General features: G+C 37.2%; 1 protein-coding gene and 1 long non-coding RNA gene across 5 annotated transcripts; one reads left to right on the top strand and one right to left on the bottom strand.

Annotated features, from left to right (window-relative positions):
• Window positions 1-6,546: 6,546 nt before the first annotated feature.
• Window positions 6,547-66,868, top strand: Tdrd15 (tudor domain containing 15). 4 transcript variants are annotated; one of them, XM_090337384.1, is made up of 4 exons: window positions 38,587-38,664; window positions 44,919-51,132; window positions 53,838-53,948; window positions 66,744-66,868. In XM_090337384.1, the coding sequence occupies exons 2-3, from the start codon at window positions 44,922-44,924 to the stop codon at window positions 53,870-53,872; spliced, it is 6,246 nt and encodes a 2,081-aa protein (XP_090193510.1). In that variant the 5' UTR covers window positions 38,587-38,664; window positions 44,919-44,921; the 3' UTR covers window positions 53,873-53,948; window positions 66,744-66,868. The 4 variants fall into 4 exon arrangements, 2 of the variants coding, with proteins under 2 accessions (XP_090193510.1, XP_090193509.1); XM_090337383.1 differs by having other exon boundaries at window positions 53,835-53,948; XR_016536291.1 differs by lacking the exons at window positions 38,587-38,664; window positions 44,919-51,132 and adding an exon at window positions 6,547-6,738.
• Window positions 66,869-88,187: 21,319 nt separating this feature from the next.
• On the bottom strand, window positions 88,188-99,322 carry LOC150061042 (uncharacterized). The gene is made up of 3 exons (XR_016536183.1): window positions 99,052-99,322; window positions 88,604-88,686; window positions 88,188-88,469 (listed from the first exon to the last, which is right to left on the bottom strand). It is a non-coding gene; the product is annotated as an uncharacterized LOC150061042 (long non-coding RNA).
• Between the last annotated feature and the right edge of the window lie 27,684 nt (window positions 99,323-127,006).

The raw sequence follows: 127,006 nt of genomic DNA, 5'->3' as shown, positions 1-127,006 counted from the left end.
TTACTGTGTGAGTAATGACCTAGTTATGAAAGAGATGCTATTCACTTAGAATAGTAGAAAGAATGAATAAAAGAAAATGTAAAAGTTAAATGTTTTCATTTGTCAGATATCCCCTTTCAGTTAATGACTTACTTGTTAATATTAATTATTTATTACTTTAATCTGGGTCAAAACCATTCCTTGAGATGGCTGCTTTTCAAGTGTAGAGAAAGAAGCAATTTAAATTCATGTATGGAATTTGCCTTGTTTGAACTTTGAAAAGCTATAAGCTAGAGTTTATCTTATTTTCATTACGTAATTTATGTTATTTGTAATTCAGGGACAACTACTTCAGATAAACTTCCCCTTACTTCCGTAACATGAAGGTTATTCTGAGGTTAAAAAAATCTTTTCTCCTCATCATTAAAGAAAAGATACGGCCTAATAATTTTGAAGAATAGGTCTTAGGTTTGTTTAGTTTCAAAAGTTTAAGAAAAAAATCAAGCAGGGCATTGGTGGCTCACATCTGCTATCCTAGCTACTCAGGAGGCTGAAATCTGAGGTTCATGGTGCAAAGCCAGCCTGGGCAAAAAAGTCTGTGGGACTCATCTCCAGGTAACCCCCAGAAAACCAGAAGTGAAGCTATGTTTCAAAGTGGTAGGGTGTTAGTCTTGTGCAAAGGAGCTCAGGGACAGTACCTAGGCCCTGAGTTCAAGAACCACAACCAACACCAAAAAATAAAGATTAAAAAATCAGATTATGGGCTAGGAGTTTGGCCTAGTGGTAGAGTGCTTGCCTAGCATGCACAAAGCCCTGAGTTCAATTCCTTGAAACCACATACACGGAAGAAGTCAGAAGTGGTGCTGTGGCTCAAGTGGCCTTGAGAAAGCCCAAGGACAGTGCTCAGGCCCTGAGTTCAAGCCCCAGAACTAGCACAAAAAAAATCAGATTACATATTAACTGTATCACCAAGTGAACAATTAGGTATCTAAACTGTAGTAAGCCAATTGAAAAGGAAACTTGTCATAGTCTGGCCAGACATGAAGTCCAATGTAGTCTTTTCTTTTATGTTCTTAATAGCAGCAATCTTGAAGACTCTGCCATTGGGACACCTGTATTATTTGCATTGATGATAGAAAATGTGGGCTTGCCTGATTTGTGCTACCAGTTGGGGTGTTTATTTTACTGTTTTTCAAACAGTTGCTACAGTGGTATATGAATTGGAATGCCGGTACAAATGTTATAGGAACAGTGACATACAACATTGAGTTTCACAAAAAAACAGGTTTCGATCAAAACACTCTTTCAAGCTTCCACAGTGTTCATGCTTCTACTGAAGTGGAGCTACTGACCAGTAGAAGCTGCGCTGTGACCATTTATTTAGAGAGATGCTGAGTTACTTATCCAGAGTGAAGAGAACTTTTTGTCACTATAGAGATGGTTTTCCCTCCTTTATAACAGCACGAGAAGAATACGTACTCTCATAACCATGCAAATGTATGGTAACTACAACTGAGTAAACTAATCAGGTTTTCTTTTTCTTTTGGATCACATAAGACTGGCAATTTGGCATGAGCTAGCACAATCTTACTATAAAAATCTTAGCTGGTAGTAGTGGTTCAAGTGTCCAAGGACACCTGAGCAAAAGCATGAGACACTAAAATAACTAAAATCAAAAACAGAATCACTTGCCTATCAAGGTTCTGAGTTCAACACTAGGGTATTGCCAGATAGAAAAAAATAGATCTACAAATGCCCAGAAAATTCTATGTGAAACATCGAGAAGTCATTAAATCCATGAAATCTATCCTTTGCCCTAAATGCTCATTGGCTGATGTGTTTAGTGCAGTGAGTAGAAGATTTGGTGCCATCTCTTCCTCAACTGTGAACCTCTAACCTTCTTAGACTGGCCTGCAGTAGGCTTTAGGCTACTTTCAGGTATCTTGTCAGAGATGCACCAGTGCTCTCATCCATAGAAAATTTTATAGAAGTGATAAGACATGGCCAGGGAGTTTGGCCTAGTTGTAGAGTGCTTGCCTAGCATGCACGAAGACCTAAGTTCAATTCCTTGGCACTACATACATAGAAAAAAGCTGGAAGTGGTGCTGTGGTTCAAGGGTAGAGTTCTAGCCTTTAGAAAAGTCCAAGGACTGTGCTTGGGCCTTGAGTTCAAGCTCCACAACTGGTAAAAAAAAAAAGAAAGAAAGCAAGAAAGAAAGAAAGGAAAAAAGAAAGAAAGAAAGAAAGAAAGATGGCCTCACTCCAGTTAGAATTGAAAACAAAATAGTAAGACACTCTCAGACCTCTGCTGCCCTAAATTCTGCCATCCTGATGCATTAATGCCCTTTCACCACTGCTTCTTGTCAGCACTCAGCACAGATGTCTCAGGGGGTGATGGGGAAGGCTAGAAGCACTGCACCTGTGAGGAACAAGTAAGATTGGGCAAGTTTCTCTCCCTCATCCAGTATAAGCGATAACCTCTGCCTGACCATGTCAAGAAAATCCCAAGGGAACTCACTGCTGTCAGGCTGGCCTTGTTTGTGGCTCGAATATACATGAGATTAGAATATTAGATGTTAGCATATCACTTTTTTTCGATAAATACCCCAGTTAACTGCTCCAGTGTCACCAATAAATCTCTGGAGTAAGGCTAAGAATTAGTGTGTCGAGTCACAGGTGCAGAACAAATTGTCTTGACAGGAAATTTGTACTATGGAATAAATACAAGAAATAACTTCACATTTATCTATGCTCAGGCCTTAGAATTGAGCTGTCTTCAGGGTGAAAGGGTGAGGAGGGGAGCGTGTGTGTGTGTGTGTGTGTGTGTGTGTGTGTGTGTGTGTGTGTAAGAAAGAGGAAGGGAGAGTGAGTCTTAAAAATGCAGGACTTTGTGTTTGGGGGACTATTTCTAGACTAGTCTTCTCATATCTAGAACTTTTGCTCTAGATTAAGAGACTTCAAGCATTGTTGGTAGATGCCTCAGGTGTTATACCAATCCTATGGGGCAGAATTCCCCCGGGATCCACATCAGTCATACAGGGTAAAATGTGTCATTGATAACTCATCATTGCCGATATTAAGTTTTCATCAGAAGGTTTTAGTGTCAAAGGTCTATTCCATGCATAGGACAACACAAACATCAATATGACAAATGTGGATGATTGTTCTTCTGTCATCTTGCCCTTTGCTGATTTGTGGTATATAAGGTGACTAGCTATGAACAGGGCTAAGAGAAGATGATCCCAGCGAGATTATCTTTGCTTGGGAAGCTTTCAGTTCAGTAATTCTGCAAGAGCTCATGGCCTGGTGATGGGCTAGAGGTCTACTCTAGATGTATGCTGATGTCTTTACCAGTTCCCATCCAGTAGCCCTTCTGTGGCTTAGGGAGATTGCTCAGATAAATCATGTGGCTCAGGCTCTTTCCCTTGCTTGATTCTCTTCTGCTTGGCTACGGCTATTTCCTGTACCCTGGTTCTTCCTGTTGTATTTCTCCATGAACCAACTCCCAGGCCTTCTTCAGAAAATTGTTCAGCATGTACTCCTTGAAGTGTTCTCACATCTCAGCTCTACTTTCTCTTCTATGTCCTCTTTGGCACTAAGTATTCCCAATGTTCTCCAGTTATTCTTCTGCCTTGGCTAGGTCCTGGAGAGCACATTGTGTACAGGCATTTTTCCCAGGAGGCAGAGCGAATGTGGTGATCAAGAAATACTGGACCAAGTTCATAATCCAACTGGTAACTCATAAAAAAGAGTGAGGCCTTAGTTTTAAACAGGATATCAATTTAAAGCCAGTTTTGTAAATTTCCTGAGTAGTTTTCAAGTTTTGGGAAATTAATTCATGCACATGCCTATATAATAGAAATAAAATCATCCCAAATAACTTCTGAATGAATAAATAAACTATCATACACAGATACCATGGAATATTGCTCAGCTATAAGTAAAAATGAAATTGTTGCAAGAAAGTGGATGGGACTGGAGAGTTCCATGTTGATGGGGTAAAACAAGCTCAAAAAGTCAAATTCTGTGTGTTTCACCTATTAGGGTTTAGACTTCAAACATACACATACAACTTGATTTTATTCATGAGACTATTAGGAGGAACAAGGCGAGTGGAGTGAGGGAAAGAGAATGATAGAGGGTAGAGAATATGAACATACATTGCATATATGTATGAAGATGGAATAAGAAATTTCCCTGAAAGCTGTTAAGCAATAGAGGAATGGGGATGGAGGAAGAAAAGGCTGTACAGAGGGTATTATTCTGAATAAACTATAAAACATCTCCCTAGACCCAGAGATGCAATTAATGTGCTCTTAGAAAAATGAATGACAGGAAAGTAAAGTAGGCTGTGTTTGAGGATGGGTATCAGAGGAAGGGGGAGGGGAGAATAGAGAAGGTGAATATGTTTGTGTGACTATAAAGCAATCAAACCTGATGCAATTGTTTTAAGAAAGGGCCATGAGCAGATAAGGAAGGGTGATGGGGTTGATAACGTATTTATGTGAAAATGTCACAGTGAAACTCTTCCTTGTATGACTAATACATGTTAATGAAAAAATCTTAAAAAATATTATCTTAATACATATAGTGCACTCCATTTTCAGCTCTGTTCTATGCCATTAATAACATCAATGCCAATTAACTCAATAACATAATCAAATAAATAGGTGGCCTCTTGTTTAGAAACACTGGGTTTCCTCATGGCATTCCATTCTACATCCATTCTAAAACCTGTAAGACTGTTGCCCATTAATATCAAAAGGAAGTCCTTAAAACAGTTCTGAATGGAGTATTACCAGCCTTAAAGCTAACTTTTTTGAGTCACCTACAGCCATAATTGCTTTCCAGGTTCAAAACCTAAAGCTATTTCTGCTTTATGATGCTCCTTCTGTCATCTGAGTGCACCTGTCTAGCACTGAGCCTTTCTGAACAGAGTAGAAGTGCCAAGCAGGTGAGGAATGGCCCTAATGACCCATTGGTGCCCAGCAGATGTTCAATGAATATGTTAAGCAGAATGGAACAACAGCCCCGGTCAAAAGCCATGTCTTGGTTTTGACACAGTATTTGAAGCATCTGTGCCTAAACTTTACATAATACTTTATGGTTTTATTTTCTGCCTACGCAATGAGCCATTGGTGGATGTCACTGGAAATATCCCTCGAGCCTATAATGAATTCTTTAGTGAACATATTGGGGGTGCTAAGAACTGGGCATGATTTGATTCCTACTTGTGATTGAGCTTTTCCCAGAGAGCAAAGACAAGAGTTTCAGAAAAGCCAATATAAACATCGAACACGAAGGTTTTTGTTTTGGCTATTTTTCCCTAACAACCGATTTTCCTAAGGATGTAATTTATAGACTTAGTTCCTCCAAGATTCTAAATGTAAATCAAACACGTATTCTTTTGTTATTTTTTTGGTTTCTGTGGGGCTTGAATTCTGGGCCTGGGCACTGTCCCTGATCTCTTCAGCTCAAGGCTAGTGCCACAGCGCCACTTGGGTTTTCTGGTGGTTAATTGGAGATGAGTCTCATGGACTTCAGTGCCTGGGCTGGCTCTGAACCTCAGTTCTTAGATCTTGGCTTCCTGAGTAGCTAGGATTACAGGGATAAGCCACCAATGCCTGGCTATCAAGTACATATTATATTTTCAGTTATCTTGAGCCTTTCCAGCAAACACAAAAATTCCTTCTGTCTTAAAGTATTATGTCATTGATAGGGTATGAATAGCTAAGGCTCAGCAACAGAAAAGGCATTAAGTGATTGATCATATGACCAGTGAATGAAAATGTGGATAAAAATCAAAGTGTGACTATATGCTATTCATATATGGGTGTTCATAATTTTTACATGCGTTTTTGTGAGGCTGCTTTTCTAGAAGATGAAGAGGGAGAAAAAGATTTAAAAAAACATAGTCTCCTGGGGCAAGAAAGAACAGGCAAGGAGAAGAGCTGGAGTAGAAAAGTGAATGAATGTAAGGAGAGAAAAAAGAATGGGGGTGAACATTTGACTGGACTATCAGGAAGAAAGCCAGCAACTCTGAGGGTTGATCATAATGGTTACTGCTTTGTTAGCTCTAGAATAATCTTGATCTTACCTATTACTCTGAATATCTTGTTGAACTCAAGGACTACATGTTTCATATGTTGGAAATTCCCTTGTTTGCCTGTTCTTTCTGACCGGTTTCAAAGGCCTATCAGTAAACTTCTTGTAGTAGTACTTCTTGAACTGAAGTCAGCAATGAGGATAAGCAGTAGATGGCTTCTTAAACCCAGATTTGTGAAGAATTGAAAGATCATAGAAGCCTTTCCGATCACTGAGTCAAACTGAAATCCCCTGGGTAGGAGGAAAACAGGTGATGTTGCAATTTCAGTGGTCACCTTTCCATCTCATGACTGATAAGGTCTGGGGAACATAACTTCATTCTTTCCAAAAACTCAGGTCAGAAGTCCCTCTGGCTTTGTTTTCTCAATCCAGTTTCTGTAATATCAAATAAAACTAAAGTCCTTGCCCCAAATGAAGTCATCAGCAAATATCTCTTTGTTCTCCTGGGGTACTGTGTTCTCTTCTAACAGCTTTCTGAATGACCACTTCTGGTTAGAACAACCATTTAATTTTTCAGTGAAGTACATGGCAATGGAATGATAGCCAGTGCTTCTGGGGGCAGAAGAGAAACCTGGTGCTACCCATATGCCCTGGAGAAGCGGGAGTCTGGCTGCTTGAATCTGAGCTGGCTGCCTGAATCTGAGCTGGCTTTAGGTATGTAAGTTATATGATCTTTTGGAGCTTCCCAGGAGAAGACAAAATGGTCTTATAGAAATAAATAAATAGCTAACACAAGAGATTCCCTTGAAGGGGGGAAAACCAAGACGGGTGGGGGTGTGGGGGGGGGAGGGAAATGGGTACCAAGACATGTGAAAGGGTATCAATGTATGTGAATTAATGCACCTTCTATCTGGCAAATATCATGTAACCCTTTTACTAATTACAATAAAAAAAGAGATTCCCTTGAAATGGTGTATGTGTGTGTATGTAATCATACATATATATATATATGCATACATAGATGTTGCAGACTAACAATTATTAGGATGTTAAAAAAAGATATTTATTTGCTAAATTCAGAATTTTTTGTAGTTTATTTCTTCATGGGAACCAGTATCTATGGTTTCAGGAATTCTTAGAACTGAAAATAACTTTTATTATTGACAGATATGCAGTTGAGACATAGAGAACTGAACGCTTCCAGCTGCAAGGCTGTCTAGTTGTAGATTTCACTCTCACTGTCCTGCATGCCTTCTCTAAAGATCTAAGTACAAGAGCAAGAAAATGCTATTAGAGTAATAACCAGACAACAGGGGCCCTTCCAAGGACCACCATGTGACACAAAAAAAATGTCAAGATGGCTCATCTATTTATTCATTCACTCACTTATTTGCCACTGATTTACTTGTCAAAAGTAAAACAGCCTGTTCATTAATGACTCCAACAATAGTAGGAGTGATGCTCTAATGAAAACCACTAAAGACTACTACCAAGGCTAGAGAGGGGGGCCTAAAGATGAGTAAGATATATATATATATATATATATATAAATATATGTAAACACCACCATGAAGTCCTTTTGCACAGGTAAGTTTTATTAATACGAGTGTTAACCCAGTGCCAGTAGCTCATGCCGGTAATCCTAGCTACTCAGGGGGCTGAGATCTGAGGTTCACGGTTTGAAGCAAACCTGGGTAGGAAAGTCTCCAATAAAACTACTCAGCAAAAGCTGGATGTGGTGCTGTGGCCCAAATGGTAGAGCACTAACTTTGAGAACAAAGAGGCTCAGGGAGAGCACCCAGGCTTTGAGTTCAAGCCCCAGGATCAGCTAATAATAATAATAATAATAATTAATAAAACCTAAACAATGTCAATGTAAATGCTTTACAAGTAACTAGAAAATATTTTCCATTCTTTGATTTTGCTTTCAGGATGGTATTCTTTGAAGCACAACTATTTTTAATTGCTATGAAATGTATAGATTTTCTTTTCTCATTATTTTATTTTATTTGTTTATTTTTGTCAGTTGTGGGACTTGAACTCTGGACCTGGGTGCTGTCCCTGAGCTCTTCAGTTCAAGGCTTCTGCCCTACCCCTTGAGCCACAATACCGCTTCCTGCTTTCTAGTGGTTAACTGAAGATAAGAGTCTTGAGTTCTTTAGTGCCTAGGTTGGCTTTGAGCTGAGATCCTCAGATCTCAGCCTCCTGAGTAGCTAGGATTATAGGCATGAGCCACTGGGTCTGATTTTCATTTTATTTTTTTAAAAACAATGTCATGAAGATTTACTCGAAGAGCTTTATAGTTTTAGTACATATATGATGGTCCCTGATTAGCATGTGTGCGAGTGTGTGTGTGTGTGTGTGTGTGTGTGTGTGTGGTTAATTGGAGATAAGAATCTCCAGGAGTTTACTGCCTGTGCTGGTTCTAAATCTTGATCACCAAGTCTTAATATCTTGAGTAGCCAGGGTTATGTACATGAGCCATCAGAGGCAGACTTACGACAAATATGAGTTAATTTTCTAAAATGTTTTTTACCATTCTCTTTTAGAATCATAGCTATCACACACTCCTGCGTTCTGAATGTGCCCTGGCTGTAACAAGTCTCAGATTTTTCTTGACAGTTTTGAAGAACCATGGTTAGGTATATTGTAAATTTAACTGTAACATGTTTTTCCATTGGGATTTAACCAATATGTTCCTCATATTTAGACTGGAGTTGTTACATTTTTTACAGAGAGACCACTGTTGGGAAGTGAGCTTTTTCATGGAATTTTATCAAAAGTACATACTGTCCATCTGACTTTTTCTTGTTGACATTAATATTAACTACCTGGCCGTGATAATGTTTATTGAGTTTCTCCATTGTAAAGTTATTCTTAATTTCTCTACCTTTCCATGTGGTGATTTTTATTTTATTTTTATTTTTTTATTGTATTTTATTTTCAGGGTAATGTATAGAGGGGTTAGAGTTACATTTGTCAGGTAATGAGTACATTACTTCTTGACATTTATACATCTTCTCATATTTTTGTCCCCCTTTCCCTCCCCTGCCACAGTCATCTTGTTTCCATGTGGTGAGTTTTAGAGGGGAGTCTCTGCATGACTTCCATGCTTGAGGATAGGAACAGGCTGTACCTCTCGGAGGATAGGGCGTATGTAAATGGATTTGGAGATTCTGACGTGGGAGACATGTCTCTTTTCCTGTATTAATATGCTTACTCATTCAATCAGTTGCTGAATTCATATCAGTATGAATGAATGGATATAAAAATTATAATCTACTACCACTTTTGTTGCTTAATGTGATCCTTAGAGGCCACTGGGAAATCATTTTCAAGCATTTGTAGCGTGTCTTTGACAAACTTCAGTGTGTGTGTGTGTGTGTGTGTGTGTGTGTGTGTGTGTGTGTTGCCTCAGTTATAGCATCAGCCATTCAGTCATTTCTCCCAGGAACCCTGAGCTCCTGTTATTAAGGAAGATATTAAGCCAATATCTGAGTACAAGACGTTCTCATTGTTGCTTATATATCATGACTTTTAGTCCATTTTTGGAAACATGTGCACATATATACACTGAGGGATATGCATACATCTACAAATATTTTTGTATGCGATGTTTGCATCTATGTTAGGTACTCCTCTGTCTTCCCTCCATTTACTTATTGTTCATTTGCGGTAGACCGCAATATCAGAACCATTACCATGTACCCCTACTGGGAAAACTTTATCAGTCCGAAGACTGGATTTGTGTATAGTTTCTTTATCTTTTTGTTTTTATCGATGGTGCTAATTTCCATAGTTACTTAGATTGGCACCATTCCCACCCAACTCCCTTTGTATATTTTAATAATTATATTGATTTGTTTCCATTCTATCTTAGGGTTTCCCTTACCTCCGGACTGAGTTTTAGATACTTGCAGGCATAAAGGCTTGCTTTGTACTGTTAAATTCAAGAGCCTTGGACAAACACATGGTATTCTACGTAGTTAGTGTTGGTGTCATACAGTGTTCTTTCAATGTACTTATCTCATTTTTGCAAAATCTTCTGCTTCAAACTCCTGGTAATTACTGATCTTTTAACTGTCTCCGTAGTTGTATCTTCTCCAAAATGTTGTGAAATTAAAATGATGTAATTCCACATGCATGGCACATTTTCAGATCAGCTTCCTGCATAATAATATGCATTTAAGATTCATCTCTCCATTTTGGTGGCTGATAACTCATATTCCATTGTGTAGATTTATCATAGTATATTTATATATTCATTGATTGCCAGAAATCTTAGTTGCTTTTCATTACTGGCAGTTATAAATATACCTGCTCTAAATATTTATATGTAAGCTTTTGTGCAGACGTAAATTTTCAAAACAATTGATTAACTATCTGGGAGCACAATTGCTGGCTTTGTAAGTTTTCTGAAGTGGCTGTATCATCTGATCTTTCCACTGGTATCAATTGAGAATTTCTTCACATCCTTGGAAGTAATTTGTGTTACTAGTGATTTTCCTATTTCTTTGGTGGTAGTAGAGTTTGAATGCAGGTCTGACACTGAGTAAGCAGTCATTGAACTCTTGAGCCCCCTCTCCAGCCTCTTTTTTGGTTTAGTTATTTTTCACACTGGGCCTGGAATTGTTTTTTATTTCTCCCCCTAAAAGTGACCTCAGACTGTGATGCTCCTACTTTTGTAGCTGAGACTGCAGTGTTTTTGGACATTCTGATTAATGCTACTTTACAGTTTTAAAATTTGCAATTTCTCAATTATGTGTGATTTTAAACATCTTTAATATGATAAGTTCACTTGTTATATATATCTACTTTGTGATGGTGTCTGTTCAGATATTTGTTCATTTTTAAAAATTGGATTATTTTCTTGCTGTTCAATGTTAAGACTTTTTATGTACTTTGCATATATAGCTTTTCTCAAAGAAGAAAACTAAATCTCAACAGAGCACAAGTTATCATTTGTTTTCTTCTAGAAATTTTATAGCTTTGTATTTTATATTTAGGCATGTGAGTCATTCTGAGCTAGTTATTTTAAGCAATCAAAGATTTCTGTCCAGTTTTAATTTTTACACAGACGTTCGGTTGTCTGCGTTTACTTGTTGCAGTTAACAATCCTTTCTGTATTAATTTATTTTCCTTTGGTGCTGTTCCTAGGGCTTGAAGTTAGGGCTTTTTTATTTTAGGCTAGTGCTTGACCATTTGAGCCACAGCTCCATTTCTGCTTATTTTGCAGGTTAATTGGAGATAAGTCTTACGGGTTTTCCTTCCTAAGATCAGTTGACTATGTAGGTTTATTTCTAGTTGCTTTATTACAGGTTTCTAGTGATCTGTCTATTTTTCTTCAATACCATATTGTCTTCTTACTGTACTGTTGAAATAAAACCTGGTTTCAGTCTTTTTCATTGCTGTGCTTAGTAATTGAGGTCTTTTGCATTTTAATTTATGATTTTAAGTGGGAGTTTTAATCTACTGATCAAACTAAGAAGGTGGAATTTCTTAGTAACATAGAATAGTAATCCATTAACATGAAATATGTATTCATTGAGGCCTTTGGTTTCTTTTATTTGCCTTTTGAATCTAATCACATTGATTGGCTAGGCCTTTCAGTATAATACTGAATTTGAACGGTGATAAAAGATATCTTTCCTTTGTTCCTCAAGTCATAGTATCTACTTTCAGCATGGTACTAACTAGAGGGTTTATTTTACTTTACATTTTCTTTATCAAGTTGAGAAAATTAACCTCTTAATTTTGGAGTATTTTTTAAATCAAGAATCAATGTTGAACAATGTACTCATTACCTTATTTATGATACTGTAGCCCCCATTACCTTTTCAATGAAAAAAGAATTGATGTTGGATTTTTTCATGTTTTTTGCACTGATTGATATTGTATTTTTCTTCTTCAGCTAGTTGATATGGTTGTTATGGTTGTGGTGTATTATATTGATTTGAATGTTGACTTAGGCTGTATACCTTTGTCATATTTTATAATAGTTTTTATTCGTTATTATATCTTATTTGTTGATATTAGTAAATAATAAGACTTTGCATCTATGTTGGTGAGAGATATGGATCTCTTGTTGCTTCCTAAATATCTTGATATTAGTCTTTACTGGTATCGTGGTAAAATATTGAAGGGGTACATTCTCTAATCTTATGCTCCCTGAGGTTGGTTCATCACAAACAATTCTTAACACCAAATGCCCCTAGTCCTGACTGGAGGGTCAGAGGGTACTGGAGGAAGGACAATGTACTTTTCTAGTTAAGAATTTACCCTGAAAAATAGAAATTGTTTATATGATCGAGTGTGCTCTTTTCCTTCCTGCCTACTGTCATAATGCTTTTTTCCCCTGACTCTTCACTATGAAAGTGTGATTGACAGGATTCCTGGAGGCAAAGGTCATGAACGTTCAGGCCTTACCCATGACCAAAGGCCTCAGAGGTGTTTTTCACTCCTAATACAATATATACACTCCTTCGCAGTTTATCAACATAGTTAAAATGTTCCTGCTGGGCCGGGAGTTTGTTCTAATGGTAGAGTGCTTGCCTAGCATGCACAAAGATCCGGGTTTGATTCCTCAGGACCACATACATAGAAAAGCCAGAAGTTGTACTGTGGTTCAAGTGGTAGAGTTCTAGCCTTGAGAAAACCCAAGGGCAGTGCTCAGGCCCTGAGCCCAAGCCCAGGACTGGCAAAACAAATGTTCCTGTTAATTTATAGTTCAAATTATTTCTAATGTAGTAACTTAGATCTCAATGATTCTTTGAAATAAACTATTTGTTTAGATGTTAGTGTGGTTGTTTACAACCACTGGAAATGTCCATGAACAGAAACTGATTTTTTTAGTTTGTCCATGTTGCTTTGTCACTGAAAGTTTGGGAGTGATGACTTTCAGACTTTCCACATAAAACTGATATCAAGGGGCCAGGAGTTTGGCCTAGTGCCTAGCACGCACGAAGTCCCAGGTTCGATTCCTTGGTACCACATACATAGAAAAAAGCCAGAAGTGGTGCTGAAGCTCAAGTGGTAGTGTTCTAGCCTTGAGAAAAATCCAAGGACAGGGCTCAGGCCCTGGCTTATGCCCAGGACTGGCAAAAACAAAACAAAACAACAAAAAAAAAACCTGATATCAAGCGAGGACTCAATATTTGCATACCCAATGCTATGGACATGGTATTGAAAATACAAACACAACTACATAGACATAAAAATGTATGACTCTATAGACACAATGTTTTAATACATAGATTAATATGTATTTATGACATACAAACCCTCAGCCTAATTTTAATTATGTTCTAAAATCTAAGTGCCAGTGATTGTATGTAGAGTTTCCCTTCTTGAATACTTGCTAAACATGTCATTTGAAATATGATGTGAAAATCAATGTTAATAAATTCTTTAATAAAAATATATAGAAAAAACTGATATTTAAAGTATGAATTTCATTTGGAAATGCAGTTGTATCAGCATTCTTTTCCCACTGAAACTTTTGGCATTAGTTCTGAACTCTCAATTCTATTTCATTGATCTGTATATCTACTTGTGAAGATAATATATTGTCTTAATTATAGTGACACTGTAGTAAGTTTTGAAAAAGTATGCATTTTCAAAAATTCTATCATTATAGCTTTTTAAGATTTGTTTTTCTGGTTCCTCTGTATTTCCATATAAGTTTTATGATGACTTGTCAATTTCTGTGCATAAATTTTGGGAGTTTAGTTGTCTTAGTGGCTTAAGCCTCTGAAACCATTTGTTTAGGTTGTCTTTAAATTTCTTTCTGTGATGGTTTTAGATATCAATATACAAATATTATGCTTTATCTTTAATTTATTGCTAAATACTTTAATTTATTACAAATTAAATTGTTTTCTTATTTTCATTTTTGATTATTGTTTGATTATTATTTCATTTGGGTTATTGTTTGGTAGCTTGTATGAATAACCTTGAGTGATCTTGTATCCTATAATTTTGCAGAATGGTTTATGCTATTTTCAGTATTTGCAGTTGAATCTAGGACCTTACACTTGCTGAGTAAGCATACTACCTCTTGAGCTAGGCCTCTAGTCTTTGCAGAATGTTTTTCCACTAGTCCTATTTATTTATTTAGCTTTAAAAAATTATTAAAGGTTTTAGGTACTTCTGGCTTCTCTGATTCAGGGAAACTGGACTGAAAAATATCCTCAAGTATATAGGTACTAGATTGATTATTATACTAAGAAAGCACACTCTTTAAAAGGTGATAAATCAGTCTCTAGAGTGAGTCTCAAGAGGGTATGTTTTTGTTATGAGTCTTGTGTGAGGATGGTTAGAGAGAAAGAGTCACTTGGAGAAAAGAGGGGAATGGCTGATGAAGCAAGTGTCAGAGGACTCACAAGGCAGTAGGTATGGGCAGGTACTGAATTTTAGATACCTTGAGGTTTAGCTTAGCTTGATTTTGGGAAAGGAGCCAGAAAGGTATAGATATGAATGAGCACAGGGATTAGACAATAAATTAAAATTGTTGTTAGCCAGTCAACAGCTTATGGCGAGTAACCTTGGTGACTTCTGTTTCTCCATGTGTCTGAGAATTAGTGATCAGAGAGATAAAGTCTTGAGGAGAGTTAATGATAATGATTAACAAAACATTTAGGAATTTGTAGATTAAAGTAACTCTTGAGTGGAAACTTTTAAAATAAAAATTCTCTGAAGTCTTTTTTAATTCTAAGAATTCTATTTTTAAAAAGAATTAATTCTCAATAGTCTTTTTATAGAAAATTTCCATTATTGCTGAGGTGACTGCGATCAAATCGGAATGAAGACAGATGTGTAAAGGATCCCTGGTGTGTTTTACCTTCAGGGGAGTTTGGGAAGAGTGCATTAGAAAAAATTTAGTTAAGCATGGTACAACTGTCTTTTGTCCAATCCCACTTGACTGTGAGCCCCATAGGCCCTTCTGGAACTTGTTCTGAAATAGATCAGTGACAAAATAGTTTCTTTCTAACTCTGCTGGGGAAAGCAAACCTGTTCTGTGCTTCATAGGGGCTTAAAGAGAAAACCATGGAATATATTATCTGAATTAAAATGAAATCCCAAATTACATAGGAAATCCGGAAATATATTCCTTAACATCTGTTCAGTAGATACTAAGATCTGGGCAGGTATTTATTCTTCCCTTTTCGAAGAGTTTTGCTTCACGCCAGAATGGACGTGAGCAGAGTTTAGATGTTGTGGTGGGAGGGAGGGAGAAGAGACAGAGACTGAGGAGAGAGAAAGAGAGAGAGAGATGGGGGGAGGAGAAAGAAAGGGGGGGGAGAGATTGCTTTCTCTGACACAGCTCACAGTAGGAAGCAATCTAAAGCCAAGAGACCTCAGAATGAAATATGCCTTGCTGGCACCTTGACTTGGGATTTGAAGTCTCCAGAACTGTGAGAAACCAGTTTTTCAACATGTCTGGGCTTGCATGCTATCCCTCAGTTCCTTTTTGCTCTTATGGTGAGCCCTCTACCACTTGAATCACAGTGCTACTCTGTGCTTAATTGGAGATAGTCTCAAGGACTTTGCTGCGGAAACTATAGCTTCTAACCACCATCCTCAGATCTCAGCCTCCTGAGTAGCTAGGATTACAGGTGTGCACCACTGTCACCTGACCTCTAGTTTCTGTTTTCTGAAGCCATCCAGCCTATGGTGCTTTGTTATGGCATCTTAACCCAGGTCTTTGTGCATGCGAGGCGAGCACTCTACCAGTAGGCCAAACTCCTGGCCCGGCACTACCTTTTAAATATCAGTTAGGTGTTAGATACTCTTTCTCGTCTAATCATTTAAAATAAGACAAGTGTGATTTATTTCAAATTTGCTAATGATGAGAATAAAGCTCAGTATCACCTGGCTTGAAATTTTTAGAAGATATTATCAAATATTGATTTCCACTCCAAAGCCTTTCTGAATTTGGAGAATAAGCTATGCATTGACATACATAAACAAAAAATAAGGAAGGAGGTAACATCCTATTTTTACTTAGTTTCCCATCCTACAAGTCAAATGTTCCATGTTTAATATAGGTAGTCTGTTCATTTCTCATTGATACCTGAGATACTAGCTACTACTTATATAGAGGTTTATAACATGAGTCTTTTAATTTCATGTATCATAAGAGATACATTTTTTTTAATACATGAGGCCAAAATCTGGTACATGCCACTGTGCCCATCTTATTGGTTGAAAGGGTCTCACTGAGGTCTTCCCAGAGCTGGTCTAGGACCATGATCTCTCAATCTCCATCTCTGCTCCTCCGGGATTCCAGGTATGAGTCACTCCTTCTGGCCCTTGTTTTTATTTTCCACTCTATTGTTTCTGAATTCTACTTCATGCTCAAGAAGCCTCCCTATTCTATAAGTAAAAGCGGTTTCCTGCGATACCTCATGGTTCAATCTTTTTTTTTTACCAGTCCTGGGCTTGAACTCAGGGCCTGAGCACTGTCCTTGGACTTTCTCCAGGCTAGAGCTCTACCACCTGAGCCTCAGCACCACTTCTGGCTTTTTTCTATGTATGTGTTACTGATGAATTGAACCCGGGTCTTTGTGCATGCTAGGCAAGCACTCTACCACTAGGCCAAACTCCTGGCCGTGGTTCGATCTTTAGAGTGAAGTTATTTCAGGTTTGGATATAGATCTGTCAGGACCTTGAGTTTTTGATTTGGTGGGGATATTTCAGTGTTTTTTAAGTGGAGTTTTATTATAGTTCTTCCCAGTACACTTGCAATTTTGGGTAGAGAATGGGGAAGGGCAATGAGCTCTTCATTCATTGGTCATCCACTTATTAGGAGCTTTGTCCACATTTGCTATTTTGACTGTGTAGCACTCAAGACTCTTAAACTCTGAGACCAAACCAACAGCTACATGGGATTAAGTCATTTTCCTTGAGGCTGGCTGGAGTGCAGGAAGTATCCACACATGGAAGCTAGGGCAGCTGGCAGAGGCAGGAAGCCATCACCACTCTCCAGCTCTTCCTTTGCATAGCGGCACAGCCAGTGCCAGCTTCCTGTGTCTCTCAGGAAAGTTCAGTCCCATGATCCATTCTTTTCAGTATACTGCAGTGAGAACAGATATTTTGGAAGTAAACAAAGGCCTCAGTTGCACCCTTCCATTTTATTTGGGGGCTGGATATAGCTGAATTGGTCCTAGGAGATAGGAAGTAAAATTCTAGGATACCAGGTACATGAAAGACACATTGTACTCACAAACTGACATGTTGAATTGAAACACCTTTGCACAACTGCTTAAAGGTAATAAAAATAACTAACTAAATAAAAATAGACTGTACAGAAGAGGGCTTTCTGCTGACCAAAAACTTAAATAAGCTTCGATGATGTTTGTTCAGAGTGACAGAGCAAAGTTTAAGTTTGCTTAAGGTTTTTTGGAGAATACTGAGCTAAGGAGATTTACCTTCCATTCCTATTATCAAAAGACTTTGTTCCTATTGTTTGAATAAGCAATGGAAAATTTGAAATCTTTCAAGTACATCAACTAGATCTACCCCTTAAGTTGTTCAGAGTAATAAATTACATTGATCATAGTAATCAAGTCCTCAAGAATACAAGTATATTTAAGTCAGATCACGATACAGTGTTGTTTGAATGCAAATCTGGACTTGAATTTGAGTATAATGTTTGCATATATTCAATTTTTTTGCTTATGTTCTCTGGTTTCTTATCTCTCTGAAAACTATATTCTAGATACAAACAGAAATTTCATAGGGTTTTCTTTTGTCTTTAATATTTTTGTGGTTAAATGTTTTTTATTTCATTTATGGCATACTGGTCATATATTGAATAAATGATAGTGAATCTCTAGAATATGTCAGTCAAGGAAAAACATAATTTTCTTAATTGGAAATACTTCGCTAAAATCTTGAACTATATCCTAAAATTTTACTAACAGCAACAATAAAAGGACTGTATTACTCCAGTTGAAGTTGAAAACTTTGAACTTATTACCATGCTGCTAAAATGTAGTGTTTTTAATAGAATTCCTACTTTATATTTAAAAATCTCTATTTTCTTTTAACAAAAGTAATAGTAATATTCATTCAAAGAACACATTTTTAATAGATTGAAAAAGTATCATCTTTAGGAACAAAATGACAAAAATCTTTGATTTTTGAATTTTTGTAAATGTCTCATGAGTTACATATTTTGAGTTGGGCACCTTCTAATTTTCATAGTGCCTTAATTTTTAAAGAGTAACTTATAGAACTTTAAAATTTGTATTACCAGCCACCACTCCTGTGTGTGTGAGTGTGTGTGTGTGTGTGTGTGTGTGTGTGTGTGTGTGTGTGTGTGTGTGTGTTGGTTCTGAAGCTTGAACTCAGGGTCTGGGAGCTGTCCCTAAACTTTGGGCTCAAGGTCAGCACTCTAGGACTTGAGCCATAGCTCCCGCACAGGCTTTTTAGTGGTTAACTGAAGATAAGAGCTTCATGGATTTTCGAGCCTGGGAACTTCAAAAGGCAATTCTCAGATCTTAGCCTCTAATTAGGTAGGGTTACAGGCATGAGCCACCAGCACCCAGAGAGTGGATTGTTTCTGTCAGAGGCTGAGAGATCTCTAGCTGTACATTTTTATTTATGTAAACCATAGCTCATTCTGTATTTATGCTATACAGTTAGACACATTGGAAGCACAGCCTTTACATGTATGTGTATCTGTACATGTACAAATTCATACAACTTTAGTACATATGGCTGTGCTACCCGCTACCCCTTGAGCCACAGCCACACTTCCCCTTTATTAGTGATTAATTGGAGATAAAAGTCTCTTGTTCTTTAGTGTCGGGGCTGACTTTGAACCTGGATCCTCAGATCTTAGCCTCCTGAGTAGCTAGGATTACAGGTATGCGCAACAACACCCAGCTTTTCTTTTTTTTTTTTAAAGTGTGTTTTATTGTCTGGATAATGTATAGAGGGGTTACATTTGTCAGGTAGTGGGCACATTATTTCTCGAACCTTGATACCCCTTCTCATGTTTTTGTTCCCCTTTCCATCCCCCACTCCCAGTCATCTTGTTTTTCCCCTTTCCTTTCCTACTTTGAATAAACAAGTACAATATACCAGTATACAAATTCAGATACAGTATTGTCATGAGATTAACATAAATGGAAAAAGGGAGAAAAAAAATAACTTCACATTGTACATTTAGAACAGCAATCACAAAGATAAACCTCTTGTTTCATTAACCTAGAGTTCATTTAAATAGTTTAGTCTCATCCTGTATAACCATATGTACATAGGTTTTAAGGTATTGTGATCCTCTGCTAGGAGAATCCTAGATTTGTCCTAATTATTACAAATGAGGGATGCCATGTAGCTTATGTTCCTTTGGATCTGCCTTAACTCACTTAATATGATTTTTTTCAAGTCTTTCCATTTCCTTACTAATAGGGTGAGATCGTTCTTCCTGATGGCAGAATTCCATTATGTATAAGTACCACATCTTCTTGATCCATTTATATACTGAGGGGCATCTAGGTTGGTTCCTATTTTTATATACTATAACTATTGGGATTTACTATTTCTCAAAGATACAGTTATTACTATGGTAGTAATTTCTTCTATTGTTATCTTCTTTAATTAATTTTGGTAATTTCTATTGTGCTTAAAATTCATCCTTATTTTTTTAGGATTGTAATATATGTACTATAGGCCTTCTTCTAATTAAGAATTTTCTTATACTAACAGATCCCTTACAATTTCTTCTCTTATCTGGAAGCCAGTGGTTTATGCCTATAATTCTAGCTACTCAAGAGACTGAGAATTGTGGTTTGAAGCCGGCCTTCATAGAAAACTTTGTAAAAATCTTCTCTCCAACTCACCAGCAAAAAGTTGGAAGTGGAGATGTAGCTCAAGTGGTAAAGAGCCCACTCTTGAGCAGAAAAAAAGTCAAGTGAGTGCAAGGCCCTGAGTTAAAGGCCTAAAATAAATAGGTAAACAAATAAGATAAATGTATACATTACTAAAATAACATGATTTCTATGTATTATACTGTTTGATTATAATTTTAAGGCTTTATTACTGTCAAAAAATGTTCTTTGATTTTATAGTACTACTGCTTTACAAATTACTTTTGCTTTTAATTTTATTTCCTTTTAATTTCCTCTCATTTTTTCTATTGCTTGAATGCTACTCAATATTCTTTTATTTGTTTAATCAGAAGAGATTTATGAATCTTCTTATATTCCACCAATATTGATCCATACTAATTTTGTCCTAATATTTAAAGATTATCACTGAGAAATAAAATAAATGATGAAAAGTCTTCTATAGTGAGATTTGCTTTGGGATAATCATTTCCATTTAGAATCTCTATTTCTCCATGGAATTTGGAGGTGCATCTGGCCATGTTTACTTCTCATAGTGCATATCAGATGAACAAGTAAAGGAACCAACATAAAACTCTTCTAGGATATCCTTAGTACACATTGGGTAACATCTTGGTATCCATTAGGAGAACTTTAATTATATAAGGGTTTTGATTATATAAGGGCAGAGAGAGAGAGAGAGAGAGAGAGAGAGAGAGAGAGAGAGAGAGAGAGAGAGAGAGAGAGAGAGAGAGTTCGTTGTCAAGGCTAGTGCTCTACTACTTGAGCCATAGCTTTACTTTAGGCTTTTTGGTGGGTAATTGGAGATAAGAGTCTCAATAGACTTTCCTCCCTGAGCTGGATTGGAATTTTGATCCTCAGATTTCACCCTCCTGAATAGCTACAAGTATAGGTGTGAGCCATTGGTGCTTGTCACAGCTGATTTTACAAGTCTAGTCATACTGGAAACATTTAGTGGTCTGAATTTTGTAAGCTCTCCATTTTTTTCTGCATCGATAATTTGGAAAATGTATCTACTGAATTGTACCATATTCAAACTTTTTTTTTTTGCCAGTCCTGGGCTTGAGCTCAGGGCTTGAGCACTGTCCTTGGACTTTCTCAAGGCCAGAGCTCTACCACTTGAGCCTCAGCACCACTTCCAGCTTTTTTCTATGTATGTGGTACCGAGGAATTGAACTCGGATCTTTGTGCATGCTAGGCAAGCACTCCACCACTAGGCCAAACTCCCGGTCCCCATATTCAAACTTTTTATTTCAAAAATATGAGTGCTCAAAGTAAAAAAAAATGTAATACTTTATTTTCATGTCAGTGTTCATTCAGTATCTAAAATGAAGTATCTTATTCATCTGATGTGGCAATTTATGTTTCATTATCTTCATTTATGGAATTAGTGTGAGACAGAAATTTAGTATGACCATTAAAAAACCTTTGTATGATTTGCTATATGGCATTTATCTTATTTGGTACTGAAGATTGAATTTGGGGCTTTATGCATGGTAAGCACATACTCTGTCACTAAGCTATACCCGCAGCCCTCCCACAGGGATTTAAAACAGTTTCTTTTGTCTTCTCTAGTCATTTCATTTATTAAAACTACAATCCATGACTTTATACATAGCAAATCCATTCCTTAGGAGTCTATTAAATTTCATCTCTGCTCTACATTTCCAGAGTTTAGAATATGGACTCCAGCAGCAATAATTATCTTTGTGATACTCAGCAAGTATCTTAACCTCTCTTTAAACTTCAATTTCTTCAAGTGTAAAGTGGAGACAATCAGTGTGCTTATCTCTGGATTTTTCCAAGAGTTCATAAAGTACTTAGAACAGTCCTGGGGATAATGTTAGTGCTGCATTAGCTAGCTGTTTTTATTATAATCCTGGAACCATTGCAGCAACCCCCATTGAAAACTTTCTTGCTGACTTTCCTCTCATTATCAGATTGCCTTTTATGTGGAAGGGACCAACGTGGATTGTCATCATTTTAGTCCCCATTGCCTGACGTAGGAATTAGAAATCCCAGCATGAGAAGCTAAGAAGATGAAATAGTTGTACAGACTCCAAAGTAGTGGTAGGACTGAGATTTAAACCCACGTTTCTGTTAATGATGTCTACACATTTTCCTCTTTATAACTAAAGTTATCGTCACCATTCTCCACAAAATCTATCCAGTAGATTAGGAGTAAGTCATGTCCTGCCTTAAGGCCACAAAAGGCCTGCAGAATTATGTGATCTGGGTCTGCTAGGACTCAAAATTCATTACGTTCATGAGCTTTTCAATTTTTTTAAAAAAATATAACAACACAAACATCAATACCAGCTAACATCACATGCCAGTGGTCCTTGACAGAAAGATTTCTGCTGTCACTAAAGCAAAACTTCATCAGAGATTAGTCATAGCCTCTTTCTTTCCCTCCTCTCTTCCTTCCTTCCCTCCTTTCCCTCCCTCCCTCCCTTCTTTCCCTCCCTCCCTCCTTCCCTCCCTCACCTTTCCCTCCATCCCCTTTCCCTCCCCTTCCTTCCTTCCTTCCTTCCTTCCTTCCTTCCTTCCTTCCTTCCTTCCTTCCTTCCTTCCTTCCTTCCTTCCTTCCTTGCTATATCATCCTTTCTTGTGGTTGTTGTTGCTGTTTTTTGCTTGAATTCAGGGCACTGTCCCTGAGCTTTTATGCTCAAAGCTAGTGCTCTACAACTTTGAGCCACAGTACCGTTTACTGCTTTTTGATAATCTATTAAGAGTCTCCTGGACTTTCTTGACTGGGCAGGTTTTGAACCCTAATCCTCAGATTTCAGTCTTTCGAGTAGCTAGAATTATGAGTGTGAGACATTGGCACCTGGCTTCCCCTTTGATTTTTATTACTTTTTTGTGGGTCATGGGGCTTGAACTCAGCCTGGGCACTGTCCCTGAGCTCTTCAGTTTAGGGCTATGTCCCTACCCCTGGGCCTGGGTGCTGTCCCTGAGCCCTTCAGCTCAAGGCTGCCACCCTACCTTTGAGCCAAACTGCACTTTCTATTTTCTAGGGGTTAATTGGAGATAAGAGTCTCAGATCCTTTTGTGCTGGGACTGGCTTTGAACCCTGATCCTCAGATCTCAGCCTCTTGAGTAGCTAGGATTACAGGTATGAGCCACCACACCTGGCTTGATTTTTATTACTTTCTTATCTATTACTTTTTCTAAGATATTGAGATGTTTCATTATGGTATTTATTAGGAATTGCTTTGATTTTGTAATATGAGCAGTCACAGTTCTAAGGTTCCTTGTTAGAACTGCCTTTTTGCATTATACAGATTCTGATAAGTGGTATTTTCATTTTCTTTGCTTGCATTGCTTTTTAAATTTTGACTCTGATTTCTTTAATGATCCTCTAAAGAAAGTATATTGCTCAATATCTATGTTTTTGTGTTTTCCTTAGTTTCTCTTGCTATTGGCTTTTAATTTATTCCATTATTATGCAATGCGATATAAAATATTTCCTTTATTTATTAAGATTTGCCTTATTCCAGGATACTTGCTATTCCTTTCTACTAAGAGAAGCCTTGAATTGCAAATTAATTGTCTTAAGTATTAAAGTATTTATACAGTCTATTGGGAAAAAAATCATTTCTTTTCTCTTGCATTTGTAGCCCTTGTCTGAGTGGGAAACATGTAATGGCCATTATAATTGTTTTTTCTTGTGAAAAATTCTACAACCATAAAATTTACAATCTTAGCTAGTTTCAAGTATAGATTTTAGTGTCATTAAGAACATAATACTGAGAAACCTCTCTAGAATTTGTCATCATCCCAGATTGAAAGTCAGTAGTAATTACACTAAGTTCTCATTCACTATCCCTCCAGAACCTGGCATCCACAAGAGAAGTCCAATCCCCCCGCCCCCCAAAAAACAAAAAAAACCCCAACTCACCAGGGGTTTTGAGTCATTCTATGGACAGTTCAGTTCACTTTTTATAGCATTATTGAATTGATTGATTTTACTGTGCTCCCTGGGGGAGACAAAAAGGAGTAGCAATTTTGGCTTGAGATTAAAGTGGACAGCTGCAATGTTCAAACTTTATGAGCTGTCAGTGCTGGAGCATGAAATGGGAACAAGGCAATAGAGAGTTAAGTTAGCTCGATACTTATCTGCCACCAATTAACTACATGCTTTAGATCAATCTCTGGGGAATTTTGATGTTCACGTGATACGATTCATGCTTGGAAATCTCTTCTTAAGCAGAACTATTATGGTACACTGTTTGGTGATCCTATAAGACCAATTCTGCCTCAAGGGTCTTTTTTTTTTTCATTTAAATGTAAGAGTTGGAAATTGAAAAATGCAATGTAAAGTGAGGTGAAAAAGGTAGAGTTAGAAATAAACAAAAAAATTCGAAAAGGTAGGTTTTTCATACAAATCTCAGACTTTTGTAAATAAGTATAAGGATGTCATGTTTTCTTCTACTCAGTAGCTTTCTTTTTTAATTCTTGCCAGTCTTGGAACTTGAACTCAGGACCTGGGTGTTGTTCCTGAGCTTCTTTTTAACTCTCTACTATTTGAGCCACAGCTCCACTTCTAGTTTTTTTTTTTCCCCCATGGTTAATTGGAGATAAGGGTTTCATGGCCTTTCCTGCTTGGGTTGTCTTCAACAGCAATTCTCCAATCAGTCTCCTAAGTATCTGGGATTCTAGGCATGAGGCACTGGTGCCTACTGTTCCTTCCGTGTTAATTGCCTAAATCTCAGTATCTGTGATAAGAACTCAGGAGCAATAAAATACACGGCTGAAATCCTTCTAGTCATCACAGGCTGTGCTCTTGCATGTAAGGACTCTGGGTTTGGTCAGTTATGAGTAGAGTTTTCTCTGTAATGCCAGAGCTCCCTGGAGAATATAGTGTTGTACACACTTTCATGAAACTAGCTTACTTTCACAGTTTTCACACTTTTTATTTTATAAGATTTAACTGGTTTATTTTATTTCTAATCACAAAAGAACCTGGTGAATAAAATGTGTGTAATCCTTTAAAATGTTCCACAGTGAAAAGATAAATTTGAAAAAAAAATGTCACCACTTGTGGCAGACCTTGTTGGCTCTGTGACATCGGATCTTCATCAGTCTCTCACCTAAATAACAATCTAAAACTCTGGGTACTTTGAGATTTTTATGAAATAATGAAAATTCTGAATTTTTTCATTTTTAGAGGAAGACCCCTAGGACTTGGGAAAAGGTTTTGACATCGTTTTTTAATGCCATTTAAGTTTTCAGATTATGAACTAGAACTCTCCAAGAATCCTCTAGTAAAGGAGCTAAAGGTAAGGCAGAGGTGGAAAGCTTCAACACTGGTTTCTGTTTCTTCGTGATTTGCTCTATGACTAAGTGAAATGCTCTTTGTTCTCTGTTCCAGAGTAGAGACATCTCTGCCACGCAGCACATAGATTTATAACTCCGTCCAAAGGTTTCAACAAATACAAATTTCTCCAATGCAAAGTCCATCTGTGGGTGTTCTCAGAAATTAAAACAACACATTTCTGTCTACTTTTCTCTGGTACTGGGATTCTGGGGGACAGAATGAACAGACATTTCCAAAGAGCTCTTTCAGCTCTGATGTTAGTGACTGGCTCAAACAGGCTGGTACTATCTACTGTATGGATTTTATCCTTCTCTGTATCTTTCTCTTTTTTAAAAAATTTCTCTTTCTTTGAGATAGGTCTCACTATGTAAACAAGGCTGGCCTCGAACTCACAATCTAATTGCCTCAGTCTCCCAAGTGCTGGGATTATGGAAATATGACAGTTTTCTCTCTGTCTTTCTCTCTGTCTCTCTGTCTCTGTCTCTCCAAATTGAGATACTATAGCACTGACACAGGCAGTCCAGAAGAAGTTTCACTCTACAATTAAGTTTACAAGGTTCCCATATATGGAAGGATCACAGCTCAAGGATGTGATGAAAATGTATTTATTTGCCCACACAATCCATTGTAGTGTTGCAGTGGCAAAGAGAATGAATTAAAACAAACAAACAAAAAAACAAAGGAAGACCAAGTGCTAGGAATAAATTGGAAGATCTGGAAGACACAGGGAAATCATATGATTTCTGATTTCATATCAAGGATTTCTATCATGCCCTGAGTTATAAATCAGAATCTTCAATGGTTGGTTTTCTCTCTCATGCCTCCTGAGAATATAGGCAACAGGGAAGGCATGTGAACTCTTTGGGGTCCTATAGCTATCTCGAATAATTTATTGCTTTAGTATTCCACGTAAACATGGCAAGTATAAGAGATAAATCTCACCAGGCTCCCCAGCAGGGGGAAATTGGCTTTGATGTCTACAGTTCATGTCACAACACCATTTGAAAAGGATTTCACTTGCAGGCAATATAGTACGATGAAGTACCTCCACTACAGTGAGCGATTTCAAGTAAGGCATCCATTTTTATACCAGCTCTGAAACTAGTGGAACTCAGTCTCTAAGTGTAGTCTCATCTATCATAGACAGGTCTATGGTATATTATTGTCCAGGTATGGTATCAACCGTTGAATTACTTCATCAGGGAATAAGCCCAAAGGTCTAAGGTACATCTGAAAATGAAGAACTACCCACTAGACATAAGACAGTAGGCTTGTCCATAAACTCTGAAACCTTTGATAACTGAAAAGTCACACAAATGACAACATCATGATTCAGTTCTTGAGAAATTCATTGTCTAGTGTGAAAGTTAGATTAAAAACCAGTAACCTGAAAAATAATAATTGAAGTGTTTTCTAAGCGTCTATAAGGAGTGGTGTCAGAATTCCCAGTCCATACATACAGGGAGGGTCATGGTAGGCTGCTACTGTATCTACTTAAAAGAAATTCAAAGTAGTGTTGAAATATCCTGTTCTGAAGATAACAGTTGCCTCCTAAACAAAATCCTCTCAGAACCATTCTGAAGGAGTTAGCTGTTCTCATGAAGGCTGCTATGTAATTATCTGCATCCTCAGTGTATGGAAGGATTCCAAACAATTGAATTCCCAAACATAGGTTACAATACTATTTTTTTTAAATCTTTTAAGGGTATATATTTAGGAAACATAGTGTTTACCTGTATGTAATATGTAATAAAGTCATTTGTTTCCTTAAACACATCGTTTCTTTATGTTGGGAACCTTGAAATTACTCACTTGTAGTTTTTTCTTTTTTCAACAACAAAAAGAAGTTGCTCTGAAATATAGGGCCACTGTTTTTAACCTTTGGCCACTCACTGGTTTGTTTACTGAATTAATACTCCTCCTTACATGTTTTGTTTTCATCTGACAAGCCAATTCTTTCCTATCTTCCAAACAGAGCTCTGCTTGTTTTCATATAATTTGATCACAGATCTCTGCCTAACCACTCATATCATTTAACTGCATGAAACTTCATTTCTTCTAGACGATAAATGCATCATGACTTTCAATGCAGTTTTCTTATTTACATTATGCAAGATGGCACTTCACTTGCTATTTTCCCTTCCCTACCTTCTACACTCTTCAAAGTTGTCTGATTCGTCAGCGCTTGAGAAATATGACCTTGAATGTTATATTCAGTATGAGATCTCACTTTATAATGAAAACCCCACACACATATATTCATTTCCTGAGAAGTTAGCAGAATTGCAGAAGCTTGAAAATTGGAGAACCTGAAGCTTCACAGTGAGTTCAAGGCCTTCAAAATAAATGCTATCTTCAAATCCCCCAGTAAAGCTCTCCATGTCTTACAGCTTAGGATGTTTCTTCTATCCAGGACAGGGTCTGACTCATGACTCAGAAGACAGCCTGACTCATGACAAAATGAATTTTGACACTGGAGCCCTCTCCTTTGTTTATATTTTCTCACTGCTCATGTTCTAATGTCCATTATTCCACTGGTCTGTAAAGAATGCTGGAGTTACAGGCATGATCCTTTTCTCTGAAGGCTAAATAGTGATTCCAGATGTGCTTTTATATGTTCTTACTATCTTACCATTTGAGGGGGATGTCTTTTTCCTTCAAATAAGGAATAAGCTCAAGAATTTTTTGCCAAAGTTTTGACCAAGGGCAGGGCCATTTCAGTTGCCCTGGAAGTGAGAATGGTCATAGCCAACAGAGAGACAAACATTCTCAAAAGCCATAGCAGTTCAAAAGTAATATGCAGCCACTGATATGATCAAGCAGATTTTATTCGATCTTTTGTAGGACAGATTGTAAAGATATATTCAAAAGTAAGTTTTATTGAGATATAATTCACTTGCTAGTCAAATTTATTCAATTAAGGAATATAACTAAATGAGTTGTGCAACTGTCACTACAATTTTAAAACATTTTTGAAATTGTTTCCAGAGAAACCGTTTTTCAATAGATGTCATCACCAAATGTTCCCATTTTTTCCTATCCTAACCAGCCATTAATCTGCTTTCTATTTCTATAGATGTTCTGAACTGGACATATATAAATGGAATCATGTAACATGTGGTCTGTGATGACTGGCTTTTTTCACTTAGTACACAGTTTCTAAGGTTCTCTGTTGTGGTGTTATCAGTAGGTTATTCCTTTTTATTTTTTCTTTTTCATTATGTATATATACCAAGTTTTTATACATTTACCAATTCATGAACATTTAGGTTATTTCCACTTTGGGGCTGATACTAAGAATGCTGCTCTGAGCATTTGTGTACAACTGTTTGGATGGACACATATTTTCATTTAGATAAAATGAATAGGAAGGCAAAAGTGAAACTGGCAGTTCATCTGGTAATGATATGATTTGCCTGTTAAGAACTGAGAGAACACAGACAGTAGTGGGAGCTTTTCCTAGGAAGATGTTAAGGAGTGAGAGCAAAAGGAGCTGTCTTCAACCAGGCTGTTTTAGTTCTCATGACCTGTGTATGAAGAATCATAGCTAAAGTATTTCCTGGGCAGTTCTCAGATAACCAGACCGAAAGCTATCTTCCTATTATCAAAACATTTCAGATTCGTTTCTGACTCACAGAGAAAGGTAAGCAGTTTTTCCACTGTTTTAAGTTATTTTTATATGACAAGTCTCTGAAGCACTTAGGGGGAAACTGTGTGAGTTCCATTATCTATCATCACCTTATTGTTCAGTAAAGGTGAGCTGTCGACTGTAATTGCCACTACACATGTGACCTTAAAAATTAAATTAATTCAAGTAAAAGTTTAAAGTTTTGTTCGTGGTCACACTAGCCACATTTCTTCTGCTCATTGGCCCCATGTCTGTGGCTACAACAATCAACAGGATGGCTAAGGAACACTCCTCTTCCTCTGCCAAGTTCCTTTGGACAGAATTGCTTAGACAGTCTAACTGCTGTTGATTTTTTACCCTTCTCTCCTAGGGGAACTAGGCATTTTTCTAAGGACATTTTCCTTTGTATAACCTAGAGGAAGTAGATGTGGTTGGCATCTACTGGGTAGAGGCCAGAGATATTTCTGAACGCCTTGAAATGCGTAGGACATTCTTCACAACCATTACCCCAGAATGTCAACATTACCAAGGTTTAGAAATGTCTAAGTTTGATGTCTAGATCCAACTAGCATTTTGTCAAAAGATCAAAAGAATCAACTGGCTAGATTTCAAAATCCATATACATGGATCTGACTTTGAAGTGTTTGATTAAAGAATATGAGGAGAATTTAGGGATGTGTTAGTCTAAAGCTTTAGAAGTGCTTCTCATGATTGACTAGATTCAAGAACTGTTGTGTTACACTGGCTTTCAGCTCTCAACTCCAAAGAAAATCACCTGGTAAACATTAGCGGTACTCCCAGAGTAAGTTAATGACTCCGAGGCCATTACCTCATTTGCTTAATTTCTCCAATTACCTATCTCTCAATTAATAGGGTCATTAAACACTTAAGACTTGCATTAATTTCCCTCCTCTCTCTTTCAATTCTTTCATTCCGCATAAATCTAGTTTGCAAATGATTACATCTTGTTAAATATTGTACACTTTTTGTTTACAAACAGAACAAGTGACCTAGAAAATGTTTGGCAGCTGTCTTTGTTCGTTGGCAGTTAATGGAGACTGGCCGAGCAATTGGGATTGCTAGCCTTATAGCTGGCACAGTAAGACATGCATAGTGGAGCCCATCCATCCCAAATATCTTCAACATGCAAATAGAATTCCCTTTGAATTATTTGGAGTTGCATAATTTTTTTCCAGTCCTGGGCTTGAACTCAGGGCCTGAGCTCTGTCCTTGGACTTTTTCAAGGCTAGAGCTCTACCACTCAAACTTCAGCACTACTTCTGGCTTTTTTCTATGTATGTGGTACCAAAGAATCAAACCAGGGAAAAGCACTCTACCACTAGGCAAACCTCCTGGCCCTGGAGCTGCATATAAAGAGCCTCTAAGTGGATTAAGTTTAGTTTTAAGATGTTTATTTTCTTTTTATTGTTCATCATTCTCTAGAAAACTAGGTAAAGGAAATAAACCCTGCTCTCATGGTAATGAAGAGGTCCTATACTATAACAATAGAAACAAGACATAACTATAAGGAACAAGATGGCAAAAGTTAAACATCCTAAGAGAGGGGGACATAAGAGGATGAGATATTTACGGGGGAAATTTTCTTGGAAGAACCAACATCTTCTTCTTTACTCACCCAACAAATACTTGCCAGTGCATATTTTGTGTCAGGCTCGTTGCACAAGGAGTGAGGATAAGTAGGCATAACCCTTCTAATCATGAAAGCAGACCTCCTGGAGGCTAGACAATCAGTTATCAACTTTTATTGTGTGCATGCTATGTGTCAACCACACAGAAAATTATTACAATTCTAAGTGATATGAGAGGTGGACACAGTACAGTTAATTCTGTGACTTGGTTTAAGCACAGACATTTCACTTGCAAAGACAGGATCATAGGATACTCACTCACCCTTACCAATAATTAATATTGCTATAGAACTTAACAGCAGGCATTTGGAGACAGGTTGCAATATGTTAGGGGATACTTGTCTTAACTCTGCCTTGTCCAGAATCAAACAATTGTGACCAAGACATAATTCTGACATAATTCTCAGTTTATTAATGCCTATGAATTTTTCTTCTGATAAAACATGTGTTTATTCTTACCCATAAATATACTAGCTATCCCAGTTATGAGATTATTTAGGAAAATGATGATTCTATAGTATACTTTGTTGTGTGGTTTATAGTAATCAATTAAAACTGGTTAGGTTTACTCAATACACAAATTATGCTTAATAATGAAAACACATAAAGTGAAGAAAATAGATACTTATTAATAAATTGACATTCAAACTCCCTACTACTCTATTTGCTCACAAAACTTCATAATACATTGCAAACTGCTCAATGATTTTACATAGCTCTACCATTTATCGTAGGTTGAAAGTCACGTCTACGGGGCATCATGTTCAGCCCGAGGAAGGCGAGTGTGTGCTGCTCCTCAGCTTATCTTCAAACAAGTGTCTCATTTTTTCTTTTTGCACAACTGACTTCATTTTAAATCTGTTCCATTTTATTTCTTTCTTCCCTGCATTAAACAGTTCTAACATTCTATTTTCTGCCTCCTGGACAGTCCCTCTGTCTATGCTTAATTCAGGTCACCTCCTCCATCCTGACTTTTGGGTACTGTAATGGCAATGGCCTTTACTAGCAACATTTTCTTATAGAAATACTTGGATTATCTGAACTCCTCTCAAGGCCATATTTCTTCAAGAGGTTTCCAACCATTGTTCTCCTTATATTCCCTTCTGTATTTTTAAGGACCTTACATAGCTCTAGGTACATACATAATTAATGCATCCTTGCTAAAAGCATAAGGGAAAATTTTTAAAAACTGTGAAAGATATTTCCCCACTTTATAAGCTTGACAAATCAGCTTGCTATGATATGTCATAGGTGCTGACGGAAACCATGAGCTGAGAACAGGTGAGAGTTGAAAACTCTTATTCAGAGCAATAGGAGCACATTGAGAGTTCACCCGGACTGCACTGGCTCCTGGAGCTCCAATCCTTCCAGACAGATGGCCTCAGATGTATTCCATACACAAATGAGCTGTATTACAGGTGCGGGTCATGGAGCCTAGACAAGATGTTTCTTTACATTAAGCAGAGTTAGGGAGCAAAGGTTACTGCACCTTATTTAGGTTGCTCACTGCAAATAGGACCTTGAGAGAAATCCCAGATAAGGAGTGGTCAGAGTCGTGCATTTGTGGCTTAACCAACAAGGCATCTGGGAGTTGAGAGCCCATGAAGTAGTGCTCCCCCAAGGCAGAAAGAACAGATACCTGTAGACATCATGTTTTAAAAAATTGTGTGTGTGTGTGTGTGCGTGCGCGCGTGTGTGTGTGTGTGTGTGTAATGACAAGAAAATTATAGAAAGCAGACAAAAGAATTTAGCATATTAACCTACATTGGCTAGTCTAATAGTTCCTTCCTTGGTTGCCATTGTCTTGTGGTGGAAACACAAGAAAGACTTGAAATGTGCAGAAAAGCTAAAGCATTTAACAAAGTAGTGAATGTATAACATGTCATTGTGTTTTAGAGAAATTCTAGCTAAAAGTGCCTACAGTGAAGATTTGGTTCTTAAAGAAATAAGGTTCAGGCAAGGAAGAAAATAAAATAGAATAGAGCTACTCAGTCCTTGGTAATGGTGGATTAAAATATTTAAAATCACTTGCGAGATTAAAATCACTTGTGAGTTGGTGTGCTGCGGTAATATGATGCACTTGATTTTCACACACTTGCCAAGTGTCCTTATATATCTTTTTGGCTACTTGTTATTGTACTTTAAGTTTTACATTTTATCCAGTTTTTACCTTGACATTTTGGAGTCATTGAGAACATCATTTAAGGTACCTGCTCTTCTGTTTATTGCCAATAATGAGACCCCCAAATATAGGTCACACATTTCCTGCCTTCTCATGTGTTTGAACTTTTATTGGATACTTCAAGGTCTTCACTGAGAGTTTTAGGTTCCATTATTGCGTGGATCACACAGTAATGATTGTTTTATACTTAAAATATCCTTGTTAAAACAGCATATCGTATTACACATTTACCAACAGCATGTATTATTTATCGCAGCTCAATTTCCAGCTTCTCAAAGAATCCTTCGCTACAGAGACTAGGACGACTTTCAAATGAGATTTTAAGTTGTGTTTAATTTTTTAAAACATTTACTTGTATCTTGTCACTTCCTACTACTTCCTCACTATTCTCTAAATCATAGAACTTTTAGAAAATATTACTTTTAAAATTTACACTTGGAAAAAAATCCACAAATTTTCTAAATCCCAATCTCTAAAATAACTAATTTCCTATTCATTTTCAGAAAGAAACTTTGTTAAACCATTGTAAAAAGATGAGCATCTGTGTCACAGTGACTGAGGTAGGAAGATATCTGGATGACATTTATGACTGAATAAACTGAAAACAAGATATTTAAGAAAGCCCAACTTGTAGAACATACTGAATGGCCAGAGAGTTTCAGTCAGAAATAAGGAGGGCATAGAAGACAGGCAGAGATGGGGGAGAACATAAAGAAACAGCACATAGCATAGAAAGAATGCCCCAGGGAGAACATTGTCAGGCTTGGGGAAGTAAATGCAGGCTCTAAGTGACTGTAAGAGGTATGTGTGTGTGTGGGATATGTGTGTGTGGGGGGGGAGGAATAGGGGAATCTGGAACTTCCAGGGATAAAGAAGAGGCTAGCAGCCAGGCATGAGGGCCACATAGGCCAGAAATAATCCAAGAAAACCTTTCCTAAGAAATCTGTGTCAGAAAATGATAGGAGAAGAAAGTGAGCTGGTTTCGAGTGGAGGGGTGGCATGAGGGGTTGATGGGAAGGAGGGTGGTGGGCTGCAGGCTGAGGGGTTCTGTGCTGTGGAAAAGGGAAGAGCTGTGTGAAAAGAAAGAGCTGATGGTCCAGTGGGGCATCTTGGAAAGGACACAGGACAGGATGTAAGGGAGAAGAAGCTGGATCTGTGTAGGGAATGTGAGGCTCTGGCCTCCTTGGGAGGAGGTCATGCTGAGCCAGGTAAGAGTTATTTCTTTTTTTTTTTTCTTTCATTTCCCCTGTCGCCTATGGTTTACCCAATTGTATTTGATTTTGGTACCCAGTGTATGGTATATATGTTTATCTGAATTAGGGAACAACAAAATGGTGAGACAAGACAAAGGGGGAGCCAATGCAACAGAGATACTCACAAGACACTATTTTGAAAATGAACTTTACAACTTAAGGGGGTGTTGGGAGGAGAAAAAGTGGAAGAAAAACATGGGAGGGAGATAACAATATTCAACAAGAAATATACTACTTCATGTATGTAACTGCAACCCCTTTGTACATAAGATAAATAAATAAAAATAAAATAAAATAAAAGAGATACTGTAAATGAGAACAAATGCTGCCCTTCTATTGACTGTGTAAAGTTTTGACATGTGCCACATCAGGAGATACACCACATTTTGAAAGAATGTTTCAAAAATTCCATTTTCAACCAACAGGAGTGGCTGGGAGTTTGGCCTAGTAGTAGAATGTTTGCCTAGCATGCAAGAAACCCTGAGTTTAATTCCTCAGTACCACACACACAGAGAAAAATAAAAAAGTGATGCTGTGGCTCATGTGGTAGAGCATTAGCCTTGAAAAAGCCCAAGGACAGTGCCTAGGCCCTGAGTTCAAGCCCCAAGACTGGCAAAAAAGAATAGCTCATTCTATGATCCAAATAAATTTTTGTTTTTACATTGTTTTTAGTTGATGCTATGTTACATATATTATACCAAATGTCCATGTTTATAACCATAAAAATTTACTTAAGCAGTATTGATGAGGAAGGAGAACGGGTGTAGAAAGGTGGATGCCTTGAGGAATGATAGAAACAATGTTATGTCTCCAGAGATATATGTTTATAATGTCCCCAATTAACATGAACACAAGTACACATATCTGTGTGTGCCCCAATGATGCTATCTGCTTCATCATGTCCTCATTAACACTAGGGATTATTTTAAAGGAAAACCATGAACTTTAAAGCATGATAAACAGACATTATCCTTTAAGAAGTGACAGGTTGACTGCAGGTCCCAGGCACTGACCAAGCAAGGGTTGCCTGGGGGTGGCACCAAAACCAAACAAAATAAAAACTAAGAAGTCTGACCAGACAGAAAGGTCTCTAAGATTCTCTGAACAAGTATCAGTGTTAATATGTTAATTTTACTTAGGGCTAACGTTCTAGAAAATGGAAGATACTGAAAAAAGAAAGAAAGAAAAGAAGTAAAACAAATGAAGGGGAGACCCTTATTCAACATGACAGACATGACATGAAATATCTAGTGTATTCAGGCTTGATTTCTTAAGCTGAGTGATAATGAAGAAAATGAATGTTTCAATGGCAGGCTGTTAATGGAGGTCACATGGTAATGAGACTGACTGCATCCTGTGCATCGAACATCTGCTCCTCCTAAGAGAATGGAAGACAATGAGGCACAGAGAGATTAAGTAGCTTCCTCAAAGCACAGAATTGTCTTCTATCAAAATTGTCCCACTGAAAGAAGCATACCTAACAGTAATAACATACCCTGGGTCTTAGACTCTGTTTGTAAATCAGGTTTGTATCTATTCTTACTTTTGCAAGAAACAGTGCTCCCCTGGGACACAGGAGGAAGCTGAAGGGGAAAGGCTGCAAAGACAAGCGATTAGCTTTGTTCTAAAAAATCGCCAACAAAAACAAAAACATTGTCTATGGTGGTTTTCCTAAGTTCTGTCCCTTCTTCCTTTGCCTGCACAGGAATTCATTTTCCCATTCGATCTCTCACTTAGACACCAGGAAGATAAACTATATGCTCGTATTGATTCTTTGAGATTCAAAGCTGGGGAAAAGCATAAGCATATCAATAAATATGCGTTTACAGATTACAAGCAAGAGAACTACTTAGGTTATTCCGAGGAAACAAAACTGAGTCTAGTGGGGCTTAATTTTTAAAAATTCATATCCCTGTTGCATTTATATCTCTAATGATCGATAAAATTGCCTAGATTCTTCAATCTTTTTGAAATCCTAAAATTACAGACTACTTGACTCGAAAAATGACTTCCAACCATGCTATTAGAACCATCCACTTTCTTAATTTCTAGGAAGATTAACAAAAAAGCTTCATAAGTATTACTAAATTATATATAAATATATATATTACTCTTTTTGTTGTTGTGATGTACTAGGGCTTGAAGTCAGAGCCTGGGTACTGTCCTTTCCACTCAAGGCTAGCTTCACTTCCAGCTTCTTGGTTGTTAAGGGTCTCGTGTACTTTCCTGTCAGGATTGGCTTTCAACTATGATTCTCAGATCTCATTCTCCTGAGTAGCCATGCTTACAGGCACAAGCCATCGGCACCAGCTGTATTATTCTTTTAATTAATGTATAGCATGGTTTTTCAAAATTTTATTTTTTGTTGTGGCATAATACATTATAGTGCTTTCATCTTTAATATATAGATTATTGCTTTTACCATGTAGACACTAGTAGAAATGTTTGAATTTTAAAATCTCTTTAAAACATTTTATTTCATAGTAAGCGTTTTTAAAAATACTTAGGGTTTCCAGATAAAACAAAATTCTCAGTTAAGATTCCAGTGATAATTCATTTTGTTTTCATCTGTGATAGTCATGGATGCTTTTATTTTCCTTAGGGTGCTGGACAAAAAGCTCGATGAATGCAGTTTTAATTTCTTTCTAATATTGTTATTTGGTTTGTGGGCTGCTGGAATTATAATTTTAAATTTCCTTCTTAAAAATGAAGACTTAACATGTCTGGTCTCAGTTGAACAAGTTAAATATCTCAGTTGTTCTTGGGTCCACTGGCTTATACACTGACACACACACACACACACACACACACACACACACACACATTTTCAACTTCTTAACTTCATCCAACTTATTATACCCAAGATTCATACTACTGTAGTACAGATTTGGTTCACAGCAATAATTTTTCAGTTCTTTATAGCTCCATGTAACAAAAGGTTTACAAGGAGTGGTTTATTATTTGGGTATTTGCAGACAATATATTTGACCATTCACAGATGTGCTTTATTTTCAAGTACATATTTAGATTCAATTTTTGAACTGTAACTTTGATTGGCTTAAAAAAAAAATATATATATATATATGTTTATATATATATAATTTGAGCCGGGTGTGGTGGCTCATATCTGTAATCCTAGCTACTCAGGAGGCTGAGATCTGAGGATCAAGGTTCAAAGCCAGCCCAGGCACAAAAGAACCTGAGACTCTTATCTCCAACTAACCTCTAGAAAACGGGAAGTGGAGCTTGGCTCAAGGGTAGGGTGGTAGCCTTGAACTGAAGAGCTCAGGGACAGCGCCCAGGACAAGTTCAAGCACCATGACCCACACACAAAAAAAATAATTAATTAATTACTTAAAAAAATAAAATTTGACAGAAAATGCAAAAAATTCTCAGTTAAATCTGAATGTCCAAAATTAATAACTTCTCAGTATTTCAGTGGATCTGGAATATAAGTACACTAAAATTATTGGGTATTTATCTGAAATTAAAATTTAATTTGACTTCTGTCTTTTTACTTCCTAAATCTGAAAGATCTATTCTTCTCCATACTCTAGTATGTCTACGAACAGCTGGACATGTGCCAAAATGCTGTGTGCTTCTAATGCTGAGTTTGCTAGTCACAGAAGAGTATGAATAAGATAAGGAATGAGGCATGAAATGAAGTTTCAATGATGCTACTATTTTAAATAACTGCCTATTTAGTGCTTGAAGGGAGTTTATTCTCCAGGGAAATGAACAATAAATAGAAGCAAGGCAAACATATCTTCATTTTATAAATTGCAAACAAGACAGTAATGAAAAAGGAGAAAGGGCCGGTCACAGAGGCCCCTTCTAACAGATCTCAAGTAAGAAAAGCATACTAAGGTAGAAGAGGGATCTGTATGGTAAGAATGGGAAGTCTCAAGGCTGTGTACACTTCATGTTAACTATGTTAATAGAATGGAAAGTTTAGGAAGGACGAAGATCAAACTATACAATGACAAAACTCATGTAAGGACCGGAAAAACTGACCACAACTATGAGCATTCATTCATTTTAGAAGGTGAAAACTGTTCCTACCTCCTAATGCCCAGGTCCGAATGACCTTATTCTGGAGTCACTAATTTCCCAAGAAAAGACAGTGAGCGTTAGTTACGTGGCTCATTTGAGGAGGCTATTTTTAATCGATTGTTTAATCAGTCATTTCAAATCCATCTCAGGGGACCAGCAGTTTCAGAGTCGGGTGTCGTCACGTCCATCTGAACCCCACGTGTTGACTGCCAGTTTTTTATTAAGCATTTTTCCTCTACCTATCCCCATTACACAATTGGAGTCTGGAAATTAATATCAGACCTTCGCATATATCCCGCCGAGTCTCAATTCAAAACGCTGGGAAACAGAAGCAGAATTGCAACACGATTGCAGCGCGACCTCCCTCCCGGTCCCCTTTAATGTGCGCAGTGCTCAGGGAGCAACATCTTCTCCTTCACCCTGTCTGGCCCCCACCCCTGCCCGTCACTCTTCAACCAGTACCTGCAAGGCAAGGCAAGGCCTAAGAAGCGCAGTGCGCCTGCGCAATGCACAGCTCAGCCCGGAGTGGGGCTGCCCTTCACATCCGGGCTACAGCCGCTGCGCTGCTGTCCTGCCCGTGCCTCGCGCAACTGCTGCGCATGCGCGCAGGCGCCCCAGGCCGCCAAGGTTAGAACGGGCTTGCGGGCTTGCCGCCATCTTGGGCCCTGGGGCTGCTCTCAGCGGTGCTGGCAGTTCTAGGTAAGCTAGGGCCACACTGGTTTCTGAGGTGGCGTTGGGTCTGGGGGTCCCATCTCCCCATCTCTTTCTTGATCCCCCATGGAACTGGCTACTGGGCGGGGTGCCAGCCTGGTGGGGAGTCCTGGTCCTCCAGCCGCTAACCGGCTGCTGCTCGCCCGGCCAGCCTGGGCCCGGCCAGCCTGGGCCCGGCCTGCACTTGGGCTGCGGCCTTTGACCCGGGTGGGCCAGGAGGCAGAGCCTGGGGCCCTGCCCTGAGGGGGCCTTTGGGGAGACCCAGTCAGCATGGAAGGCGTGGCCCCCGATGAGTTCTTTAATTTGAACAGGCTGCCCATTTTTAACAAGTTCACCCAAGTCAGTACACACGGAGTTCCCTTGAGGAGTCATCAAAGTGAGGGGAGTCCTTTGTAGCCGTGTCGGCTAACACAGGAGGGGAAGGGGAAAACCCCCTTCTGCTTGTCTAGTTCCACTGTGAGGCCCTCCCTTCCTTCTCTATCTGCGTGCGAACCCTTTGGGTAGACATTGCTCAGGCAGCGGCCTCTTGAGCAGTCAGTAAGAATATATTTAACTTTCTATCAGTGATTACAAGGAATATAATAGATGCTCTGTAATTTTCTGCAATCCCTGCATGAACACTCCGTTGGTGTGTTTTCTAGTGTTGCTGAAGAATTTATTGAGGCTCAGCCAATTGCACATATTATTTAAAGTGTAGAAATTCGGTGGCACTTGGATATATATTAAACCTATGAAATTATTGCAATCAAGACAATAAACACTTCGGCTACCCCGCCCTCCTCCCAAGTTTTCATTAATCCTACACCCTCCTACATGCCCCTTCTCCTTGGGCAACCATAGTTATATCTGCTTTCTGTCACTATAGATTGCTTTACATTTTTAAAAAAATAATTTGATAAAAAATGGAATCCTACCAACTTGATTTTATCTCTGCCGTTTTCCGGAAGCATATTTTGAGACTTATTCATATTGTGATGCACATTTATGCTGCATTGCTATAGAAAAACATTCCAACTATTCAAATAATATATGGTTCTGTTGTTTATTGTATTGAGTGATATTTGGATTTTTTTCCAGTTTCTGACTATGTCTTTTATATATAGCCTCTTAACATTCTTTTGTGGAAGAATATTTTATTTCTTTAAGGTAAATAGCAAAAAGTAGGTTGGCTGGGTCATATGGAATATTCAGCTTTGATCACAAGAAAGGAAAGGAATTGCCAAACTGTTTTCCTAAGTAGTTGTACCGTTTTATTTGTCAGTCTTCTGTCTGACATTGTTAGTTACTACTAAACATGTCCTGTACTTGATAAGATTACTTTTTTATACTCAACCACTCTAGTGGGCATGCAGTGTTACTCTGATATTATTTTATTTGTTTTCCTCTCGTAACAATGATGTTGAGCATGATTTTCCATTCGTATAGCTTTTTCTTGATGTCTCCCAACATCTCCCATCTCAATTGGTTCTAAATTCACATATGTACACTGAATGTTATCTGAGCATTCACCCATCCTTCCTCTCTCTGTTTGCATTCTGTTTTCTTCTCTGGACTTGGAGAGTGTATCTCAGTAGTCAGGCATTCAACTTTTATGCTGAAGATGATGTAGTCCAGGAAGCATGGCTGTAAGAGTGATTGTATTATCATAGACCCTAGCCTTGAGTTTGCAGCAGTCATTCGTGAAGACTAACTCAGTTACTTCTCCAGGATCTTCAGATGAATATAGAAGCAAAGACGAGTCTCTCTGCTAGTCTCTGGTAGTCTGTACCTGCAGTTCAGAAGATGCTGCTGGGTGTAGGCTTTCCATCCTACCATTAAAGTGCTCACTGCCATAGTATCTTAGATGTGGCTGTCTCTGGGAGCAGTGTTCAGCCTGTCTGAGGGATTGAATGAAGATATCATTGCTATGTTTAGTTCTGTGTGACAGGCATGCCATGTTGGGGCCTCCAGGCCTATGATGGAGTTATGATGTGCTTAGGAGTCTTGGGACCTCAGTGAAGTCTGAGAGGACTGCCCATATGGGAACTTTTGGTGCTGATGGTGGAGTTCTGGATGCTTTGGAGTCATCTTCCAGACCTTTGATATAGTCTTTGAGATCCTGCTACACAGGGGCCTTCATACTTTTAATTTTTAACATTTGTCTTTAAAAATTAAAGACTAATACCAAGATTTAAGGCAGAAAAGAGCATAATTCAATTGGCTTTACTCATTGATTATTTATTACCCAGGATTTGAACCCTTTTATTATTTCCAGAATACTCATACACATGTTTCTTCATTATATTGTAGTAGCAAAAAGTCAAGGAAAAAACTATTTCTAGAGAAGTACCTTTCTCAATTGTATAAACTAATGGGGTATGATGACATAATTTGATAATTGTATACAGTATCAGAGGATCAATTCAGAGTAACTTACTCAGTAACTTATTGATTTAGTGGTATCTCTCCCTTTGAATCTGAATCTATGTTGGATCTTGTCCAATTGGAGAAGTTGGTAGATTGTTGCATATGTCTAGCCATATATTTATAGAACTGTGCTACTCAACATAATAAGACAAATTATGCAATGAAGCTAAGTTAGCTCATGTTCATGACACTGGCATTATGTTAAAGTTTGATTCCAAGGGAAGCAAATTGCCAAATTTCATAAAATTAATTCTGGGTTAATGACAGTATCCTGTTTGATTCTTAGGTACATACAGATAGTACATTCTACAACACAGGAACGTTTGAAGGTACATAATACTAACGGTTGGATCTAGATAATCTTAAATTTATGTCTTAAAATGATAGTGTTCATCAGTTGTCTGAAACAATTTACAGACATTATTTATTTTGCTCTGCACTTACTCCAAATTGTAGTTAATCTTTGGATACATACTTAGAGACTTAATCCAGGACACAAAGAACCTTCTTCATAATCCTGTTGAGCAGGCATTGCAGATTCTGTTGTAGGAGGTAGATTGACATCTACAGAATAGGTTATTCTTTTTACCTGATTAAGTTTTTCCACGGTAAAGCTCTTTGGTGAGCATCACATGGCCAGTTCATCCACAGACCTCTCCTCAGACTTCTTTGTAATTTATCTTCCTATCTTTCTTCTTCAGAGCTCCTGTATTCCTACTGGACATTGTGGCTCAAGTTGTAATCCTACTTACTTGGGAGGCAGAGATCAGAGGATTATGATTTAAAGCCAGCCTGGACATAAAAAGTTTTAGAGTCTGTTCAACCAATGACATGCTTGTTATTCCTAGAGACCTGGAGAAGGCTCAGATAAGAAGATTATAACTTAGGATGTCCCAGACAAAGCAAGACCTTATCTCAAAAATGACAAATTTGAAAAAGAAGCTAGTGGCATGGCGCAAGTGGTAGAGCACCTTACCTAGTAAACCTTAGGCCCTGCACTTAATCCTCTTTACCACAAAAACAAACAAACAAAAAACCTGAACTCATATCCTGGAGTAAACATTAAGGGTCATTAATTTGCATATATTCTTAACTCATGTTTTTCTTCCAGCAACATAAATGTTTATCTACTATAAAGATTTCTTTTAATTCTCAGACAAGGATTCTCTTGGAAATTCCTCAGTAATGTTTTTCAGGATATCATTGGTATTGAGAGCCATGAACAAACCAATCTCAGATTTTCCCTCTGATAAATAATGACACTCTTTACCTCATCTTGGCCAAACAGGCCAATTGTATTCTTTAAAAGAGGACTAGTAATAAGAAGGAGAAATTTTCTAATAGTTTGAGTAATCTTTTTATAAAGCTCCCTCAGGCTTTAGTATTTTCAAGGGCTTATGCTGTTTATAACAGTCACAGTTAATAAAGGAGTCCTTCCAGGCCCATCTGATTTTTGAATACCTAATAAAGTATAGCATGGTTCTTGAATGGATTGTGTGTTTTTTTTCCTTTTACATTTACAGAGGTGAATGGCCAAAAGAATCTTTAGTTGAATACCAGGAAAGATGGTTTTAAGTGAATTGGAATCCCTTTGTAGAACTATTGAAACATTTAAAAATATGTTTTAAAAAAGAAGTCAAAGGGGAAAGAAAGTTCTAGGTGTTTAGTATTAGAGCTAAATGGGGTGCTTGATTTTGCCATGAGGAAAACAACTACAGGGTTAGAAACTAGAATTGAGTGAAGACCTGTGACTATATAGTTAAAGCTTAGGAAAGCCTTTTATGTCCGGAAACTTTTTTCCTTTACTCAAATTAAGGTCTTAGTGTATTGCCTATTGGTTTTATTCTTTTTTGTTTGTTTGTTTGTTTGTTTTTGCCAGTCCTGGGCCTTGAACTCAGTGCCTGGGCACTGTCTTTGTGCTTTCTCAAGGCTAGAGCCCTACCACTTGAGCCACAGCACCATTTCTGGCATTTTGCTATGTATGTGGTACCGAAGAATCGAACCTGGGTCTTCGTGCGTGCTAGGCAAGCACTCTACCACTAGGCCAAATTCCCGGCCCTGGTTTTATTTTTAAAGACTACAGGATCAAGGAAGTATAGCCAGGAATCTCTCTAGATGGTCATGACAACATATTAATCACCGAGAAGGAAATAAAGCAATACCTAGATATCCTGAAATCTTATTTTTTCATAGGTTTTCAGTATTCTGTTTCAGTTTGTGGACTTGAATCTTAAGACCAAGAGACTTGTTCTGTTATTTGATCTTATTTTTCTGGGATACCTCTTATACTTTGGGAAGATATTATAGTCCTATCTTACATGCTTCTCTTTCATCCTTTTATCTACTTTCCCTGAGGTTTTGGATGTTCTGTTGAAATTTTTTTCTATTTACCTTTATTTTGGACTTACTTTCCCTCATTATATTTTTATATATCTCATGATTGTACAGGTCTTCCTAATCTCAGTTGTTAGCTGCCTTCCCGCTTTGTCACATAAAATATATATTATACTTCTTTGATGTTTCTGAGAATAAGAAACAGATTTTTAGAAAAAAAGTTCTTTGCCATTTCTTGCAATGTATTTTTTTCCCTAGTGGAAAAAATGGTTCCTTACAAGTAGCTCCTTTCTGTTTTCCCTATGGCCCACCATCATTCTGTCTAATCATTATAAAGAGAAAATGATACTTATCAACTGTTGATTCAGCCAAGGAGAAGTTTCACTTCGTTTTATCATAGTAGGTAGCTCTTGGTGTCTGAAATTGGGTGTAATATGATAATGAGATGGCTCTGACAAAATATCTGACATAAAGCATTTATTTCTATTCACAGTTTTGAAAGTTACAATCTGTGGTCAGCTATTGTTTCTGGACCTCTGGTGAGGTAGAAAGTCATAGGGAAAGGGCTTGATAGAGCACAGTTTCTTACCTCATGACTACCTGCCGGCAGAAAGGAGACATAAGGACCATGGCATGCATACCTTTTTAATCATTGATGCTGTCAAGATCCTGGGTCCCTTACCCAAACACTAAACCTGCACCAGACAAGCCTTTTTGGGGATAATACTTCTTATCCAAACCATAACATTTGTGAGTATTTTACTCTTCATGAGTATATGTCTTCTCATTTTAGATTCCTTTGATCTGGAGATTAGCATAGAAACAAAGTTCTCTACAATAGGGAAGGAGTCTCCTTTTCATGACCAGTAGCACACCAGTAGCAAGACCTGGATAGACCTAACTTGCTTCAGTGTCTTTCCTTTCTTCACTCCCTTTACTTTTACCCAGTTCTTCCCCTAATGTTCCAAATCAAAGAAGTATCCTGGGGTTGCATAATGATGCTGCTAGCATCCAAAAACTCCCAATTAACACTGGGCAGAGAATGCAAACTGTGCATTCCCTCATTGGATGATGTGCCACCTGCTCGTTTCCTTTCATTTACCTCATTGAATTATGGATTTTTTTTCTGAGGAGTTCGCACAAGGCAAGGTTCCTAGTGAACATTATTTATCCCCTTCTGTAATACCACATCTAACACTGAGAAGAAATTTGTTGAGGTTTTTGGGAAATAAAGATTGTTTGTATTATTCATACCTATATACATGTATATGCTGCTTTGCTATTCAAAGAAATTTCCTAACATATAGAAATCAGTGAACATAAATTTTGTTTATCTTATCAATGTTTTGTCTAGTGTACACAATGATTATGAATGTGTTTACTTTGATGAAAACACATAATTATTTAAAGAATGTCTATGTAAATTTTATAAAATGTTAATTATGTTTAATTTTATCAGCCATCTGGTCCAGAAGCTAATTATTGCTTATTTTCCTTTTTAGAAAATGGATTTTACATCTTTCTTACCAACATTTTTAGATGTAGATATGACAGTATCACAAATTGAGTGTCTTCCTAAGGATATTCTGGTGAAATTTCAAGGCAGCCATAATAGTGAATGTCAGTTTGACTACCACATATTGCAGAAGGAAATACAACATATTTCAAAACTAAAAAATAATGTGGACATTGATGACTTTTGTTTGGTGGAAGAAAGAGTAACTGGAGAATGGTACAGAGGAAGAGTGGTGGAAAAGAAGAACGAACTGTATACGGTACTCCTCATAGATCGTGGTGAAGAGCTGAGAGTTGATAGTACTCACATTGCTTCAGCCTGTGAAAATTTATTTGAGCTACCACCAAGGGTAGTATGTGGATATTTTGCCAACATCCTTCCAGTTGGGGACAAGTGGTCTCCTAAAGCTTTGAATTATTTCAAATCATTAGTAGGTGTACAATTGAAAGGTCATGTACAAGCTATTTTGCCTCTGCAAATGCTGCTTCTTGAGGTGCCAAAAGTTATATCTGGGGCCCTTGAGCTACAGTTAGGAAGATTTATTGATGGAGATTCATTTCATCTTATTGTAGAAATGTTAAAAGAATTCCATAAACAAACGCCAGACTTACTACAGCATAAAGGACCTGTATTGTCACTAAGTAATAGTTCTTTACTTGATATTCGACATGTTCTGGATAATTTACAGCCATCTTTGCCAGTAGGAATCTTTGAAAGTATAAAGGTATCATCTGCCTTGAGTCCAGGTAAATTTTATTGTCAGTTAATTAAGTGGATCCCAGAGCTAGAAAACTTGACTGTGTGTATGAATTTGCATTATGATATCATCAGTGAAGATACTTATCCCACTTGTGATAATTTTGGGCTACTCTGTGCTGCTAAAAGGGGAAATGGACAGTGGCATAGAGGAATTCTTGAGGAGATCTTGCCCAATAATCACATAAAAATTTGGTTTATGGATTATGGAAGTACTGAGGCTGTACCCTCCATTCATGTGAAGAAAGTGAAACAGGATTTTATTTTAGTACCATTGTTTTCATTTCCCTGTTCTCTATCATGTTTGCACAGTCCAGATAGAGATGCTAGAAAACTTCAACTGAATGTCTTCAAGCAAGCCTTATTAGGACAGATCGTGTATGTACACATCGATTCTTTCAGTAAGGATGAGCATTTGTATTATGTGACATTACAGACTCAGGAATCTGCAATTCATTCTGAGAGTCTGTTGAAGACAGTAGGCACACAAGCGTGTTGTTCAGCGTCCGATCCAGAAATCTCCAACATCTTGAATAAGACCAGTGTTTCTGTTGTAAACAGCTTTGCAGTTGATGGTGCTATTGGAAATGATGAACAGCTGATAGACTGCCTAGATAAAAAAGATACTTTAAAAGTAAGCTTTCCTATTAAAACTGTTGAAATTGAGCTAGAAGCAGCTTACATAGCTTTTGTAGCGTATGTCTTAAACCCATCAAATTTCTGGGTACGGCTTAATGACCATCAGAATGATTTTCAGGCTATAATGAAGAACATAAACAAGTACTATGAGCCGTGTGAAAATGATGAACTGATTCTAAGAAATCCTGAACCTGGATTATTCTGTTGTGCCCGATACAGCAAGGACAGATGTTTCTACAGAGCTGTCATCACTGAAGTTAATGGTCATAATATTACTGTTTATTTTTTGGATTATGGAAATACTGATTCCATTCCATTTTTTGATGTGAAAATTTTGCTTCCTGAATTCTGTGAGCTTCCTGCCTTAGCTGTGTGCTGTTCACATGCACATCTATTTCCTGTGGAAGATTTATGGGTTAAGGCAGCAATCGATTATTTTAAAAGAATTGTTTTGAACAAAGCAATTTTGCTCCAGGTTGTAGCAAAGAAAGATGACAAGTACATGGTGAATATTCAGAGTCTTGAAGCCTCAGAAAACATTGATGTCATCTCTCTGATGTTGCAAGCTGGATATGCAGAATACTGGGAAGTGGAACCAGAGTGTTTCCCAAAGTCTGTAAGCAAATGTTCAGTGTTACATTTAAAATCCAAAAAAGTTAACATTAAACAAGTCCTGTCTTCCCTTCTTGAAAGACCTAAACCTAAAAACTACCAATCAAAGAAGCTGGAAGAAAATCACTCATCTTCAAACAAGTTCCCAAGTTTAAAAAGTCCTTTTCCCCTGAGAGCTCCTGCCTTATCACAGCCCTATAAAGAATGTATGTTTAAGCCAGGAACAGTTCTTGAGGTCAAATGTTCTTATTATTATGGCCCAATTGACTTTTCATGCCAACTCCAATGTATGTTAGAAGAATTAAAATTTCTAATGGACCAAATTCAAGATTATTATAGCATCCATTCTGACCCTTATGAGACTGGGCAGATTGCTTGTGTTGCTAAGTATTCCAAAGATGGGAAGTGGTATCGAGCTGCTGTTTTGAAACAAGTATCAAAAAAAGAAGTTGATGTACTATTTGTTGACTATGGTTACCAAGGAAGAGTTTTCATCAGAGATCTCTGTGCTATTAATCCAAATTTTCTTTATTTGGAGGCCCAAGCCTTCAGGTGTTGCCTTAACCATTCAGTTGAGCCCACAAGTTGTAAATTATTTGATTGGACAAGAGAAGCATCTAGAGACTTTGGAAATTTCATTTCTTTATCTAGAGGGCTATTGACTTGTAAAATATATGCCTTAGTTCTTATACATCCTAACTGTTTATGTAATTTGGTGGATTTACGATCATCATTTACTAGTACAAGAAAATTTAAAATTAATTGTGGCTCCACACCATATAGCATGCTATCAAAGCCTCTACCCTTATCATTTAGCTTTTATAGCTACTATTATTCCTCCTTTAATATAAAAGTTGGAAGTGAAGAAGAGGTCTATATATCTCATGTATATAGTCCCCAAAATTTTTATTGCCAGCTTAGTAGAAATAATAAAGATCTAGAGATGTTAGAGAAAAAAATTGCAGAGTTGATTAGCCTCAAAAATTGTCCAAAGTATGATTCTACTAAAATGAGATTGTGCATCTCAAAATACGTAGGAGATGGTCTCTCATATAGAGCTTTAGCAAAACCAACAGATTCATCATCTGACCTTCTTGTTTATTTTGTGGACTTTGGAAATAATCAGTTAGTAGAAAAAAACATGTTGAAGGCCATTTCTAATCAGTTTCCAGAGTTACTGTTTACACCAATGCAAGCCATACAATGTTTCTTGTCAGATCTTAGAGATACAGATATCCCAGCAGAGATCAGTAGCTGGTTTGAAGATAATTTTTTGGGGAAACGGCTGAAGGCAGTAATATTATCCAAAGAGTCAGATGGCCAGTTTGGTGTAGAATTATATGATGAGTATCAACATATAAATCACACAATTAAAATGTTACTTAATGCTTATGGAAAGAAACATTCTGACCCAGCACAGTGTGTGGAAGAGAGCAGTAAGTTAAGTGGGAATAAAAGACTTGCTGCTTCTCTGAATGGGAAAATAGAAAACACTGATCACCATAATGTGATAAATAAATCAAGTCCAGTAACATGTTGCAAAAGTAAAATGGATCAATTAATGCATCCTAAAAGTATATATGCCAGTCTTGGGAAACCACCTGTTTGCTATAAAATCGATCCTGTATCAAAACACAAAGTGAAGAAGTCACTTAATGATAGGCCTAAAAATAAAGGTGTAAAACTCATCCCTGGCTTGGCCCACATTCCTGATGAAAGTGATATGGACCCAAAGTCAGGAAAGGTTGTATCACTATCAATCAACAGCAATTTAAATCCAGCAGCCTCCAAAAGCCCTGAAAAGTTTATGAGACCACAGATGAAAGACCTTCCTCAGCTCCATGTTCCCTTGAATGCTGAGGTTAAAGGGTACATATCAAACATTAGTCATCCTGCAAGTTTCCATATTCAGCTTACAGAGAATGAAGATGTCATCAGCAGACTCGAAGATGCTCTAAATGAAAGAAGAGCAGATGGAATGGGGGAACTGGGCCTGGTTCAGCCTCTGGTGGGTGATCTTGTAGTTGCAGAATACTCTGGTGACAGTGCCATTTACCGGGCAGTTATTAAGAAAATTTTGCCAAGGAATTCTTTTGAAGTAGAATTCTTTGACTATGGTAATACTGCAATAGTAAGCATAGCTAACATTTATGAAATCAAGAGAGAATTCTTAACTATTCCTCAGCTAGGAATCCATTCTTTTCTTAGTGGAGTGAAGTGGCATGAGCCTGAGGAGATATGGGACAGCAAAACTGTGGATTATTTTGCCTCCAGAATAAGGAACAGAATAGTTTCTTGTGAATTTTTAAAGAAGTATGGTCACAAATGGGAAGTAAATATAATTTGTGATGGAAAATGTGTCATTAATGAACTCCTGAAATGGACAGCTTGCTCGAAACTACAGAAGACCATATGTCAGCCCCCTCACGTTCATTCTCAGAAGCTTAGCTCTACTGATAATGCTATGAAGGCCCAATCAAACCATTATGAAAGTTCTTTGCTCCTCCCACCAGCCAGCCAAATTCCTTCTGAAATGTTCAATCCTGGCCAACTGGAAAAAGCTGAAGTACTTTATGTTTCCAAGAGTGGCAGATTTTATGTGAAGTTATCCAAAAATAATAAAATTTTAGCTGACTTAACAGGCTTAATTACTAGAGAAGAAAAGCAACCCTCTTTCTTATCAAGGGATAATATTGAAAAAGGCTTAGAATGCTTGGCAAAATCGAACAAAACTTATAAATGGTACCGATCCAAAGTAGAAAAAAAGTGTGTTGATGAAAAAGTGCTTGTTTTCTTAGTAGATCATGGTAGGTATGAAGTTGTGCCTTCAAGCAATACCAAGGTACTTAGCAATGAAATTAGAAATATTCCGAGACAAGCTGTGCCTTGTAAGTGGATTTGGTTTAAAAATTCCAGGAAGATGCCATTTCCATTCACTCTGTGCTTATTTGCACACTTGGAAGTCAACATCCTTTTCCTGAAATACTCAGATCCTGCTTGGGAAGTCGAAATTTTGGTAGATGGCATATTACTTATGGAATATTTGCGTCTGAATACAGTTCAAGTTGCAGAAGGCAAAGTTCAATCTGCAGCAAGTATCTTCAAAGCGCAGTCGCAGACTCTCCTGTCGCCATGTACACTGAAGTCATTTCCTCGGGCACCACTTCAGGAGGGTAGGCAATACTTTGGGATCGCCACTGCTGTTTGTGATCCTTGGGACTTCAGTGTCCAGTTAGAAGATTCCTTCGATGCAATGAAACAGGCCTTCATGTTGCTTTCAGATCTTCCAGACACCTTGCAAACACTGCCCAAAGAGCTGGCAATTCCTGGTTCTAGTTGTCTGTTCAAATATGAATCAGAAGATCAATGGAACAGAGTAGAAATCTCTGGAGTCTCTAATGGGCGTTTGCATCTTGTGTTGATTGACTATGGATTTTCTGTTTATATACCTTATTCAGATATAAATAATCTTAAAGTTTCCCCAGAGGAGCTTTTGAATTTGCCAAGGCTGAGTTATCCATGCTTCTTGGACGGCATTGTACCTGCTACAGGGGAACAGTGGAATGAAGAAGTCACAGGTTTTCTTCAGGAATTTCTAAGCAAACAAGGCCTGGTTTTTCAGCTTAGAGAGTATAGCTCTGAAACAAAGCTGAAAGTGGATGTCCTTCATGAGAAAAGCAGTTTGGCAGATATATTAGTTGCTGCTAATCTTGCAATGTATTCTAAGGATTCAGCTCACCTTGGAGCTACAATTACTGAATCTATTAAGATCCAATATAAACTTCAGAGTAAGCTTATTTGCCCATTGTTGGATCAAACTTGTGACAAAGAAGATAAAAATTATAGCACTAAGACACAAAAGCTAAAAAAGATACCTGTTAAGAGGAAAGATACCTATAAGAGCCTCTTAAGTAGAAGGAATACTAGCAAAAAGCTGCATTCTAGAAATTTAACATTGAGAAATAAAGTTGATAGTAGGAAACATAATGGCCAAGGAGTCATTATATCTGATACATATGAAGCAGCTCCCTTCTGGGAACTGCCTAATCACTTGAAGAATAACATCCATCATTTTGAAAACCATTTTGAAGATGCACACACTGAAGAAATACAGAAAAATAACACAGGGGACTTAAAAACCAAAATAAACACATTGGATGTTAGTGAAGACATTCTATCAAGAAATTTAAAAGGCAAGTAGCTATTTTTTTAAAAAAAAATTATCAGCATAAAGTATTTTCATTGTTTTTACAAAGTACACTCTGTGTACTTTGGTCAAATTTGTCTGATGGCTATGCAAGTAGCCATGTTCAAATGTAGTTTCTTTTCTGTAGGTTCTGATTTTAATTTTCTATTCTTCATATGCTAAATTTGTATAAAATAGAAATGTCATTTTGCAAAAAAGCTTATTAGAAAATCCAAATAAGTAGATAAACTAGGAGTGATCATTTGGATTTTACAGTTGTTTTATGATCTTTACTGTTTTCTTCTTATTATTGGCAGAAATGGTATTTAAACTTAGGGCCTTGTGCTTCTTTAGGCCTATGCTCTAGCACTTGAGTCACATTTCCAGCCTGTGTTTACCTTCTTCGAATACCAAACTTTTCAGAATGTAGTAGAGGATTTTTGCCACCCATACATGCATACACTCACGATGTTTTATAAATAGTTCTGATTTTCACAAAATTCCCAATGTCCCTAGACTTCAGGTAGGTAAGTTTTGATATGATTAGTAAGCTTCCTGGATTCATTCGGAAGAACTAGTTTTCCATTACATGAAATATATCTGTAGGTTTTTTTTTCACTATGCTGCTAGCATATTGCTTGGCTAGTTAAAATGTATAGAATAAACTATAGTTTTGTTTCTGTTAGACATCAAATGGATTCTAAAATATTCTTAAAACATTAACATTTTATATACTATAGAATAATCTGATTCTGCTTCTGCATATATTAATTTGTCATATAGATTCATTCCTGTGGCTTTTATAGATTATGTTCTTTTTAATGATCACTTGTTCTGTTTTCATAAATAATGTTTGTTCCATATTGTAACTAGACTCATAACATATTACCCTCTGCAATGTGTGAAGATGTCATGTTTTTATTGATGTAGTGTTGGAAAGTATTTTACTTAAATTCATATTTATGTTTTTATAGGGAACTGATAAGTATTTTAAAACTTTCTCTGTTTCTTCTAACTTTTGAATCTTTTATCATTATAGTAGTGATTATGGTTGTGAAAGAGGCACTGTGTTTTGAGTGATTTCTATGTTTTACTCACTATGATGCAAGTGCATTATCACTCATTGAATCCTTACCACACTCTACAAAGTAGATTGATAGTAAGTGGAGCTTATTAATTCCCATTTCGGATTCTTGATCACTTTAAAGAGCCTGAGAAGGATAAATACTCTCAGCGAGCAAAAGCCAATGCAGCATTGAAGAATATGGCTTATATTCATGGTCAAATGGGCTTACCAGTATAGAGTTGAAGAATGATTTAGTCTAACCACAGAGGCATGGGAAAGATGTTCTTCAGACTAGATCTTCCCATGTAAAACAGCCTGTCTTTTCCTCAGAAAGAAAGCAGGAGGAAGTTGATGAAGTGAATACACATCTCCCTGTCAGTGGTCCTACAGGTCATTACCTTGTGCCTAAAAGTCTAAGCGAAGAAGCAGAATGACCAGGAGTGTTATTCTTTGAGCTGAAAGAATCAGGAGAAAAGCATTCTCCCTCAACTTTGTTATCACTGCCTTGAGGTTGAGGATCAGGGAAATTAACTCTTTGTCTATGAATACAAAGCTTATAAGTAAGGAATTGGAGATTACTTTCTTTAGAACTAAAATTTCTAGTGATTTTATTTCCCAAAAAATTGCTTGCTTGCCTGAATATTTGTTCTTGCCTGGGAGTTTTTCAATAGATAATTATGAAGCAAAACCATAATGAGCCTTCAGGGTAAAAAAGTCCACAGACAAATCTGGTCACCCTTTGGTAATATTTGTGCCTGCATGCCTGCGTGTTCAACTGGAAGACATCTCGGAAGAAATCTGGAATGGCAATCCAGTTTTAGAGAAGAGTTTCATTTAACGTTTTACACTTGAGGTTGTATATGGACATACAAGATGGCAGACTGACTCTTAAGAATGTACACCTAGAGAGCAATGCAGATTTATGAATCATTTGCTTTGGATAGTACTTTGAAGTATTGTCTTGGGTCCTAGTTCTTGAGGTTACATAATTAGGTTACCTAATTATTTCATAAATTGTAAAGCCATGAGTGAACTTATAACTTCTCCGTGCCTCTTTCTTTTGTCTATAAAATTAAGATAACAGTAATCACAATCCCATGGGAAAGTTGTGAGGATTAAGTTAAAACAAATCAAGGATTTTCAGAAGTACCTTGTGCATAGTAAGTTCTCACTAACTCTTTAGAATACTTTAAAGTATCCTGATAAAGTTAGTATATTTGTTTTGAAAAGTATTTTTGTGAAATAGTTAAAACAGCTTTTTGTTTTATGTGGTGCAAGGGGTTATCTTGAAACAGTTTCTGATAAGACTGTACAGCAATCTGGAATACTTACAGTGATACATAAAATTTACTACAGTGGTTAAATTCATTATTGAATTTCTATTCTGAAGAAAGGATATAGGTTTAACAGGTAGTCACAGTTCTAAATAAAGAATAGGTTGTATTTTTTCTCAATGTGTGTATATATATGTATTTATATGTTATTAAATGATGTGGATATTTTAGTTATACATAATTGTGTAGAATAACTATATAATTTATACCATATTTTGTGCTTTCCTTGTGATTTATATTACAACTTTCAGGAATTTCCAAGTAAACACTTTGAACATTATAATATACTCATTTTTCTTTGTTTTTCAGCAGAAGGGAGAAAAGAACTCAGGTTGCTTATGAACTAGCTTGGAAATAAATGATACACAGAAGACCCTGTAATGCCTACCTTGTTTTAACTGCTCCAGATCTAGCATAAAAATGGTAAGCATGTTAAAGAAATAGTCAGATTATTTCTGATGGAGACCATGTTAGACCAACTATGTGATGCTTGACGTTCAGTAAGATTACTTGGGAAATGTGGTTGACCAGCCTAAAGTATATAGAAAATATTTTGTTTGATCACTTACTTTTGCATACAGGATTTCAAATCCAGTAGATATTAGTTTACCATTCTGGGTTATTTTTTAGGTGTTTTCCCTAGTAAAATTTTTGTAGAACAGGAACTATAGCCGTGGTTGTTATCTAGAGAATTAATACTGGTTATCCATTTTCCCTAGGAAATATATAATAAGTGCCTAAAGGCATCAAAGAGTGGTCAAACCTAATCCCACCCTTCCCTATCTGTAGCTCATTCTGTGGTATTTTCTTTCTCTTACTTTATATTTATAACTTTTTAATTTGATTTGATATTTTGGGTTATTGGTTTTTATTATCTTTAAATAGCATATATTAATTTGTAATGTTAATGAGGTCAGTGAGAATTTCCATATGTGTATAAGCATACATTGAGCAAATCCATTCTCATTTAGTCACCTCATTTTATACCCTCCCACCTCTAGTAATTACTGTTCTATACTCAGGACAACTTTAAACAATTATTGTAAAAAGTAAGGTAAGGAGTACATTTATTTTTGAGCACTGTTTCCCCCTTCCTCATTTTCTCTTGCTTCCCTCCTCTCTGTATAGCACTTTGTTTTTGTTGTTTTGGTACAGAACACAACACAGTTAATGTTCTGTGTTAGCTGAAGTGAATTGTAGTGGTAAAGTAAGATTATGTGATACTCACATTTTTGGATGGGAAAATACCAGTCTAATCTCATGCGGGGTCTCCTCAGCACTCAGGTTTGCAGAGTCCCTTTAAATTTCATCTGCATGTCCCAATATTTTCTTTTCTGTTTGTAAATGACAGAATAGGCAAACTAGAAAACTCATTTGTAGCATTTGAATTATTGAATAGAATAAAATGACTTTTAAAAATGTTCATATCACTTATTTCCTAATTGATTTTTTGTCTGTATGAAAGAAATCCAATGAACTAGCTGAAATTATGATTAAAATTGGTTTGCCCTCTTTTAAGATAAATGCTGTGTAATTCAAAACTTTTTTATGCTTTTAAAGATTCATTAGGAAGTGGAGCTTTGGCTCAAAGTGGTAGAGTCCCTTGCGCAGAAATGCTCAGGAACAGACCTCAGGCCCTGAATTCAAACTTCAGACTGAAAGCAGATATAAAAGTTCAAAAATAAAAGTTTGTTAATTATTTTTCACATTATATTAATTTTTTCCTTACACTGTCTGTACAGGATAGTAAAGATGTATAGGAATGGTATGGTTTAGTTCAGAATATTTTCAAATTAAAACAAAATGTAGCATATTCATATTAGGGTATGTATTTTCTTGGAAAGTCAATATTGGGTGAATCCTAAAACACATGGGTTTAATATGTAAGATATGTTATTTTTGAATGTTGGTAACACATTTTTGCTAAAATAATTGGAAATCAGAACACTAAAGTTACTAAGTGAAATATTTCAAAGTTTAGTAGTATTAAATGCCTTTGAAATTTCATCTCTCCTCATTTTGCTAGATATAAAATATATTTTAAAAGTCATGTAAAATAGTTTATCAGTATAGAAAAATTGTATGAGTACAAAACTTCTCATCTGCAAATTGGACAGAATTATCAAGAGGGAATAGCTATGCCTGTCGATAGGGAATAGCCTCTCAACCTAGTGGCTTCATGACTGTCTATATTTCATATCCTTCACAGTAGGGACCATAATGTTGGAATAATATAGGTACATGATAAGGCCTCAGAAAACCCTGGATTTGGCTGGATGTGGTGGCTTACTCCTGTAATCCAGGCTACTCACGAGGCTGAGATCTAAGGTTCGAAGTTCAAAACTAGCCTGGGCAGAAAAAGTTCTGAGAGTTTTTTTCCCCCAGTCCTGGGGACTAAACTCAGGGCCTGGGCACTGTCCTTGGGCTTTCCTCAAGGCTAGCACTCTACCATTTGAGTCACAACACCACTTCTGGCTTTTCCATGTATGTGATACTGAAGAATTGAACCCAGATCTACATGCGTGCTAGACAAGCACTCTACCATTAGGCTAAACTTCTGGCCCCTTGAGACTCTTATCTCTAGAAAACCACAGAAAATCAGAAATGGTGCTGGGGCTCAAAGTGGTAAAGCACTAGTTTTGAGCAAATGAGCTTGGGGAGAGTGTCCAGGTCCCAAGTTCAAGGCCCACAACTGCCAAAATATAAAAAAAGGAAAAAGGCCAGATTATTTATTAACAGCATAATTCTTCAAATTCTCACCTCTTCACTGTGATATGCTTACTTAAATTTCAGTGTTCAGTTTTTCTCATTTTTTGGTCTAGCTTTGAGTATATTGAGTTGACATCATTAACATTTTTCTGATTTTTTTCCTCAAAGAGTATCAAATTCTAATATCACTAAGATTGTTTTGAAATGTTCTTGAATTTTAGTAGTGTGAAGTTTCTCATGTATTGACTGTTTTGAGTCACAATGTTTTCACAATAAAATACTTTGTGCTTCTGTGAAGTTTGATTTTTTATGTGTATTGAAAGGAATCACTATATCTTTGGTTAATCTCATATTGTTACTATATCTGACTTTGTTACCTGGTGTATTGTATATATGTTTAATTAATGATTAGAAGTAGGAGAGGGAAGGAGGGAAAAGATGGTTGGTAGGGGTGGGAGAGAGAAATGGGGACAAAAACATGAGAAGTAATGTACCTACTATTTGGCAAATGTATTTGTAATCCCTCTATGCATTACAATAAAATAAAATAAGAAAGAAATTGAAAACAGAAAAAAAGAAAGGGCTAATACAACATTTTTTTAAAAATTCATACATAAGTTTTCTGTGATCAAATGCTGAATTCATTTAAAAGTTTCTCCAAACCAAATGTAGTTCTGATTTAAGGAATTATTACATGTTTTCTCTTATTTTAGAAAATACTTTTTAATCCAACTCTAGATTTATTATGTTTACTTTCTTTATCTTTAAATCTTAAAGGATTTCTGAATTTTGAAACTTAATAATCTTTTATGCTTTATTTGGTCTATAGTTTGGGTAGCAGTCATCTCAACCATGTTTAAAACTTTTTAGCATTCAATCAAATTTCTTCCTATATGAGGGTTTCAGAACATCTTTCTTGTCATCAGCCTTATAATACAACAAGAACATTTAAGAGTGTACTAATTATTTCTCTTGGCTATGATGTAGTAACATCTTAATGTGAATCTTCAGTAATAGTTTTAATCTAATTTTTCATATTCTCATAATTTCCTATTAATCAATAGTGATACATTATTCACTAAAACTACCACTATTATATTACATATCCAAATCACATTTTTATATTTTTAATCATTGAGCATCTTGATGTCTTTGAATATCTTCTCGTTCTTAATAAACTGTTCTCCGAGGTACATTCAGTCATCAGATATTATGTAAATAACTGTATTAGACATGAGATACAAAAATAAGTGAGTCATTAAAAATGTCAGTACTGCCCAAAGCTATATGCAAATTCAATGCAATACCCATCATTATCCCCTCAATAGAGGACATAGAAGAAGCAGTGATGTGAAATAGAAGAGGCAATTGAAAATTCATATGGAATAATAGAAGACCTATAATAGCAAAAACAGTCCTTACTAGGAAAAATAGTGGTGGAGGAATATCAGTCAAACTGTGTTATAAAGCTGTAGTTATAAAAACAGCTTGGTCCTGGCACAAAAACAGGCTTGAGGATCAAGGGAATAGAATTGAAGATCCAAACATGATCCCACAGACCTACGGACACCTCATCTTTGATTAGAGAGCCAAAATTGTCAGATGGAAGAAAGACAGCCTCTTCAGCAAATGGTGCTGGCGGAATTGGCTATACACATTTAGAAAACTGAAGTAAGATCCTTATGTATCCCCCTGTAACAGAATCAAATCCAAATGGATCAAAGACCTAAAGATACGAGCAGATACCCTGAAAATATTACAGGAAAGGATAGAAGATATACTAGGGCTCCTTGGAACAGGTCAAAACTACATAAATAAAGATCCAGAAATACAACAAATCAAAGAATGGATGGATAAATGGGATTGCATTACACTGAAGAGTTTCTGGATGGCAAAAGACAGCTAGCAAGATAATAGAAAGCCACAGAGTGGAAGAAGATATTCACTAGCTATACAACAGACAAGGGCCTCATATCAAAAATACTCTAGAGCTCAAATAATTTAAACCCCCCAATATAAAATTCTCAACAAAACAACCACCCCATTAATAAGTAAGCTAAAGAATTAAAAAGAGATTTCTCTGGAGAGGAAATAAAATAGCCAATAGACACATAAAGAAACGTTCAATATCTCTAACCATAAAGGAAATGCAAATCAAAACCACAATGAGATTCCATTTCACCCCACTTAGAATGGCCATTATCAAGATAACAGATAATAATAGATGCTGGCAGGGATGTGGCCAAAAGGAACACTACTACATTGTTGGTTATGCAAACTGGTTTTACCACTCTGGAAAGCAGTATGGAGGTTCCTCAAGAGACTAAACATAGAATACAGTGACATTATTCCATAAATTAAACACTGAGGCAGAAACAAAGAAAAAGATTACATGGTTTCCCTCATTTGTTGCAACTAGAAAGTGCCTGTAAATCCACAAGTAAACACACAGAATGGTAAAAAGAAAATACACTTGGACATGATAAATTGTACAGGACTCTAGATAGTCACACAGTTTGACCAAAGGAAAATATTCTTTTTTTTTTTTTGCCTCTTAGGCTTGAACTCAAGGCCTGGGCACTGCCCTTGGACACTTTTTTGGAGCACTGCCACTTGATCCACAGCACACTTCTGACTTTTTCTGTGTATGTGATACTGAGGAATTGAATCCAGGGCTTTCTGCTTGCTAAGCAAGCACTCTACCACTAGGCTACGCTCCTAGCCCAAAGAGAATATTCTTAAGATCACAAAGGCTCAATAGCTACAGACATATGAGCATATAAAGTGATTATCGAAATGAACTCCAAGATATTGGAAAAAGAGGGTTCTTTTGGTTATCTCCCACCTCCCCTCCCCCAGTTGCTGTTTTTTGATATCTGTACCTTTTGTCTATTTGCTTTGTTTTGTGTTTTGGTTGGTGGTGGAGCTTGAACTGTGGGCCTAGGCATTGTCCCTGAGCTCTTCAGCTCAAGGCTACTGCTGTACCACTTGAGCTACAGCACTACTTCCGGTTTTCTGGTGGTTAGTTCGAGATCTGTTTCATGGGCTTTAATGCCTGGGCTGGCTTTAAACTGTGATCCTCAGATCTCAGCCTCCTAAGTAGTTAGGATTACAGGTGTGAGCCACTGGTGACCGGCTGTTTTCTGTATCTTTTGTCTTGTATGTAAGTTTGTCTGTTTGGGGCAGGATAAGGGGGAACACAGAAATGGTGGGACAAAGAGTGAACAAATGCAGTGATGTGCACTAGACACTGTGTTGAAAATGAACTTGTGGGTAAGGGAGAATCAGGAGAGGAAAACTGGGAGAAAATGAGAGAAAATGGAGCACTGTTCAAAAGGAAATGTATTCATTACCTGACTTATGCCCCTCTGTATATCACATTTACAATAACAAATAAGAACTACAGATATATAGCATTTACATTGTATTAGCATTTAAAATACAGATGATAGGTTATATTCAAATATAGTACCAATTTTATATAAGGGATTTGAATATCTTCAGATTTGTGTGTGTGTGTGTGTGTGTGTGTGTGTGTGTGTGTGCATCTGAGTCCTGAAACCAGTCACCATGCACACCAAAGAAAGAAATGTACATGTTCTTGTTTTGGATGTGTGCCAGGTTGGTTATACAATTTTTGCAGTGCTCTCTCAGAATGGATTCACAGAATACAAAGTTTGAAGCAAGATCTTGAATACACTTGCACCATGAACACAATGAATGGAGTTAAGGAGAAGGATGCAGAGGAGGGGATCATTGGGTGCAGGGGGATCCAGGGACCCAAGAACTATAAGAATGCACACGAGTCTTGTCCACCTGTGGGACAGGAGATTGGAGCAGGTTTTGTTGAATTAGAGAAGGCTTGTAGAGAGAAGATGGAGAGTCACACTACCCATGTTTGAGGTGAGATGCCATTGTATAAACCACCAGAAAATGAGTTCACATGTACCTGAAGTTAGTGAAGACTGAAATTAAAGTTAGATTAATCTGAAAGAATGTTTTAAGACTCTGGTAGCATCTTCTTTAATTTATTCTTCAAGATACTCACATCTGCCTTCCAACAAATAAAGTCTAATCTGTCTTTGAGTCATTTTGATGACTGATTGCAATCAGCAGAAGTTAGTGGAATACAAGACACTCCCTTATAAGGTTATAATTTTTTCCACATCTCCTGTCTTTTGCACATAGGCTTCCTCTACCTCTGTTATAATTTTAGTTAGTGTAGATTTCTTGCCTGTGGGGTGACTAGACATTATTCCGGAGGCACTGTCCTGCTCTTACCTACATCCAAGTCACTTGGCACAAAGAATCAAAGACAGTCAGTGAATCCTTGGCGTTCTCTCAGCTCCCAATACTTAAAGCAACTTTAACTTCCCATGACACTTAGACGAAAGACCATCTTGCAATTACATGAATAATTTCACTGTCTGCTGACTCACAAACAAGAAGTGTCAGATGGATTGGGCAACAATCATAGCTTCAAACTTGAGGAAATTTTATGTCCTTTGGTGGAATCCTTAGCCCTTACCTACCTAATTGACCAGTTCCTAGATTCCTATAGACTCTAAAATTGTAGAGATAGAGTGAATCACTAGAGAGGTTAGAAAGGAAGTTCCATAACTTGGCTCAGGACTTAATGTGTTCTGTCTATTGTCTTTAGCACATTATATTGTATGTTTTTTATGTGTACCTATTGCCTTGTAAATGTCGGCAGCTCAAGCCTCATGTGTAGGCCAGTTCCATGAGCATTTAATAGGACCTTTTCCCATTGTGTTGTATAGATTAGCAGAGTGACATTTGGTAAGATTAGTAGACTCCATGGCTTTGAACTTCTTTATTGTACTTTCTTTACCATAAATACGTCTATATGAAATGTCATGTAAGACAGCTGTGAGTTGTTAGATTAAAGGGGATGACAGATATGCTAAGTCGAGGAAATTATCTGACATCTAACTACATACTATTTCATTAAAGTTTAGTCAATTACAGTGTGAAATGAGTCCTGTGTAACTTATTTGTCCCCTATGAGGATTCAACATTAGTATAACAGGACTATTTGCAACTGAGCTTGTTAGGCACAGGTTTTTGAAGTGTCCAGAATATTGAGCAATGAATTACATCCATCCTTGCTGCAATACCTCCTTTAATGGTCCCCATGTGTGCATAGGTCAGCATAGCTGAGAATAGAACCTCTATGACACCATGTTTATTTATTTATTTTATTTTTTGCCAGTTCTGGAAATTGAACTCAGGGCCTGAGCACTCTCCTTGGGCTTTCTCAAGGCTAGCATTCTACTACATGAGCTACAGCACCACTTCTGGCTCTTTCTGTGTATATGGTACCAAAGAATCAAACCCAGAGTTTTGTGAATGCTGGGCAAGCACTCTACCAATAGGCCACACTCCCTTCCCCCACCCACCATTTTTATAGCATAATTCCTGGGGTCTCAGTTGAATGATCAGCTTGCTTTCTGTAGTTCTTTCACTCTAGCTAAGATTGAACTACAAAATCTATGCACTTGTCATCTCTGGAATCTTCTTTCCCCTTATGGCTTCCTAACACTAGCCACTAACTAGAGTCTTTCCCTGTGGACCTCAGCACAGAATTTGGTTTGGTTAAGGACCTGAAGGGGAATTGCCTCACTCTTCCTGGCTTTCCTCATTAGAGCACCAAAATCCCAGCTACCTTAACAGCTATAAACTTTGATCTCTTCATCCTTTAGCAAATTTCTGCTTTGTGCTTGGCTTATAACTCCATTACTATAATCCATGTACTTTTCCTGGTGAAAGGATTATGGGCAAATAGTCATTTTCTCATGACTAACTTCCAATGCCTGTGAACAGTTTCATACCTTCTCTTTAGGTTTCTTGCACAGTTGTTAAGTAATCTACCTACTTTCATTGACCAAAATAGGATTCCTAGATTTTTAATATAATTAATAATAATAATAATAATTATTATTATTATTAAGGTGTTGTACAGAGAGGTTACCATTTGATAAGTCAGGAAATTAATACATTTCTTTTTTGGGCAATGTCATCCTTTCCTTCACTCTCTCCATTTCCCTCACCCCTCCCTACCCACAAGTTACATAGTTCATTTTTACATATAGTGTATACTGAATACTGTGAGTCCATTTGTTCATTCTTTCTCCCTTCCATTCTGGGTCCCCATTCAAGGCCCTAGAAAAAAGTAAAAGCAAAAACAAATACTACTGCTACCACAGAACCACCACCACCACTAATTCCCTAGTTTTTAAGGGAAGATGTAATACAATCACTTAGTTTGGGTGCATATTTTTTTCCTGGTCTTTTTTTTAAAATATATTTTTTATTGTAATTAATAGAAGGGTTACATTATATTTGCCAGATAAATGGTGCCTTAATTCCCACACATTGATACCCTTTCACATGTCATGGTCCCCATTTCCCTTCCCCCCTCCCCCACCCCTCATCTTGTTTTCCCCCGTTCCCTATCCAATTTCGGATAACTAAATACAATTATATCCGATATATCAGATAACAAGGTGAGATAGTGTAACAATATGAGATAACCAAGGGACAGTAGAAGTGATGAGAGATAACATAGTACCTTAAGAACAACAATGATTAATTATATGGCTTATGTTCATATCATATTTTAAATGACAAGTTTAACAAACAATTGTTCAAGGAGGAAATCTCTAATTACATTCTCTGGGACTTAGTCTTTAGAACTTAATCAAAATTAGGCTAACGGTTTGTATGTCATAGAAACATATCAGTTTATGAAATAAAACATTATGATTATAGAGTCATAGGTTTTTTTGTCTATATAGTTATGTTTGTATTTCCATTACCATGTCCATTGCTTTGGGTATGCAGTTTTTGAGTCCTCGCTCTTGTACACTTTGGATTTAATAACCGCATATTAAGGATACCATGCGCCTTTTGTTCCTTAGGTCTTGACTTGTCTCACTCAGCATGATTCGCTCTAGATTCATCCACTTCCCTGCGAATGCCGTTATTTTATCTTGTCTGTTGGCTATGTAGAATTCCATTGTGTATATATACCACATTTTCTGTATCCATTCATCTGCAGTAGGGCATCTGGGTTGTTTCCATCGCCTGGCTATTGTGAATAGTGCAGAGATGAACATAGCTGAGCAGGTGTCTTTATAATATCCTGGGTCATGCTGTTCAGGATAGATGCCCAGAAGTGGTATGGCGGGATCATAGGGAAGGTCTATTTTCAGTTCTTTAAGGAACCTCCACACTGCTTTCCAGAGTGCCTGAACTAGTTTACAATCCCACCAGCAGTGCAGTAGGGTTCCTTTTTCTCCACAACCCCGCCAGCAACTGTCATTGTCTGAGTTCAAAATCTTGGCCATTCTTGTTGGAGTAAGGTGGTATCTTAGGGTTGTTTTTATTTGCATTTCCTTTATGACCATAGATGATGAACATTTTCTCATATGTTTTTCTGCCATTTTAATCTCTTCTTCTGATAGGTCTCTCTTTAGTTCCCTTGCCCATTTAGTGAATGGTTTATTGGGTTTTCGGGGGATTAGTTTCTTGAGTTCCCTGTAGATACTGGATATTAACCATTTGTCAGATGTATTGTTGGTGAATATCTTTTCCCAGTTGGTTGGCTGTCTCTCTACTTTTGCAACTATGTTTTTATCTGTACAGAAACTTTTTATTTTTAGGTAGTCTCATTTATCGAGTCTCTCTCCGATCTGTTGTAACCCTGGAATTCTGTTCAGGAATCCGTTGCCTGTGCCTATGAGTTCCAGTGTCTCTCCTACATTATCATGTAGCAATTTCACAGTTTCTGGTCTGACGTTGAGGTCTTGATCCACTTTGAGTTAATGCTTGTGCATGGCGAAAGGCTAGGGTCAATTTTTAGTTTTCTGCATGTGGCTGCCCAGTTTTGCCAGCACCAATAATTGAATAGACTGTGTTTGTTCCATTGTATATCTTTGGCTCCTTTTTTTCCTGGTCTTTTGTTTGGTACTTATCCTATTTCTCCAGCATTCCAGCCAATACAATAATTCTTTCCTTTATAATTTCAGTAGTATGAAAAACCCAGGTATTAAAAAATTCAGGCATAAAACTGTCAGACATTAACTTCTGCTTTTAGTTCATTAAAATATTTGTTGGATTTCATTGTAGAAACACTCTTCCTTTGAGCATCAAGGCCTTTAGTGCCTTGGCAGCACATATACTGCATCAGCAGAACCTAGAGGTTTAGGCATGCAAAGTAGAAACTTGTTTTTTTTTTCTGATGGTTGAGGATTTTCTTCAGCTACCAATATGGCAAATATAACCTGCACCATAATAATACAATCCCCCCCCTTTCTGGTCATTTTAGTGTGACTCATAAAACTGTCTTTAATTCATATTGAATGTATCCTTCACAATCACGGATTACTTTCCCTGATCAATTTGGTAATGCTGATGGTTAGGTAAGGTATTGGGGCATGGAAGTGATAGGGCTTCCTTATGTAAAGAGTAATCCTCAGTGTGTAACCACCATCTGAGGCAGTGACTGATAACTCAAGGGGTATGATAACCCATGGAGTATAGGCTCTTTCTTTGGGCATGAACAGCAGAACAAATATTTACATGTACACATTCATACAGATATATACATACATATTAATAGAGTATATTTCACACTGTAAAAACATAACCCTATTCACCTATCTCTATTACTCCATTACCAATAATGGATCATGACTAGATATTTTGGAAGTGTTAACAGTTTACACTCCCTGTTTTCCTTGTATTCAACACAGTATATGCTTTTAATTTTCATTTTTGCTCATCTTTTCTTTGGATACATTAAGCAGAATGAAGGGACATGGCTGTCTGCTAGTCCTTGATTGAGAGTTTTTTTTTTTTTCCTGGGCAAAGTGGTACTTGAAAGGTAGTCCTGCTGGACTACATCAAATCTGTCACCCTGTCAGGAATTGCTGAGGAAAACATATGCTTGCCTTGGAGAGTAGCATGAAGGCATCTTCCTTTGTAGATCCACCTTATGGCTGTTTTAATATCCTTGCTGTGTCTCAGATATAGAGCTAAGAAAAAACCAATAACATTATATTCCATGAGTTTCTGTCTTACAGAATCTATGGGCATAATGATACTCTTTTTACCATTAAGTTTTGGAATAAGTGACTATGTAGAAAAAATAACCAGAACATATTTGGGCTTCCAGAAGTGAGATGATGCAATAATTTTTGAACTAAACAGTGGACAGAAGAAAAAGCCCTTGAAGAGAAGGAAATGAACAAGTTTCATGAAACTGCCATTGATTATTTTAAGGCAGTTGAAGAAAATGTTGTTGAAAGCTGGGGATGGGATGCTCTCATCTTGGCTTAATTGGAGCATATTAGTTATATGTATTATTTATGGGTTCAATAATATACATAATTAGACTATATTAGTTATGCATATTAAAATAAATTTAGCAAAATTGCTACTTCCATATCATGGAGAATTGAAAATGTACAAGTAGAATAAGAAATAATGGATTTCCAAAGTAAAATGTTGTAAGTGCCAGATATTATTTTTTATAAGACACAGATAGAGAAAATTAAGCCTAATTTATTTTTTACTTCATAAGAAGAATCTAGGGAAGAGTAAAAGAACAGGAAACTTTCTGGGTTTAAGAAATTGCTGCTTGTTCCTAGCATTTCCTGATAGCAAAATGTTCTGATTTTAAAATTACCTGTAAAAGGAGGGAAACGGGTACCAAGACATGTGAAAGGGTATCAATGTATGTGAATTAATGCACCTTCTATCTGGCAAATATCATGTAACTCTTTTACTAATTACAATAAAAAAAGAAAACAAAACAAAAAAAATAAAATAAAAAAAATAAAATTACCTGTAAAATAATGATAGGTAAATACCTTTAGGTCAGAGATTTGAGTATGACCGTAAAACTCTCTGTTAATACCTTAGAAATAGCTAAGGTGATTTCTCACCTTTTTAAATAAGCAAAAAGGCTTTTAATGAGCTTGAAGGTATGTGTTTGGTTATTAAAGAGTAAGCCCATGGCAATTAAGTATTTATTTTAGAGGTGCGTGTGCATGCGTGTGTATGTGTGTGTGTGTGTGTATGTGTTGTGGTGTGTATGTATGAACTTTAACTGAATAAACTGTGAAGTAAACTAGGAAATAAAAACTTTTAAAGGAATTGTATCACATTTCATGAAACAAAAATAGTGAAATAGAAGAGAGGCCAAATCCTATCACCATGAAGCAGATTGCTCAGATGTGAATACAATAGAGGAATGGAGGCTGCAACCAAAAGTTCAGACAAGAGGATCTGGGAGCAAAGGAGCACAATTCAGATGGAGTAAGGATAAGACAATCCAGAGATCTGTAGCACCTTCCCGTGGACTAGCGATTGCTACATGCTTTCTGGTTCTCCCTTGTTTTACTTTTGAGGATGATGTGAAATGATTCTACACTTGTCTCAGAATTGCATGTTGGGTTACTTATTTGCCACTTTGTTTTGCAGGTCTTCAAATCAAGAGGAAATGAACTCGAGAAACAACCAGGAAGCCCAGTCTGCCTCTGGACTTGAGTTAGAAGATGAGATCCAAGACTTTGTTCTAATGTAATAAAGTGAGACTTTGGAGGTTTGGTGACAGAGTAGAGTGTGCTCTACATACAGGAAAGATGGGAATTGCTGTGGGTAGAATGTGGATTGTGTCAGATTTTCCAGACCCTCACATTATTTCCCTTCTTACATTTTCTTGTACAATATGACCTTACCACTCCCTATCAAAAGGTAGAGATTATGTTTAACCTTTCTTTGGATCTGGGAAGACTTGTGACTGCATTGACCAAAGAAGTATTATAGGCTAGCCATAATGCCAGTGTATAGTAGAAGTAGTGTGTGTGTGTATGTTCATTAGAAGAAATGCTATGTAACCTTTGAAGACTGAGTTAAAAGGTAATGCAACTTTCACCTTATTTTCTGAAACACATGCATGTGGTACTGTGGGTCATTGTTTAAGAAATCCCACCACTCAATACAGACGCATGCTGAGAAACCCAAACCACATGAGAAGGCTTGAGTCTAAGGACGCCTGTCAACAGGACCAAGCCCTGGCCATTTGAATTGTACCTATCAAAGCTATGTGTATGCCTTGTCAAATTCCTAAGCTTCAGGATTCCAGGAACTTGATAGTTATTTTATACTCTAATCTCTGAATTAGAAATTAAAACAATTTACAAATCATAAACCTCATTATAAGATTTATACTCTTAATATAGTAAGGTAGAGAGATTTGGAAATGAGTACAGTTTAAATTTCTATGAAAATATTTCTTACACATTTTAACTGCATGATGACTTTCTTGCTTATATATTTGGATTTGAAATGCTGAGTTCTAGATGGTTGTCTTAGCTGGCACTAGTTCATTTATGACAATTCATTTGATTTGCATTTTGTTCTACTAGATCAAAAACTTCAATAAATATAATTGTTTCAAATTGCCTTGTTATTTTATACATAACAGGTATGAGATAAATTCATATAGATGAACTTAATATTAAGTTTTGAAGAGCATATTCCATGAGTTAAATAGCAGTATGAAAATACCACAGGTATCTCAGAACATAAGGATTGTATATATTGATATGAATCTTTTAGTAAGACTCTCAGTCTGTCTTGTAAGGAATTTTGTCTTCTAGTAATCTAGATATTATACAAATTACATGTGCTGTTAGAGATTGTGGGTGAAGATAATTTTTTCCAACAGTTAAGAAGAATGCTTCTATAATTCGGGGGGAATTTTACTGACATCTAGTGGCATTCAGTTCCATAATTTTTCTTTTAGTTTTCTTCATTTGTTTTAATCTTTAAAACTTCTTTTATAAGAATAAGGCAAAGTGAGACTAGCAGGTTTTTGAAGATACATATTATAAAAATATATGTAATTTGAATATCAAGGAACAAGAACCATTGTAGCATTCATTTTGAGTTGCAGGCTTTTTCTTGCAGTTTTTTAAAAAATTTCTTTGAGTCTTTTCTCCTTTTTCTGCTCATGTCAGGGCCTTTCCTGCCCAGGCTGACTTCTAACTGCAATCCTTAAATCTCAGCCTTCTGAGTATCTATGATTATAGGCATAAGCGCCAGAGCCAGTATAGGATAGTGTTTTTTTAATCAATAGAATTGCTGGGTAAACAATGTATTGGGTTTTTAAAATTTTCAGTCCTGGGGCTTGAACTCAGGGCTGAGCACCATCCCTGGGCTTTCCTCAAAGCCAGCACTCTACCACTTGAGCCACAGCACCACTTCTGGCTTTTTTTTAGTGTATGTGGTACCGAGGAATTGAACCCAGGGCTTCATGCATGCTAGGCAAGCACTCTAACACTATGCTATGCCTCCGGCTCCGATGTGTTAGTTTTAATAGGTGTTACCATGTTGCTTTCCAATAGCTGGAATGTCTATGATTCATGCATGAAAATACCATTTTCCAACATCATTGTTAGTAGGTTTTTATATCATTTTAAATATTTAGGTCTGTATGAGAATTATAAAGTGATTTAGTTTGTTCTGATTACTACTGTATTCAGAAAAGTTGGTGTTCATATTCTTGTATGAATTTTCTAATTTTAACTTTTACCCTTCATGCTTTAGAAAATGTTAACCTCTTATTTCTCATCCACTTTATAGATGTTTTATGGCAGTTTCATTCTTCACTGGTGAATTATGCCAAACATATAATTAGGGTGTAGCACAAATCTACAGCGCTTCTGTAAAAAGAAAGAAGACATACTTTTCTATTCAATTTATGAGAACAATTTAATCATTATTATTTAGTCTCTTTAAAATTATCATAAAGAAATTTAAAACTTAACAAATCAAACCCAAAGAAATGTAAAAATGATAACATGCCATGATCAAGTTGAATTTATCTTATCTATTTATTTTTAGATGGAACAATGAGATGTACTTTCTTTTACTATTGCATTTGGTTGGATGTTGTTTAATATTTGGAATGATTTTCCTATGTATGAGACAAAATTATTGAATCTAAAGGGGACAGGAGTGTGGCCTAGTGGTAGAGTGCTTGCCTAGCATGCATAAAACTCAGGGTTCTATTCTTCAGAACCACATACACAGAAAAAAACAGAAGTGGTGCTGTGGCTCAAGTGATAGAACCTTGAGAAAGCTCATGGAGAATCCCCAGGCCCTGAGTTCAAGCCCCAGGATCGGCATGGGTAAAAAAAAATGACATTAAGTTTTGTTCAGTCTTATTTCCCTGCACTCACCATAATCCTTCTTGCCTCTGTATTTGCCTCTGGTTATCTTCACTGATTTCATTCTGTATCCCTGCTCATTCTCACATAGTGAGGGAAACTCATGTTTTGTACAAATTTATTTTTTATTTACATACCCACACCATAGTGCTGTATTATGCTGCTACCACTTCTTCAGATATTTGATTCATTGTCATGGAAGTGGTCCATATTTTTCCACTGAACAACTCTATGAGTTAAGAGACAATTGTTTGAGGGAGATGCCTCAATTATAAAGTATTTCCCTTGAGGTATAGCACCATATATCCTTGACATTTTCTCTTGGATGTCTACTAGGGAATTCAAACTGGGTCCTAGGTGGAATTACGGTTTTCTTCCCCCATAGTCTCCATCTTAGTAATTTGCCTCTCCTCCATTTGGTCATCATAACAAAAACCTTACTATACTTGGTTCTTCTCTCTCTTAGTATCTCACAAAATTCCTGTTGGTTTCACCTACAAAATATCCCTCCTATTTTTTACTACCTCTGTTTCTACCTTTAGCCTCGTACGTCACCACAATTTTTCACCTGAATTGCTACAACTTATTTTTAATTGGATTTCCTGTCTACTCTGCCTCCTTACAGCCATTCTATTGTTTATATAGCAGTCAAGTAAACCTATTAAAACCAAAATGTCATCATGTCCAAAACATCTAATGTCTTCTCTTCCTATTTAGAATAAAATGTGTAGTTCTTACTTGACCCTGCATGATCTTTCTTCTGATTATCACTCTGACCACATCTTCTCCCATGTTTTTCCAGTTAAGCTTTCTCTAGTTGAAAGAGAGGATCTAACTCTCCAAAGGGTATTTTGGTGAGAGTTAAGTGTTGTTAAAAATTGTAATGTCATGGTAAGTCTTTATTGGAAGCACCCTTTAGTGTTGATGCTTCCTTTGAATATAAGCTAAGCAGTTGTGGGGGTTGGTTAATTTGATAGTTGTCAGAATCTTCCTGTCTGGTTGCTGACCCAGTGGCCACCTTCTAACACTTGGCCACACTATCCTCATTGCTGTCTGGTTGCTTTGAACACTCCAGCTACGAAGAACACTGAATTCATGGGTGCTACTAAAACCAGGACTTCTGCTCCCAGAGGCCTGAAGCCAGTCACTCTGCACAGCGTTCATGGGCTCTGGGGGACTTCACTTTTCACATCCACCATAATAATTCCCTGAAAACTCTACATGACCATGGCTATAATTGCATGGAAGGCCCACTCACTTTATTGCTGTCCTTACTTGGGCCAAGAGGGAAGTCAGGCTTTGATGCTCAGCAAAGAGCTTGTGATTAATGCCGGAGGCGCTGCATGCTCAAAGCCTTGGATTGGTGCACATTTGAGACTTGTGACTGGTTGAAGTAGAATCCAGGCACATACCACGCTGTGATTGTTGGAACTGGAAGCTGTGAGCAAGCATTTGGAGCAAGCACTTCTGGCTATGGAAGTAGCGTGCTGGCTATGGAAGAAGTGTGTTTTTCTCCCTCCTCAGGTCAATCGGCAAGGCTTTTCTCCTGTGTGTTAAGCCATGGTATTGAAAGATTAGGTCCCAATAAAATTTTCTCCCCGATAAACTTTTGTCTACTGTTGACTTTATTAGAGGTGGAGGAGGCTGAGTTGGTTGTACAGAGAGCAGACCCAAACCCTGGCAACTCAGGGGAAACAGCAGCAATAAAAACATGGCAGAAGAGTTCCAGAGAGTGGACTGCTGGAGCTGAAACAGTCAGGAAAGGCAAACATTCTGAGACCAAGATGACAATGGCGAAGACGAGACACTGCAGAGCACCGAGACCACAGCAGGTGAAAAGATATGAAAAGTAAAGTTAAGAGATTGTTAAGAGATGACTGAGGTCCTAAAGGCCTGATCAAGAGAAAACTCCCAAAGGACTGCTTAAGGTTAAGAGCTAAGTGTCTCTGACACCCAAAAGCTGTAATAATAGCTAATATGTGGTAGCTTCTGGCACTTAAAGATTAGAGAAACAACTTTCTCCGGTTTGAGTTTGTAGACACTGTAAGTCTTTGTTTATTAATGCCTGGCATCATAATCTTGTAGTTCTCAGGGCCTAGAGCCTCTGTAATTATAACTCCAGGCCAGAGCTTATATTACCAATACTTAGGGGATTTTTCTTGCCTGTTCATCATTTAATTCAGAATACATCTGCTTCTTGTATGAGTCATTTTTGTATCATAAAACTTAAAAATTTATAGATTATTGAATTTATGCTTTAGGATGTCTTGATATCTCCCATCTATTGTTTAAACATCCACTCTTCAGAAGATGTACTGAAAACATATTTCAGAATTTTTAAGCAAAATTTGTGGCCACCAGATGGAGATACAGTACTGACTTTATGTGACAGTTGACTATCCAAAATTTAATCCTAAAATGAGATGCTTACACCAAAATGCTTTGTTTCTCCCTTTTGGATATTCCTAACAACTCTCACTCACAAATATTATTACCTATTTTCCAAAAAAATATGGAATATTTAGTAAGTTGTTATGGAAAAGAAAAGGTAGAGCAAACAACTAGGTTCATGTGTATACAAACATCTAAGGGCCTGTGGCTCATTCTCTGGTGAATGGAGATCAGGTGAGCACAGATTAGAAAGGCAAAAGGTATGGGTAATGTTGACTAGTCAGATTTTAGAAGTAAAGGGGTTTGTGTTTGTGGGGACAGGTAGGATGTTTGCACAAGGATAAGTACTCAGGATAAAGCAGGTGTGATAAGCGTATATTCCTGATGCAACAAAACTGAGTGACAATAAAACATAATACGTAGGAGGGTTCCAGAACTTAATCCAGAGCCCAAAGTTCTGAGAGAACTTTTAACTTGGCAAGCCAGTTGTTTTCTGTTTCTTCTTTCCTAAGTGGATAATGATGTTGATTGACTATTATAACTTCATCCTTTCCATTTTTGTTTATCCACTTGTGCCATGTAATTTGGAGCCTACGTGTGCCACAGGAGGGACTGTAAAGAGAGCAATAAATACGTTTCCCTGAAGTTCTCCTTGTGCCCAAACAAAAAATATGTTTCTCCAGGCAGGAAAATTAAAATATTCTTTCCCTCACTGAGCTTCATTTATCTTACTTCCATAGTAGCAAAACAAAATAACAAAACAGAACAAGGAAACCCTCACTCTATGTCAATGTTTGGAGAAAACAAAGTAGTTTGTAACTTTTTTGATTTTTTGCTTTTTGTTTCACACTTAGGAGGAGTTGAGAATTTCTACTGTTTTTCTTTCACCTTCATGTGGCAGTGACCAGTGAGCTCCTTGGCCTTGCTGTCATTTCTGCTTTACTGGCCTTCCACACCCATATTGATCTTATTTGCCTAAAACACAGATAGGCTGGATGTATTTTCCTTTCTCACCCAGATCTACTCAATACTGCATTTGATGCAGGGAAAGAAATCCAGGCGTGATCTGTAGTGAGCTACCACTACACCCTCCATCTGAGAGTGCTGGACACAGGTGTAACTTTTGACCCCTGCCTTAATTCTCTTGGGAAAAAGTGACATAGTTCCCTCTTGGTGGCTCTTGTGGTTGTATATGTGTGTGAAATCCTGTTACTTTCACCTTGCACAGTGATGTGTTGCTCAGAGATGAGGACGTGTTCTGAGAAATGTGTTTCCAAGGTATTGCTAGTGTGTGGCTATCACAAAATGTATTTCATGGTCCACTGTTGGCCAAAGCATTGTGATGGGGTGCTTTGCTGTATTTAAGTTCATTAACTTTTATTTTGCATAGGTGTTCCTCAGAAATTTTGTCTTTATTTGCATAATTCTCAGTGCCAGAAATAGTGTTATGACATCAAGTGAAAACCAGTAAGTTCTTGATAGAACTGCAAGTTTTTGTTCCTGTAGAAACAGCTGCCACCATTCATTTCCTGCCACGTAATATTTTAGACTTTAGATGACTAATTTTACTATAAACATGCTTGGATTTTAGGTGGGCCTAAGCAGGCCGGGCTTCATAGTGAGTCCTTGTCTTGAAAAACAAACAAACAAAACATTATTGAATTTTAGAGCCTAAAGCCAAAATAACCAGTTGGAAAAATAGAAAGACACTAAAGGCATTATGTTTTATCCTCTTAAAATGTCAATAATGGATCACCTTTACTATAATGTGGTTAATTTTTTTGTGTGTGTGGGTCAGGAGGCTTGAACTTGGCCTAGACGCTCTAGGTGCTATCTTTGAGCTTTTCAGCTTAAGGCTACCACACTACCCCTGGGCCTGGGCATTGTCCCTGAGCTCTTCACCTCCAGGCTACCACCCTACCCTTGAGCCAGGCTCCACTTCCACTTTTCTAGAGGTTAATTGGAGATAAGAGTCTCAGGTCCTTTTGTGCCCAGGCTGGCTTTGAATCTTGATCCTCAGATCTCAGCTTACTGTGTAGCTAGGATTACAGGTGTGAGCCACCCCCCAGCTTTAATGTAGGTAAATGCTTAGAACTATTTTCTTCTTTAAAAACTATTTATAGCTGGGCCCCATAGCTCATGCCTATAATCTTAGTTACTCAGGAGGCTGAGATATGAGGATCCTGGTTCAATGCCCACCTGGGCAGGAAAGCTCATGAGACTCTTACCTCCAATTAACAACCAAGAAGCCAGAAATGAATCTGTGACTCGTTTATGGACTGTTAGCTTTGAGCAAGGAAGTTAAGGGACATTTTCCCAGACCCTGAATTCAATCCCCAGGACTGGCAAAAAAAAATGTTTTATCTAAAAAGAATACTAATGAATTGGAACCATGTAAATTAATTTATATGAAGAGTTAATTCCTGCCTACCCGCTACCTTTCATCAGTACTCAAACCAAATATACTCAAGAAGATGAAATGCAAATTTATTGATGTATAGTGATTTTGTAAATACCATATTGAGGGCTGCCTTAGAATTCAGCTAGTAATAAAGTTACTGAGCATCTCTAGTTGACCAGCGCAATCCTTTGTCTGGGCTCCATATTCAACCCTCAGCCAAGGAGCAGTTTTATCCTTTTCTCATTTATTAGATGATGTGAATAATGGTGACTGGACTATATTGGCAGTGAAAAGCTTTGGGGAAAGTTCATATATGTGAGATGTGTGAGATGTGTTTTGGAGGCAAAATCATCAAGACTTGCTGACAGATTAGAATCAACAGATAAAGAAGAATCAAGGATGATTTGACTTTTATACAGATTGTTCTCTATACCCTACACAGGGAGATCATTCACTAGAGAGATAGAATGTGAGAGAATTTGAAATCCAAAGAACTCCCCACAATGAAAGAAACTTAGAAATGCAGCAAAATGCCTAGCGAGAGGACACATCTGTCAGATGATGTGAGATTCTTTCTGCCTTGCCCTTAAATTGTTCTCTTTCCTCCTTCAGCTTGCTCCATTTCCTGGAAGCTGCCTATATGATTGCACCTCTTGCCCTCTGGCTTTTGCTTACGTTTGGCCGCTAGGATACAGTGGCAGAAGATTAGAGGGTAGAGAGAGAGTGAGATTTACTCTTTTATTTTTTATCACCAGCTTGCCATGGGCTGGCTGTGTCTGTACTGAAAGTCACAGCTCCAGCTCCAGCATCTTGTGCTGTCATTGATCTCTCTGGGTTCCAGTGTTAATTCTGTTCTTTTGTTCCTACACATTTAGGGGACTTCGGCCTATTTAATTATTCGTTTCTAGCCCCTTTGACTTTTTACATAGACCCTGTATGAAAATATGCTCCAATATTCATTCCTACTGTACTATATATTTCCTTCTAGGATTCTGACTGAATCACCATGCCTTTGTTTTAAGCCTTCGGCTGAATTTAAGCAGTAAGGAAGTTAATTTGTAGAGGGGATTAGAATTAGCTAATAGAATTACCCAAAATCATATTGCATACTTATCTGATGAAAGAACTATTACTATTGCTTCTGTCCTCATGTAAGCCTTGATAAAATTGTTTCTGTCATCACTGTTTCTTTTGGTGGCATTTCTGATTCTGAAACAGTCTTGTCAGTGAGAAATGGACACTCTTCTCACTTAAGCCAACCAAAAGTAGAAGCTTCTGAAAAGCTGTTTGTCTCATGGTACTGTCTTTTAATTTATCATGCATAGTATGTATGACAGTTGTTGGGTTACTTGTTATAAATTCACATTCATTTCATACTTAAACTCAAAACAGACAGATTATATATATATACACACATTATATGTATATATATACATTATATGTATATATACATATATATACATATATATATATATTATGTGGGTCATGAGGCTTGAACTTGGCCTGGGCATTTCTGTTCCTGAGCTCTTCAGCTCAAGGCTACCCACTACCCCTGGGCCTGGGCATTGTCCCTGAGCTCTTCAGCTCAAGGCTGCCACCCTACCATTGAGCCCAGCCCCACTTCTCTTTTCTAATTGGAGATAAGAGTCTCAGGTCCTTTTGTACCTGGGCTGGCTTTTAACCTTGATCCTCAGATCCCAGCCTTCTGAGTAGCTAGGATTACAGGCGTGAGGCACTGTGCCTGGCTTAGATTATATTTCTTGAGTAATTCGGCTATTATCTAAAAAAAAAAATAAAACTGGGCCGGAAGTTTTGCCTAGTGGTAGAGTGCTTGTCTAGCATGCACGAAGATCTGTGTTCAATTCCTTGGTATGACATACATAGAAAAAAGCTGGAAGTGGTGCTGAGGCTCAAGTGGTAGAGCTCTAGCCTTGAGAAAGTCCAAGGACAGTGCTCAGGTCCTGAGCTCAAGCCCAGGACTGGCAAAAAGAAAAAGTAAAATTGCTTCTACCATTGCTAAAACGGGTAGCATAGGGTCAGGAGTGAGGGGCCAGACCAAACAACTCCAGTAATAGGGAGAGAGAGATGGGAAGATTGTGGTTTGAGGTCAGCCCAGACAGAAGATAGCAAAGCCTCATCTCAAAGACCAAGCTGGGAATGGTGGTATACACTCTTGGTCCCAGCAACTCTGGCAGCAGTGTTGGAGACTGACCCTGTAAAACTAAAAGCAAAAAGATTGAGGTGTGGCTCAAATAGTAGAGCACTGGCCTAGCAAGTATAATGTCCTGACTTCAATTCCCAGCAATAAACATACACAATTGTATGCACACATAGACACATGTGCATACACACACACTCACACACACATACACTCACATGGAGGAAAGTAGCCTAAGCCTAAAATAATATCCTAATTCATTTAGTTGTCTTAGTTGTATTATAACCCTGTTTTAAACACTTGATAATTTATAGACTGATAGACTAAGATATGAAATTAACTGTTGTCCTATTCATACTAATGAAACATAGCAGTGGAACTAAAAGAAGTAAAGAAATTAGATAGAATGATAAAAGAATATATTTATGACAAAGCAATAAAGAATCTATGGAAGAAATGAAGAATAAATAGATGTTGTAGCCCTGGTTTTTTCAGTTGTGAGTGCATGGCTGGTGTTTTAAATTTCCCTTCTCTCACTTGAAGCAGCACCTCAGCAGATCTTGCTTCTTCCTATGGTGGGAAATGAAAACTTCTGTTTCTGTGGGATCTGAGCCTTTTGGGCCCTTCTTGGCTGGTGTCTTCTCCTACTTTTCTCTAGCACAAGAGGTACTTCAGGGATCTTAAGTTGTATCATCTTTTACCAGTCTCAATTGAGTAGAAATACCCATGCCTTTTCTTCTTTTTTTACTGTTGGGTATGTATAGAGGGGTTACAGTTATATTCATCAGGTAGCGGGAGCATTACTTCTTGCACATTGATACCCCTTCTCATGTTTTTGTCCCTGTTTCCCTCCACCTTCTCCCTCCCAAAATACAGTCAGTCATTCTAGCCAAACACAGCACAACCTCTGTCCTTCCAACCTAGTGCTTAAAACCCTGTTCATTTATTGGTGTATTTAAAGTCATAACAGGTAAAGTACTAGACTTCCTTTGTTTACAATTTAAAGAGGAAAATGTGCTCTTGTCTATCTCATTTGCTTTGTACTTTGTGGTACTAGGAATTAAACTCAATTATATTTCATTCAAGGAATGTCTTCAGGCCTTTTAATTGTTGGGTGTGGGGTTTAAACTCTGGGCTTGGGTGCTGTCCCTGAGCTTTTCAGCTCAGGGCTACTGTCCTACCCTTGAGCCACAATGCTACTTCCGGTTTTCTAATGGTTAATTGGAGATAAGAGTCTTGAGTTCTTTAGTGCCTGGGCTGGCTTTGAACTGTGATCCTCAGATCTCAGCCTCCTGAGAAGCTAGGGTTACAGGCATGAGCCACCACACCCGGCTCACTTTAGTTTTTAGCTTGTTTGTAGGCCTCTATGTCTGGCTGGTTTTTGAAATAGGGCCTTCCTAACTTTTTCTTGGACTGGCCTCAAACTACCATCCTTCTATCAGAGAAGCCAAAGGTAAGAAGTTCTGGGTAACCATAATGTTTAAAGTAAGTCAATAGCTGTAAAAGTGAGATAGGACCTCTACTATTTGGCTCCTCTTTATCTTTTAAAAAATATTTTTAGTATTTTCATTTTTATTGTAAAGGTGATATATAGAGAGGTTGCAGATACATAAATCAGGTAATGAATACATTTCTTTTTGAACAGTGTCACCCCTTCCCTTATTTTCTCCTAGTTTTTATGCCTCCCGACCCTCCTTCCCCACAAATTGTATCATTCATTTTCACTCTCTATCTTGCTGTGGGAAATATGGTACCATACATGTGTGATATATGGATATATATGAGTCTATGGATACACAGAGTGACTTCCACATCTATTGGGAGTCCATCACATTTTTCCAAAATATGTTAATACTCTTTGACTAGAATGAGAAGTGAATATTCAGAAAATTTATTTGCTTTTGGGAAGGGGAATGTGGGGTAAACAGATGCATTTGAGTTAGAAGTTATCTGTTAAGACCAATGAATCCAATGAACAATTGTAGTAGTAATTTATTAGAAACAAAGTATTTGACACAGTGATAATGCTCAATACATTTGGTAGGTACTCAAGTGATAGAGTTGATGGCAGAAGAAGGGCAAACAGGGAAACCAAGTGCCCTTTACTGGTTCCCATTCTGGAACATGCCAGTATAATCTGCCAAGTAACTGATGGTCCGCTGGAGTATGGAGCCTTCTTTAAGTTCATGCCAATCTTAGACTTGATGGAGCAAATAATACCAAAGCATTGAAAATGCCTGTCCTGATCATTCTGGCCATTTTGCTCTTTAATAGTTTTTAAAGCAAGTACTGGGTAACTTGGGAAGACCAGAAGACTGGCAGTTACAGGTTGTGTTATCCATTCTGCATTGTTACCAAGAACTTCTTGTTCCTAGGTAACCAATGCATAGGAAACAAATAATCGTACATTTTTGTCCCATTCTTGAGTAGCCCGTGTGCTACTATCTCCATTTTCTTCATGTTTCTTTTACTAGGAATATGTCTAAGTTCTCAAACAGTGGAGTATTACACCTTCGTTGTTCCCTACAAGACTACTTGCATAGAGTAGCAGTGCTCTAGCAATTTGTTCTTTCTGTGACTGCTGGCTAGGACCTGTGGGAGCTTCCTTGGGGCCACAGGTGCAGGTTGAGGGGAAGATGGTGGCAAAGCATCTAGGGTGTGAAGAATCTCTGCAAGTATTGACTGCTGCCTGATAGAGGAGACAAAAGGTCTGACCATTTTGTCTTGTAGTGAATATTGTAATATATCTCAAAGTATCTTAGCCCAAGAATCTTCCCAAAGGCTTTAGGCCTCTGCATTTTCATGGAATTTATCTCAACCTATTACTAAACATGTGATATATCTAATATGAAATCTACTTGATACTTCCTACACTCCAGATTCCTTCCCCGCCATTCTGCTGGTCTGTTAACACCAGCATCGTGTTCTGTGGTCTGGGATAAAATAACATTTAATAGACAAATGGTTTAACGGAGCCTGAGATTTGGACATCTCTGAACCAAAAGAGTAAACGTTATTGCTATCACTGTTGAAAGACATCCATTCAAGGTGAATATTTTTTTTAATTTTTTTATTGTAATTAGTAAAAGGGTTACATGATATTTGCCAGATAGAAGGTGCATCAATCAAGGTGAATATTATTTTGTCTAGTGAATGGTAGAATAAAGAATTTCCAGTAACATCACATCTGGTACTAGGATTTGGGGTGGTTGATTTTAGTGAAGCACCCACAACTGGATTGGCTGTTTTTGTAACTAGTTTCTAAGACATGCCTTGGAGTAGAATTCCATGGTTTGATGACTCTCCGCCTCTGAATTCTAGAGCTATCTATATACCATTAAGTACTACTTAAACGTGGCTCACCAGAAACTTGAACTTGGTGCTTCATATTATAAAGAATTCTTCCTATATATCTATTCAAGGTCTCTACTCAGGATATAGGAAAATTGGGAAAGGATGGTTCTGTCTCACAGAACCATCCCTGAGATGGTCAGCCCTGAACTCCATTGATCTCTGACTCTTGGACAAGAACCTTTCTGGTTTCCTGGGGTTTAACATTATTCCAAAGCCAATGAACAAAAACCTCCCAAAGATCTAGGTATTGCCCTGTCCCAAGTGATTCATATCCGCTTTGGGAATGTAAAGGGAATACTTATGCAATATGTTTCAGTTAATTAGCTTTCCTATTGTTTGAAGGACTTGAGATAAGTGTACTAAGATCTAAGTGTTATGGGAGTGGTGGTGACTCTGGTTTGGTGGTTCCTGTCTCTTCACTGGTTTGAGTAGTTGGAAATAGCAATCATGTGGAATGTGAGAATGCTGCTTATTCATCTCAGGCTTTCCTTCCATCCATGATCTGATACCAAGATCGCTCAGAGCATCCTGAAAGCCACTGCTGAAAATAATGGTGTGTTCTTTCCTTTCCTCACATAAGGGAAGTGCCCAGGCTTCTACCTCCTTGAGAGCTGGTCAGTGCAGTTGGAACCTTTGCCCTGTGTTTCTTAGAGCCTCATTATCAGTATTCTTGTTCCCCTGAACATAGTGACACTTTTGAAAGCTGCTGGCACCCCCCCTTTACCAAGACAGTTCTAAATTATTTCCTTAGCGAGTGTTTTCTAAATTTTGTTGGGAGACATAGATGTTGTACCATGAAGCTTTTGAGGATCCTCCGAATTGCTATATCCAAGGATTTGATGATATTTCCAACTACTGTAGTAATTTTGACAAACAGGATTTATTTAGTCCAGTGAACAAAATTTAGAACCACTTTGAACTGCTTGTTTTACACCAAATCCCATGTCTTTGTAAGTACACTCATGGGATTATACTCATTTTTATGTATGGGGGAAATAGTTCACACTGGCAAGGAAGACACAATATCACCTCATCCCTGCTTCCAACGTTATTTTCTCTGGTTAGTTTGGAGCTAGAATCTTTTAGTCCAGACTTGTCTAGATCACCATCCTGTTTATGCTTTCTATACTATCTAGGATGACAGGCCCAAGTCAACATGTCTAGCTTTGTTGCTATTATTGTTATTAACAGTCTTGTGAAGTTTTGGCCAAGGTTGGCCTTAAACCACAATTCTTTCACTTTCCCCCTCTTAAACACTGGGGTGATAGAGGAGCCAGTGGTGCCCAACTCATGGCACTCTATCCTTAATTTCAAATTAGTTGTCTTATGCTAGCACCCTCAGAATTCAGTATCCAGCATAATTTCTCTCTAAGTGTTAAAATAGGCAAAGTCTTGCAGTGCTTTTCATGATTAAGCTTTTCCCCATTGGGCTAAATTTTGCAGCTGGTTCTGGAACCCTGCAATTTGATTCTGGTTACAGGTCAAGTGGCAATCTGAAGGGGTTTGAGGACAATTGTCTTTTCCTTACAAAATAGCTGCTATAGAGAAGGTCCCAAATGATCCTGCTCTTCAAGCAAATTAAAAATAGTCCCATAAATCAGGAGGGAACTGACTTCTCTTGGCAAGGAATTTGCAGTGGATTTAAGTATCACAGTAATTTGGGTCATTTCAAACTTCTTACATATCTCTATTCTGATGTTTAGGGGCATAATCTTTCCCAATTATTACCCTGTCTTTCACACTAAAGACCTAGGGAAACTGCAAAGGCAATACTTTTTGACTAGGATAACAAGAAATGCACAAGATACAAGTTTATTTAGCTACTTTGGTTGTATTGTAGCTTCTCTTCCCCTCCCCCCCAACCCCATACTGTTTCAAAATGTTTGAAATCTTCAAGCTTTAATTTGCAGTGAGAATTCAGAATTTAGAATTTGCCTTCATTTAAGATTCCCAATGAAGTAAGCAGCAAGAAGCCAGTTACCATACTTGGATTCTTCATGTTGTTCAAGCAGATCTGTGGCAGCAATCCTAAATCCTTTTGAGCATTACCTCCAATGGCCATTTCACTTGTGGATACTTCACTATAAGTTTTATCCAGTGTTTTGCATCCTTTTTGTTACCAGATTCTGGTTTGGGGCAGAGTATCATCACCAGCCAGACATTCATTCTGACTGGGTGATGGAATTTGGATAAAATGGTACTAGGTGATCTGCAGAAGTACCTGGGATGGCTGCAGAGCTAGCAAAATAAACTACATACCCAATGAGGAAATAGTTGTGTAGGGTGCTTCTGGGAAAATTGATACCACTGATGCTGCCTCACCAAACCTACTTGTACTGGGAAAATTAACTGCCTGATATGGAAGAGCCATCCCCCATCCCCTGCTACTACAGGAAACCCAGACATCTCTGCCTATGTCCACAAGCCTTTAAAAAATATTGGGGTATCTAATTTCAAATTTTGTACAGGAACCATTAAGCTCAAGCCACTGACGTCAATTTTGTATGTTAGGCAAGTGGAACTATTGAGATAATTTTCTATATAGAGAAAAACTATTCAAAAAATGATGGGTATTTGTGACCATGAGCAATATTCAGGGAAGATATCAATGATTTTTTTCCTCATTCATTTTACTTTAGGTTCTTCAATAGTTTATTAAGTGATGTTATTTATCACTATATTTTGAGAGTAACATTCTAAAATATTAAGCTATAATTTAATATTCATATTAAACTACCCTAAAAGATAATATGCATTGTTATTACATAAATAACCATGCATAAAATAAAAATAGAGTTAGTATATCTAATTAACAATAAGGCATATTACTATGTCATACCACTATTAGCTTGCCCAAAATGAAAATTGTATTTTTTAAGAATGTGTATGTGTTTTGTGTTTTGTTTTCTTACTTTTTGTTCTATTTGAGTAAATATAGAATTTTTAGTTTCACTAAAGTAAGCATGTTGATATATGAAGCAATTTAAATTGTTTTAAATTATTTTTCTCATGTGTTTATATTGTTGTAGCTTTTAACCATGGTTTCATTTCTTGTTTCCCAGTTGGATTCTCTCATGTTGGAATTTTTAGACATTCTTTTTATATTACCCTTCTGTTTTCTCTGAATTCTGGTTGTTGGGTTTTCTTTTTAAAAAAATCTTTTTCCCTTTTCCTTCCTTTCTAAGTTGCCTGAAAATATTTTTCTCAATCCTATTTTTCTGTGTCCTAGGACTCTGCTTTTCTTTCTCACAGTACAGATCATTGATACCATGGTCCCTCTGCTTCTGTGGGGCCTGATCTAAATTATTGCACTCTCATTGTGCCAGTGCCATGTTCCCAGCAGCTGTGACATTTTTCTCAGTGTATTTCAAACTGCATGCTATACGCTGTCATTACATGTTTGCCAACGTGGTGATTTAACCAACTTCTCAACTTCCTGGTTTAAAGACTTGTGTAACATTTATCCTATGCATCATGTCTTTCACATAGCCAGTGAGTCCATTTGTCCAAATCTTTTCACATAAATTGCTCTCAAGTGACTTAGTGCTGTCTTCTTCTTTTGATTCCTTCTTCATATCTCACATTGGAAGTTGCTTCTTCCTAGAACTTCTGATATCTTCAAATGTTAAGGATGAGGGGATATTTTTCAGAGCAAAGAAAGCTCTACTGAAATATATGTAAACCATCTAACAGATAGCGTGTGGTCAGAGAACCAGTACATGACAAGGGAGCATGCAGAGGGCTCTATTTGAGGCAAGTGTTCAACTGCCAATCTGTCAGGTTGTTTCAGTCATCCTTCCTTGATATGGTGTGAAATCATAAAGCAAACAATAGTTAAGCAAGCCAAATGAAAGTGTTTTATGACTACCTTTTAAAAAGTCACTGGGGGGGCTGGGAGTTGGCCTAGTGGTAGAGTGCTTGCCTAGCATGCACGAAGACCCAGGTTGGATTCCTCGGTACCATGTACATAGAAAAAAGCCAGAAATGGTGCTGATGCTCAAGTGGTAGAGCTCTAGCTTTGAGAAAGTCCAAGGACTGTGCTCAGGCCCTGAGCTCAATCCCAGGAATGGCAAAAAAAAAGTCACTGGGTTAGTAGTATGCTTGCCTAGCAAGAATGAAATCCTGAGTTCAATCTCCAATAGCAGAGGTGTGGGGGAGGGGTGGATCCACTGGATTACTTGAAACTCAAGGTGTATTTTAGGTTATTATTGATAAATAATTATAAAATAAATTATTCACTTGATGTGATCTATAACTCACTGTATTGACTTATGGACAGTTTCCCCAGCTAGTGAATGTGAAGGAAAATGGGGCTACAAGTAGAAGATTGGCTAAGTCCTCCACGGGCTGAAATCTAATATAGTCCTTGTTCACTCCTGAACTTTGTTTTCCTGACCTTCACTATATTCTCCCAGGTATCATTTTCTATTAGTTATTGTAAATTTATTTGTTTTTCCTTTTGTGTGTGTGTGTGGTGTGTGTGTGTGTGTATGCCAATCCCGGGGCTTGAATTCAGGTCCTAGGTGGTGTTTTCCCTGACCTTTTTTTTCCCCTGCAAGACTAATGCTCTGTCACACAACTCCATTTCTGGGGTTTTTGGTGGTTAATAGGAGATTAGAATCTCAAGGACCTTCCTGCTCAGGCTGGCTTCAAACCACAACCCTCAGATCATAGCCTTCAGAATCTCTAGGATTACAGACATAAAACACCATCTCCTAGCATAAAACTATGACTTTAATAATGAGCAGTATAAACCTTATCTCACTTGTCCTGATTACTTTGTTACCCATATATGCTTTCTGTATAAAGTTAAAATCTGATTTGTCTTCAAAAAGTTGGAATTCTGTGGGGAAGTATGTTGATTTGTAGAAATGTGTATGGAAATAGTTTCTGTATTTTCTCTCTTTGGTGAGCATCATCTATGAAGAACTGAATTTATACTATTTCTTAGATCCTAATCTATTGACATCATGGATCTATTGTTTAAATGTGTTTGGTTTGCCGTTTTTTTCTTTTCCCCTTACATTCCCATAGCCACTTTCATGCCCTGCTCTCAATAGAAGGTACTCAGTTATATGTATTTGATATATGCTGTAGTATATATGTATCCTTTTATATTTCTACCCATGATGAGGATATCCATGCTTTTTATTTTCATATATAATGCTGTACACAGAAATTTCTTTAAAAATGGATTCTGTGTCATTTATCTTGCTCTTAGAGAATTTTTTAAAATTATATTTTACTATCTTTTTTTGTGTGTGTGTGGGTCTTAGGGCTTGAACTCTGGGCCTGGGCACTGTCCCTGAGCTCTTCAGCTCAGGGCTACCACTCTACCCTTGAGCCAAGCCCCATTTCCTGTTTTCTAGTGGTTAATTGGAGATAAGTCTCAGGTCCTTTTGTGCCCTGGCTGGCTTTGAACCTTGATCCTCAGATATCTCTCAGCCTTCTGAGTAGCTAGGATTACAGGCGTGAGCCACCAGGCTTATTATCTTTAAGTAGTTGAACAAAGCGGTTACTATTCAATAGATCAGTTTATAAATACCATGAGGGTTTTGTTTTGTTTTGTTTTGCTAGTATGATAGCTTTGAACTCAGGGTTTGGGCCCTGTTCCGGAGCTTCTTTTTGCTCAAAGTTAGTGCTCTACCACTTGAGCCACAGTTCTACTTCCAGCTTTTTCTGAGTAATTTGTTGGGGATAATAGGCTTACGAACATATCTGCCTAGGCTAGCTTTGAACCAAGGTCCTTGGATCTCAGACTCCTGAGTAGCTAGGATTACAAGCGTGAGTAACTGCACCTGACCAGGAATACATTTTTATTTCATTGTAGAAATTTTCATTCTTCTGATTACTCTTGAGTTTGTCTGTTCTGTTAGCCACTCAGACTTTCTCTTCTGGAGATGAGCATATCTCATTTTGTGCATGTATGATTTCTTCCTCTTGATGTGCAAATATTCCCCACATAGCTTCCATACTGATCAATTATTGCTTTTAGATACTGTAATGGTATTCTCTCAGTTACTGTTGTCTATGGCTTTCTTTTTTGAAGGCAGTCAAGTCCATCTCCCTCTTTTTCAAATACATGGTTTGTGTTGAATCTCAGTGAAGAAACATTTGTCCAATGTTAATATTTCTTAACAACTTGCTTTATAATAACAAGTATACTTTTCATTCTTATCTTTGCTTTGTAGATCTTTGACTTACTTTAAGTCAATTTTGATTATAATCTGTGGATCTTTTCCTTTGTAGTTCTCTTTCAAATTTCTTTTATGATTGTACACATATACCTTTCTAGCACTCCATACCCTGAGCGTCACAGTAAATGATGCTAGGTTACAGTTTAACATATTTTATTTAATGAGGATTTATAGTTCTTTTGATTAGGTGACTCCATTTATTTCTTTTGCCTGTCTTTCTTCAGATGTCATCTACTTGGTGAGCATTCCCTTGACTACACTACTTTTGAACTGCAGTCCTCACCAGGCATTTCTGTTCCACGGACTCCTAGTTTTATCTATAGTGTTTTTTGCCTTCTAAGAAGCAGTCTATTATGGTAATTATTCATTGTTCATCTGTCAGAGATAGTTTCGCCAGGTCTACAAGGCAATTGTTACTGTGTATTTTATATTCTGGTGTACCTGGCATAGGGCCTGGTACATAGTAGGTGTTTATTGTGGACTGAGTAGTGTTTTCTAAATTCCTATATTGTTGCCCTGACTCCCAAGCCCAGAATGTGGCTATACTTGCAGAAAGAGCCTTTAAGGAGGTAGAATTAGGTTATTATGGTGGACCTTATTCTAATATGTCTAGTGTTCTTATGAAAAGAGATTTGACACTCACAGATGGAGGACCAGGTGAAAGTCTCAGGAGACAGTAAAGACCAAGAAGAGAGACATAGCAAGTCAGACTTTGAACCGGTTCTGCTGTTTAAGCCAACTAGGCCTGTGGAACTTTGTCACAGTGATCCTACCGAGTGAATTCCTACTGGGATATTTTATTTTGGTTTTATAGAGCTCTTTATGTAGTACGGATATTTACTTTTTCTTTCCCATGCTGAAATTGGTTTTCCTAGTTTTCTTCTGCTGTTTATCTTTGTTAACATTTAATTACCTCTTAACTGGGTTTACCGTGGGCTTTTAAGGATCTTGAGAACAAATTTTTAATATTAGTATAGTTAAATCAATCATTTCTTAATATCCCTGGAGTTATTTCTGGGATTTTTATTGTGTTCATTTCTAATATCTGTTCATTTTAGTGTTTATATCATACTTTTTCTTATTATAAATTCCTAGTATATTTTAATGTTTATTTCCATTAATTTCTTCTTTTTCAAATTAACATGCGAACATTAAATTGAGATTTGATAATGTCTTTTGGCTGCTAAAAAAGTGTATTTAATTAAAAGTGTATTTACTTTAATTCCTTTTAGGAGATTGGTCATTTTCTTTCAACCTGAAAATTTCTCTCATCTGGGATTGCTTTTTTTTAAATTATAAATTGTTTGTTATTTATTCTATCTTGATGGTTATATTTTGGTGGAGGAAGTGTATGTTCGTCAGTAATTAGAATTTGTATAATTTTAGAAGTGGCTCTGTGGCTCAAAATGGTAGAGCTCTGGCCTTGAGTGATAAAGCTCAGAGATAGCACCCACAACAGCTAAAATTTTTAATATACTTTCTCATGATACAGAAAGAAAACTAGAATAACTGATTTTGTTTCTTTGTTTTGTTTTTGGCTGTGCTGGGGATTGAATTTAAGTCATCACATTTGCTGGGCATTCTTGTTCAATGCTGGTACAAACCATTTGAGTCACACCTTTAACCTGGCTTTTTGCTAGTTATTTTGAAAACAGATTCTTACAAACTATTACCTGGGGGGCTTCAAATGATGATTCTCCAGGTCTCAGCCTTTTTATATAAAGTTGAAATTAAAATTTTTTACACTTTAATTTTCCTTTTGCCTGACCATGAGGTCAGGAAATTTTTGCTATATTTTGTTAAAGACTTTTTGAGACAAGATCTCCCTATGTGTCCCAGGCTGGCCTCAAACTTAACAATTCTGCAACAGCCTCTGATGTGCTAGGGTTTCCCACTGGTACCTCCACATCCAAATTGGAAAATATATTTAAGAGCTGAATGATACTCTAGAAATGAATATATTGTGTTTTGCTCTGTCATTGACTCCTAATTTTTTCTATGTGAGAGAGCTTACAAATTTACTAATGATCAGAACTGCTATAAATGTGTGTCTGTTGTATATAATACTATTTCTTTTCCAACTCTGGTTAAATAGAAGTTAAGTGAGAATTTGGATCATTTGCATTGTATAAAAATGTTTTTGGAACACTGAGAAGGTAATGGGATATTTGGCCTTGGTATTTTGGTGAATGGCATTTGAAATGACCTTGAAGCTTAGTAGAAATTTTAGAGTTAGGGAGAAGTAGGTAGACAAAAGCATGAATAGAGACATGGGATAGGAAACACAGGGAATTTGATATTGATCCTTTTAAAATCTGTGTTTACCATAGTTCACTGTTCAATGTAGACTTTGTATCATCCAATACTTTAACTGACCTCTTTACAGACCTATACAGATGCCGATAAAACAATCTGCTCAATTTTATGTTTTTCTCTCTATGTATTTGCTCTTCTCTCCACTTTTGACTGCAGCTGTGAAAAATAAAATAGGAGACAATTAGTTTGGTTTCAGTCCTTTGACCTTTAATGTAATGAGTGTAAAGTCCTGAGTTTTACAAGAAACCGTTTTAGGAACGGGAAATAGCCATAGAAAGATAGAGACCAACCTGAGGAAGTTGGCAAGACCTTGCTTGGAGATCAATGTGTAGCTTTTCAGCAATAATCCTGGTGTTTTAAACGAGTGTGAAAACTAGAATATATCAAAAAGGAAAATAACTTGTGAAGATTTGCCCTTGCATGGCTCCAGCTCTCTTCACACCTGGACGATTTAACATCTGCTGAGAGTCAAGATTTCTGACACAAAAGGATTTATATCCTAAATATTTTGATAATTTGGCATTTTCTACTATGTGCTTTAATATCACCAGACTACATTTTAGGGGTAGAAATCATCCATTCTGGAAACAAGGATTAAAAAAATCAAATTAGCGAAAGGGCAGTGAGATTTGTTAAGGCTGAAGATGTAATGATTAGATAATATGTCAAATCTGTGGAAAGCACTAATTGCAACAGGAGATTAAAGTCTCTGCTGAAATCACTTACCAAAGCTCTGAAGATTTGCTGAAGTAAATCAGAACAATGTCCCATGTCACCAGCACTATCAGGGCCCAGTGAATGAACATCATGTGCTACTGTATTCTGCCTATTTTCCTATTGTTCTCCAGACAGTGTGGCAACAGTTATCACACTGAGGGGGATTAAGAGCTTTGCACCTCTAATAGCAAACCCACAATTACCCAATAGGGGACGACCTAGTAGATTAACTACAACAAAAGGGAGATGTGCATCAACTTAATTTACTCAGGCCAGCAAACTATTGTACATTGTAAAACAGTTCTGAACTTTCCACAAGATAAAACTTAATAGCAGTCATATTTTAATTTGAAAATTAGTAAATTAGTGTTTTTAGACAACCAGTGACTATAATTCAAACCTAAGAGGAATTATATGTCTGTATTTCTTCTTTGGACAATGACTGCTTCAATGAACTCTATATGCACAGACATCTGTGTGTGTGTGTGTGTGTGTGTGTATGTGTGTGTGCATGCATAAGTGTAAAAAGTGATTGAAAGACCAAAGTGAGAAGCACTAATTATTTGGTTAGGTCCATGAAGTAACTCAAAGCAAGATAAAAGGTAAGCATCTAGCTTCCATTTTGTATCCATGTCCTTTGTCCTGAGTCTTTTTCTGCAGTGTCCTGCAGCCACTTTGCAGCCATCTTGGAAGCTAGGAAGGAGCAGATAGCAGACTAGACCACCTGCAAAGTATCCATGATTCTCATTGTAACAAGGCCCTCCTGACCAATCATGAGGCAATGGACAGTCATAGCACTTGTGATATGACCTCTGAATGTTTGTGTGACTGTGACTGCTTTAGCTATATATACCTTCTCACTTTCTGGCTGTAATTATTTCTGTTTGACCTAAGGCAAATAATCTGTTCTGGGAAGTTGGCGAAAGATGTTCTGGAGTGCCCATGCCCTATAACAAATCTCCCTTTTCTAGCGTTCACTATGTCTTTTATTAAATTCATGTTTTCTTAGCATCAGTTTTACAAAGTTTCATTTTGACACATCCATATGTGCATACACTATAACTTGTTCAAACTCACCCTCTCTGTCACTGTCACACTCTCAGCTTCTCTTTCTTTCTTTTTTTTTTTTTGCCAGTCCTGGGCTTGGGCTCAGGGCCTGAGCACTGTCCTTGGACTTTCTCAAGGCTAGAGCTCTACCACTTGAGCCTCAACACCACTTCCGGCTTTTTTCTATGTATGTGGTACCAAGGAATCGAACCCGGGTCTTCGTGCATGCTAGGCAAGCACCTTACCACTAGGCCAAACTCCTGGCCCAGCTTCTCTTTCTTTAATGTATAAGAGGTAGGTGGCCTGCTAGAGCTTGGACCTGGGGGGTGGTTAAAATTGGTTTTGTATATAAATATACATATATATTATATATACATATACAAACATATACCCATATATGTACATATACATATATGTATATGACATAAAATTATAAAATGTTTTAGGCTACTTGGACTTAATTCAGCACTGGCTGCCTTCTTCAAATTTAGGTACAGAATGTTTGTTTGTTTCATGAAACTCTGCCTATAATTTTCTCAGAGACACTATTGTTAGCATCATTCTGAGATCCTTTAAGCTGAAATCAAAGACAGATTTTCTTTAGTGAATGTACGTGTTTATATTTATATACATATACAGGATGCACATACATAAATTTCTTAAAATGGAAATCATAATGAATATACATGTATCTGTATATTTATAGATACTTGTACATTAGTACCACTGATATATATATTGAAGTTCAACTTCAATATCAATTAGGATCCTTATTGCTTTAAAATGGCCTAGCTAGTAAAAGGGCAGTGAAATAAGAATATACACACATGAGAATATAGAATTTGGATGTATTTGTGGAGGAGAGGGGAAGGGGAAGGGAGAAGGAGAGGGAGAGGGAGACACACAGAGAAAATCCATTCCTTTGGAAACATGAGGCTTGCACGTGAAATATCCACCTTGTTTCCCTGTTCTAAATTACTTCCAACAAGTGAAATTTGTTACCTGTAAGAATATACTACACTTGTCTCAAACATCATGATTCCGCAAAGATCTTGTTCTTATAGCATTTCCCCCAGCGACTCAAAATTGATTCATTCTACAGATATTTTGGTATGTCTGCTGGATACAAGCCATGCTATAAATATTTATGCAAGACCTATGTTTGAAACACAAATGAATAATATCATTCTTGACCTTGAGGAGTTTATTTCTTATAGGAGAGAGGAGCAAATTATGGTTATCTGTAATAAAAGGTGAGCTAGAGTACATTCTGCATTAATGTCCATTTAATATTTAAAGAGCAGGGCAGAGCAAGATTCAGTGTCACAAGCAGATTTTAATTTTACCTCATACCAAGAAAGAGAAGGCTTTTTTTTTTGCTAATGTTTGTGCTCCATGGGTATGAGGTGAATTTATTTTCAGAAAGAGCACTGTCACTTTGTCATTGAGAGACTAAGCAATTAGATGAAGAGTTTGAAATCTTCTGTTTACCTTGCCATGTAGGAAGGAAGTTACTTTGCTCTTCCCCCATTCAAATAATGAAAGCAAACAAACAAAGGAAAACACCTGCTTATTTCACCTCTAATTGTGTTTTCCTTCATCCGGGCCCCTATGGGACAGATTTAGTCCACAGCTGTGCACCGTGTGTGCCCAGAATCTGTGGGAATGTAGTCTATGATCTGCAGAGCACACCAATTCTGTTTCCATCTTTCCTTCCCTCCCGCCTTATTGCTTCCCTCCTTCTTGGAATAGTTACATGATTGAGGTTTTTCCATTTCAGCATGTATTTTAAGAGCATGCATGATGAGGAATTATACATGTACACACACATTAAAATCCTTCTGTTCATAGTATCATAGCTGGTCTCTTTGTGTTTGGCATAGCCAGGGCATGTGAAGAACTGTTCTCCCCATGGCCTACTTTCCCAGGGAGGAGCAGAGGTCCAGCTGTTTTCACAGTGATTAATCTACAGACTTCATCCAGGGAATCATATGCACTGGAGTCCTGTGCTATTGTACTGGGAAATAGGAAAGCTTTATCTTTGCAATTAGTGCATTGCTGAGGAAGATAGTTATGGATGGGGGCTGGGGGGGAGAGGTCATTATTTAAACCCTCATTTGTTTCTGGACTCTGTATGCTACAGCAGGCACTTACGTGGCCCTTGTGCAAGATGATCAAATGTCATCAGCTTTGCCACCATGAATCACTTGTTTTTAGCGGAAGATGCAGAACCAACTAGTCAATTGGATGTACAGTGGGAAGAGAAACGGCCTTTCTGAAGGTGCTGTGGTGCATTTCTCCTGGTTTGCTATTGTGTCTTGTTGCTAGACTCCCAGTGGTGTTCAGAGGCTGAGCAGAAAGCACTTTTGCTTTATTTGTAAACACTAGTGTATTCATTTTATCTTAAATGTCCTTTGTTTTATGATAGCCTGATTTGTTCTGTAAACAGTGTTTGCATACCACATAAATCAAGGCATAAATAACTGTGAACTCAAGATGACAGTGTCCGGTTTGTTAAAGTGGTATTACATGGATGGGGAACAATCTAAGAACAAGGGGGCAGTTTGGGTAAGTGACACCTAAAAGTCAGTAATAGTCAATGTACATGGGTGAAATGCAACTAGGGCACTTGAGATGGGTGGAGACGGCATAGGTGTGGGGGGGGGTAGAGAGAATGCAGGCAGAGCTAACACTCATCCAGGTGCACTGCACATATGAATGGACATGTTAAATTGAAACCCCTGATAGTCCAGTCCACCCACTGTGCTGTATGAATTCACATGTTTACCCAGAAACAAATGATGGTTTCGGGAATTAGTAGGATATGCTTGATCTGTTGTAATATGAGACCATAAAATTCTTTCTGCTTTTCTTAGTTTCCATTATTCAAGTCTTGCCTTTAAACATTGTCTAGTCTTTGAGGTGCTTTTTGTAAATTTCATTTTTTGAGAGATTTTTTTTTAAAGTGATGGGTAGTGACTGTATCAACACTAATGGCAACTGCAACAGCCTCTGCTTTTCTTCTGGACATTGGGTAGAGGCATCCTATAATTGAGCAAGACGTCCATATCACCTTTGAATCTGTTGATCATCTTCCCAGATGGCTGCAAGAAGCCACTTGGTGATCTCTCAGGTCTTGGGATGAAAGTTGGAGAAAGAGATCTTAAATGATCATGAGATTGGTGAAGGGAGACAACAGGATACAAACCCTGTACATATTTTCCCTGACATAAATTATATAAAAAAGATGTAATGGATGTGAAGCCCACTGGCTCTATTAATCAGAAATTTCTAAGTGTCAAAATAAAGTAAATCAATTTGAATTTTGATGAGACTATAGGCTGCTCAATTAAACATAGAAATGAAGATTTACAACAGGAGTAGGACTATTTTGGTAGAGGTTTCTAGTTCATTTATCCATGAATCATTGGTATCACCCCTTCCATTTCTCCTGCCCAGAACATTCTGAAAGTCATGCTTCTTACAGGAAAGTGTTTTAACATTATCCATGTGAGCTGAGATGTTGGAATATTCTGAACTGTGACACTGATTTGGACTGTATTATATGCTCCATAAGATAGAATGCAGCTGTCCTGTGTCAGTAATACATCATTGCTTATTTATGTCCCCATTTACAAGTTTGGACCCACAAAATTGATATTTATTTGAACTATGTTAAAATTGTATTTTTATATTAGCATGTTGATACTTTGAAAAGGAAATGGCAGTTTTCATATCTTGCCAGTTTTACCTTTGTTTTGTGTTACTAAGAACAGATCTCAGACCATGATCCTTTCAAGTGGCTGCAACTCAAATGTTAGTGCCCTTAACTTAGAAAACTCAAGGTCGTGTGTGTGTGTGTGTGTGTGTGTGGCATGTTCAAGTCCTGGGCTGGACTGGGGCTTGAATTCAATGCCTGAATACTGTTCTTGAGATATTTTTCTTAAGGCAATGGCTCTACCACTTAAGCCATAGCTCCACTTCCAGATTTTTGGTATTAAATAGACATAAGAGTCTCACAGACTTCCCTTCCCAGGGCTGATGTTGAACCCAAATCCTTAGATACGACCAACTGAGTAGCTAGAATTACAGGAAAAGGCATTGGTGCCCAACCAGTTTATGTCTGATATACAATCTTATTTTTTATCATCAATTAGATTCCATAACCACAAACTCTCTTCCATGCTTGTCTTCATTTTTTGCAATTGCTATGTTTCTATTTTCAGAAGAGAAAGTTAGCTCTGTAAGATAGCTCTGTATTTTTTGTTGAAAGAATGCCTGTTGATGAGCAGATTAATCTAGAATCATTCCTTTGTCAAATTTAGAGAGCAACCAGTTTAGTAGGATATACTTTTATGGTCATGGAAAAATGAACATATTGAGCTCATTTCTCAAATTCTCTGGGAAATTACTTAGTTATAAGAAGCATGCCATATTGAATATGTCAACATTTCTTTTTTGCTTCATAGAGTTTTATGATTACTACAAAAATTAAAGTTCAGTCTCTATCATTCAAACATTTGATTTACCTTATCCCTTTTGGGTTAGGGGAAATTAAAAATGTAACAATACAAGAAAAGACTCTGAATAAATATTGTCAGCACCGAATCTATCGTCCAGCTCCAAGTTTCAGTATTTACAGCTTATTTCAGTGGTATATTATGAAAGTTCTCTCTTCAAGGAAACAAACCATGCTTAAGGCCTGTATTTTTTGGTAGACTATTTGTAGCAAACAGGGAAAGGGAAACAGTCTAGTCATATCATTGCTTAATCACATATATTTTGACAATTTTCTTGAAAGCTGCTAGAGCTATTAATGAATTTCAGAAATGAAAAAAACCCACACAGGTTTAATGCTTAAATAATTGGAATAATAATTGATTTTCCCCCTTCTGGTTTCACTAATAATAAATGCAAAAGGTCAGTTATATGATATGAGAAACAAAGCAATACTGATAATTTTGAATGTGTGTCCTGCCATATTTTCATGATTCTTTCTTCCTTCTTGATGTATGGAGGGAGAATGATCTTTTCATTTTAGCAACAAGTATTTGAATGCCTTTTATTATTTAATGGAAAGTTTTGTTTTATTGCAAACCTATGTAAGAATAAAGGTTAAATGCTGTTCTGTGCAATTTTACTATACCTCACATTATGTGAATTTACTATATTGCTATCTGATGCAAAAAATGATAATAAATTTTATTTTTCATTTCATAAATGAATTGTATGTTTTTCCATTGAATAGGATGTGTTAACAGTACTTAGAGATGAATGTAGCTGTGTTTAATTCATTTCCTGGTATTGATTACTTGTATCTTCTCTGTTTTTCTTTATCAGTCTGCTTAAAGGATTATCAATTATATTGATCTTTACAAACAATCACCTTTGCCTTTCTCTACTTTTTTTTATTTTCAATTTCATTGACTTCTGTTCTTTATTATTTCTTTTATTTTGCTTAGTTTGGGTATCTTTTGCATTTATTTTTGTAGAATTTTATAGAAACAAGTAAGTGTCTTCATGTGAGCACATGGTTCTGTATATTTCCCCTAAAGCCTGGCATTGTCTATCATACTTTGAATTATGGTTATTTATTTATTTACTTTATTATTTCTTTTTACTTTGTTGCTTGGACCCAGGACTTGGGCACTCTCAACAAGGCTGCTTGCTTGCTTACATTGCTTGATCTCTCTCTCTCTCTCTCTCTCTCTCTCTCTCTCTCTCTCTCTCTCTCTCTCTCTCTTTCTCTTTTCTTTATTCATTCAGTATTTACTTTGTAACCGTGGTCACACATGTCCATAAGGTATGCTTCCTTTCATTTGATTTCTTCAGGGAGAGAAATATGTACATTTATACAGTACAAGAAAAATGAATGCTTTCTTTTATATTGTTTTTGCTAGTCCTAGGATTGAGCTCAGGGCCTGGGCAAATCCTTGGACTTTCTCAAGGCTAGAGCTCTACCACTTGAGCATCAGCACCATTTCCTCCTATTTTATATGTATGTGGTACCAAGGAATCAAAACCTGGGTCTTCTTGCATGCTAGGTAAGCACTCTGGCACTAGGCCAAACTCCCAGCCCTGAAAGATAATTTTTCAAAAATATGGGCCGGGAATTTGGCCTAGTGGTAGAGTGCTTGCCTAGCATGCTCGAAGACCCAGGTTCGATTACACACTACCACATACACAGAAAAAAAAGCCAGGAGTGATGCTGTGGTTCAAGCAGTAGAGCTCTAGCCTTGAGAAAGTCTAAGGACAGTGCTCAGGCCCTGAGCCCAAGCCCAGGATAGGCAAAAATAAATTATCTTTCATAAATGTCTTTGTTATAGAAACTCCTGATTCTTTTCTTTTTATCTTTAAGTTGTTGTACAAAGGAGGTGCCATATAATAAAAAAGTTTATCAATATAGTGCATCTTCATCATAGTCTTACCTCCTTTAACATTTTCACCCCCTTCAGCCCACCTTTCTCTTATTTTTCTTAATTTTGTGGTATATACAATGACTTCTTGACTCTATTTTCTCCCCTTTTACTCCTCCATTGGCCCACTCTTCTTCCTTGGCAACACCTCACTACCTGCATATACACATTTCTTAATATTGATTTTGTTGTGCTCTGACCTGTTCTTTCTGGAAGATCATACTGTTTGAGCTCTCCGTGGAGCCTATCATATTCCAGTTAATTCAATTTTAACCACTACCTTGTGGCTCACCCTAGTGTATTTATGCCTAGATTTATAGGTATAGCCTATCACAAATGAAAGAAAGAAACCATGCAAGCTTTGTTTCTGTGGGTTTTTCCATTTCTTTAAGAATGATACAACAGCATTCTTTCTAATGGTGGAGCAAAATTCCAGTGTGTAAATATTTCGCATTTCTCTTGATCCATTCATCCATTAAGAGTTATCTGAACTGATTGTGTATCTTGGCTACTGCGAATAGTGCTTCAGTGAGCATGATTGTGTTGGTGGCTCTACTGTAGCCTTGTCTGTATTCTATTGGATAAATGCCCAGGAGTAGACTTGCTGGGTCATACATTTAGATTTTTGAGGAACCTCCATTTTGCTTTTCAAAGTGGTTGAACAAGCTTACATCACCACCAACAGTGTAGCAGCGTTTCCTTTTGGCTGTCTGGTTGCCACCATTTATCCTTGTATTTTTTCTTAATGATAGCCATTCTAACTGGGGGGAGGCCCAGCAAAATGAATTGAAGAACTCAGCATTAAAAAGTTTGCACCTAGATAATTTCTTTGGTAAATTTTACCAAGTACTTAAAGAAAAAGAATTCTGCATAAATTGTTCAAAGAAACTCAGAGGCCAGAGTTACCCTGATACTAAAACCAGACAAAGGCATTACAAGATAGTAACATGGTCGACCAATATTCCTTTTATACAGGTGCTAAAATTATCATCAAAGTATGTACTGTCATTTCAGAAAGTGTCTGCTGTCATTCTCACAAAATATCTACTGTCATCCTAACAAAAATTGAGGATGCAAATTTAAACAAGAGAATTTTTAGCATCCCACATGTTAAATTTGTTTTGCTTTATGTAAAGCCTGTCTCAGATTTTGACATTTGGACTTTCAATTAAAGTCAGACCTTTTGTTGAGTTTGAGTCGATTAACCTTTTGCAGTAGATAACTTTCCTTTCAGTAGTGCCAAGAGATCCCCCGAGGAACGAATCAAATGAATACGTATTTATAGTCACAATATTATAATTCATCAGCCTTCACTTTTTATATTTTAAATCAGATTAAAGTATTAACTAGCAAGGAAAATTAAGGTTGCTGTAAAGGTTTTGTTTATTTATCATGAACACAAATGGTTGAACTTATTTGTCATTGCATGTCGAGAATTTGGGATTATGAGACATTGATCTGAGATAATGTATAGTGTCAACTGATGGTGGGGTTTAAGCAGAACTTAATGTCTAACTGCCAGGTTATGAAATTATTCTGTTTTAAGACTTGAAATGAAAGTCTAGAGCATAAGTGACTCTTCAGTTTTTTCCATAGAAAAAATTATTTTAGCCATCACCCTGATGAATACAGTGGCCCCATAACCAGTGACTCTAGTTTGACAAATGAGAGAGACTTCTCAGGCTATGAGACTCTCACTGCTAAATCTGAGACAGACCTGGGAAAACTAGATTGAGTTGGGTCAGCTGCATCATCCTAAGACTTTATTGCATCGTATTATTGTTTGTTTTTCTTTTACATTCTTTGCAATGTCCAATATATTGTCGTCTAGGTGGTAGGTAAATAAAAAGTGTTATTTGAATTGTTGTTTGAATTATTGAACATACAGCTCTACTCTGAAAAAGTTTTCAAGTGTAATAGGAAAAATAACTGTCATATTGCTGCTGGCGAACATTTCAGTTGGAAAACAAATATCTGAGAGACACTTGCACCTGCTTTGCAGATACCATTGAAACTCTATAGTTGCCCAGATATGAATATACTATGTTTAGAAGTTTCTGGGCAGAAGGAACAGGAAGCATAGTAATTTTTGACATATTGTAGGATCTTAGTTTTCTTTTCTGGTAGAAAAGTGACACTCATAGAATTTTTAATGATTAAAAATACTATGAAAGACCTGATCTCATAAAGTTGATAGGAGAAGCAGAAAAGTATAGAAAGAAGGATGGAGGAAATTTTAATCAATGGGAACATATTTACAATTAGGACTTAGAGGCTTTGATGAAGCAGTTCCTAGTAGGGCAACTGTAGATAATAATTACGTGCTGTGTAGCTCAAAAATCTAAAAGAGAGGATATTGAAGTTCACTACCAATAAATGACAGATAATTGAAGAGATAGATATGTTTAACCTGATCTTAACATTATACTTTATATGTTGATGCAACACATAGTAGGTACCTCATCAGATGTACTTTTTTAATGTATCAAAAAATAAAACACATAGGCTAAAATGTTTTTTTTTTAGAAAAAAAAGAAAAATAACTAAAGGAGTCTTACCTACGGAAGGTGATGTCACCTTTATATCACCATGTACCCAAACAGTGAATGCTGTGCAAATGACTATCTCTTAACCATGGAAAATCAGGTTGGCTCAGAATTTCGGCTAAGGATATGAAAGACGTCATGAGTCATCCACAAGTATCAGTACTTCTGGTAGTTTTCCTCCAGTTTTCATAGCTTCTAGTTTTCTTATAAGTACCGCGCGCTAACCGATTGCGCCACTGGAGCTCCAGCTTCTAGTTTTCTCATGCAGAGGTGAGTGACAGGAGCAGAGCTGAAGCAGGAGAAGCAGGAAGCATTAATACACATGGGAAATAATAAAATGATTTAATGTAAGGACTGAATGAACAGAGATGTTGACTTTTGTGTTGACCCAAGCATTTTAATATTACAGCCTAGGTGAATTAACCTTACAGCTCAAATGTAGCCTACGGCCACAGGCATCAGGACAGTGAGCTCCCATGTCTCCCTAGCTCCTGGCTCATTTTCTACAATGGTATCTGTAAATTCCATAGCAAATGAGTCAATTGGAATACATAAAACTTCATCATTTGTTTACTTCCATTCACCTGATTAGATTCAACATTAGAATCAAGAGATTAGTACCTGAATTCTTCTTAAGAGCCTGGGCTCAAGTTAACCTTTGCACATATAATGTTCACACCCTTTCCCCATTTTTCAAGGTTTATAGGCATGTATTTTATTATTTGTCTGTAATTTCAAAGTAGTTTCATTTCAACATGTCAGTTTAAGAAGGATGCATTTTGAGTCTTATTTTTAACTGTATGAGACCTTCCAATCTCCCTTAAACTTTCTATTATGTTGGAGTAAACCAGACCAAATATAAGCTTTTCCCTAAAAATGGTTTGAGATTATATATCAATATGAGTGTATGTATATATATTCTTCTAATAATGCCATTATATTATTTTGCTAGGATAATAGAATCATACATATTTCTCCTCTAATGACCTTGGCTTCACTTCCTAAAGTAGTCTTAAGAGTGTCAAATCAAACACAGTTCACTGATTATTGTCCACTGCCATTAAGGTATGGAAAGAATCAACTGGACAAACTATGACACCTATTTTTTAATAGCCTAAAAAAATAGCCTGAGTGTCCAGTACAGGAATTTGCATTCTGTGTGTGAGATCACAAGTAGTAGTTACAGAAATTTTGAACAAAGAAGCATCATCATGTGGAAAATGGTCTTTGTTATTTCTGGTGAGTGTTTTGTAAATACTTTTTCCCAAGGGTAATAGTTTAGTTAGGAAATTCCAGCCAGAGATATAGCTATAAATTTTCTTTCCTGCTTCTCAACTGACATGACTGAAATTTAACTTGAGTATCTTTCTCTAAGTTTTCTGTGTTTACAAACATATAAAGCTCGATATCATAAAACCATAGAGTTTATATAAAATTTTGGACCATTAGGTTTGAAGGGATATAGAGAATTTTTCTTCCATATTTTGCTAGAATCTCCTCCCCCCTTCAGTCCTGGGGCTTGGGCACTGTCCTTGGACATTTTTTGTTCAAGGCTAACACTCAGCCACTTGAGCCACAACATCACTTCTGGCTTTTTCTGTGTATGTGGTTCTGGGTAATCAAATCCAGGGCTTTGTGCATGCTAGGCAAGCACTCTACCAGTAAGCCACATTCCTGGCCCATCTACTTTTTTTGTGGGTCATGGGACTTGAACTCTGGGTACTGAACTTGAGCTCTTCAACTCAAGGCTCCTGCCTAGCCTCTAGCCACAGCCCCACTTCCCATTTTCTAGTGATTAATTGGAGATAAAAATCTCACACACTTTAGTGCCTGAGCTGGCTTTGAACCACGTTCCTCAGATCTCAGCCTTCTGAGTAGCCAGGATTAGAGGCGTGAGCCACTGTACCTGAGCTACATTTTTTTGTGTGTGTGGCAGGGTGGGGTGGTCATGGGGTTTGATATCCACTTGGGTGCTGTCCCTGAGCTCCTCAACTCAAGGCTACTGCCCTACTCCTGGGCCAAGCCCCACTTCCCGTTTTCTAGAGGTTAATTGGAGGTAAGAGTCTCACTGTCTGTAGTACCTAGGTTGGCTTTGAACCTTGATCCTCAGATCTCAGCGTCCTGAATAGGTAGGATTACAGGTGTGAGCCAAGGCAATGTAGCTGGGCTACATTTTTTAAAGTCATTAAATTATATTTTGTTTTCTTGAAGTAGTTGTACAGAGAATTCAGCATGTAAGTTGAAGATACAATGTATCTCAATATCACTCCTTTCATATTCTCTCCCAGTTCTCCCCACCCAACCAATATTCCCAGTTTCATAGGATATATATTGAATATATGTATATATGTATATGTACAAGCATATTATAAGACTACATTCTCACCCTTCTACCGCCTCCTCCCCTTGGCTTTTCCCCCACACCACAAGCACCAGCTCCCTGGTACTCACTTTGTTAGATTATAAGCAAGTTGTTCTGAAGAGTTGCACTGTTTGAATTCTCTTCTGCATATACTGTATTTTGGTTAATATGTTTCTGTATTAATATGTGCATATGATCCTGCATATATTTACTTAGATTACTAACCTAACTTCTGTGTATGGAAGAAAACATGCATTTGTCTCTCTGGACCTACTTAACATAATTTTCCATGTCCAGCTCGTTCTTTCCAATTGATGTAATATCATTCTTCCTAATGGAAAAATAAAATCCCGTTGTGCATGTAGACTGCGTATTCTTTTCATCCACTGAAGGGCATTTACCACAATCTTTATGACTGGATCAATAACTTAAGAGAAGGGAGACTTGGTAGATTGGGAAAGATTGGTTAATATGACTAATATTTCTTTAAGAAAGTTCCACTGGGCTGCACTATTAAGTGCATCATATATCTTATGATGTCAGAAAGGAAGAGTTACCAGGATTGGGTAGGAACAAAAATGGAATTAAGTAAATGAAGGAAAATATTGAGGTTAATGAGCTCTCGTGAAAAAGACCGATTACGAATAACACCAACATCTTTTATTACCTGGAGAGTGCAATGAGACAAAGGCATGCCATCAGGGTGGTTTGACTAAAGGGGTAGAAGAGGACATTGGCACAATGAAATTGTGATGCAGGATGAGATTATATGCTTAAGTGAAGAAGAGTTGAACTGCGTGGAAATTCTGTAATGACAGCAGATCCTTTGCTTTTCTTGATAACGTTGTGGTTATTATTTTTTAAGTGTGCCAAGGATTTCTTATACTTCTATTATAAGCTAATAAGGTTGTTGTTTTATGGATGGGGACAGAAGATATGGAATTTCAGGATTAGAAATTTGTTATGTAGCTGACAGCCTGAGAAGCATCATGTTTTCTCTGGTTCTCATTGCTCCATGTCTTTCAGAGGCGACATAGGGGGGCAAATTCAGTGCATATGGCATATTTTTATCTCAGACAGGAAGGGCCATAGAAGTTTTGAGATCCAGTGGAAAGTGAGTGCTTTTAATTAAAATTATCACTGAAGTTAACAGGATATAACCTTCTCCTTTTTGTCTTTGGCCTCATTTCATGCTAGGCCTTTTGTTTGCTAGCTAATATCATTCAGATTAACAAAAATTTAAATGTTAATTATCATAGATTTGAGTGTTCATTTGTATATAGTGTAACACTAGTTTTAAAGCCATGCGGAGGAACCCACAAAGGGGTAGGGATCACTGAAATTTGTAATGTGTATTTCTTAGCTGCTTAGGGGTATGTATTTATTTCCTAGCAAAGCAGAGTCACACAAAATGAATTCAACTGTTTCATTTTTGCTCCTAACTTATTGATATTCTGTCCAATTCTTTGTTGGTGGTGGTGGTGGTTGTGGGGCTTAGACACTGGGCCTGGGTGCTGTCCTTGAGCTCTTCAGCTGAAAGCTACTTGAACCACAGTGCCACTTTTGCTTTCCTAGTGATTAATTGGAGATGAGTATCACAGTTTTTAGTGCCCGGGCTGGCTTTGAACCACGATCCTCAGATGTCAGCCTCCTGAGTAGCTAGGATTACAAGTGTGAGCCCCCACACCTGGCTATTCTGCCCAATTCTTAACACTGATCTATACTAATGACAAGGTTGAAATGACAAGGAAAGAAATGTGGGCTGCACTAGCTTTTCCTTCCCTTTTATGTCATTGTTTTCAGAGTTAAGTGGTGGGCTGATACAAAGAAATAATGTGAGCAGGAAAGAGTACAACCAAGTTCCTTGATTGCTTACAATTTTTTTTAACTACATAGTGCTGGTGGTTTATGCCTGTAACTCTAACTACTCAGGAGGTTGAGATCTGAAGATTATGGTTCCAAGCCAGCCCAGGCAGACAAAATGCTGGAAGTTCAGGTGTGGCTCATATGGTAGAGTTCAAGCCCTCCGTTGAAGTCTCCATATGGGGGCATGCACACGCGCGCGCGCACACACACACACACACACATGCGCACACACACATGCGCACACACACACACATGCACGCACACACACACACACACGTGCAAGTGCACGTGTGCTTTTTGCTGTGTTCTGATACCAATGAGAGTGTAGCATTTGGGGGGTTGCCAGAACTCTTACTTAACAGATACCCCACTTCCTTGCAACTGCTTTAAGCCTCACTGAACCTCAAACTTCTATGCTGATAGGGTTCTGCACATATTGTCTGCGAGGAGACATGCATGCATTCTGTTCTCAGCGTGCTCCATTGTTGGTGTGTTTTCCTTGTGCAAAATATAAAATTAGGTGAAAAATGATTGAGACCATGAACAGGGTGAATGAAAGCTATTCAGTGCAGGCCCTTCTCAACGTGGGCCCAGTGAGAATATACAGATTAAGTGCCTGTGATGTTCGCCTACAATCAAGGAGTACCATGCTTTGAGAATCTACCACTCCCTTTATCATAAAAAGTACACGATGCTTCTCTTTGTAGCAAACGGCATTACTCATCTTTCAGGATTGCTTGCTGCAAATACAACTCTGAGAAATGGCCTGGGTAGAAAGCTGTCAGGATATTGCATTCTTGGTACAATCGGCATGAATACATAGAGACTCTGAGACCTATTGCAGATTGCCTTTTTCAACAATAGCAAGGAAAAAAAATCACGAGTGAAAGAATTTTCTATGTGCCACAGGATGAGATTAGAAACATTGTGCTTGGAAATTCTGTAGCTGTTACATACCTGTGTTATCTCCTGATCGTTTTGTTTGTGGGAGGTAAAACTAAGTTTGGTACCTATTGACTTGACTGTTTCATTTGCTGCTTAGATGGAAACTTTAGGGAAAAAAAGGTAGAGGATGGCACATTTGTGAGTCACCTTACTGGCGGTGACAATTCATTCAGGGAACTGCTTCTCAGTTTATTTTGCAGTTAGATTTACAGACTGAATTCTGGGTCCTGAAGTACTGAATACGTGTATTCTGGAGTTGTTTACTGAATACACTGCAGTTTGGTGTTATTACATGCAAGGTACTACATACACTACGGTCTGAGGGGACATGAATATCTAGACAGACTTGGGTTCTGCCCTCAAAATTTTATATTCCAGTGGGTGAAATAGCTTAAGTAATAGAGAAATTAATAAACCACATGTGGTGAATACAAAGCTGCAATGTCTGAAAATAACTGGATAAGAAGGCCTGACTTGAGGGAGTAGATCCCTCTGAGAAGCTGGAGGATATACATGGAATAGTGGAAGGAAAAACATTCCAGGCAAAGGGAACTATTGGTCAAATGATTCAAATTAGGGAGGAGCTTACGTTTTCCTAAGAATTTTCCCATAGTCAGTCCAACTGTACCATGATAAAGGGAAAGAAGAGACAGCAGAAAGGCTGAAGGAGTCTCCACAAATCTCTCCCTGGATCCCATTAGAAGGTTACCCTTTGTGATGGCTTTATAGTGTTTTGGTTCCTTTTGCCTCTGCCTCTGCCCTCCCCTCCTTGACCTTGTTGGTATGACACTGCCTTTAGATCAGCTGTCTCTAAGGCAGGATACCACAAAGACACTTGCATATCCATGAGCATTGCTGCAAGATTCACAATAGCCAACTTAGGAAAATGGCCAGATGCTCTGCAAACATATGAGTGGATCCCAAAAATGTAATATTTGTACACAATGGGACTTTAGAAAGCATAATTTGTGGGGAAATGGATGGACCTAGAACAAATCACATTAGGTGAGATAAGCCAAGCTCAAAGAGACAGCACATGTTTTCTCTCGTATGTGGAAGCTAGATCTAAATACACCGGAACATGATAAATTACTTAAAAAAAAAACTGTAGACATTCACACATAGTGAGACCAAAGGAGGATATTCTTAGGGGAGGAATATAAATTTGCAATGCCTATATGCATCTGATCAAATAAAATAATACTTATCAAAATAACTCCAGGAAATGGAAATAAGACATTTTTCCCTTGTTGCTATATCTGTTTTCTCTCTCTCTCTCTCTCTCTCTCTCTCTCTCTCTCTCTCTCTCTCTCTCTCTCTCTCTCTCTCTCTCTCTCTCTCTCTCGTTTTGCTTGTTGATCTGTTTTGGGGAGGCTAAGCAGGAACATGGAAATGAAGGGTTCAGGGTGAACAGATGCAACAGTGATGTTGAACTATATCACCTCTACACTAACAGTAGAAAGTTAGAAACAATCATCTGTCTCTGACTTAGGAAAGCCATCCCATTTCAGTAAAGGATGTGGAATCACTTAGTGGCCTGCTAAGGCATTTGTGTGGTCTCTAGAGCCTAATTCAGATCCTCAAAGTCTGTCTGAGAGAAGCCAGTGCTCAGGAGCCCACCTAGAAATTCTTGTTTCTTATACATTCATGTAAATGTTCCTGTGAAACTTTGGCTTATGTTGCAGAACCACTTAAAATTACCTGTAGTTTTTACATGAGAAGAAAATGAATTATTTGCAGATTGCCAAAATGGGTAAAGATTCAGAAAAAAGTTGCCAATGAACTGTCAATTATTACATGAACATAAATGGGAGAAGTCTTATAGTCATATTAGAAAAGGTATTCTTTTTGTTGTTAGTGGTCTTGAGGCTTGAACTCAGCCTGGGGGCTGTCCCTGAACTCTTCAGCTCAAGGCTAGTGATCTATGCCACAGAATCGCTTCTGGTTTCCTGGTGGTTAATTGGAGATAAGAATTTCACAGACTTGCATGCTAGGGCTGGCTTTGAACCAAGATCCTCATATCTCAGCCTCCTGAGTAGCTAGGATTACACCTAGCCACCAGCACCCTGCCTAGGGCATTTATTTTTGCATGAGGCAAAAGATCACATTTCTTTTTACAGTCACAATCTAGATGAGATAAGTTTTGCATAGTTTTATGATATCGTTCTTAGGTCCCTTCCCCTATTCTGTTTTCTATCTTACAAGTTCTCCCCTTCCTAGCAATCATTTATCTCCTCTTTAACCTAATTTCTTTGGCAGCCACTTTGAATCTAAAATGCTGCTGCTCTGGGGTCTGAAGTGCTGTCAGCTACACATCGTGTTATATGTAAAAATCTGCAGCAGAAGTGAGCAATCACTTCAAGTAAAGTCATTGACCATCCACTTACAAGTTAGGGCACAGATAAAATCTAGGACAACCACAGTGGGTGAGGGAGAAAAAGGGATTGTGAGAAGGAAAGAGCCACTTCCCTATGGTGCCTTCATCCTGCTGAAGATATTTTTAGCTCTTGTGTATGAGACTCAAGATTCTTTTGATCAACTTTACTGGAGAGATTTTGTGCTTTTAAGAACTCATCCTGTCTTTGAGGAGCATGTGATTTTTGGTTTTTTTGGGGGGGTTGCTGTTGTTTTCCTTTGTTGCTCTGATTTACCCGTCTTCAGATTTGGCTGAATATGAAAATTATTTTCCTCACCTAATGGGCTCATGAACCTTATCAACAAAGTTTATGGAGTGAACAAATCTGAAAAGCTTGAAAATCATAGATGGAAGTATACACTTCTGATTTGAGCTTTTTATGTTTATTAGGTTTATGATATGGGCCACAATATGGTATATTTTAATCTGGATATATTTTTTTTATTTAAGACTGTGCAATCTACTGCCATTAGGTAGCATGTTCTATATATGTCATTTAGGTCAACTTGGTTAGTCATGTTGTTCTTCATGTTATCCTGTCTATTGTCATTACAAGTTTTAGGAGAACGTATTGAAATCTCCAGTTATAAGAGGGAGTCCGTTTTTCCTTGTAAATCTACTCATTTTTGTTTCATTTGTTTATAAGCAGTGATATTAGACACAGAAATATGTAGGACTTACAATGTCATTTTGATAAGAAGACCACTGTATAATTATGAAACTGATTTTTCTTTTAATCCCTGACAATAATCTTTTTTCTGAAACATATTTAAAAATAGCCACTTTTTCATTTCTTTTGACTACTGTAATCAGAGTATATGGTTTTCCAGCCATATTGCTTTTATAGCTAATCTGACAATTTATGTATTTTAATTCAGATTATAAAACCACTTTCTTTGCATTTGATATGATTGTCCATGGGTAGATATTCAAATCTATCATTTCTTCATATCCCTTTGCCCCATTGTTCTTTCTCTTTCTTCTTTATTTCTTTTGTCATTCCTGGAACTTGAAGTCTGGGCCTAGGCACTATCCCTAAGTTCTTCGCTCAAGGCTTGCACTCTTCCACTGTGACCCACAGCTCCTCTTGTAGTTTTCTGGTGAGAGATGAGTCTCACAGCCTTTCGTTCCTGGGTTGACTTTGAACTTCGATCCTCAGATCTCAGCCTCCTGAGTAGCTAGGATTATAGATGTGAGCCTCTGGTGCTTAGCTGTTCTTTTTTTTAATTAAAGAATTTATTAACATTGATTTTTACATCATACTTCAAATAATGTATTTAACAAATAAGTATTCAAGAAGGGAATGCTCTTTCTTTTTCTTTCTCACTTTTTCTGCTTTCTTTTTATTTGACTCTACTTAATCACTTTTGTTGATTTATTAGCTATAACTCTCATTAATTTAGTGGTTGCTTTAAGGATTAAAGTTAAATATTTAGAGGCTTGGAGGGTACTCTAGTGGTAGAATGCTTGCCTAGCATGCACGAAACCCTGGGTTCGATTCCTCAGTACCACATACATAGAAAAATCCAGCAGTGGTGCTGTGGCTCAAATGGTAGAGCACTAGCCTTGAGAAACCCCAAGAACTGTGCCCGGGCCCTGAGTTCAAGCCCCAGGACTGGCAAAAATATTTACATACTTAACTTATATAATGTTTATTATATATGTACAGTATACATATTTGACTTTCATAGTAGCTCACAAATTTAACTTATTTTTTAATGATATTTTACTACCCTGCATATAGTAAAAGAATATTGTAATGGTGTAATTGCATACCTCTAGCAAGTTGTTTTCATAAATTTTATAGGTACAAATGGCATAAACCTCACATCGCATTGTTACTTTTACTTAAACAGTTATATTTTAAGAATAAACAAATAATAAGAAAACATACAAATAATAAGAAAACAGTCCTATATATCCATCCATATAGCTGCCAGTTCCAGTGCTCTTTCTTCCCTGTTCAACCGCACGTTCCCATTTGTTGTACGTTTTTTCTTCTGCTGAAAGGCATGCCTGGTTTAATTTTTTTTCTGCTTTCTGTTTTTGACATTTCTTATAGTATGTATAAATCTACTGGTGTTGGATTCTTTCTGTTTTTCTGTAGTGGAAAAATTGTTTCCATCTTCATGCCCGAAGAACTTTTTCTGGTCTAGATATAGAATATATAGGTTGACAGACTCGTTTTTCCCTTCGTTCAACACAGGAGCTGTTGCTCCACCATCTACTTATTGAAATCGTTCCTTATGAGAACACTGTGGTCACCCTCGTTGTTGTTTCTTCTGTGTAGTGCCTTCTAATTCTCTAGTTGTTTTTTATAATTTCATTTTTTAAAGTGCTTTGGTAATGGTATGTCTACATATATGGTTGTCTACATATATGTTTTTGTACCTGTGGTTAGTTGGGGTTGTTGGAGCTGTGTGTTTATAATTTTCATTATATTTGGACTGTTTCTCCCCATTATTTCTTTACTTTTGTTTTTCTGCTGCCGCTATTTCCTTTAATTATCTCAGGCTGAAGTTAGGCGTGGCCTGCATAGAAGCATAGTATTTTTTTTTTTTGTCTCGCCCTTTGGTTCTAACCTCATACTCTATTCTTTTTTGTTTTTAATTAGGAACTTGGAGATTATTATATAATATTAACAATTTCCAGTGATCTTGCAACTATCTTTCTCATTCCGAGATTCTTTGTGAATTTTGGGGAACTAGAACAAAGTTATATGAATGAAGTGCTATTTTCTTATATCGCATCTCTTTGGCTGTAACTTAGCACTGAGTTTTGATAATTATTCTCATGCTCTGAAATTGTTTCATAAGTCTAGAATGATTCAGTTATGTTGATTGACCTATCCTACAGGGATTAAGCTGAGAATCTGGGTAGAGAAAGTTAGGATAGATCTGTTTTCCAGTAAATTCCAAAACTGATATAAATCCCCTATTTATAATCTTCCATGTTAGGGTTAAAACTAAACTAAATTCCAATAAAGATCATCCCCTAAACTGTGATGTAAATAGGGGTCAATTATTTAGTAGTGGGAGTCACTAATACGGATATAACAATTTCTCATTAGCACCAGCATCATCAGAGCTCTTTTCACATTAGATTAAAATAGTAATTTAGCTGCTTAGCAAATGATTAAGTGCAAGGAGTATTATGTAATCTGTTGGCTAGGCATTGGTAAGTGTTGCCAAGTACTAACGATTTATTTCCTTAATAACACAAGAAGTGCCAAGCCATAAGTTTCTGTTAAGGAGGGTCTGTCTGGACTGGATGCAGTGTGGGCACTGAGGTAGCACAGCTGGCAGGTGAAGGAGGGGTGAGCAGATGTGCATTCTAGCCCTGTTTCTCTGGGTTGGGATGTAACTGCGAGCAGGCTAACATCTGTGAAAGTGCATCCTTCCTTTTTCCAATGTTCCCTCTTTGTAGAATAGTTAATTATGATTATGCAAGTGAACAGCAGTGTGCATCCACAATACCTTCCTTGCTAGAGACCACACAGCAACCTGTGTGGTTATGATTATCTCTTGTGTTGAAGGTGACATTTTTTTCCTCTTAAGAAATAATACTCTGTAGGGAGAAACTGGAAAATGTAGCAATTATTTTCTTTGTTGCAGGATTTTTCAGGGGAAGAAAGAGGCAGGCTTACTGGTGCGTATTTCTATTGTTTGTCTCAGTGATGAAGAAATCCAAAGAAAATCACCTAGAAACAGCAAATGTATAATGAATACTTATGTATAAACATAGCATAGAATCTGAGAACAACTAAGTTTGTTGTTAAATATATCTTACAACTAGGGAACTTGGAAGTTTCACAAGCAGTACTAGAATTAAAGGTGGGTTTGATAGAAATAGGTTGTTGCCTAAAACAATCTTTGAAATGGTAGGAAGTAACCTGAGAGAATGAATTGGAGGAAAATATAGTAGTTAGGGTTCGTATAAGATGAATAGATGAAGATTATTAATGTCTGTTCAGAAAAGACCCCTAATCTCATATTCTTTCCCTGTCACCTTACAGTTTTCAAACACTATCTGTGATTGCTTTGCTACCATAGGCATGCAGTCTTTTCAGCAATAATACCATTGTGCACATTCATTCCATGTGTGTATGCATAATAGGCATTTAATTCATTCTTTTAGTGAACATTCTTTGGATACTTGTTATGCGTCAAAGTCTGGGGATAGAATGGAAAATAGCAGAGAAAATATCTGCCTTAAGAGAGCTTGATTTTGTTAGGGGAAGTCAGACAATAAACATAAAATATTTAGTATGTTGGGAGATAATGTGAATGTGTGGTATTGAGAAGACAAGGAAGGAAGCAGAGATAGCACTGTGGATATGAGGAGTGTGCTTGTCCAGAAGGTCATATTTTGGCAAGCCTCTGAAGGAGGTTTGTGAGTTCATTATGGTGATTTTCAAGGTTGGGAGAAATCTTCCACCTGGAGGGACCAGAAAGCATGAAGGTTGTCTATAGACCTCTGATTGACCCCCTCTACTTAACTCACAGCTGGAAGGACAGTATTACTGGTGCAGCCTGAACGGGGAGAGGCATATGCCAGTGACCATAGGCGGGTCAGAATAAAGACTGGATAGGCCATTTTACTTAAAGCAAAATGTGAAGCCAATGCAGAGCTGTGAGAGGGGACTAATACAACCTGCCATATGTGAAAGTTTACTGGAGCTTCTCTATTGAGAGTAGAATACAAGGGGGCCAGGGAGGAGACACAGAGCAATAATCCATTAAATAGAGCTAAATTACAGGGTTGCTCAATTGCCTTCTTATATGTGTTGTTCCAGGGGGAAGATTAGCAGTGAATACCCATTAAACCTCTGGGAAATTGGAAGGGCTGGCTTCCTCTAGGGGACTGCATGTTCCTTTTGGCAGATAAGGAAATATTCCTACGTGATACAGAGGAGTCCTTTTTCTTATTAGTAGTGACTTGGTGACAGGAAAACGAACTTACTGGCTCTGTCCCACCTGGATGTTTCAGATCTATTTCTAGAAGGCAGGTTTTACGAAGTATACAAGGAACTTCTTCCTTTTATTACAACTTAAAAGTCTCCTAATTGGGTTGAGTTCAGGTTCTGTGTCATGGTTCTGTTTTGCTGGGAGAAGCTAATAAAGAAGGAAGCTATAGATTCTTAGGTATAGGACAAATGTAGTATAATAATTAGGCAGTATGGTCCCTCCACTGGACAAAAGCTTTAAGCAGCTCAAGCAAACAGCAAACAAAAACCTGCCACCTGCATGCAGATGTAGATGTCTGATGAAATCTTAGAAAATGTGTTCACATTTATTTTCTGGCATGCATTTTCCTTTTTGTAAAACATTCCACACTGTGATAGCTGTGTCATTAGCCTGATAATCTTGAGTTAGTTTTGTATTGCTTTTTATTTGGTTTCCTTTAGGTATTAGTTTAGAGCAGAAGGCTGAAAAACTTAACAGAGATTGGCCAAGGAAATTTCAGGTTGAGTAGAAAAGTATAGTTAAGTCCATTACAGCAAGTGTCTTTGAATGGATGAATATGGCCCCCTGTTTAGCAGAGGTGAAGACATTTTTATGCATTCCACATTGTTCAAGGAAAACAGGGCCAGCTTCAGAGATGCTAATACTCTTTGGGGAAACAATTACATTAACACAAGGCACAGTTAATATTCATTTGTAATGTTCGTATTTTTTTAAGATAGCAAGAATTGAATGAGGGGGGAAAAGGCTGAGTTATGAAGTAGGAAAGGTGCATCCACATGTTATTTTGTAATGGAGATAAGATAACTTAATAAAAGGGAACAGTTTGATTTATGTCTAAATATTACACTTGTATAATTATATGACTAATAAAGTACAAAGACATCATCATAAATAAAACTATGACTTCTAATCCTATAGCATCTGAGATATTTCCACTTTGAAGAAAAAATATTAGTAGACATGTCTCCACAGTTGTCTTGCAGATGTTGTTGGGCCCTATAACTAGTCTTAAGTTGGTAATGATATTGAATGATAATATGGTCAGTCATATGCAGCCTTAGGGTGCATGGATGAGGGGGGACTTGAAATAAGACTTTCCCTTACATTTAGTCATATGCTTATTCAGTGAATGCATTGCCATATAACATGAAGCAGGAAAAGCACAGCAATGCCCAATATCCGTTCACTCATGGCTTATGGTATCACTTTCTCTATGATGACCTCATCAGAGAATATTTTATATTATTATCATATAGTTACATTTACATTATAAACTATTATAATTTTTCTCTACTTCTCAAATGGAATATCTCCTATCTATCTATCTATCTATCTATCTATCTATCTATCTATCTGTATTAGGCCACCAGCTTGTTGTTTTAGTAGAATAGTCTCCCTCACCATCATTCTGTGCTGTCCAATACACATTGGTGTGTTATTTTGTGCAGCACTGGCTAAGTTGTTAATCTTAATTTTTCTTTTCTCTTTTTATAGGTTACTCAGTGTAGTAGATTTAATATATATTATGGATCTTTATCACTTCCACATCCCCACCTCCTTGCCCCTCTCCTTCCCTCATATTCCTCAATTCTGTGGTGTATACAATGAATTCTTGCCTGCATTTTCTTCCTTTCTCTTCTGCATTCTTCTACCTCCATCTTTCCTTTCTCCTCCTTCCACTCTTGTAAGTACTCATGTCCTGGAACTTACTTTATTGGGCTTTGACTTAACCTTTTTAAAGAATTATACTATCTGTACTTTCTATAGAGTCCATTACACATCAGTTAATCCATTTGTCACCCCTTGTTTGCCACCTAGTGTGTTTACTTATGTGTAGTTTACAAATAGCTTATAGATGCCACAAATATGTGGCATTCTTGAGAATGGTACAATATCATTCTTTCTGATGGATTAGTAGAATTCCACTGTGGAATTCTATTCACATTTCTCTTGATTCATTCATCCCTTGAGGGGGGATGTGAGACGGTGCCATATCTTGGCTATGGTAAATAATGCCACAGTGATCATGGTTGCCCTTGTAGGTATAGTTTGGCCTAGTTTGTGCTCTACTGGATAAATGTCCAGGAGTGGAACAGATGGGTCATATGGCAGTTCCTCAACAGACTAAACATAGAGCTCCCCTATGACCCAGCAATTCCACTACTAGGCATTTACCCACTTGTCCAGAAGCAAGGACATACTAAATCCACCAGCATAACGATGTTCATTGCAGCACTATTTACCATAGCAAAGATATGGAACCAACCCAGATAGATGTCCCTCAGTTGATGAGTGGATCAACAGATGTGGTATTTGTACATAATGGAATTCTATACGGCTGTCAGAAAGAATGACATCGCCCCATTTGTTAGGAAATGGAAAGACTTAGAAAAAATCATATTAAGTGAAGTAAGCCAGACTCAAAGGAACATAGGCTCAATGGTTTCCCTCATTTGTCATAATCAGTAGAAACCTTGGTCTCTCCTAGCAGATATTTGTAATAGAGCAAAACCTATATACATAAGGCCATACAGTAGGACGCTAAATGAAAAGACCTCTAGGATATAGAAACAAAAGCCATATATTGAGTGATTGTTGTCCTTAATGTACTATGTTATCTCTCATCTCTTTTGCTGTCCCTTGGTTAACTCATATTGTTACAGTATCTCACTTTGGTATCTGATATATTGGATATATTTGTATTTGGTTATTTAAAATTAGATAGGGAAGGGGAGAAAACAAGATGAGGGGTGGAGGGGCAGGGAGGGAAATGGGGACCAAGACATGAGAAAGGGTATCAATGTATGTGAATTAATGTACCTCCTATCTGGCAAATATAATGTAACCCTTCTTTTAATTACAATAAAAAATATATGAAAAAAAGTCCAGTGCAGATATTTATCATCTCAGAGTAGCTTACTGTCATGTGGTAATTCAGGAACTAAGTCTCTTTTGCATGTGAAGCTCTACTATCCAGTAAGATCTCACAGTTTTCTTCTTTCAGTCAACACTCACGGGTAATAGAGAAATGATGATCCTGGGATGAAGGGTCATTTATTTTTCTGTGCAGAGAAAGCACTTATTTTTGGCTAGTAAATACCTGGTCTTATTTATATGATTTCTAAGCTGTTATTTACCAAGAGCAGTATTATTAAATAGATTTTCTATGTGAGATTAAGTTCATTTGGAATTTTTTTTTTTTGCCAATCCTGGCCTTGAGCTCAGGGCCTGAGCACTTTCCTTGACATTCTCAAGGGTAGAGCTCTACCACTTGAGCCTCAGCACCACTTCTGGCTTTTTCTTTCTTTTTATCATATATTTTTAATTGTAATTAATAGAAGGGTTACAATATATTTACCAGATAGAAGGTGCATTACTTCACATACATTGATACCATTTCTCATGTCTTGGTTCCCATTTCCCTTCCCTCACCCCGGCTCCTCATCTTGTTTTCCTCCCTTCCCTATCCGATTTCAAATACCAAATACTCATATATAAAACATATCAGATAACCGAGGAATCGAACCTGGGTCTTCATGCATGCTAGGCAAGCATGCTACTAGTAGGCCAAACTCCTGGTTGGAATTTTTTGTTTGGAAATGACTATATTAGGGGCCGGGAATTTGGCCTAGTGGTAGAGTGCTTGCCTAGCATGCACGACGACCCAGGTTTGATTCCTCGGTACCACATGATTATATTAGATTTACACTTTAATTGGGAAATAATTAAAAATTAGGGTTTAAAAATCTTTTCTATTATTTTATTAGTTGTGCAAAGGAATTGCCATTCTGTAAAGCAATTTATGGTATTAGTGTGTCTTGATCAATATTATTCCTTTTAACATTTTCACCTACCCCTCCCAACCTACTTCTCCTCTCACTTTTCTTAATTTTCTAGAATATGTATTGAATTATTTTTGCTATTTAACAAAGCAGTTCATGTATACAATTCATCTTGTTCTGTGCCATCCCTTCATCATTTTACTACCCTTTGGCCCACCCCTTCCTGTTTCTCTTAATTTTTGGTATGTACAATGCATTCTGACTGCATTCTTCCCTTTCCCCCTTCATTGGTAGATACCCCATCCCCCCTTGGCCCTAAAATTGTGTTTTATTTAATATATTTTAATTTTTTTGTGGGTCATGGGCTTGAACTCGGCCTGGGCACTGTCCCTGAGCTCTTCATCTCAAGGCTACCGCCTTACCCTTGAGCCAAGCCCCATTCCTGTTTTCTAGAGGTTAATTGGAGATAAAAGTCTCAGGTCCTTTTGTGCCCAGGCTGGCTTTGAACCTTGATCTTCAGATCTCAACCTCCTGAGTAGCTAGGATTACAGGTGTGAGCCACCACGCCTGGCTTACATTTTGTTTTATATGTGAAATAGCCTCATATACACGATCTTTGATTCATAACATAAGACTATGTTGTATTTTTTTAACAGGCAGGGGAGAGCATCTCATGATGTTATTCAGGCTATCCTTGAACTCTTCGGTTCAACTGATTCTCCTTCCTCAGCCTCATCAATACTCTCACTATTGATGTACATTTCTATACCTTGTTAGCATTCACAATTACAGTCATTCTTGGGTAACTTTCTATTATATGAAGTGACTTCATTTCTTATAGAAATTTTATGGAAATTATATATATTTTTGTAATGAATCAATCAAACCATTCTAGTACTGATGAGTTATTTATAAATTTGTATACTATTAACAATGTTTCAATGAGGCTCATAGACTTTAGCTCATAACTACCAATATATTAAAACAATAAATACACACAAATGTCAAATTAATGGCATGGACATTTAATAGTAGGGAACATATTGCTAAATTATCCTCTAAAGAGATTGTGTCAATTTTCTCTCCTACTACCAGCATATGAGAGCATCTGCTTCCCTTGATCTTGTAAAAATCATGTTCTGTCAAACTGTTTGATTTACACCAAGATCACTGATTTAAAAATTCTCATTTTAATTGGAATTATTATAAAACTTGATTGTTTTTGAGTCTGTGAATTAAGCTTAAATGTGTGTATTCCTTTCATATTCATATATTGAAATATAATCAATCACCCAAGATATTAGAAGGTGGGTCTCTTGTGAGACTGTTTAAGGCTTCACTTCCTGAAGACGTGTAATGTCCCACTAAAAGAATTTTCAGAAAGATTTCTTTTCTCTTATCACCTTTTCCCTATGTAAGGATGTTCATATCATTCCCCAGATGAGATAAGCCCTTATCAGATGCCAAAGCACTTTATCTTAGACTACCATCTTCAGAGTGCTGAGAAATGATTTTGGAATGGTATGTCAATCACAGGTTTAAAGCATTTTATTATAGTAAACTGAATGGACTATGATAGTCTATTAACTATTATATTTTCTGCTAATTATCTGTTCAGACAATTGCTCCCTTTTTTATTAGGATTTGTTCTTTTAAATTAGTAGACTTGGAAGAAAATCTTATTTACTCTCTGCTTTGCAGAAATCAGGATTGATATGTATGTATATTGCAGCTATGTTTTTCAGTCCATTGTCTTTTAAAAAGTTTTATTAACTTAGAATTCAAATGTTTACCTGGCACTGGTAGCTCATCCCTGTAATCCTAATTACTCAGGAGATTGAGATGAGGATAGATAAAAGTTTCAAGCCAACCCTTGTAGAAAAGTCAATAACACTGACTCATCTCTAATTAACTAGCAAAAGACTAAAAGTAGAGCTGTGACTCAAGTGATACAGCACTTGAGTGAAAAAGCTAATGGAGATTTCAAGCCCCAGTACTAGCACACACAGACACACAGAAGATTTACATATGTATTAATTAATATTTTCTAGCCTCTTAAGGAGAATAGGTTAGGATATCTTCAGTGTTTGGTTTTGCTTTGCTTTTAAATAGCACTTAGCATATTGAATGTAAAACTATGCATATAGTCATTTGAATCTATTTGGAACCATAATGGAAAGATCAGAAGATTCAATCAAGTAAAAAACAAGAAAAGAAAACTTTCTATTTAACAATAATTGTCTCCTGTTTCTTACATTCCCTTAGTGACCTATAGGTGATATGATAAACACAATGATTTATTCATATCAAGTACAACATTTATCTTACCTTTGCCATATTTCAATCTTGAAATTTCTTTCAGGCCAGTCTGCATTTTATATTAAAGAAAAATAAAGTACAGTGAGCAAAGTGACTTATTTAGAACAAAGAGACTGCATTCCAAGAAATCAAATTATTATTTTACAGGAAGGAAAGCATAAGCGATTTGGCAATTTACTTTAACTGATTAAATTATGCCTGGGGCATAATTTCTGAATGTAAGGGTCAAACTTCACAAGAAGAGTTTGGTTAGTGTTCATGTGAAACAAGACCAAACTTAACATCACCTTCTATCAACAGAAAAATGCAGTAGAACCAGGAATGAGAGACACTATCCATGGACAAGGGCCATGACTTCTCTTTATGGAGAACTACATGACACAATTCTGAGGTTAATGATGGTTTTGAACATAGGGAGAAACCTCTTAACGGAATGGCGCCTCCATTTTTCTTCATCTGTGTCAGGTTTGTGATATGCGAAAAATGGAAGGACAGTTGGAAGGAAGATGTGCATATTAATTGATCTGAAGTGCAAATGTACTTAAAAAAAAAATATGACCTGATTTTAAACCAAGCTGTTTTAGGGAGTAGTTGTGAAATGTGCCAGAGCATTGTTGAGTGCTTTTAAGGCAAATATCAGCATTTTGAGTTGTTTCCACTTAATCATGAAAAACCTGCCTGAGAGATACAGTGATTGAGTAAAAAGAGGTGGAGATGAGATGGGATATGTAATAGGTGCATTTTAGAGTTTTTAGGAAAATGGACTAGTGTGTGAAAAATGAAAGAGAGGCTTGGGGATTGAGCCTCTGAGAAGCTACTTGTTTGATAATGGGCATCCTGCCTGAGCCAGGTGTAAAGGATGGATGGATTACACTGAGGGTGAGAGACTAGAGTAGGAACTGGAGTGGAATGTGAACCTGTATCTTGGCCCCAGAGGGAAATCTGAAGAGCTTTTGTCCACCTTCCTTCCTCCCCCCTCCAACCCCTCCTTCCCTCCCTCACCCTTCCTTTCTCTCTCCCCTCTCTTTTCCTCTCCCCTTTCTCCCTCTCTCTACTCTCTTCTTCCTTTCTTCCTTCTTGCTTTCTTTTCTCTCTTGTTCATTCTCCCTTCCTGCCTTCCATTCATCTGTCCTGTTTCTCTGTCAGTCTGTCTGTCTGTCTGTCTGTCTGTCTGTCTCTCTGTCTGTCTGTCTCTGAGTCTTATCCACCTCATTTAGGCTAGCCTAGACACTTGTGGAGTAAATGTACTTTGATGTGGACCTTTGCCATGTCCTAGGCACTTGTAACCAGAAAAACCAATATATGAAAGCCCCTTCAGATACTTGTATAAACTTTGAATGCCCTGTGTAGTTGATGCCAGTATTATATGGCAATCTGATAGATAAAGAGAAGGGTTCAGAGAAGCTAATGTGACTTACGTCCAAGTAGGAATTACTGCCAAAATCTTATGCTCCTCCTGTTTTGGGATAATGGATTATGTGACCATTATGTACTAGATACTTGTAGGGATTGGTACTTAATAAATCTGGGATCCCAGCCAGGGGTTTAAACAGCTTATGGCTAGATAGAAAACTGGGAAGAGTATCTAAACAATTTATTTGCCTTTATCTTCTAATTTTTTGGGGGGGAAGATTTTGTTTTTCTACCAAGGAGCCTATTTTTCTATCATAAATGATGTTGTTCACAATCAGGCTAAAAGCTTCATTAAGCTAAAAAGCAAAAGAAACAAAAGAGCTAACATTTCAGTATTTCATGGAAGTAGTTGTGAAGAATACATTAAAGTTAATGAGTATTAGACTACTTAAATTATTTACAAGACTTCAACATTTTAATAGCTTGTCTGGAAATATAAGTCAGTGCCCTTCGCAGTCTGGTCAGTGCTTTGGACTGCAGGGTGGTGCACGTCCAGGAAGGAGGCCCTTAAGTACCCATGCTTAGGGAAAATGGATGGGCGACTCCAGACTCAGAGAATTAGGTGGAGGTTGTAGACCTGTTCTCTATTCCATCCTATTACCCTCATCTCCCAAAAGTCACTGGTTCTGGACCACTCTAACTTACCCTTTGGACTGAGGATCTCATCATTTCTACAAGTATTTTTTTCCTATCTTCTAATAGAAGTCAGTGGAGAAGGGATGCTAAAGTCAGAAGAATGATTCTTAAAATGGTGGTGTTTTGAGTAATGTTATACCTAGATGTGTAAGCCAACCTCCTATCTTGTTGTAAAGGCCCATTTACTTAGCCTTTTCCATTTTTCTGATACACTTTAGAAAAAAATTGCCATGTGTCTCATTTTTGTGTGGGTCAGATATTTGTAGCCAAGACCACAGCTTCATAATCCTCATGTAGATGCACAATGTAGGACAGGATTTATCTGGAAATCCTGAGACTGCTATTACTTCCATTAGAAATTGTGTGTGTGTGTGTGTGTGTGTGTGTGTGTGTGTGTGTGTGTGCATATATGCATAAACACATATATTCTAGACTCTGTATCTTATTATTAGGTCTATGTGTTTTTCCTTGTGTTACTACTACAGGGTAACTTTGTGCTGAGATTTACAAGGTAGCAGCAATATTTTACCTTATTTTTCCTCCATATGTACCCAGGCTTTGTCTATCACACACATCTTTTGTATTTTAATATAAACCTAAGGTCATCTTCTGCTCCCACCCAGTATATGAAGTCAGATGTTTGATTCACTTTTTTTGCTAGTATTATATTCAATTAAAATCAGTGTACAAGTCATTCATGGCAGTTAGAGAATCAAGGCATGATGATGAAGTTTGATCTGTCAACCTAGAGAGGCCACAGGGTCTGGTTGTTTGGTCAAGGTGAAGATATTTTTGTAGACGTGGTTGACATAACTCATTTGCTTTAAATTGAGAAGGTTGCCCTTCAGTAAGGTGGGCAGAGTCATTTAATCAGTTGAAATGTAAGTTCAAAAACTGCTGTTGCCTTAGGAAGAAACCCAGCCTCACAACTTATCTTGAGTTTCTAGCATACAGACCTACTCAACAGATCTCAGTTTAAAATTATATCTATTCCTCTCTATGTTTATAGCCTATCTGTTTACCCTATAGATTAACTTCACAGCCTGGCTGATACAGAATGCTAAAAGAATTCTTAGTTTTTAGTCATTTCCGTCTTTGAACAGTTTTTAGTCATTTCCATCTTGGAACAAAGTTCTCCATTCAATTGAACACTAAGCATGGCCTAAGTCTGAGAAGAATAATAGGTTTTGACAAAGGAGAAAAGTGAGACAATTTCATGGAAACTCCAAAGGAAGGGTGGCTCTTTAGGAAGTTGTTATGTGAAGACTTGAATGTGTTTCATTCAAATCTTCACATAGCATGCTGTGTGTCTTCTTTTACTGTATTGATACCAGCTCTGTGAGAGGCTCCAGTGCTAACATCAAAGATTCCCTCAAGGAACTCCTGGCTTAATGAGACAGTCATACAAACAGAAAACGTGTAATGAGTGTTACAGCAGGACTGTGTATAAAGGATGCTCTGGCAATGTATAAAAAGGCTGGGTTGTCCTTTAATGAAGCCCATAAAATGTGTTATTAGAGGCAGGAGACATTCAAAGACGCAGAGGGGCTGAGGAGGAGGTGAGAAGCGTTAGCTATCATTTGGCCCATGGCTGACAGAACCAGGCATGTGCATGACTATGTTACATGCATGGAGGTTCTCTGGAGGGTGAATTCTGTGCCAAATGGACCCTCTATTCTCTCACCCACACTCTCAGTGTGGAATTTTTTTGACTGTGAAGAATGTCACTGTAAAAAAATTGGCAATATGCACTATAAACTTCATTTTTTTCTTACAGAAAACTGAGCAAGCTAATGGGATCTTACTCAAATATTTACCTACTATAAAGCTATATGAACTCTATAATATTAACTGTTATCACTCAGGTTATAAACATCTATTCCTTAAAGAATAGAACTCAACGTGGTTCCATTCTGTGTGGAGAAGAATTTTATCCATTGGTGAGGAGTCAGAAATATTTTAATTATCAGGTGAATCTGTCTTCAATCAGATGTCATATTTTAACAAAGCTGTCATCCAATCACCAGAAACAAATGTCAATGCAGAATTAATTTGTTTTATAATTAACATTCAATCTTTGCTGTCAAATGAATATAATAATTTAATGATAATTATAAGATTTTATTATAATTACCTTGAAAAGAACACATTCAGGGCTGTGTAATGTGTAGCCAGTGTTCTATATTCAACATTAATTCAATACATATGTTAAATTAAAAAAGCATAAGTCAATACATATTTTTTAAAACCTGCTATTATACAAATATTTTCTATTATTATGAGAAGTATGTTTTTGTTTAAGCTTTTCACTACTTAAGACTTTACACTGCCTGTCACAGAGGCCAGAGATTCTAGTGGAAAAACACACAGATTTGATTTCATGAAGTTTAAGCAAACAGTAACATTAGTTAATTTATTCAGTTAACAAGTATTTATTATGTTGTTGCTTCTTGTAAAGTTCAAAGCAGAGCAATATATAATTAATATAGTACAGAATTAGTTAAAAGAATTCCTACAAATCTATACCATAAAGAAGAACAACTTGAAGGAAAATGAGCAAAACACATGTAATAAAATTAATCAATGCACAAAAATCCAATAAACAAATGAAAAAACATGATCCACAATCAGAGATGTAATTTTAAACAGTAATGATGTATAACTTTTCACTCATAATACTGATAAAGATTTTAATACATGGTGCTATCCATTGTTGGTCCATAATGATTTAAGCAAATAAGTATTTCAATTTCCACTGTGAAAATGAAAATTATAGTTTTGGGAGAGCAGTTTTTTTAGATTTTTTTATTGTAATTAATAGAAGGGTTACATTATATTCACCAGATAGAAGGTGCATTACTTCACAAACATTGATACCCTTTCTCATGACATGGCCCATTTCCCTCCCCCCCTGCCCCGGCTCATCTTGATTTCCCCCCTTCCTTATCTAATTTCAAATAACCAATTAAGCACATATAAAATATATCAGATAACAAGGTGAAATATTGTAACAATATGAGATAACCAAGGGTTAGCAAAAGAGATGAGACATAACATAGTACATTAAGGACAACAATCACTCATTATATGGCTTTTGTTTCCTTATCCTGGAGGTCCTTACATTTAGTGTCATACTATTTGGCCTATGTCTCTAGATTTTGTTCTATTGTAAATCTCTGCTAGGAAAGCCCAAGGTTTCTTCTGATTTTGACAAATGAGGGAGACTCTTGGGCCTATGTTCCTTTGAGTCTGGCTTACTTCACTTAATATGATTTTTTTCTAAGTCTTTTCATTTCCTAACAAATGGGGCAGTGTCATTCTTTCTGACAGCAGCATAGAATTCCATTGTGATAAATACCACATCTTGTTGATCCACTCATCAACTGAGGGGCATCTGGGTTGGTTCCATAACTTTGCTATGGTAAATAGTGCTGCAGTTAACATTGCTGTGCTAGTGGATTTAGTATTCCCTAGATTCTGGATGGTTGGGTAAATGCCAAGAAGTGGAATTGCTGGGTCATAGGGGAGCTCTGTGTTTAGTCTTTTGAGGAACTGCCATACTGCTTTCCATAGTGGTTGAACCAGTTTGCATTTCCACCAACAGTGTAGTAGTGATCCCTCCTGGCCACATCCCCTCCAGCATATGTTGTTATTAGTTTTCCTGATCCTGGCCATTCTAACTGGAGTGAGGTGGAATCTTAGAGTTGTTTTGATTTGCATTTCTTTTATGACCAGAGATGTTGAGCATTTCTTCATGTGTCTATAGGCCATTTTTGTTTCTTCTTCAGAGAAGACTCTCTTTAAGTCTTTGGCCCATCTTTTAATGGAATGGCTGTTTCTTTGGAGATTAGTTTTGGAGTCATTCAATTTTTTGAGCTGTTGATATATTTTAGATATGAGGCCTTTGTCTGTTGTATTGTTAGTGAAGATCTTCTCCCATTCTGTAAGCTTCCTAATTAATTTACTAGCTATGTCCTTTGCCATACAGAAGCTCTGCAGTTTAATGCAGTCCCACTTATCCAGCCTTTCTCTGATTTGTTGTGTTTCTTGGTCCTTATTAAGAACGTTTTGACCTGTGCCAAGGAGACCTAGTGTGTCTCCTATTCCTTCTTGTAAAGTTTTCAGTGTGTCCGCTTTTACCTCCAGGTCTTTGATCCATTTGGAGTTAATTCTGGTGCAGGGTGAAAAAGAAGGATCCAACTTTAGTTTTCTGCAGGTGCGTAACGAGTTCTGCCAGCACCATTTGTTGAAGTGGCTGTCTTTCTTCCATTCTGTTTTTTTTTGGCTCCCTTATCAAAGATTAGGAAGCCATTGGTCTGTGGTTTAATATCTGGGTCCTCAGTTCTATTCCATTGGTCTTCAGGCTTGTTCTTGTGCCAGTACCAAGCTATTTTGATAATTATAGCTCTGTAATAGAGTCTAAAGTTTGGTATTAAAATTCCTCCTGCGCTGTTCTTTCTGATAAGAAGTGTTTTTGCTATCCGGGGTCTTTTATTATTCCATATGAAATTTTGGATTGCCTCTTCTATTTCTTTAAAGAATGACATTGGGATAGTGATGGGTATTGCGTTGAATTTGTAGATAGCCCTTGGCAAGATTGTCATTTTCACGATGTTGATTCTTCCAATCGAGGAGCATGGGAGGTTTTTTTAATTTCCTCAGTTCTACTTTAATTTCTTTTTTCAGGGTTTTAAAGTTTTCATCAAAATGGTCCTTTACATTCTCAGTTAAGTTAATTCCTAGGTACTTTATTTTCTTTGAGGCTATTGCAAAAGAAGTTGTTTTCCTGAGCTTTCCTGATTGTTACCTCATTCCTGTCACTGTTGGCATAGAGGAAGGCAGTTAATTTTTGAGGGTTAATTTTATACCCTGTACGTTGCCAAAGTTTTGAATCAGCTGAAGGAGCTTGGGAGTGGAGTGTTTAGGATTCTTTAAGTACAGAATCATTCATCTGCAAAGAGGGAAAGTTTCACTTCCTCTTTTCTTTTTTTTTTGACTTTTTATTTTTTTTATTGTAATTAGTAAAAGGGTTACGTGATATTTGCCAGATAGAAGGTGCATTAATTCGCATACATTGATACCCTTTCACATGTCTTGGTACCCATTTCCCTCCCCCCCCCACTTCCTCTTTTCTTATTTGGATCCCCTTTATGTTTGCCTCTTGCCTTATTGCTCTGGCTAGGAATTCTAATACTATGTTAAAGAGGAGTGGAGAGAATGGACATCTTTGTCTCATTCCTGATTTTAGAGGGGATGGCTTTAGCTTTTTGCCATTAAGTATAATACTAGTGTGGGTTTGTCATACACAACCTTTATTATACTGAGGAATGTTCCATGGATTCCTAGTTTGGGAGAGCAGTTTCATAATATATAATGACACTTAAAGTGTGCATACCTTTTCATCCAGCATTCTATTTCTAGAAATGGACCCTAAAGAAATTACTGTACAAGTATGCAAAGATTTATACAAAAGGCTTTCATTTGTAGCCATATTTACATTAAAGAAATAAGTGAAGAATTACTTAAATGTCTACAGGGATTGGCTAAATTAATTATTTTTGAGTCCAGATGATCAAAGTTCATGAAACTGTTTAAAAATAAGGTAACTGTGTACTTCATATCAAGTATGAAGAAAATTAATTTTACAGAGTATAGAGAATACCTTTATATGTGTGTTTGTAAAAATACATAAGACTTCATGAATTTCATATTTCCCTATTTATAGATTATATAAACATTATATATTTTATATTATATTAATAAATATAAATATTATATTATGAATATAATATTGGAATATTAAAGAGCACACATTTCTCTTATAATAAAAATGACATTCTCACTTAAAGCATAAGATGTTGTAGAACCATAAATATAGCCAATTATAAACAGTTTTTTGTTTCTAATGTTTTTATTGTTAGTATGAAGGTGATGTATGAAGGGGTTACAGTTACATAGGTCAGGTAAAACTGCATTTCTTTTTGGACAACATCATTCCTTCCCTCGCTCTCTCTAAGTTTTTCTTTCCTATCCTCACTTGTAAGTTATATAGTTCATTGTCAGCACAGTATCTAATGAGTCTACTGAGTTTAAACAGCAGAGAATGGTGGAGTATGCTTGCAATCTCTGTATTAGAGAAATGGAAGCAAGAGGATCACACATTACATGGTGAAACCCTGGCTTGGAAAATTTTTTTGAGGATCTAATTCTCTTTTGCATATATTTTCCACAAGGATTTATAGGCCCTCTAGTCCAAGGTCTTGCCCTTTTTTGTTTATTTTGTTTTTGTATTTTGAAGCAGTCTTCCTACGCATCCTACTCCTGCATCTACCACTTGAGAGCAGAAATTGCATATATATAAAACACTTTGCTGGGTAAAGTGATTTACTTCAGGGGTGGAGAGTGTGGTATTTGGCAGATTTGTTTTTCACCATCATTTTGAAGAGAATTTTCTTTGGGTCAAGACCCACACTCATAATGATAACCAAGATACCCACCCACAAAGAGCAAGACATCTTATACTCTGATCCACTTGATGTAGTATGGAAGAGGTTTCTGCTAATGAAGACGGCTTCTATATCTACCAGAGCAGCACCTGTGGGGGTCCCTTGGGAGTGATCTGAAGGGGTTCTAACGATTCATCACAAAACATTCACAGCAGTGACATGGGTTCGGTGTCACTGCCTGTCTATGACCATCCTGGACTAGGACTAGAACACCTGCCTTTTCAAGATGAACCATAGCTGTGGTTCACTGAGTGTGTGTACTGTATGGTGGCTCTAATGGATCCATAAGTCCACAGTAGCCCCTAACTCTGTTTCTGCCATCATCTCAGGTTTTTTTTTCTTCTCCCTGCTCTTTAGAAAGTGAAAAGCTGTTTGGGACAACATCACAGTGGTGTCAGCCCAGTTGTACATCTGGACTAATAGGTAAATAAACAATTTTTCTGAGTATCAGTTTCTTACAAGGATGAGCTAGCTTTGTTCCTGGGCAGATGGAGGGAATTCTGGCTCTTAGAACTGGATGTGACCAGTGCCACTTACTGGGATTCTTCCACACTCAGAAATTATTCTACCTCCTGCCTTCCTTGAATCAGTATTACATTCATCTGGCTTCCACTGTTGACTGTTGACTGTTGACTGTAGTCTATGATATAGCCCTGACATGGGTTTTTAGAACTAATAAGGGTGAGAAGCACACATGTGTCAACTCAGAGAGACATGATTGCATATGGATTCTGTCCTTTTGGTCCCCTGTGCCC

This window comes from Megascapheus bottae, chromosome 7 (assembly GCF_031878675.1).
Source record: "Megascapheus bottae isolate mThoBot1 chromosome 7, mThoBot2.hap1, whole genome shotgun sequence".
Classification (NCBI taxonomy): Eukaryota; Metazoa; Chordata; class Mammalia; order Rodentia; family Geomyidae; genus Megascapheus; species Megascapheus bottae.
Note: the sequence above shows the minus strand (reverse complement) of the source record. Positions and strands in the feature narration are given on the sequence as shown.

Coding starts and splice junctions, on each gene's coding strand:
- Tdrd15 (XM_090337383.1), top strand. CDS start 44,922: ATGGATTTTACATCTTTCTTACCAACATTTTTAGATGTAGATATGACA. Junction 51,133..53,834: donor TCTATCAAGAAATTTAAAAG/GCAAGTAGCTAT, acceptor TTTGTTTTTCAG/CAGAAGGGAGAAAAGAACTC.